The sequence below is a fragment of the Bicyclus anynana genome, chromosome 24 (assembly GCF_947172395.1).
Source record: "Bicyclus anynana chromosome 24, ilBicAnyn1.1, whole genome shotgun sequence".
NCBI lineage: Eukaryota > Metazoa > Arthropoda > Insecta > Lepidoptera > Nymphalidae > Bicyclus > Bicyclus anynana.
The window spans coordinates 8,075,978-8,220,156 of NC_069106.1; the positions used below are offsets into that span (position 1 = coordinate 8,075,978).

A 144,179-nucleotide genomic window follows, 5' to 3' on the forward strand; every position below is an offset into this window, starting at 1 on the left:
CAATAGCCGTATACTTAGTAATGATGCAGCTTACTGTGCCGTTTAGAAGCAACATCATGTTACACAGGGAGGTTGTATACACACAACATAGTGCCGGCTATAAGCGTAATAGTGTCTAGTTTGTTACGTATTTTAAGTATGGCGCACCAGGATTTTTTTCTCAGTGTAGATTTTCCACATTTTGGTTAATTTTCTAGTTCATACTCTGATCGCCAACCCTATGCACGCCACTGAAAGGTGATGAACCACTTTAGGGTTCCGTAGTCCACAAGGATCCAATAATAATATTTAATTTTGAATTAATTATGAATTGTATCTGTTACCCATATTTAGCATATAAATAAATATGAATAATTATTATCTCTACCTTCGATTCGGAAGGCGTAGGTTCGAATCCTGTCCAGGGCATGCACTTCCAACTTTTCAGTTAAGTGCATTTTAAGAAATTGAATATCACGTGTCACAAAGGAAAAACATCACGAGTAAATTCGCACTTTTTCTTCATTCTCTAAGTGTGAAGTCTGCCAATCTGCATTTGGCCAGCGTGGTGGACTATTGGCCTAATCCCTCTCATTCTGAGAGGAGACTTGTGCTCAACAGTGAGCCGAATATATGTTGTTAACGCTAATTAAAAATATAGTAGGTTGTTACACTGAAGAATCACGGAAAGCAGTTACATTTGAAATAAATAATGTTGCGTAACTACGCATAGGCTCACAACTCACTGGACAGGAAATGCACCAGCCGCGGAAGCTAATGCTACGATATATACAGAATGATTGGAATATACACATTTACATTTTTTTTTTAAAGAAAATTTGCCATATTTTTTATTAATTTTCATTATTAACCCACTGCTGAGCTCGAATAGTCCACCACGCTGGCCCAATGCGGATGGGCAGACTTCACACACGCAGAGAATTAAGAAAATTTTCTGGTATGCAGGTTTCATCACGATGTTTTCCTTCATCGTTAAAGACACGTGATATTTAATTTCTTAAAATGCACACAACTGAAAAATTAATAGTTGGAGGTGCATGCCCCGGACCAGATTCGAACACACTTTCCGGAAACGGAGGCAGAGGTCATATCCACTGGGCTATCACGGCTCTATAATATGATCCCCTCTAAGTAGTCGGGAAAGAATGTGCTAGGAGTGGGTACGACAATAGACCAACGGGAGGAGGATTGAACCACCACCCTTCTGTGATGAGTCCAACCGCTCTTACCGTTGAGCTATTGAGGCTAGGATTTATTGTAGTAATTAATTAAAGAATTATTGGTAAACTGATGTGGCGTTGGATGAGGTCCAATTGATGCTTAGAGTATTTGTGATTGAATAAAAAGTGACGACCACAAAAACTTTAAACACGAGTTTAAAGTTTTTGTGTTCCCAAGGTGTTAAAATCTTTGTGCTTAGCCGTAAAAAGGTAACAAACACATTTACCATCGTATTTAGTGTTCGCATTGATTAAAAAAATAATACCCTTTTTTTTAAATCGAAATTTACATAAATATGCATTAAAATGACCGTAATTTAAAACCGAGATGATACGAGTCATTAATCAAAAATAATCACATTAATTATTATTAGTTAATTTTCTCAAGTGCGTGAGTCATTTGGAAAACTCAGAACACTCCAATATAGAGAGAGTGTTTGAGGAAAATATTCAATGCACTTCGCTTGCACGCGACCAATTCACTTTCCTTGCCGCTCAGAGTTAGACGCTTTTTCTATTCAACAAAAAAAAAATTAATTAAAAAAAAAATCTTTCAAATGTGTTCTTGAATTTCTTAAATCTATCATCATCCAATTATTATCAATAAAGTTTAGGTTTATTAGTGTCAAAAATGAAAACTAAACCCAATTTGACGTTTTCGAAGTTAGACAAGGAGACGGGGGATAAAATTGACCGTATGTTTGAAAAGGAGGATTGTATGGTGGAGATTAACCCTGGACGTGTCATTTTGCCAGCTGATTACATGACGATCGGTCAGGATATCCTGGATATGGAGGTCTTGGATGACGACGTTTGGATGTGCTCGTATCCCCGAACTGGTGAGAATATTTTTCATTACTTATATATAATTACGCGACTTCGTCCGCGTGGTAATCAAAGTAAACTTACAAGCCCTATTTCACTACTTTAGAGTTTGAATTTTAATTTTTTTTTATCCCATTAAATTTAATATTTTTTTATGATTTATGAAGAAATTTTTAAAACTGTAACTCTAAAAATGAAAGATTTTCCATACAAACTTTCAACGTCTATTTCACACCCTTATTATTTTATTTATGTAATAAAAAAATATTCTATAACCTTCTCCGTATTATGGTTTTAAACCGTGCCAAGTTTTATTTGAATTCATTTAGTAGTTTCAGCGTGATTCCCGAATAACAAATAAAAACGGACAGACAGACAGACAAAAAATCGAAAAAAAATATTTTTAGCTTCAGTATCGATTATATAATGCCCCCCAACAATTTTTTTCAAAATATCTTTATTGTAAAAAATGTACAGAATTCGTATTATAAGTATAGATTCTAGATGGCGCTGGCGTCCGTTATGCCACGGTAACGTTTGTTGTTAAAAATGGTATAAGTAAAATCTCAAATTGCGAATAAATGTATAGAATTCGACCAGTTATTATATGTATAGATATAGAAGATATAGATATAGATAGATAGATAGATTCAATATTTATAGAAAGAATACCCAAGCGACCAAGCGTTCCACGATACTAAATTAATTGTTAATTAATTTCGTAACTGTTCTTCACAATAGGCCTGAAAATGACCTCTCAGAGAGAGTTGAAATGTTGCCATTAAAAATCCAATTATAATTATTATGAATTTTTAATTTTGCTTGCAAACAAATCCCAACGCACACGTCCCAATTAATCAAAAACCCTGAAGGTTGGATACAATTAATTTAGATAGTATTGAATATTGTTCAATATTGGGGGGTTTAATACTTACCTGTATGCTATTGGAAGGCCGTGATAGCCCAGTGGATATGACTTCTGCCTCCGATTCCGGAGGATGTGGGTTCGATTCTGTCCAAGGCATGCACCCCCAACTTTTCAGTTGTGTGCATTTTGAGAAATTAAATATCACGGTGAAGGAAAAACATCATGAGGAAACCTGCAAACCAAAGAAATTTCTTAATTCTTTGCGTGCATTCCAGCGTGGTGGACTACTGGCCTAACCTCTCTCATTCTGTGGAGACTCGAGCTCAGCAGTGTTAAAAGTAAAATGAATTTGTGCAGGTTCAACCTGGGCTCAAGAAATGGTGTGGCTGATCGGCCACGACTTGGACTACGAGGGAGCGAAGTCTTTGCAACAGGTAATATTCTAACGTGCATCTAAGGTCAAATCTGTGACGAGTGGCGTGCAGAAGGTATTTAACTAGGGTATTTAACTTGATGGCCTCCGTGGCGCAGTGGTATGTGCGGTGGATTTATTTACGGAGGTCCTGGGTTCGATCCCCGGCTGGGCCGATTGAGGTTTCTTAATTGGTCCAGGTCTAGCTGGTGGAAGGCTTCAGTCGTGGCTAGTTACCACCCTACCGACAAAGACGGTACCGTCAAGCGATTTAGCGTTCCGGTACGATGTCGTGTAGAAACCGAAAGGAGTGTGGATTGTCATCCTCCTCCTAACAAGTTAGCCCGCTTCCATCTTAGATTATTATAATTTATACCTATAGTGCATGCTTTTTTTTTACAAGTTAACCATTGACTACAATCTCACCTGATGGTAAGTGATGATGCAATCTAAGATGGAAGTTAACTAACTTGTTAGGAGGAGGATGAAAATCCACACTCCCTTCGTTTTCTACACGACTTCGTACCGGAATGTTAAATCGCTTAGCGGTACGTCTTAGCCGGTAGGGTGGTAACTAGCCACTGTCGAAGCCTCCCACCAGCCAGACCTGGACCGATTAAGGTTTGGGGATCGAACCTAGGACCTCCGTCTTCTAAATCCACTGCGCCACTGAGGCCGTCAAAAATGTAAAGTAGTAGAAGTAACATTTGAAGAAGTATTATTATTTTATATATCATTTTTTTTTCAGTTTTCTAACAAGAAAACGAACAAACAAACCAAATAAGTCTTCAAAAAATATCGTAAAACTCAGGCTGTACGTACGGTCAACGATCATAACTTTATAGATGAATTAAAAATGTCGTAAAACATTGTAGCAAACTTTTTTTTGATAAAGTTATGATTTCATTATTAAAGTAGAATCATCAAGTTTTTTTTAAATATAAATAAATTGCCGGGTAGTTAGGGTAAGCATGGGCCGGGGATGGGCATTCCCTTTTTATTACCCCCATTATTTCCAACGTATTTGTTTACCCCAGAGTTACCCAAACTTTTTTGTATCGTAGACCCCTTGCCATGTTTTTCCGTGTTGGGTAGACCCCCTACTTCATAGTTCCTTTCAAAATAATGTATATGTTTTGATATTATAAGATAATATGATGTAAAAAATAGATACTATCAGTGAATGTGTTATGATCCACTATCGTGGAAACCATTTTCATTTAATGGACGCCCAAATTTTTTTTCGCTGACTTAGACCCTTGCAGTTTGTCATAGACCCCTAGGGGTCGATATAGACCACTTTGGGAATCACTGGTTTACCCCGTCATGGTTTCCCTAGATCCGCTGCCCGCTAGTAGAGTTATCCTGCATCATGGTGGACGGGCACGCCGAGTGGCACGACGAGTCCGTCCGCGGCACGTCCGTGGACCTCGTGAAGTACCGGCTGGCACATCCTCGCTACATCCGCAGTCATCTGCCCTGGGACCTGCTGCCGATCGATATACTGAACGAAGACGGATCTGTCAAACCCAAGGTACGAGTTTTGTCTATACTACAGCCTTTCTTGATGAGTACTGTTTACCAACAAACAAATTAAAAATGAGGGTATAAATCACTAGTCATTTCACACCTAATAATAATTATAATTTTTAACTTGTTCTTAAATTAATGATTGAATTTTAGAAATTGAATGATAGTACTCGTAACAGACAAGAATTAAAAAAACGAAATTACTTTAGCCCCTAGAGGCTAAAATGCTTGTTTAGCCCCGCTGTGGAGTGGTAATATGACAGTGTTTTTGAGCAAGAGTAGTGAAAAATAATTATGTTATGAAATGACATGCGTTGTATTATGTATACCTTCATTTCTAATTTCTTTGTTGGTAAACAGTCAAGAAAGGCTGTAGTATAGTTTTTTTTAGCCATTTTTCATCGTTTAATATAACCGATTTATATTTAAAAAACTTCAACCTCTTTATAACCCTGTAGGGGTATAATTTTGAAAATGGATGAGTGTGAGTGATGAGCATGCCAATGCATAGCTTTAAGCAATGTGTTAAAAACATTTACTTAGTCGAGGTTACTACACCATTGATGAGTTCCTTAATGATAAAGGTGCTTGGAGGCCGTTGGATCAGCTTCCACCTTTACACAGGAAGTAAAACTATTGAAATTGTAATGCTGGCATCAATTGTAAATTAATTATAATACTGTATAATTTTTTTTAAAAGAGTAACTGTTGAGTTCCTTGCCAGTTTCTTCTCAGCAGAACCAGCCTTCCGAACCGGTGGTAGAATCTTTACAAATAGTCAACTGACGTATCAAAAGTGCTTATAAAGTGAGCCTACATAAAATAAATTAATTATGAATTTTTTGAAAAAATCTTTAATTTCTTACATTATTTTTGGTATTTTTCTAGAAATACACAATTTTTATTAATGTACCTAACTTGAAAAATGTACAACTTTCCGTACAAACTTTCAACCCCTGTTTCACGGCCGGTCAATAAAAATACTGCCAGGCAGACAAAAAATAAATAAAAAAAAGTTTTGACTTCAGTATCAATTATATAAAGCCCTTTAACCATTTATTTATAACACGTAGATAGTGTGTAGTCGCAGGATTCGTAAGCCGTTTTATGTGCCCCGAAATGGGAGCCCTTGTCGCATCGCTACGCTACGATAAGTATGCTTGTGTGCGTGTCGACGAGGGTAATTAGATTAGTTCTTTCGCTCACATAGTCACAGAAGTGGTTTAAGTTTGGAGTGAAATATTGTTATAGGTTTTGAGGGTCTATAGGTTATTAGTCTAGTAAGCCTCAAATACAAATTTTCAAAATATGTTTAATGTACAGCATGTGACCTGTTACAATTTTACGAGTATTATAAGTCTTGTCTCAATGATATTTTATACTGGAGATGGGACACTAGCGCATCAAAACTGAAGCGGACAAATGTGGAAAATTGACTTAATTTCATTTAGTCGCTTATTAAACAACGAACGCTATTTAAACAAATAATACCTAAATATCGTCTACTATATCGATTTGTGTGTTCAGGAAGTGTAAAAACTATATTTAGATAAATATTTAATGGAATTAAATACAAAATTGTGCATGTGCGCGCTCAGTGGAGTCACTAAATTCGGATCACTTTTTGCGGTGATATTGCAGGGACGTAACTTATCTATAGTACAAAATTATTATTGATAAGTATACATATTTGTGCTATAGGTGATATACACGTCCCGCAACCCGAAGGACATGGTGGTGTCGTACTACCACTACTGCTCGCTGGTGCACGGCCTCAAGGGCACATTCGAGGACTTCTGCGACCTCTTCATACGGGACCGCGCGCCGTTTGGACCCGTCTGGAATCATATACTTGGTAATATTCTTTACTAAAGGCCCGTGATAGCCCAATGGATATGAAACCTTTGATTTCGGAGGGCGTAGGTTTGAATCTAGTCCGGGAAATGCACCTCCAACTTTTAGTTTATGTGCATTTTAAGAAATTAAATGTCACGTGTCAAACGGTAAAGAAAAAACATCGTAAGGAAACCTGCAAACTGAGAATTTTCTTAATTCTCTAGGTGTGTGAAGTCTGCAAATCCACATTGGGCAAACGTGGTGGACTATTAGCCTAATATCTCTCATTCTAAAAGGAGGCCGAACATAGGTTGTTAATTATAAATGATGAACCACTTGAAAAAAGCACAGTTATAATTGATATTATAGACAGACACTTCAATTTTATTTATAAATATTGATGATGTCAAACACTTTCTAGGTTTCTGGAAACGGCGTGACGATCCAAACGTCCTATTCATCAAGTTTGAAGAGATGAAACGTGATCTGCCTAACGTCGTCCGCAGAACGGCCGATTTCCTCAACAAAACGCTGAGTGACGAGGACGTGTTGAAGCTCTGCGACCATCTTTCCTTCGCTAACATGAAGACGAACCGTGCCGTCAACTTGGAGGCCATTTTGGAGAAATCCTTCGGAAAGTCGTATTTAGAACAGACTTCTTTACGGTTTATCAGGAAAGGGGAGATAGGGGATTGGAAGAACTACATGTCAGATGATTTGTCACGCCGATTTGACGATTGGGCCGAGCAAAATATGAAAGGTAGTGAATTGAGTTTCGAATAAGACATCCGTTTTAGTATAGTTCTCGCCAAATAACTAGACTTCTCTGAAGTTGCCGCCGCTAAATTGCGAAGGTTTTTATGATATACTCCACTAAGACATATTTTTTACGCTGTGCAGTCATACATCTCGTGTTCGGAGACGACTATTTCTTTGGCGATAACTATTTATGTAAATTATTATCTTTACCTGGCACTTCATCACCTTCGCATACTTCGTGTTTATGCTTGTGTTGTATTAAGATACGTAAGATATACACAATACAATCACAGACAGTCGAAAGACTTGATTGCGCACTGAGAAGTGACTAAAATGGCATCTGTCTTTAATTTATGGATAATAATGAGCACAGTATAGGACGTGCCTAATTAGATTTACATACTTATTTATCATTTATTAAATTACAGCCGTCTTCTATAAGCTATCGATCTATCTGACGATTTATTGTTAAAACTAATTAAATATGTCTTTTAAAGGTGTCCAATATACCCCTGTCTCCTCCAACTAAGTTAATACGCATAGATTGCGTGGTGGGTTTGGTAATTGTGTAATGGACTGGGCTTGAACCCACTACCTTAGGTTGAAGCTTGTTAGGCAAAATTACTGTTTCACTGATCTGCTTAAATTGAATACTGCGGTATGTATATGTATAAAAGAAGTGCACCTATGCACTTCTTTTTTAACATCAATTTGTTTTAAATTAATATTCATACGATAAGAATCAAGTATTTTATTGTTAAGTTATTATTATAGTGTAAAAAATGTATAAAAAATATTCCTGCCAATTGCTGCGAATGTCTTGATTATGTAGGTAATAAGAATTTTGTTTTCTTCTGCGTGGTTTTTGTTTATTTTTATTTAATAAATGTTTTTGAAACGGTAACAGCTGTTAATTATATCCTTTATAACACGTAAACTATCTCTTATTTCACCAATTTCAACATCGTAATGTATCTCATTACGCACATGTGCCGTAATGTAATACAAAACCTTAATCATACGTCTAAAATCGAACAGTACTTTTTTAAATCTTAACAAAGAGTTTTTTTAAGTCAGAAAAGTGCTCAACAATTTATGAATAAAATGAACTTTGTGAGATAAAAATAAATCTAAATAGAACCCGAGTTTATAATGAATTTCACTCCGCGTGTTACACTATACTGTTCACTACGATTGCGAGAAAATAAAATAATTCAGTACAATATTCAATGTTAAAATTCTTTTTGCAGACAGCTGCGTCTGCAAAACTCAATAAAAATCAAATAAAAAAATTACTCATTCCACAGACAAGAACCACAGCAGAGTGCAAGAACGCTGCATTTCGTTCCAATTTAATTTTTTTTTAACAAACATTCAGGTCCTTACATTAAATAAGTAGGTACTCGTACTCACTATGTACGCACTTATAATGATTATATTTACAAATAAAATCTCCTTTGTTTTATAGAGGTCATTATTTTTGTATCATTAAACCTTTGTACTGACTTATTTAAATTGTCTAAGACTGACTCTTAAATCTATAGATTACTCAAATTAAATTAAAGATAAACTATTTATGAATTAAACCTTTTTCGTTTTATAACAGACAAAAATAAAAAAAAAAACAAAATTACTTAAGCCCCTAGAGGCTGAAATGATTGTTTAACACCGCTTTGGAGTGGTAATCTGATAGTGTTTTTCAAAATTCATTTTCAGAAAGCCTGTTCTAAATGTTTTTCCTTGCAAATGTGTTATAAAACGTCGTATGAAATACGTGCGCTTCGAATAGTAATTACAGCCTCTGCTTTCTTACTATAGCTCTCGTCTACGGCTCGAGCTAGCAATATCGCCTTGGCTGTTATTTTCAACTTACCGCACTTATATCATAATTTACTATTATGTAGGAATATTACCTACATTGTAGGTAATATTTGTAATATAAAACGAGAATTCTCAAAAACTACCTACCGTTTCGGGAAAAGCTATAAAATTCTTGACCTAATTTGATGTAGGTACATAATATTATTATTATGTCATCAAGAATACTATGTTTTAAATTTAAATCATCTACCTAATTATCAATAGATTCTCATTCCTGACCAGTTAAGCAAAAAGATTGTATTCACTAGTAGACTTAGGCCAGAGTATACATATTAGGCTCACTGCACACATAGCGTGTTTTATCTACGACGGGAACGAACTTGACGGCCTGTGTGGCGCTGTGGTATACGAGGTGGATTTACAAGACGGAGGTCCTGGGTTCGATCCCCCGATAAAAACGTGGAATTTATGGAAAGGTCGTTTCATCTGTAGTACTAAAGAGGTAAAGTTTTTGAAATGTGGGTAATCTCTGGATCTAGAATCTGAATGGAGATAGAGAATAGAATGGATCTGAACCAATTTTTTCACCAAAAGAAAATCAAGTTATTTTTCATAGGCTATATTATTTTATTCCTGTACTAGCTCACGCCGCGCGGTTTCACCCGCCTGGTTCCCGTTCCCGTAGGAATACGAGGATAATAGATAGCCTATAGCCTTCCTCGATAAATGGGCTATCTAACACTGAAAGAATTTTTCAAATCGGACCAGTAGTTCCTGAGATTAGCGCGTTCAATCAATCAAACATACAAACTCTTCAGCAACTCAAAAGTCGACGAACCCATGCGTGCAATTGACTTTGCAATTGCACGTTGTAGAGTCAAAATCTCCTGAGGATGCTCCGGTTTCGGGGTGAAACGTACGTAGAGAGTATTTTGTCGGACCTGGGTGACGTTGTCGCATGGTTTCGTCGACTTTTCGTGGATGATAGCAAAATAAATAAATCATTATATAATCATGATGAACTTCCGCAAAGTAACGCCTACTTCTATCCAAACTCTTCAGCTTTTTTATATTATTATAGATTCAAGGATGATCAATACTAATAAAATAAAAATAAGTATTAACGTATTTATTTTTCACAATAGTGACAATGATAATTTCTCATTTATTAAAACAATAAATTCACTTATAAATACTTTTGTATACTAGAGAGTAGATACTAAAAATTATAATTTCAACTCATTTAGTTGTTGAAAATAATTTAACATAATTATTTCAATTTGTTCAAAACAAATTGTTTATCGCTTATTTGTGAACGGAACTGTAACAGATTAAATACAAATTAGGTACTTTAAGTAAGTTTACTCGTAGTTTGTAATCTCAAAACGACTAGAACATTCCTAATTGACTTACAACATTAATTCATGGTAGTTAACATATCGGTTTGGTGAATCTTTCAGATTTCAGCTTAAAACTATTAAGTACATAAACTATAATGTAGGTATTTCAGGCATTTATTACTAAAAAATACCACCATATCTCATTCATCATCATCATCATCATCATATCAGCCGATGGACGTCCACTGCAGGACATAGGCCTTTTGTAGGGACTTCCAAACATCACGATACTGAGCCGCCTGCATCCAGCGAATCCCTGCGACTCGCTTGATGTCGTCAGTCCACCTGGTGGGGGGTCGGCCAACACTGCGCTTACTAGTGCGGGGTCGCCATTCCAGCACTTTGGGACCCCAACGTCCATCGGCTCTTCGCACTATGTGCCCCGCCCATTGCCACATCCATATCTCATTACCAAATCAAATAAAATCATTCTTTATTTTGTCAGAATATGGTACATATAGATAACTTCGTATAAGCTGTATTTAACACATATTCTGCAATAGCTTTGGAGTATGGACCAAAGAATTAGAGTTTAATTTAAATACTTTGGGATAATCCATTGAGAAAGGTGATGTTTAGTGTCTTTTTTGCCTAATATTTTGTGTTTTGAGCACGAAATTGCGATTTTTAGTGATAAAAGTAATAAAAACCATATTTTAAGTGTTGCCTATAGGTATTCAAAAGAAAATATATAATTTAGTTGTATATTTCACGACATAGATAATTTACCTTTAAATGGGTTAATTCTGGTTACACTTGCTGATAATCATTAAAAAACTAATTTAGTTTTTAAAAGTCTGGAATTTAAGCTAATAATAATAACAAAAAATATAAAAAAAAATCACAAAAATAGCTAAAAACCGCAATTCCAGGCATTCTTATATTCTAAAGACATTAATTATTATGATATTAAAAATAGTTTAATACATTATGTGGATACGTTAAAAATTTTAACACTTAATGAAATGTACATAATATTTAGAAATGGTATAAATCACTGTTTGACAGCTAGATTTTTAGAAATAGATCTATTTACTATTGTCAACTGTAAAGCTCATTTTAAAAGCAAAAATTTATTACATAGCTGGAAAAAACTAAAAATAAATATTTGTTTTATCAAAGATAGGCTTATCAATTTTTTTTTAATTAAAGTAAAAATAATTATTGTCTGTGTAAGTGTAAGTAGATTACAAAAAATCGAAAAGTTTATACAAGATTTGTAAAAATTCTACGAATATTTACAGCTTAAGGTTTGGATATATCTTTGGAATAATTTAAAATAAAAGATCATCGCTTTACTTAAATCTAAATACAATATTTTATGAATCAAAGTCAAAAATATACAACATTTTTAAAAACTGAATAAAATATTTTCACATAAAAATATAAATAGGTACCTATTTTTTTTTAAAGACTAGCGTTGTTCATATAAATCACATTGCCTACACTTTGCATAAAATATATTAACATTATAGACATATTTAAATAATTATTTGTATTATTTTTAATGTCGTAATTTTGTGCAAACAACCTACACGTAGGTATAATAATTAAGTCTCAGACCAATTATTGTATAGGACCTGCCTCGCTAGATGTTACTTTTCTGTCAAAGTATATGATCAACGATCTAATGCGATTATAAAAACTGTCTCTATATAATCGATGTTAAATAGTTGTATTCGTGTTAGTCGGTTAAAGAGCTCCGTAAAAATACCTTTCTGTGTAATTGATTGGTGTAAATAACGGGAAAAAACTTCTAATTTAGTATGAGATATATACCAAATCTAAGCTCGTTTTCTTCAGAAAATGACAGACAATTTTGTTCGTGACTATGAGTGTGATACAGGTCCTTCTATAATTGGTCTGAGAATTAAGTACATATAGATTAGATGCATTTATTACTATTCGTACTAACATTTAGATAAAATATTGACGTCTAACCAGGTGATCACAAATTGAGAATATTACTCGGTGAGTACTTTATTTTTTTCATAATTTTTCCCATGATTTGTGAGCAATCGATTACAGTCAATATATTTTTCATATCTCTTATTTAATACATCAAGATAAAGGTATGTACATTGTACAATATAAAAAATATCCTGTCATCCTACATGATTCTAGATAGTAATACATAATTCTAATAGTAATACAACATCAATAATTTTAAAATAATAAAAAACTACCAACATTTTAGGCCGAAGATAAAAACACCGTAATTAATTTTTGTTCTTGTAAAGGTATTTGAAATAGACGTCTTTAGGCTTTGTATGTCGAGTTTAAGTGAAATTTCTTTAAAATCTTTGTGATTTAAAACTCCATTAGACTTAAGATGGGTGCCATGAAGACAATAAATAAATAATTTACCATTGTAAAAGGACTTATTTTAACAATAAATTTCATTTCATTTCATTTCATTTCAATATGACATTGTCGACCAATACCAGCGGATCCAAAATATCGCTATCCCTTTCATATCATTGCAGCGAAAGAGAAGGCGATAAGGTTTAGGATATTTTCTTAAAAAAATAATTATGCATGTCACACCGATAAAGTATTAAATTACAAGTTAGGTAGGTAATAGATTTTATTAGCTTCGCGGTGACTATTTGCTAAAATAAATCATAGGTAAAAGGCGTTTTTCAATGCGTGTCTGGAAACTGGAGGCATGACTCCTAAACATATTCAGAAGGAAGTTTAAAAAAATGAAGCCTTAGACGATTGAGGGTCTGAACTTTTGAAAGATTATGCAATCACCCAAAGAAGAGATTGAATTACATTGAATTAGTGTAACTCAAGGTATTTTCTGCGGTATGAAAAATGCAGCCCAATACTCGTCTATGATATATACAATAATTTAATTACTAGAGAGATAATTATATTAAATGACAACTGGAATTACTAGATTTATGTCTTACATGGGGATTGCCAAAAGCGCCACAGCATTGGTGATGGTTGACATTTTTCGAATGATGGTGACCGTGAGGTTGTACTGGCTGCAGAGCTTTATCCTTGACTGACTCCTTGTTCGGGTGTATCGAGTTGTATACTCTGTGGTGGAGGGATATCCTTGTTCGGAATCGGCTTTTGGTTTGTTTTGGCTCGACGTTTTCTGCTGGGGTGCAAATGTGGTTGACGTCGCCGTGGGCGTCTTGGTACTCTGTGTCGGTTTCTGTAAGAGTTTTATTATTTTTAGGTCATTATTACCTATTTCCTGTAAAGGATGGTGGCCTGGCTCTGTAGGGAGTAGTTTAATTAGGCTTGCTAATGACGAGATCATTAATGTCATCATACAACTGTCTACTACTACAACTATCTTCATTTTCCACTGACTTCTAAATGTGACCGATAAGAATATCGGTCACATTGGACTACTAATTGAAAAGGTCGTTTCTTTCCAATTAGTAGTCCAATGTGACCGATATTCTTACGTTCCTTTCCGACGACGACAAAATACATTGACAAGACAAGAAGAGAAAGACTGTGGTTTGTGGGTTTGAGATCATGCATCTATGTTTTGAGTCCGGCCAGTTTACCATACATCAAAAGAGATTTAATATTAGCGTCATCATCAGCATATTTTTATTGTAAATCTACTGTAGGGTTAAGTTTTCCGCCCGTTTATTTGAATGATTTGTACACCCTGCTCCAAATAGCCTCAGTAACGATCAATTAATATTTAACGAGATCAACCTATTCACGAGCTTTCCGAGGCAAACTCCGAACTGATATTGTGAATTTCATAGATTAGGATCTTGTAGTACGAGCGAAGGGTTTACTTGCCGTAAGTGGAAAACCAGCGCTTATAAAATAACACTGCATCTTGTCCTATAAAGTGCTGCCATCTGTCTATAATTTTAAGGCGTAGGTGAGGCGCGAGCGCGTTTGTGACGTCCACTGGCGCCGAGTGTGAGGGCGACCTTAGTATCGAGTGGTGTGCACTGACCGATATCGTCGACGCAGTGTCTAGGTACAGGCTCGGGCGGTGGAGAGGGCGGCGGGGAGCGCGTTTGTGACGTCCACTGGCGCCGAGTGTGAGGGCGACCTTAGTATCGAGTGGTGTGCACTGACCGATATCGTCGACGCAGTGTCTAGGTACAGGCTCGGGCGGTGGAGAGGGCGGCGGGGAGCGCGTTTGTGACGTCCACTGGCGCCGAGTGTGAGGGCGACCTTAGTATCGAGTGGTGTGCACTGACCGATATCGTCGACGCAGTGTCTAGGTACAGGCTCGGGCGGTGGAGAGGGCGGCGGGGAGGGCGCACGCGGCGCTGACTCCGTCAGTGCGAGCGCGTTTGTGACGTCCACTGGCGCCGAGTGTGTGGGTGACGTACGGTACGTATGCTGGGAACACACACAATTTATAGATTTAGTTTAAGTACTATAAGTGGGGATGATGACTAGATTTGAATATTTTGATTTTTACGATACATTCGGGTAAATAAGGTCAATGTTAACTAATGTATACATAAAAAGCAAAGATTGGCTGGATATTTGCAAAATAAATAAGATTATAAAATTTCAAAATCTATTAAAAATATTTTATCGTAATTAGATGGAAATTCATACAATTTTCGCTTCCTTACATTAAATGTGACATTTTTCAATAAATGAACTATAAAAATAAACGCAGAATAAAGATATAGCAAAGATATTATTAATTTTGTTTAAACGCCCATACAAATCTAACGATCATTAAATGCCTACGACGTCATAAGTTCGTACCATTTTCTATGGAGCGTTTTTCAGTGATCCGCAGCAGCGCCGCAAATCTGACCCTTTAAATCCCTGTAGCTCCGAAAGTAATGATCGCAGATACCCTGTTACTTTTACAAAATTGCTTTACTATTAGCGTACTCTTAATTTATATACAATTTAAAAAACTGTCATCATCCCTATTGATCAGTGAAGGGAGCGAGATCATTCTGTAACCAAAGCGGTAACCGGTAACTCACCATATTATCTGTACACACGTCACTGTTGCGTTTCGCCACTGGTGCCGTGCTCACTCTGCAAGGGGATGCTGAGCTGTAACTAAATATACAACATCTTTATAATGTAAACTTTTTTTTATTATTATTTCTTACAACGGCCTCCGTGGCCGTAAATAAAATAAGAAAGGGGTGGAATAGGGGTAGAAAGTTTGTATGGAAGGTCCTTCATTTTTAGAGTTACAGTTTAAAAAAAATCTTCATAAATCATGAAAAAAATACGAAATATAATGTAATTCAAAAATTTTTAAAATACAACCCTTAAAGAGGTGAAATAGGGCTTGAAAATTTACATTAATTTCCACGCGGACGAAGTCGCGGGGTTAGTCTTTAGTATAATAATCATTGTCAACCCATTATCAGCTCACTACTGAGTTCGAGTCTCTCAGAATGAGAGGGGTTAGGCCAATAGTCCACCACGCTGGCTCAATGCGGATTGGTACTTCACACACGCATACAATTAAGAAAATTCCTTGGTATGCAGGTTTCCTCACGATGTTTTCCTTCACCGTTTGAGACACGTGATATTTAATTTATTAAAATGCACACAACTGAAAAGTTGGAGGTGCATGCTCCGGACCCACACCCTCCGGAATCGGAGGAAGAGGTCATATCCACTGGGCTATCACGGCTCTATCATAGTATCATTGAAAACAAGTACCAAAATGAAGAGTTCAAGCTGTCGAGAGTCCGCTGTGGATCCAACGACTCGGCGTCCGTCCACGCTCCCGCCACGCTGGTAGACGTTGACCTCGACTCGGGGATAGCTCGGCAATCTGGCGACAAACTTAAAAGTTAAAGTATATATATAGCCTCAATAGCTTAACGGTAAGAGCGGTCGGACTCATCACCGAAGGGTGGTGGTTCGATCCCCGCCCCGTTGGTCTATTGTCGTACCCACTCCTACCACAGTCTTTCCCGACTAGTTGGAGGGGAATGGGAATAGTAGTCATATTTTAAAAAGCTATGGCAAATATTCTTTTAAATAAAAATGTAAAAAAAGGCTCTTCTGTACGTTAATTCTGTAAAGTTACGGAAATAAACTTCGTTGTTTGTGATAAAAAAGTACATTTTAATTTTGGCATCCCATAAACATAAAGGATATCAAGCGGGTTGCAGGTAAGGGAGATGGAGGTCCATGCAAGATGCCTATGTCCAGCAGTGGACGTCTATCGGCTGATAATGTAACTATTGTTATCATCTCGTTGCAACGACTTCAAACCAAATACCAAAATAAGACCCTAGAATGGCAGGTAATAACTTTGGGTGAAGTCACGCACTTATGAACGTTGTGTGTAGGGTTAAAGGACCCTTTGACTGTTAACAAACACTCCCCTTTCCCTCTCAAGTCACTCTCCCCGCCTACCCCAAGTAACCCATAAAGAATTACACAACAAGAGATGTGGACGGCTCGAACGCCACGAGCACACTGAAGCCGACCGCACGACGAGTGTCATCGCAAGTCGTTCCCACCAACCGATCCCCTCTCTAACTCCTCATTCTTTACGGAAACAAGTCGCGCTACCTGACGTCATATCCGTCTCAGACTACTATTTCCTACAATAGAATACCTTTGTCCTTGTCTGTCCTGTTGGGAGAATTCGCAATACTCCGCCGGGCTACATCTTGGAATGTGACCGGAGAATACATCCGTCTCTCTTCCACTGGCGAAGTAACAGTTGGAGTCTGCTTCAAAGCGGGAGGAGACGTTTGGAATGTCACAGGATTTCCAACGCTATTCACAATGGAATTGGGTTCAGAATTCATTGAATTTGTGAAGAGGAACGAATTGGTTTCCTTATTGCTGAACTGTTGTGCGGAATGCTCAGCGATGCTGTCTCGGGCGTCTGCGGCTCTTTCCCATTCGAGTTGGGAGAATGGTTCTATTTGTTTTGATATGATTTTTGTTAGAGCTGGTCTTGATTCACATCCCTCCAGCCAATAGGTCTTCATAGCTCCTGTGGATAAGGAATTAACTGTCAAACTTACAAACATTCAACGAAAACATTTTTACTGGGTTCTAGGTTAGACTTTACTACATCTACCTTACCGAGAGAAATGTCTACTAATGTTAGACGTACAAAACAATTTTGTTTTTAATATTTTGGCGTCTAGCTGGCATGAAAAACAAAATCTACAGTTGTAAGGATTACGTTGGAGAACTTGGTGGCAAATAATAACATATTTATATGCTTTCTCCTGCCTTTCTTATCCTACCCTTAATTTTGTTTAAGTCGACAGACTATAAGCACATTAGTGGCAGGCAAAAAGTGGTGTTGGCAGACCTGGGAACCACTGTCCTCAAATTTGGATAGAGTCAAGCACATCTGCCCGTTTTAACCTTTTGACTCTATCAGCAGTCAGTAGCCCATAAGCCAGTGGGTTTGGATGTTTCTGGAAGCGTTTACGATGTTTAGTTTTGTACTTCTTTATCTCGTCCTAAACTGTTGGCATTTCCAAATATTGGTGTTTTTCAGTGTTGCGTGTGTACTCGGCCGCATTAGCAATTGTTCTCAATTTGGGCTCTTTGGATTGCTAGTGTGTTGGATGGGTACCCCATATCTGAATTCCATATACCCAGATAGACAGGCTGTGTGAATTAAATAGCGGTGTTACTTAAAACTAAGGTATAACAAATCAATATTCACAATTTTTACCTCTTCGTTTTGTCGAATTACCTTTCCCTTTGACCTGGATTTCGCCCCGCTCAGTGACCTTGTAGCACGGCGACAGCAACTCCTGGGTGGTCTGCGAGATGTGTATCCTCATGGCTTCTGACGTGGACTCCATCCGGGACGCGGTGTTGACGGAGTCCCCGAATAAGCAGTAGCGAGGCATCTTCAGGCCTACGATACCTGCGACCACGGCTCCTGAATGTACTCCCACACGGATGGATAGATGAGATCCTGCAACGCGTTTTTATTACTTTTTATTGTAGCATTGTAAGGTTTTTTTTTAGCCCAGTGGATATGACTGCCTGCCTCCGATTCCGGGTGGTGTGGGTTCAAATCCGGTGGGGGCATGTTAAAATGCATCTCCAACTTTTCAGTTGTGTGCATTTTAAGAAACTAATCACGTGTCTCAAACGGTGAAGGAAAAACATCGTGAGAAAATCTGCATATCAGTTAATTTTCCTAATTCTCTGCGTGTATGAAGTTTGCCAATCCGCATTGGGCCAGCGTGGTGGACTATTGGCTTAAGGAGACTCGAGCTCAGCAGTGAGCCGAATATGGGTTGATAATGATGATGATGAATGATTGTAAGGAGGGTTGTCTCAGGCACTTTACGATCTTCATTCTGCGTTTCCCATTTACCATAGAACAGAGAGACGCGAATAACGGTGGCATCCCTACATCGCTGACACCCAGACCTTCTCGCCACGGGGAGACAAGAAGGTTATGTCGGACTTCAACCGACTAAAACCCCACCGTTTTCTGACTCGTCGCCTGATGACTGAGCCACGGGCACTCATAAATCGAGCTCTCCTGTTTTGTTATTAAGATCGCTTCGGGAACACTGAAAGCTTTAACAACTCGAGGACTTATCGGTGAGTGACAGATTCTTATCTATCACCCGGAGGTCCTCTCACCCAGACGACCAGCACGTTCAACGTTTCTTATTATAACTACTAAAGTAAGAAATGCCTTTCCAGCATCTGTGAATGTCTGTGAACCTTCAAGGCAAGGGTGAATAGACACTTTCTAGGCAAGTGCATCCCATCCTAGACCACGTCATAGCTTTCCATCAGGCATACCTAGTCAAGAGCATGCATTAACCCAACAACACTATGAGGTTCATTGAAAAACTTGAAGATGGAAAACACTAATATTTCCTATTTAAAAAATGGCTTCTCTGACGTTTGAATGAGTACCTTTAATAAAGTAATTCAACAGATATTTTATTGTTTCCATGTTTTCCGAATATGTCTCTCTCACCAGTGCTGGGGTCCTTCAGATCAGTGATGGCGTCCACCATGTCAAGTGCCATGTCACACACTTTCTCCGCGTGGTTGTCTTCTTTCTCCGGCGCGCCTGACACCACCATGTATGCGTCTCCTATGGTTTCTACCTGTAGTGGAATTATAATGGGTTAGTTTATAAGGACGTCACGAGTATAAGAGCCATAAATAATGTACTTACACACAACACTACCCGTGTTGTGTTGATGTCTGTGTACAAATTAAAATAAAAGAGAAGATCATATATAGGCGAAACTCGCCGTAACATTACTATAAGAGTGAAAGAACATATACGTAGCATGAAGAATGTGGACACGGACGGTTCAGCAATAGCCGAGCATTTTCAAGCTTTGGGTACGATTCATTATATCCGTTTTGATAAGGCTTCTGTTGTCAAGGGAAAAGTTTCTAGAACTTAGTGAGATACGAGAAGCAATATAAATTAATCTTCACCCGAATTTTAATTGGGATCATGGATGGTTGCTGCCGACAGCGTTTTTCATTGTCACAAATAACAAACTTGGAACAAGATAGTGTTAGTTCGGTTTGCTTACAAGAAGACGAGTCTAATGAAGATGAAATTAATGAACCGTCGGAGAGTGTAACGGAACCTTCACTTCCCACCACTCAACTCCTCTCCAAACGCGCGATGCGAGCGGCTGCGCGCCCCGCCGCCGCTTCGCAGTTGCAAGAACCAGCTCATGACTAAGGAACTTATATCAGGTGAGTTTTAGGCGTGTCAACTTGTCATTGAATAAAAAAAAATATTGCTGTTACCTTATAAACCCGGTTCTTTTCGGTGAGGGTGTCAAATATAGAGTACATAGCGTTGAGCATGGAGACAACTTCCATTGGAGTGATCCGGGAACAAATCTCCGTGAAGGTGACCACGTCAGAGAACAGAATGGAAACGCTGTTGAACATCTGTAAAAGAAACATACACAAATATTATTTATGTTATCCAGCTTTATCTATACATCATTATAAGCCGATGGACGTCCACTGCTGAACATAGGTGAACATTCCAGCACCTTGGGACTCCAACGTCCATCGGTTCTTCGAACTATGTGGCCTGCCCATTGCCAATTCAGCTTCGCGACTCGCTGAGCTATGTCAGTGACTTTGGTTCGTCTGCGGATCTCCTCATTTATGATTCGATCACGCAGAGAAACTCCACGCATAGCTCGCTCCATCGCCCGCTGAGTGACTTTGAGCCTTCTAATAAAGCCCATACTTAGCGACCAAGTCTCGGATCCGTTGGTCATCACTGGCAACACGCACTGTGCGAAGACTTTCGTCTTCAGGCACTACCTATACAATTCTAGTTAATAAATGAATATTGGAGATAATGATAAAATTTTGCTACATATTCAGAAGTTTTACTTTGTGTTTGTAATAAGTTGTTTTCAGCCTTGTACTCTTACTCCTATTACTTGCGGACTATGTATGAGTGAATACATTTTTTTCAACTCAACTAGGACTTTGTTGAGTATAAAGGCAGTTACTGTTCATTTCTCCCTACCGAGTAGGTACGAGAGATCCTATGAGACATCCCGGTAGGGGATCGCTCGTATGCATTAGCAACTTTATCACTCACTCACTAACTATGAACTATGTGCCTCGAACTATGTCCCTTTGCCACATCTACTTTTCGACTCGATGAGCTAAGTCGGAACTTTGGTTCATCTGCGAATCACCTTATTTCTGATTCGATCAAGACATCATCATTTTTAAGAGACCAATAATGACCAAAAATTTAATAAAACAATATTTTCACTAATAGTGCTAATATTCTGTTATTGTTTACCTCACAAGTATCAATCGGGTTTTCTCCATTCCTTAATCTATCAGCGACTTGTTTGGGTATCATCTGGTACAGCAGTTCATCAGTTCTCTTCATCTCTTCGTCGAGTTTCCTCATGGACTCCTCTAGCTTCTTGCTCTTCTGTTGCTCTTGGTCCAAGGCTAGTTTCAACTCCACGGATTGTTGGGTCCCAGCTAACATTAGATCCCTGTAGATATATATAATGAATGCATAAACACCTTTTTATTACCCGACTGCAAGAAGGGTTATGTTTATCGCGCGTATCTTGTATGTATGTATGTAATATTCTTTATTACCTCATATCTTCCAAACCACGTAATTAGGATATCGTTAGATTTGTCTCAATAACCTAAGTATTCTTAGATATTAGTGGACCTTAGATATTGGATAGAATGATTTTCTTCTACATTATTTAATAGTTCACGGCTGTTTTCTAATTGCTTTCTACACTTCTGGACTGAGCTTGTTTTTTTTTCTTTTCAGTTTTTTTATACCTTATGCAGTCAGGTTTTTTTATTTGTTTAATTAATTTATTTATTATACAGTCTATTAGTATCTTATTTTTAGTTGTTTAAACTATAACGTCAAATGTCAAGTATCATCATACAAGGAGAGTCTCACGGATACAAAAAAAAATAGGAATCAAAGTTCAGTTGAGTAGGTTTATTCATAACAAGTTAGCCCTTGACTACAATCTCACCTGTGTGATTGTAAGTGATGATGCAATCTAAGATGGAAGCTGGCTAAGTTATTGGGAGTAGGATGAAAATCCTCAACCTTTTCGGTTTCTACACGACACCTTAATTGATTTACCAAGCCATTAATAAGTATCTACATGGACTTTTTCTGTAACTTCTGTAGAAATATATTTTCTGTATTTTTTGTCAATATGTTAGGTTTAGTTCTTTTTATTTTTTTATTCATTACTAGTTAGCCCTTGACTACAATCCCACCTGATGGTAAGTGATGATACAGTATAAGATGGAAGCGACCTAACTTTTTAGGAGTAAGACGAAAATCCACACCCCTTTTCGGTTTCTACACGGCATCGCACAGGAACGCTAAATCGCTTGGCGGTACGTCTTTGCCGGTGGTTTCAGAGATGGGGTAGGAATAATAATTAGTTACCTGCTGAAATCGTGCATAGACAAGTCGTTGATGTAAAGGCCGGTAGACACGAGCGCGGCCAAGTCCGGCATCACCGGCGTGCCGAGGTACATCATCATGCGCCAGTTGTCCATGTAGATCATCTGACCTGTACGCATCATCATCGTCATCATCATCATCATCATCATCATCATCATCGTCATCATCATCATCATCATTCCTGTAATCTTTGCAACCTCTCAGTAAATCAGGCAAGTCTAACAATAACAAATTGGTTAAAAAGTTTAACTTGTACAGACACCGAAGAATTACTCAATGCAAATATGAAATAAGCTAAAATAATTGTGTACACCTATCTAACGTTTCTGCTTACTGTTTTACTTTACTTTTCTTTTTTGTAATGTTTTTCTTTTTGTAATGTAGTCCTATTTATTGTTAATTTTTGTAATTAGTCCTAATCCAACGGAAACATTAGAAAATCCTACCTGGTTTCCACGATACAGATCAATCTAGTGTGGAGACCACAGACAATGTAATGGTTTTATTGTATCTATTTTTGGTCAATAAAGATTTTATTTATTTATTTATTATTTATCATCATCTATCTTCTAGACGAGACGGTGTCGAAGCTAGACTTACCACGCTATATCAATGTGGGTTAGAAGTTAAAGAGTGATAATGTTCGACTCTGTAAGAGGCTATTCTCCGAGGAACGGAGGTGTAAAACCAACTTAGTCTGAGAATTTCATGGAAGAAAGAAAAGCTTCGTCATCATCACAATTCATTAACAACCCATATTCAGCTCACTATTGAGCACGAGTCTCCTCTCAGAATGAGAGGGGTTAGGCTAATAGCGGATTGGCAGACTTCACACACGTAGAGAATTAACAAAATTCTCAAGTATGCAGGTTTCTTCACGATGTTTTACCTTCACTGTTTATGAGACGTGATATTTAAATTCGTAAAATGCACATAATTGAAAAGTTGGAGGTGCATGCCCAGGACTTTATTCGAACCTACGTTCCTCGGAATTGAACGCAGCACTGGGCTATCACGGCTGTCTGAAAAGCTTAATTTTCAATTTTCTAAAATCACGACTTGAACCCAGGACTTAGTGATTGGAAGCCAGACAGATTTATATACAAGAGAAAGACCAATGTTTATACGTGTAGAAGTGCCAAATAAAAAAATACATACTCGTAATAATCATATTAGGTATGTACATTGAATTTATACAGTGTAAAAAGTGCTTTCAGAAATAACCTGCACTTAAAGCCTTTACAAAATACTTTTCAGTGCGTTTACTATAATTTAAATACTATTTAACTATCTAAGTACATTATTATACAGGGTGTCCCGTAATTAATGGATAAAACGCAAATGGTAGATACACCACCTAATTATCTAAAACTAATTTGAATAGTTTTCCAAAATCAAAAAAGTTGGAATGTGCACACTTTAAATATTTTCTTGTATTGAAAATTCAGCACCTCCCATACATTTTTAGCATCCACTTTGTAACTACAAAGAGTAGACACAAGCACACAAGCGTGCATAAGGTTGTCGATCAGGGTATGCACTAGTAGAAAAAAATAACCAAACTGGGAAAATCTTCATTTAATATTTATTAAGGAAAACATCTCATAAGGTATGCAGTACTTTAATGCATGTATGAAGTGCACGCCACTAGATTTATACACAAGTTGTATACCAATTTACAAACCTCGATAAATGTAAATGTTTTTTAAATAATGGTACACCTCAGTTCCATACGTTTTATTTTTTGAACAATTTTTTTTAATCGGGACATTTTAATGAAAGAAAAATAATTATTATTGCACTCAAAGCTTTTTCTACAAAACAAATAAAACATTATTTTTAAAAATAGTATTGTAGGAAGTTGGTAATTTATTCCTCAATATATAACAAAAATCACATTTTAAAAATCTTAATTACAGCAGCTACATTAGTTTGCAGTGAAAAAACATAACTTGGTCACCCTAGGGATTTTTGGAAAAATATTCATCTAAGTTAGATGATTAGGTGGTGTATCTACCATTTGCGTTTTATCCATTAATTACGGGACACCCTGTATGTACTACAATTTTATGTAAAATATAGTGGTTTAACCGATTTACATAGTTGGTACTTTATGTACTATTTTTCCAAGTACCTGATTTTATGTGCTGTATAAATAAAAAATTAAATAAGTTTAATATTTATGTACATTAATTAAACATAAATTAACGAAGGCATGGTAAGGTAAGTGTCCATGTCCCCAATCTACTGAATACCTTTGAGATGTAAATTTATAACATCAGGCAATGGTCTTCCGTCATACGCAAAGCGTTTCTTACGGGGTATTCCTGAAAAGTTCATCCATATTTATACTTCATGTTTATTTGATGTTCCTCCTTTTAGCAGACTCAAAAGTGATTACAAAACTAAGAAAACTAATGTCGAACAAAGGTTATGATTCACAACATTTGTCAGGACAACTTACTTAACAAATCAAACTGTAACCAAAATAAGACCCTAGAATGGCAGAGAATGACCTTGAGTGAAGTCACGCACTTGTGAACGTTGTGTGTAGGGTTAAAGGATCCTTTGACTGTTAACAAACACTTCCCTTTTCCATTCAAGTCACTCTCCCCGCTTATCCCAAGTATACCCATAAAGAATTACACAACAAGAGATGTGGACGGCTCGAACGCCAAGAGCACACTGAAGCCGTCCGTACCGCAAGTCGATGCGACGCGGTGATAACATTCCCAAAAATTTGTTAAATTGTATCAAGAATCTATCCCGAGTATAAGATTGAGTTTTTAGCCCAGAATCTGCTTGGAAAATACCTAACCCATAGTATAGGGATTCAAACCACGGATTGGTACCTCGGTGATGAATCTTATCATCGAGGTACCACTCCGAGTGGTTTGAATTCATACGAAATGCTTCAGTTCCTGCAATTAAGCGAGTCTGGATAATTGCAGGAATTGAAGGCTTTCGTATGCCGATCTGGACCATGGCCACAGTAATATTATGCAGAGGGCCTAGTGGCAGTTTGATACTGTGACTATCGCGTTAACGTAAACGTGAATTTCTAAGGAATTGAAACAGCGCCATCTAGTGTCACTACTGCACAATTGTTTTAATTCCATATAAATTCGCGTTTACGTTTACGCTATAGTAAAATATTGAAAACTCCCTTCAGGCATTATTATTATTACCGGAGTATGTTCCGGGCTGTTTTTCGCTTGGGTTTTTAGATGTGACCACTTGTAGGGATTATTTTTGCGTGTTCTATCAAAAGATTCCAAGAAAACATAGATCGCAAACTCATCCGTTAATTCCTGACTCTAATCTATACTAATATTATAAAGCTGAAGAGTTTGTTTGTTTGAAAATCTCAGGAACTACTTGTCCGATTTGAAAAATTCTTTCAGTGTTAGATAGCCCATTTATCGAAGAATATATTATAATCAATATATTCCCAAGGGAACGGGATCCACAGGGGTAAAACCACGCGACGTCTACTATTAATTCATAATTAAATACGTTTGTATTATAATAAGACGAACAAACTTAAGTACCCAGTCACAGATGAAACGACATAAAGCAACTGAGGATGTCTTAACTTAATAAATAAATGCCATCGCAGCCGCATGAAATACTGCATTAGCAAAATATAGTGCCTCCACAGATTCTTCGATTTTTCCCGTAGAACCGCAAAAACAATAATTCCCTATTCATAATAAACTTCCGCAAACTGACGCCTGCTTCTATTCAATATATCTGTACCTTTAAGCCGTAAGTTCTTCTCAGTAGTGGTGTCAGATTCGTCCGACAGCCGGACGAGCTCGTTCCTCTTGTCCGGAGCCTTCTCGTGCATCACCGCCTCCACCGTCACCAGCTCGAATATGTTGTTGGTGCGGTTCAGGATCTGACCACAGTATTAACATCATAATTATTTATTTTTACATTAATCTAGAGGACACCCGCGACTTCGTTTCACAGTCGTCATGTTGGTTTTTTAACTTTTTAAGAACACTTGGGTTATCAAGACGAATACTAACGATATCTTAATTACGTAAATCCGTTCAGCGGTTTGGAAGACTTGAGATAATAAAGAATATTAAATACATACATACATACACACATACATATATCCATTAAAGATACGCGCGAAAAAACATAATCGTTCTTGCAGAGTAATACAAATAATCTTAAAAGTCATTATTAAAATAATAACTGTTGTTTGGCAGACATCATCTATTAAGAGTCATCTATTAACGGTCATCTGTTAAGGGTCATCTGTTAAGGGCCATCTGTTAAGGGTCATCTGTTAAGGGTCATCTGTTAACGGTCATCTGTTAAGGGTCATCAGTTAAGGGTCATCTGTTAAGAGTCATCTATTAAGATCAAGCGTGTGGGAACCGAATCACCAGTCACTTCATCATTGGAACCGATGAACGGTCACTGCTGGACATAGGCCAAACAATACGGTCTTAAATCGCTAGTATTCATCGGATCTTCTCATTTCTGATTCGATCAAGCAAAGATATTTTGAGAATAGCTCGCTCCATCGCTCGCTGAGTGACTCTGAGCTTTCATATCACCCATCATTTAAAAAAGTTAATTTTATTATCTGATGAAAAGTAAGATCATTTTTTTAAAACTATACTTCTATACTTTTAATATTCTATATTTTTAATTTTTTTGTTAGTAAACAGTACTCATCAAGAAAGGCTGTAGTACAGTTGATTCATCAAAATAAAGAATACTTCTTACTGTTTGAAACTTAAAGGCGATCAAAGGTCGAACCAAGTCGAACCAATTGGTAATCTTCTTGCCGACCAGATCTGGCAGGATGACCATCAAGGAGTTGCCGATGCTTCGGACTACCATGTCAGACCTGTAAAACAAAACAAGCAGTGAATTTATAAAGTTGCCGCCAGTGGCTGTTGAATTTTTGCCTACTACTGGCGTCTGTAATTCGCTCCCATCCATACTTCCATACTAATATTATAAAGCTGAAGAGTTTGTTTGTTTGTTTGTTTGATTGAACGCGCTAATCTCAAGAACTACTGGTCCAATTTGAAAAATTCTTTCAGAGTTAGATAACCCATTTATCGAGGAAGGCTATAGGCTATATATTATCCCCGTATTCCTACGGGAACGGGAACCACGCGGGTGAAACCGCGCGGCGTCGGCTAGTTTTTCATATACAGACGAGAGTATTCAGGGTGCCTAAAGAGAATTAATATGGAATTGAAACGGTTGTACAGTAGTGCCACTAGATGGCGCTTTTTCAATTCCTTAGAAATTCGCGTTTACATCGTCACAGTATCAAACTGCCACTAGGCTCTCTGTGTGCCTAGTGGGAGTTTTCAATATTTTCATACTGTTTCTATCACGTTGACGTAAACGCAAATTTAGATGGAATTGAAACGGTTGTGCAGTAGATGGCGCTTTTTCAATTCCTTAGAAATTCGCGTTTACATCGTCACAGTATCAAACTGCCACTAGGCTCTCTGTGTGCCTAGTGGGAGTTTTCAATATTTTCATACTGTTTCTATCACGTTGACGTAAACGCAAATTTAGATGGAATTGAAACGGTTGTGCAGTAGATGGCGCTTTTTCAATTCCTTAGAAATTCGCGTTTACATCGTCACAGTATCAAACTGCCACTAGGCCCTCTGATTTATTATTGTGTGATCGAAATTTCGGTTTCTTCCAAGGTTCGGCGAAACAACCAAATCGATTTTAAGCGTTTCGGAATATTATAGTCATTAATTATGTCGAAAAATCAGCTCAGAAATGCAAACGAACCGAGGAAGCAGAGTTTTCGATATGACGTGGGAAGTATAAAAAAGTTTAAATTCGAATTCTCGGGCAGAACTTCCTGTGTGCAATTTCGTTATCTTGAAAAGAGTTGAATTTAGTTTTTTTTTCGTAGATCCCTGCAAAATTATTTTGACAGCAATGTTGAATTCGAACGAATTTGATAATATGAAACTACACAGCACATAAATCAAATCAAATACCTAATACACTCTTGAAAGTTTGCCGAGATTCACGACAATAGTACGTATTAAGGTCCGTTTATATCTACAGACATTTAGCGTGCCAGACACGTGCCGTGACAGACAAAATGATATTCTTCTATACAGTGTTTATTAACGTATTTATATTTATATAGTCACGCGGCCGCGCAGACGTTGACAGACACGGGCCGCGCCCGGCCAGTATTCGCGGAAAGAATATTTTGTCTGTGCGGTGCATGTCTGTAAAGTCCTTTTCATGAAACTTGAACTAAACTTGACAGCACCTTACACAAATGAAAATAAGACCGCCATTACCAAATGACAATAAGTACCATTTGTCATTAGCGCCGCGTCTGGGGGACTTATCTTTCTCGAAAATGACTTTATGTGTCTCTAGCTACCTGCTACCGTGTGAATAGACGGTGTCTGTGGGTGTCTGCCACGCTACTTGTCTGTGACGCACTGTGTCTGTAGATATAAACGGAGCTTTATGAACGTCATACAGGCGACTAAACACTTTATCTTACCCGAAAACAATACAAAAAGGGAATATCTCAAACAGCACGGAAGCACTGATGGGCAAGTGTTTCTCCTCCCTCGTCATCGCCAAAGACGCCAAGGTGAAAGCTCTGTTGTCGAAGGTCAACTGGAAGGTCACATGGACAGTGTCGAAAAGTAACTCTTCCCGAAGTAACTCTATGCGCATCTCTTTGTGGTAGAAATGGCGGGCTACCTGAAATGTTTTATTTTAGTCATCATCATCATCATCCATGAATATTCGACTCACTGTTGAGCACGAGTCTTCTCTCAGAATGAGAGGGGGCTACTAATCCACCACGCTGGCCCAATGCGGATTGGCAGACTTCACCCATCTCTGGTATGCAGGTTTTCTTCTAATGTTTTTCCTTCACCGTTTGAGACACGTGATATTTAACTACTTATATGTTATTAATATCTACATCAAATTAAAGTGAACTTTAAGAAGTAATGATTAGCTCCACTTTAATTTGAAGAAAATTGAGGTTTAAATTTAAATCTTTATTTTTTAAATTTAAAAAATAATATGGCCGGAGGGCTTATATAAGGTTCATTAATATTTTGTTGTTATTATTATTGAATAACAAAAATGAAGTCCATTTGCTATACTTAGGTATAAATTTTTTTGCTAAAAATAAGTAATCGCAAAGGGAAAGAGATAACCTAATACGTCACAGGCTTCATGACGTAAATTTTTTGGTTGTAAACAAAAAAAATCTAGTTTTCAATTTTCATTTGGTCATCGTACAGTAGACAAGTCGTTACAATAAAATAATATTCTGTATAAAAATTTTAATAAAAAAAATTCAACCGACTTCCAACTCAAAAATTAACCTAAACTAAAAAGCAAAAAATAACATCTTACCTATGTGCTACCTTCTGATCAGTTTGAAGGCGGTGCCAAGCCAGTGATGTTTTAATTCAAGCCGTTTAAATTACACAATTTATGTGGTTCTTTCAGAAACGGCTTTAATTAAAACATGACACTGGATTGGCACCGCCTTCAAACTGATCAGAAGGTAGCACATAGGTAAGATGTTATTTTTTGCTTTTTAGTTTAGGTTAATTTTTGAGTTGGAAGTCGGTTGAATTTTTTTTATTAAAATTTTTATTTTTTAATTTTTAGTGTTAGCACACTGAGTGTGAACAAACCTACTGATTGTCTGACTGTCCTCCGTCTTCATCACCAGACCCCCTATGCAGTCACAATCCATATGGGTGGAAAATTCTCATCAATATAAAATTTATCAAGTCCAAACACAAGGTAGCTACTGTGAACCGTCGAGAAGTTCCCTTAACTCTCCTTAATCTTCATCACCAGACCTCTAATACAGTCACAACCTATCCAGGTGGAAAGTTCTCATCAATACAAAATTATCAAGTCAAAACACAAGGTAGCTACTGTGAACCGTCGAGGAGTTCCCTTAACTATCCTTTGTCTTCATCACCAGACCCCTAATATATTCACAACCCATCTAGGTGGAAAGTTCTCATCAATACAAATTTATCAAGTCCAAACACAAGGTAGCTACTGTGAACCGTCGAGGAGTTCTCTTCACTGTCCTTCGTCTTCATCATCAGACCCTTAATACAGTCACAACCCATCTAGGTGGAAAGTTCTCATCAATACAAATAAATTAAGCCCAAACAAAAGGTACCTGCTGTAAATCGTTGACGAGTTCCATCGTCTGTGTATCGGCTCCATCATCAGTCCAACTCCAGACCTTCATAAAATTGTAGTGGTTTAAAATACCTTATGGAAACAATAACAAACGCACTAGCCGTCTCTACGATTTTCGAAAGTTCCCCTCGATTTCTCCAGGATGCCATCAGCAGATCCTGACATGAAAAAAATGGGACCACCCTGGAATCAAACCCTTCAAAACAAAAAAAGAATTTTCAAAATCGGTCTACAAATGACGGAATTATCGCTGGACATACATAAAAAAAAAAAAAAAAAAAAAAACATACATACAGCCGAACGTAGAACCTCCTCCTTTTTGGAAGTCGGTTAAAAATTAAAATATAATACCGCCATCTAGTGTATAGTTAAGAAATTGTTATGAACATTACTAGTAACTAACGCCACCTAGTGTTCACTCTAAATAATAAATTTGCTTCTAACCAACGTGTTTATACTATAAATAAATTTTACCACGTTAATCATCGGGGGCGTAGCTCAGATGGTAGAGCGCTCGCTTAGCATGCGAGAGGTACCGGGATCGATACCCGGCGCCTCCAAATAACATTTTATTTTCTAATTTTTTTTAGTACTTTTTTACACTTATATTTTCAAAATAGGTAACAACTACAAGAACATTGTACTAAAATCGGCGGTTAGGACGCAAAATTCGTAACCTAATTTTGTGACAGCAATTTATCACTGACACTCGAAGTTTGTTATAAATGACTCTCGTGGACATAAGTTTTAAACGTTTCTCTGTTATTATATTCGGTAGGTATAACTAAAATCTAATTATAATCTGGTAAGTACTAAGTACACTTTTCAGTTGTGTGCATTTTGAGAAATTAAATATCACGTGTCTCAAACGCTGGCGGAAAAAACATCGCGAGGAAACGTGTTTACCTGAAGAGTGAGAATTTTTGTGAAGCGAGGCCAAGGTTTCTAGGCAGGTTATTTTTTAAGGATTTAAGGAGATTTTGCTGATATTCTTCCCACATCCACTTCCACGATAAATACGTATAAAGTAAACACAACCATTTTTTATTAGTTCATTTGTTAGGTCATAATATTTATTTACTTACGGCCTCCGTGACGCAGTGGTATTCGCGGTGGATTTACAAAACGCAGGCCCTGGGTTCGATCCTCGGCTGGGCAGATTGAGATTTTCTTGTGTTTGTTGAGATGTCCAGGTCTGGCCGGTGGGAGGCTTCGGCCGTGGCTAATTACCACCCTACCGGCAAAGACGTACCGCCAAGCGATTTAGCGTTCCGGTACGATGTCGTGTAGAAACCCAAAACAAGTGTGGATTTTCATTCTCCTTCTAACAAGTTAGCCTGCTTCCATCTTAGACTGCATCATCACACATCACATCACAGTAAGATTGTAGTCAAGGGCGAACTTGTAGATAATAAAAAAAATGTACATTTAAAAAAAACATCACCTCTCTGATTTGCCCCATAGCGTAATACACGAAACCTCGTCTCTTCGATCTATAATGCAACGTCAACCCTTGTCGTGTCTCATTCTCACATATAAAACTCGGTGCCCTCATTCTTGGGTAACTGAATTTGAGATACTCGTGCAAATTATCCAATCCATTGAGAAAGTCCCTCATGTGCCGGCCCAAAACTGATAGAACTCTGTCGTAACCGTACTGCGAGACGAATCCTACGAAGTATACGCCCATTTGGTCCATAAACTCCCGCTCTGATATGCCTAAAACCTGAAAATAAGTTGTTATTATTAATATAAAAATAATCTATACTAATATTATAAAGCTGAAGAGTTTGTTTGTTTGATTGAAAGCGCTACTCTCAGGAACTACTTGTCGGATTTGAAACATTATTTCTGCGTTAGATAGCCCATTTATCGAGGAACGCTAAAGGCTATATATTAACCCTGTATTGTTTGTATGTTTGAAGGTTTGTATGTTTCATACAAACCTTCATCCCCTATTTTACCCGCTTGGGGGTAGAATTGATCAAAATTCTTTCTAAGCGGATGCCTACGTCATAAAATCTACCTGCATGCCAAATTACAGCCCGATCCGTCCAGTGGTTTGGGCTGTGCGTGATATCTAAGTTCAGGTATTAATAATGTAACGCCTGTTGAAAATGTTAGAGCAATTTTCATATAGTTTGATTTATTTCAGTCCATCAATGAGAGCGTCATGTGTGCCTACTATGGGGGCGACAGAGAGGGGAATTAACCTTGCTACCTACCGAGAGAGAACTGTTTTTAGTTAGTGCATTTGTTAACTCATAAAATTAGTTATTTTCACAATGTAGTTTTTCGGAATGATTGAATGAAAAATTACTTAAATTTATTGAATGAATGTAGTTCAAGTAATTTTTGATTAAAAATGTATTGATTACTAACTAAACTATCCTTGCTGCGTACCAAGTAGGTACTATATTTATTTTATATAGTTACATAATAGTTTATAATAATTTAACTATTAGTAATAGTTTTTAGACAATCTATTCGCATTATATTTTTCAACAATGGCCAAATAATTTTTAAATAGATATAAAATACTATAAAAACTATAAATAGATATGGGCGAAGGTTATTTCTAATTTGAATTTTATATTATTAATAAAAGTTTAAAAAAAAATTTGATTAAAGAATAATATACTTCACAACTAGTTCTATAAATTCACTAATAGTATCATCGGGGATGTAACTCAGTGGTAGAGTGTCTGCTTCGCATGCTGAAAGTCCTGGGTTCAAATCCCAGCATCTCCACATCTATTCTTTTGTTTTTCCTTTTATTTTTATTTTTTTTTTTACTTTTTTATTTTTGTAGCACACTAATAGTAGGTGTAAGTATTATTTAAATACTCGTTTTATTTTTTCAAAACATTTTACTTGAGCAAGTGATTGTCAGTTTTTTTTAAAGAAGATAAACAATTAGGTTTGTTAGTATGATTAGTATTTGGTTTCTATATTCATTTATTTGGTTAAATCTTTAAAAAAAAAAGTAAAAAAAGATTAATTGTGGCCCATGAGGGGATCGAACCCGCGACCTTCGCGTTATTAGCACGACGCTCTAACCAACTGAGCTAATGGGCCGATATTACACATGACGAAATTTTGTATCTGGTTCTATTTTTCAAACAGACTGAAAATGTAGTCCATGATGCCTTACTTGAGCGTCACGATTTTAGATTCGGTAGATTAGATGATGGTCGCCATCTTGGGGAGGCCGCCCGGCCATATTTGATTTGTAATGACGTTTCTCAGCTAGTCATGTGTCATCAGAACTCAGAGCGTATGCAAAATTTCATCATAATCCAATAGATTCCAAGATTTTCTTACATAGATAATTACAAGTGAAGCTTATAATATATGCGTGTAAAAGAATATAATGATAAAATGAAGTATTTATATCAATCTAAATAAAAATTATAGCAATTTCACATCAAAGCGTAGTTATGAAATATAAATAGGCTTAATAAACATGTCAACACTTCAGAGTTTCATCGAGTTTCTATTAATAATGAACTACCTACGAGTACCTAATTTCGTATGAGCTAATAATAGTGTGGATTTATTAAACTGATTGATCTATTATACAGGATGCTCGGAAGTATAAGCCCATAACTCTTAATAATAATTCTTTACCGAAAATTAATTAAAAATGTTCAAGGAACATTTGTGTTCTAAAATAAATATTTTCGGGGTAAATAATATTTTTTTCTCAACCATGCTTGGAAATTTCAGCATTATTTTGATAACCTTCTCCGAGATAAATCGAACTTGCTGTACTGGTCGAGCATTAGCCGGCAATAGTTGTATGAAAATCCATATCTGTCGTGTTTTTATGTCATATCTATGTAAAATTATATCTATGTAAAATCATATTTGTCGTGTAATTTAAAAATGGAACGATCTTCTACTCTGCAATATGGCGACCAAAGAGGTAACTTATCAAAGGTTTAATTTAAATTTCGAACTGACTTGCACATAGAAAGTTGTTTAGTGAAAAATAATACTTTGGCGCGTAAAAAACTATTGTTATTAGTTGTTCGTCAACTTCGTCATTGGTTTTAAAATAAAAAGTTTAAATTTTTTGGTTTAAAAAAAAAAATTATGCACTTTGGCTCCTATGAGAGGACTCGTCAACACCTTGAAATTATAGGAAACACTTCCGAGCACTCTGTATATGCATATTGTAGGGGTGCCGAAGAGGAGAATTTCGGATTTACTCGAGCGTGGCATAGATAATATTATGCTAGAGACGTACAATCGCTACAAACAGAATTAACAGAATCGACCTGCAGTTTTATCGGATGTCAAGCCGTTAGCGCTGCAGGCACATGTTTTGTGCACAATTTAATTCATATGAAATTCAATAGTAATACCCAAATTCAATAAAATTTCGATTTCAGAGGCCCCCCCCCCCTCTGAAATCGAATTTTTTATGAATGCTGTCTTGTTGGTAAGAACTACTAAAAAAATTTAAGGGAAATACTCCCACAACGATGTTTTTATAACTCGCTAGTGCGCGTTTCGAATTCACCTCTGTCTCTCTGTGTATTGCGATACTAACTCTCGAAACCCGCATTAGCAAGTTATACCAGACGAGGTTACAGAATAAGCCTTACTGATGTGAGCCAACCAACGAAGCAAGGACCAAATTGACAGATTTAATTTTATAAAAGTTTGTGTAGTTTGTTACGAAACTACTGGACAGATTTTAAAAATTCTTTCACCAATAGATAGCTACATTATCAGAGAGTAATACAGGTTGTATTTTATCCCCGTATTCCGAGAAAATGCGAATTACGCGAGTGAAACCGCGGAGGTCTGGTTTTATCTATTTTTATTGTATTAATTTTGAATGTTACAACGAATCTCTTACTTGCCTCTTGAGCCTTCTTCGCCAGTCGAGTGATCAAGTTCTCTGGGTACACCTGGTGGACGGAGAAGGAGGGCTGTTCCACTCCAGCCTGCCTTCTGATGTCCTCCCATCGCTCCTCGCCGTAAGTCTGACGGATGTACTCCGCCATGTTCTCTAGAAGTAGCCCGTACATTGTGGTATCTGGGAATAGAGAAGTCGTATTTTAAAATCCGTTAAGAAGCCGTGATAGCCCAGTGGATATGACCTCGGCCTCTGATTCCGGGGGGTGTGGGTTCGAATCCGATCCGGGGCATGCACCTCCAATTTTTCAGTTGTGTGCATTTTAAGAAATTAAATATCAAGTGTCTCTAACGGTGAAGGAAAACATCGTGAGGAAATCTACATACCAGAGAACTTTCTTAATTCTCTGCGTGTGTGTAGTCTGCCAATTCGCATTGGACCAGCGAGGTGAACTATTGGCCTAACCCCTCTCATTCTGAGAGGAGACTCGAGCTCAGCAGCAGAATATGGATTGATAACGATTATAAAAACGATTTATTCGTCAGCAGGCCTTTTTTAATTTGTTATTTGTCAATTTTTTCGAGTTTATTGGTCTATTAAAGAATTATGACTTATGCATTCAATATACAGGTTGCTCGGGAGTATTTCCCATAACTGTAGGATTATATTCTGTAAGGAAAATTAATTAAAAATGTCCAAGGAACATGTGTTCTATAATGAATATTTTCGGAGTATTATATTATTTTGAGAGTTTCTTTTTAAGATTACCTATTTAGCTATTTATGTTAATCTGTTTGTAATTAGAATTTTTGAGATTCGGGAAACACACAGACTTACACGTACAAACATAGACCGATAAAATTTGGCACATGTTTAGAAGCTGGAACACTGATGCATATACAGGATGCTTGGGAGTATTTCCCATTACTCTAGGGTTATATTCTTTAAGGAAAATTAATTAAAAATGTCCGAGAAACATGTGTTATTAAATGAATATTTTTGGAGTAAAAAATATTTCTTTTGTAAATCATGTCCCTTATATCGCATCTTTACATTATGACCTAGCCAAAGTTATTCATTGATAAATATCATGAAGTAGCTTACTAGTAAACCGCGGAGTGCCAGTTGCAATACCTCGTCAATATCGACAGCCTTACCACTACAATTACGTATTTTAAAATGCAAGGCTTAGATAAAGGCGTATGTTACATGGATAGTCGGAATTTATTTAATTTTAAGTATGATAACATTTTTTTTCTTTTTTAGTAAAAAAAAGTTATGCAGTTCGACTTCTATAAGTGGACTAGTCAACCTTGAAGTTATGGGAAATTCTCCCGAACATCCCGTATAAAGTGGGTTACATACATACAAACGTGTCCATAGATAACTTTAATTTTTATAATTGGTTAAAAAGACGTTCCTGAAAATCAGCCTTGTATAGATGCCCTACGTCTTGTAGCTCAAGATTTATTATTTTAATCTGACCCTTGAATCTATCAATTACATGTAATGGACTTACGATCTGGCCAAAGCCATTAATTTGGCCCGTCACTGTGAGGTCTTAAATGGGTCAAATGTGGTAAATGTTATAACAAGGGACAAGGGTGTTGGGTTGTATATTTAGAGATTTGGACATTAATTAAAAGGTTTAATTTACTTGATTTTTTTTTAAATTTGAACTATCGAGAGTGTCATTTATATTAATTTATAAACAAAGCTAAACCACACGTGATATTTTTTTAATAATAATAATAATAATAATAAAAACATTTTTTTTTAAATTAATTTTTAATTAACTAACTAAAATACCATCGTATGTGCTACCTTCTGATCACTTTGAAGACGGTGTCAAGCCAGTGAAGTATTATTTAAAGCCGTTCCTGGAAGAACCACGGTAAAGAACTGTATTTAAATCTAAAAACTTTAAGATTTAATCGGCTTTAAGTAGTTAATGCTTCACTATATTGGCACCGCCTTTGAAAGTAATCAGAAGATAGCACATACAATGTTATTTTTCGTTTTTTAGTTCATTTTTGTGATTTTGAAGTCGGTTCAAAAAAATTTTTTTTTCTGTTTTAGTGTGACCTAGCATAGTGAACGATAGCACCAAAGGAATTTTCAAAATTGGTTAAGAAATGACGAAAATATGAGGTAACAAACATTAAACAAAAAATTAAAATTAAAAAAAAAAAAAAGAAATATACGCTTTTGAGAATCACCTCCTTTTTTTTGAAGTCGTTTAAAATATGTTAGTCTAGCTAATTTTAAAAACTGTCAAAGTAAGTATTACAAATTTTTTAATTTTAACTTGCTTATTTATTCCTTAATTCATATTTCTCTTACTTATACTTATCTTATGCTATATGGATTCTTTACAAACACAAGGATCATAAAATCCTTTACAGGTTTTTATACTTACTCGTAAATATATCTAAATGATGATGCGCCTATTTAAATTTACGTGACACTGGATTTTACGCGTTTATGTATTTTTCACATAAATAAGTGTAAGGTTACGCTATCATTCCTGTGTACTGAGAGTTTTCAATATTTTCATACTGTTACTATCACGTTGACGTAAACGCAAATTTATCAGGCAGGTCATCTCCTCCCGGACAAAAATCCAGGTGGGGGTACGGGCCTCGAGGCTATGCCTCCTTGCCCGGGTAAGGCGCGGGGGATCTTGTTCTTGAGACCTTTCGGCCTAAGGGTAGTCGACGATGTCAATCATGTGCCCCGCGCGGACTGCAATTACTCGCTATCCTGCGCTGGGGCGGTGTCAAGTCCGGTATGTGCGTCATCCATTTCGTCGCCATCTTCGTCGCGGTAAGCGTCTGCGCCTGCAGTTGTGCAGTAGTGCCACTAGATGGCGCTGTTTCAATTCCTTAGAAATTCGCGTTTACGTTACGTGACAGTAACAGTATCAAACTGCCACTAGGCCCTCTGTTATTACGTCATCAACCCATATTCGGCTCACTGCTGAGCTCGAGTCTCCTCTCAGAATGAGAGGGGTTAGGCCAATAGTCCACCACGCTGGCCCAATGCGGATTGGCAGACTTCACACACGCAGAGAATTAAGATAATTCTCTGGTATGCAGGTTTACTCACGATGTTTTCCTTCACCGATTGAGACACATGATATTTAATTTATTAAAATGCACACAACTGAAAAGTTGGAGGTGCATGCCCCGACCGGATTCGAACCCACACCCTCCGGAATCAGAGGCAGAGGTCATATCCACTGGGCTATCACGGCTCCCCTCTGTTATAAAGTTGCTTAAAACGCAAACCTGCTATAATCTGGCGAGATCTTTGATAGCGCCCCATGATATGCGGGCGACGTGCGGAAAGAATCCGCGGGTGTGAATTCGTGCGAGCGGGGATGTTACGTCATCAGTCGTGGGTTTTTCATTCATCGCTACACGCCCCCCTCCCGTAACATCGGGAGTGTTACGAACGAAGTTGCTAAGCTATAACTATCAAAGTCTATTTTGACGGCCTCCGTGGCGCAGTGCGCGGTAGATTTACAAGACTGAGGTACTGGGTCCGATCCCTGACTGGGCCGATTGAGGTTCTATTAATTATAATATTAAAAAGCCTTCTTTAAATGAAGTATATCTGGCACACTTTCGGTTTAAAGTAGGACTAGGATAAGATTGAAGCAGGTCGGTCATAAGAAAAAAGGTAGATACGCCCCTGTAGCCAAATGGCACGTCGATTCTCTGTCTACGATCGCAAACGCTTCGAAAACTAGAAAAATGTATGGGAATGACAGATCTTGACCACGTGACCTGTCGATAGCAAATGTCATTTCCATACATTTATCTAGTTTTCGAAGCGTTAACGATCGTAGAAAGAGAATCGACGTGTTGCTTGGCTACAGGTTCTGTATTGGAATACGAAGTCAACGCGGACGAAGTGGACATACGAAAGTTATTTATACTTAGAGGCAATCACTTAACTAAGTATTGTTTTCCTCCATTTCCTACCGAATACAAATAACTTAATTTTAGGTAATATCGTACATATAAGCTTCATAAGTTATTGTACATGTCATAAGAAGTTTATTTATTTACATAATTCTAAAATATAATCAAGCGTTTTTAATAAAATTCGTTTGTCTGTCTGTTTGCTGGGCTAATCTCTGTAACGGCTGAATCGATTTCAATGATGCTTTCAGTGGAAGCAAGAGGAGATTATGGAGCACATAGGCTACTTTTTATCACAAAAATATATAATTCCCGCGGAATTTGTGAAAAGCTGAATTTCAAGAATACGAACTAGCGGGTGTCCGCTAGCTAAACAAAACCGGCCAAATACGTCTCTATATTAAGAAACTATAAGACACCCGTGACTTCGTCTGCGTGAAATTGAGTTTATAAAAATCCCGCGGAAACCATGGATTTTTCCGGGATAAAAAGTAGCATATGTGTTGATCCAAGGTAAAATCTATTTCCATTCCAAATTTTAGCTAAATCGCTTCAGTAGCTACGGAGGAACGAACTTTCGCCTTGAATATTAGCGTGATTATTGTGATATAAGGGTTCCTTGTTGCCTTAAGGGTTCTTCGTTGTACGGAACCATAAAAAGCTAACCGCTAGAGTGGTTTATTTCAGAAGTATTCAATATATTACTAATACACGCTTGGATACAAGGATTTTCCGTTCTAAATATAGTTTACATAATAGAATCGCAAAGCTCGGGTGGAGGCGGTATTGAGACACAGTGGCGTAGCGTGCCTTGAAGGGGTCTTGTATCAAAATTAGTTGGGGGTCCCTATAGGTACAAATGAAAGGTAAAGATTTCTTATAAAAGTAACAAAAATGCTGGCATAAAATGAACATGACAGTGACTTAACCTTTTTTTGTCCAACAAAGAAATTACTTTTTTTGTAATCTGACGGCCTCCGTGGCGCAGTGGTATGCGCGGTGGATTTACAAGACGGAGGTCCTGGGTTCGATTCCCGGCTGGGCAGATTGAGATTTTCTTAATTCGTCCAGGTCTGGCTGGTGGGAGGCTTCGGCCGTGGCTAGTTACCACCCTACCGGCAAAGACGTACCGTCAAGCGATTTAGCGTTCCGGTACGATGCCGTGTAGAAACCGAAAGGGGTGTGGATTTTCATCCTCCTCCTAACAAGTTAGCCCGCTTCCATCTTAGACTGCATCATCACTTACCATCAGGTGAGATTGTAGTCAAGGGCTAACTTGTAAAGAATAAAAAAAAAAAATTCTCAAAATAATCGCATTTACAAGGTGTTCGGTTAGTAACCCTATCAAGCCGTCAACCAGGAGTTAGGGAGGTATAATACTTGCCTATAAAAAAATATAAGGTCTTGTAATTTAGTATGAAAGTTTTTTTTAAGTAAATTAATTATTTTATACACAGAATAGGGATGATGACAGTTTTTTAAATTGTGTATAAATTAAGAGTATGCTAATAGTAAAGCAATTTTGTAAAAGGAACAGGGTATCTGAGATCATTACTTTCGGAGCTACAGGGATTTAAAGGGTCAGATTTGCGGCGGACCCCTGAAAAACGCCCCATACAAAATGGCACGAACTAATGACGTCGTAGGTAATGTAATGATCGTTAGATTTGTATGTGCGTTCAAACAAAATTACTAATATCTTTCTTATTTGTGCGTTTATGTTTATAGTTCATGTATTGAAAAATGTCACATTTAATGTAAGGAAGCTAAAACTGTATAAATTTTAATCTAACTACGATAAAATATTAATAGATTTTGAAATTTTATAATCTCATTTATTTTGCAAATATCCAGACAATCTTTGCTTTTTATGTATAAATTATTTAACATTGACCCTATTTACCCGAATGTATCATAAAAATCAATATATTCAAACCTAGTCATCATCCCCATTGTGTTTATAAGATCGAAATATATGTAAAATATATGTACGTTTCAGGATGTTATACCATTTACTTAACACGTTGTATACAAATTATAGGCAGTTTTTGTTTTCATTAACGGGGAGCAAGAGATTAAGTGTAGATTACAGTTTACTAGTTTTTGCTTTCACGCGTTTTTGACGGCCTCCGTGGTGCAGTGGTATGCGCGGTGGATTTACAAGACGGAGGTCCTGGGTTCGATCCCCGGCTGGGCAGATTGAGATTTTCTTAATTTGTCCAGGTCTGGCTGGTGGGAGGCTTCGGCCGTGGCTAGTTACCACCCTACCGGCAAAGAAGTACCACTAAGCGATTTAGCGTTCCGGTACGATGCCGTGTAGAAATCGAAAGGAGTGTGGATTTTCATACTCCTCCTAACAAGTTAGCCCGCTTCCATTTTAGACTGCATCATCACTTAATATCAGGTGAGATTGTAGTCAAGGGCTAACTTGTAAAGAATAAAAAAAAGGGGCAGATTGGGGGCCCCGTATCATTGATACGGCTGATACGGCGCTAGCTACGTCCCTGTGACATCTATTTAGATGTCTGCCGGTTTATTGGTTCAGCCGTTTCGGTATATCAAGCTGGCATTAGGACGATATTGGCCTTAATATAGTTTTATAGATATTGCGTTTTCTTTTTTTTTTCTTTTTTACAAGTTATGCTTTGTCTACAATCTTGCCTGATGGTAAGTGACGATGCAATCTAAAATAAGGCTAACTTGTTCGGAGTAGGATTGAAACCCACACCCCTTTCGGTTTCGTTTACGACCGTTCCACTAAATCGCTTGGCGGTACATCTTTGCTGGTAGGTTGGTAACTAGCCACGGCCGAATCATCCAGCTGGACCTGGGCCAATTAAGAATCCTTTGCCCAAACCACGAAACGAAACTCTTAGCTTTATAATATTAGTATAGATTCTACTAAATACGATTTTGTCTAGGAATTTCCTGGAAATAAATTTGAAGCAATTTGACGATATGTGACGAAGATATCTTCAGCTGTAGGTATATATTGCTTAGTTTTAATTTGTATCAGAATATACGGAAAACTTTGTTGACTTTACTGTAAAGGATTTTCGATTGCTATACAGGCTATATCAAGTTACTTAGAAGCATTTATATGAAAATAAAATTGATAATTTTGAAAAACACCCAAAGGTCATGAAATTATTAATTACACTCTCATTCAAGTCAATATTCGCTTTCGATGCGCTTTCAATTGAGACCCCACAAGAGTATATTTGCAGACATTCGGTTATTCTTTCCCATTTACACCCTCCATAGCTTTAAAAAGGCTCAACCTATTTTCATCAAACAAAATCCTATAATAAAAAAACTAACCTTGTAACATATCTAACAGTATTTAATATCATTGCACGAGGTTCATGGGAGCCTGTAATGAGGTAATAACGACTCGCGCCGCACCACCAGCCACCTGTTACGGTGTTAATGACGTCAAACAACTACATGTCAAGCAAATAAAGACTTGGTGTCATTCATAAAATAAGTCATACAATACATAGTATAGAAGTACTATTAACTGACTTTTGAAAGGGCACAATTTAAATTCATTATCAACACATATTCGGCTGACTGCTGAGCTCGAGTCTCCTCACAGAATGAGAGGGGTTAGACCAATAGTCTACCACGCTGGCCCAATGCGGATTGGCAGACTTCGCACACGCAGAGAATTAAGATAATTCTCTGGTATGCAGGTTTCCTCACGATGTTTTCCTTCACCGTTTGAGACACGTGATATTTAATTTCATAAAATGCACACAACTGAAAAGTTGGAGGTACATGCCCTGGACTGGATTTGAACCCTCCGTAATCGGAGGCAGAGGTCATATCCACTGGGCTACCGCGGCAATTTAGATTAAGGTACTTAGACGAACGTCAGTATATAGGATCAGACTAGAAGGCCAATCCAATTGCAGCGAGGAGTGCGACAGGGTGATTTACCATACATCACAGCTTCTTTCTACGTCCAGCAGTGGACGTCCATCGGCATGATGATAATGATGATGACATAAATGACAGAATGACTTAGTTAGTTCAGTTAGCCTATGAGTCTTTGGAGCATGAGGTCTTGGACCTAGGCTGTTCTAGACTAACCTTTTTTTAAATTTTTCTTATAAGAAATTTTCGTAAAAATTCTCAGCCCTTTAAAAGTTCATAGTGTTTTAGGGGTCTCTGGAACTACCGATTATGACAATTCTTTTACCTTTTTAAGAAATTCACGTTATTTGTGAGTGTCACAGACAACGACATTATATTGTACCTAAGGTACAAGACAATATTTTTTATTGACCCCGTACTCTCACGGGAACAGAAACTACGCCTATGAAACCCCTATTAAAAAAAGCATTTTCCAAGCAATATCACGGCTTTACAAAGAACCCAGCCACAGCTCGGCCGCCCAGAATACATCACATTATGCTAATAAAAAGCTCGACAGTATCATGTGTCTCATTATTAGCACCTCATAAATCTCAGGTCACTTTCACTCAGGTCTCGGTTACACCCTCCCGAATGGTCCTCTAAGCCGAGGTGTGAGTCTCATAGGAGACGCTCTTAGAGAGCCGTTCCGTCCTCTATCTTTATTTCAGCCTTCGGGTCTCATCAGGCGATGCTTCTGCGCTCGCCGAAACCCCCGATGACGCTGTAGTGGTCCCAAATGGAACCATCGGCACTTACTCACACGAAAAAAAAAGTAATTCAATCCGTGATGGCAGCGGGCTAACTTGTCAGGAGAAGGATGAAAATCCACACCCCTTTTTGTTATACATGCTAAATCCTAGCTAGTAGTTAATAGCCACGGCCAAATCCAGATCTGAACCAATTAAGATAACCACAATCGGCCCAGCAGGGAATCCAGGACCTACGTCTTATAAATCTAACGCCTATACCACGGAGGCCGTCAAAATTAAAAAGTTTGAAATTAAAGTGTGTGACGTCACATTACGATCATCATCAATTTGAAGTTTGGCGGTCAGATGGAGAAAACTCATCCGGTCCTGGTTTTAGCTGACTGTGGTTAAGCTTGGTCTATTATAATAAAAATTTTAATAAAAAAAATACAACCGACTTCAAAACCTAAAAACGTACCCACTAAACTAAAAAGTGAAAAATAACATCATAATATGTTCTACCTGCTGATCAGTATGAAGGCGGTGCTAAGCCGGTGATGTATTAATTCAAGCCATGTGAGCATATCTTATAGATTTAGATTTTGCAGACAATGTTGTTTCATGTGGTCCTGTCAGAAATGGCTTAAATTAAGACAAAACCGGCTAAGCACCGACTTCATACTGATCAGCAGGTAGAACATATTATGATGTTATTTTTCACTTTTTAGTTTAGTGGGTACGTTTTTAGGTTTTGAAGTCGGTTGTATTTTTTTTATTAAAATTTTTATTATTTTTCAATTTTTAGTGTAAAATTTCATCTTAAACGAATACATCAGACCCCTAATGACAGTCACAACCCATCTTGGTACAAAATTCTCAGCAATACAAATTAATCAAGCCCAAGCACAAGGTAGCTACCGTAAACCGTCAAGGGGTTCCCTTCATTAACCTTGGTCTTCATCATCAGACCCCTTATAACAGACACAACTCATCTAGGTAGAAAGTTCTCAGCAATACGAATTAATCAAGGCCAAACACAAGGTAGTTACTGTTAACTGTTAAGGAGTTCCCTTAATTGTCCTTGGTCTTCATCACCAAACCCCTAAATGACAGTCACAACCTATTTATGTGGAAAGTTCTCATTAAGACAAATTAATCAAGCCCAAACACAAGGTAACTGCTGTAAATCGCCAAGGAGTTCCCTCGTCTATTTATGACTCCATCATCAGATCGATTTTAAACCTTCATAATTTTGTATTTCTTAAAGGCACTAAATGGAAAAGTTCACGAACACACTAGACACCCATATAATTTTCGAAAGTTCCCCTCAATTTCTCCAGGATTCCATCATCAGATCTTGTCATGATGGCAATGGGACCAAATGGGGACTATACCGTTTCAAACAAAAAAAGAATTTTTGAAATCGGTCCACGCGTCTTTGAGTAATCGGTGTACATACATAAAAAAAAAAAAAAATACCGACCGAATTGAGAACCTCCTCCTTTTTGAAGTCGGTTAACAATAGGCTAGTTGACAGTTTTTTAAAAACGGTCTTAAATTGTTCATTATCGTTCTATTTGATAGTAGAAAATATATAATTTTTTTGAGACTTAAAAGCCTCTAGTCACTTTACTAATAAGGTTTCTCATCACAAAAGAAAACCAAGACAACACACCTGCGTTTTTTGTTGCGACATTAATTCAAATAAAAACTTTTTATAACCAAATCAGCTAGCAAGTTAAGAATTTCACGCTGATAAAATAGAATTTTGATGGCCTCCGTGACGCAGTGGATTTACAAGATGGAGGTCCTTCGATCCTCCTCTGGGCCGATTGAGGTTTTCTTAATTGGTCCAGGTCTGGCTGGTGGGAGGCTTCGGCCGTGTCTAGCTACCCTACCGACAAAGACGTACCGCCAAGCGATTTAGTGTTCCGGTACGATGTCGTGTAGAAACCGAACGGAGTGTAGATTTTATCCTACTCCTAACAAATTAGCCCGTTTCCATCTTAGATTGCATCATCACTTACCATAAGGTGACATTAGTCAAGGTTAACTTGTAGATAATTAAAAAAAAACTTTTTCAAAATCCGAATCACAATCAGAATAGTTTATTTGCAAGAAACATTAAACATTAAATTTAGTTATACAAAGATGTTCTTATATTTTTTATTTATTGTTTACCTATTATCAGATTGCAACACAATCAAGGGTTAACTGCTCATCAAATAAGATAAGATGTGGCAGCCCTGGTGTGGTCTAAAATTAGCCACACAATGGCTACATTGTGACCATCAAACTGGCCACGCCAAAAACACCGCGCCACGGATGGTGGTCGTAAAAATTAATAAGTAATTGTTCGGTTCCGCGTCACATGAATAAATTTATCGGATGTCGTATTGTTACATTAGTAAGCTCATTAATATGTTGTCAGGATAATATAGTAGGTATCTATATCGATCTGTATCTTCATTGAATGAAGATACAGATCGAATAAGTAAGGTTAGGTTCAGTTCAATTAATAGACACTTTAACCGTATTGACGCCGAAGTAGACAGAGAAAGGAAACGCAACAGTGTGCCTAGAGCGAGTTTTCAATATTTTCATACTGTTACTATCACGTTGACGTAAACGCAAATTTATATGGAATTGAAATGTTGTGCAGTAATGCCACTAGATGGCGCTGTTTCAATTCCTTAGAAATTCGCGTTTACGTTACGTGACAGTAACAGAATCAAACTGCCACTATTAGGCCCTCTGAATGTTGTAAGGGTTCATTTACACGAGCGGCAACTGCTATCGATGACCGCAGTCGACTGCCGTTGGCTGCCGCCGAGACATCGCTGACTGCAGTCAGCGACCGCCATCGACCGCCGCCGAGAGTCGGCGACTGCAGTCGTCGGTAGCATCTGTCGCTCGTGTAAATGAAATATATAGATTTTGACATCACAACACATGGTCTAAGATCCGGCCTTAGAAATATATGCTCTCATCTGTTATTTATTAGTGATGAGAAATAAATGATCGATAATATGCAGTGACACATTGCAAGTGTCACGATGCTTTTTTAGTCCGAAATTTTGAGAAATAATCGGAGTAGGAAGGGGCGTCCGCAATGGAAGCTCATCTAAAGGTCTCTACGGGTAATTTGTTCCACAACGCTGCTGATTTCGTTCTAACAATTATGGAAAGGAGATGGTCCATTTCTGGTCCACTCTTGTATCCAGTATCATTAAAATTTAAAAAATACAAGGATTTATTAAAATCTAAATAAGTAAATAAATATGAATAAAATAAAATTAAAACCCAAGTTTTTGAGTTATAACAAGATGGCGTCCTTAGAGCAACTATGACATGACAATTGACAGCAAAACGTCAAATCGACTTCTGCGTTGAAACGTCATCAATCCGCCATTACTACCCATAACAGTATTTCGTGGGAGATAATGAATATTTTTTCGAAAGAATTAAAGTAAAATCGTAGATTTATATAATGAAAAATATATAAGAAAAATATATTCTTTTATTTGCTCTGGGCTCCATACAATTTTGGACCATCATCTTTTCGGTACGTTTTTTGGTTTATATATTTTTTTGGTTCTATGGCAAATAGTTTTAGAACTTTAAGTGTAGTAAATTTAATTTTCTACGAAGAAATCATTATTTAATTTAGTGAGTTGTATAATGTGTTGGCAACTAGAGCAAAAAATCGATTTTCACCCACTTTTCCAACATGGCGGGTGATGTATAAGGCTAGCTAGAATCCCGTGAACTTAAACTTCTAATTTTAATGAAACAAAATATGTCTGCCGTATATTTTAAATAAAGGGTTGGTCGACCCTTCCATTAGGTGGACCTAGGACATCAAGCGGGTTGCAGAGAGCCGATGGATTATGCCAGCTTGAGATCGTTTTGCTTGGAAGTCCATGCAGGATTTAAAAAAAAAAACAACATATTAACGGGTTATTAGTCAAATGCGTCATAAATATTGTCATTCCACATTCATCCTATTGTGAAACATCACAAACATATCATCAATCACATCGCAATATAGAATCACTTATCCGGTGTCCCCGAATTATTTTTAGACTCAACCTCCAATCGTCGATTAAAATTCTGCAACACTTTCGCTATTGTCTCCAAAAGGATTTGGCGCGTGATGATTTTGGTTGATAGAAAACACCATAGCACAGATTTTTGGGACCTCCCCATTGTTATTCGACGGTCGAGCGTTTGGTAATGCTTTTAGAAAATGTATGACAGCTTTGTCATTTTAAACAGGTAAATATGTTATTCTTTGAATTCACTAAAGCGTGCGATGCCTTCTTGCGTAAGATACAAAAAAAATTGATTGCTTAAAAAAATAAATAAAAAAAAAACAGTTAAACTTTCGTTTTTTTTTTTTTTTATTCTTTACAAGTTAGCCCTTGACTACAATGTCACCTGATAGTAAGTGATGATGCAGTCCAAGATGGAAGCGGGCTAACTTGTTAGGAGGAGGATGAAAATCCACAACTCTTTCGGTTTCTACACGACATCGTACCGGAACGCTAAATCGCTTGGCGGTACGTCTTTGCCGGTAGGGTGGTAACTAGCCACGGCCGAAGCCTCCCACCAGCCAAATTGTTTTGTATATTAAATGAAAGTTAGCATTAATTAATCTATATTAGGGGAGCCAGGGATGCTAAATTTACATTTAAAGCCACATGGGAACCGATTAGGTTTGGTAGATTAGATGATAGGAAGAATAAGTGGTTATATACTTTTTTCGCTTTCAGCGGTGGCAAAGACAAATACAGACTTTAAAGGCAATATAAAAAATAGTTGACTTTAAAGACTGAAATTGTCAGAAAATATTAACGATTATTTAAGAGATTTATTTCCTACAAAATAAGTAAAAAATTAAACGCGTTTGTGATTCGAGAACTGAAATACAAGAGTTTTATTTTGTAACTTTGGAACCTTCACATCCTATTACGTTACGCTCAAAACGTTAGATTTTCGAAATGCACGCCTTTAAGCTATATATAGTTATATAACTAACCTACTTTATCTTTATCTGACGTGCTGGTTGAGTATTTTTGATGTTAGTTTTTTTATTGGTTACCCTTAGCCCATCAATATTAAGATCTCATATTTGGTGGAGGTACTCAACAACGTGTAACGTATAGTCCCTCATGTTCATCTGCCGCGTTCGCGTAACTTCAAAATACCCCTCTTCGGCTACTACTACTACTACATCAATAAATTAACATGTTTACTTAATTAATGAAATGAAATGTTAACATTTATGTATTTATGTATTTACTTGGACAGGGCTTTATTATTATTATTTTTTCTTTCATTTATTTATTAGTATTTTTTTTAATTTTTAACAATGTTGATATAAAAATAAAATACAAAACACTAATAAAAATTTATAAAAAAAAATCAACCCTTCCGCTGCGGGACATTTGACTGCCCGAGCAACCGGTGGTCAGGACTTCAGAGTGAGGAACCTCCTCACAATATGCGCCGTCTCAAGAATCACTGCCTTTTGTATCCGACTCTTGATCCAACAGTTAAGCGAAAGCTTCTTAAGGTGTTGGTCGAATATTATTATTTTTTTATTCTCTCATTTATTTATTAGTATTTTTTTTTAATTTTTAACAATGTTGATATAAAAATAAAATACAAAACACTATTAAAAATGTGTAAAATAATCAACCCTCCCGCTGCGGGACATTTGACTGCCCGAGCAACCGGTGGTCAGGACTCCAGAGTGAGGAACCTCCTCCAATACGCGCCGTCTCAAGAATCATTGCCTTTTGTATCCGACTCTTGATCCAACAGTTGAGCGAAAGCTTCTTAAGCTATTGGTCGAAGACCATTGACTGAAACAACTATCAGAACAATATTATTATTAAGTGTTAACAAGATACAGATAGATAGTAGGCTGAGAGGGTCAAGTAAATTTTGAATTTTCTTTGTGTTCTCGATTCTGCCTTTCGTAGTATATCCCTATACATCCGTAAACAAAAGGGCTGCTTAACATTTTTTCTAATCACTCAAGGCTATCCGTATCTCGTCGATGTTTCTTTTTCCTTTTTCAGTTTATTTTCCTTAGTTTACTTTCATTTGCACGACAAAGGTACAAGTTTGAGTTGTTTTATTTCCTTCACTTACCTATTTGGAACCCGATATATTAAGGCGAATGTGTTTTTTTATTTTATTGTTTTCAAGTTAGCCTTTGACTACAATCTTACCTGATGGTAAGTGATGATGCAATCTAAGATGGAAGCGGGCTAATTTGTTAGGTGGAGGATGAAAATCCACACTCCTTTCGGTTTCTACACGACCCTCGTAAATTTAATTTTAAGTTTTCGAATAATTATTATCACCATTATCTTAAGTTTAATATTATTACCTAGTAATCTCGAAAGTAGTCTCGGAAGAGCTTGTAAAATAAGCCTATTTGAAATAAATGAATTTTGATTTGATTTGATTTTATTTAAAGTAATTTTTTTTTACATTTTAACGCATTCAAATTAAAGCTTATTTTTTAAAAGGTTTACTTTTAATTTACAATATTACGTAAGTAATAAGTATAGAAAGGAAGGAATTGGGGGAGGCCTATACCCTATGAGGGATCCTTATAATTTTAAAAGAACTTAATCTAATACTACAAAAAAAATAACTAAATAAAACAATGTATTTCTAAAACTAACAAACTAAATAATGTAAACATTAAATGTACTAACACTAGATTTAAGAAAACTATTGTAACACTAGAGTATAAGGAAAATAAAAGGCTTTATTACTATTTATTTATTCATTTAAGTTACATTTCCACATGTCATAAATAAAATTTCATAATTATTACAAATGGAACCCTGTGAGGGTGTTGTAACTACAAAGTAAAACTTAACTTAACTTAACATAACATAAGATAAGATAAGTAGAGAGGCGGATTTATCGTTTTTCGGTCAAAAAATCATTAATTTTATAATATACTTTTTCAAGCAAAAAGTTTTTTAATGTTAATAAAAACTCATTAATGTTTTCCTTTTTCTTAATGTTTTGCGGTAATTTACTATCATTATAATTAAGTATAGATTATGTAAGCGACGCAATTGTATACTTTAATTGTGCCTATTTAATAAAATAAACGGACCGGGCAAACAACTATTTATTGTAAGGCACAGATTACATACTTAAAGGCGTTGCGTCGCTAACAGATTAATTATTGTATGCGTCCACAGATCGGCATCGTGCGCATCGGACGAATCGCAGCAAACGAATTATAGTATTCTTTTATTTTTTTTTAAAGAATGTTTGCTGTATCTTTTAAATATGACCAATATTCCCATTCCCCTCCAACTAGTCGGGCAAGACTGTGCTAGGAGTGGGTACGACAATAGATTAACGGGGCGGGGATCGAACCACCACCCCTCGGTGATGAGTTCGACCGCTCTTACCGTTGAGCTATTGAGGCTTTCTTTGTATAGAAAGTAAGTGCGTCCACTGATCCGCATCGTACGGATCGTAAGCGATGCGTCCGTTATCTGCGATACGAGGTTTTTGACCTCGTACTAAAACTTTTTGTGGCGTGGTACGAGGTTAATTGACCTCGTACCGTGTAATACGAGGTTTTTTTACCTCGCACTAAAACTTTGTGGTGTGATACGAGGTTAATTGACCTCGTACCGTGCAATACGAAGTTTTTTTACCTCGTATTAAAACTTTTTGTGGTGTGGTACGAGTTTAATTGACCTCGTACCGTGCAATACGAGGTTTTTGGACCTCGCACTAAAACTTTGTGGTGTGGTACGAGGTTAATTGACCTCGTACCGCAGCGAACGCGACACGATGACACCGATCTGTCGACGTCTACCATAAAAAAAAATACTCAACGTCTACCAAAAATAAATATCGAAATATCCAGATGTGAAATTTAATTTACCATGAATTTATTAAAAACGATGTTATAATTAATGGGTAAAATATCGGCAGTTGGCAGCTAAATTAAACGCCGATTTAATTAAAATATGTATCACGTTTACATTCATATTTTGTGATGTTAATAAAATTATCTGCTTCGCTGGAAGAATCGAGGGTACAATGGTTAGCACGATTTGTTTGGTCCTGGATTCGAGTACTATAAAATATTGTTTTTTATCCTTTTGAAAAAAATTTTGGCACTGCGTGTTTTTACCCGACTGTAAGAAGGGTTATGTTTTTTGCGCGTATCTTGTATGTATGTATGCAGCGCCGGCCCGAAGTAAATTTTAGAACGGAGCGAGATCTGATTATGGCGCCTCTCCTGTTTGCTCCTAATAATCTAAACCTGTGCAAAGTATGGAATGTAAAGATCTCGACCATACTCTGGAGTGACCAACATTCTTTTCTTTACCATTTAGGCGCCCCCTAGGATTTGGCGCCTGGAGCGATTGCTCCGTTCGTATGGGCGGACTGGCCCTGTATGTATGTATATATGTGACTATGTTATTACCTCATATCTTCCAAACCGCAAAACGGATTAACTGTAGCCACACTGGCTAACAGGTACTGGAAAAAGTTTGTGTGTATGTTTGTGCTTCCTTCACGCTGCGGCTACTGAAACGATTCGGTTAAAATGGAATGGAAATAGATTTTACTCTGGATTAACACATAGGCTACTTTTAATCCCGGAAAAATCCATGGTGCCTGCGGGATTTGTCAAAAATTTAATTCCACGCGGACGATGTTGCGGACGTCTGCTAGTCTATACTAATATTACAAAGTTGAAGAGTTTGTTTGTTTGTTTGATTGAATGCGTTAATCTCAGGATCTACTGGTCCGATTTGAAAAATTCTTTCAGTGATAGATAGCCCGTTTATCAAGAAAGGCTATATATTATCCCCGTATTCCTACGGGAACGAGAACCACGCGGGTGAAACCGCGCGGCGTCAGCTAGTAATCTACATAAAGGCTAGCACAAGATACTGAGGAGTTACAATGTCCACTTTAATAGTATAAAAGGAAGGAAAATAGGTCGGTAATAAAATAACTTGTTAGTATCGTTCAACTCAAGCAGAAATCAATATCGGTTTGTGATACAAACATCTCGTGTAGACAGATGGGTGACAATTATTAATATTATATGATTTGTCCTGCTCAGATGTTCCGATACAGCTATTTTTATAACGTGAAGCAATGATATTAAATACGGTTAGATGTGTTACTACTAAACGCGAAACAATAGTGCGCCATTGTAAAGCCCAACGTCTTCAGTGGCTAGGACACGTAGAGAGGATGCCAAATACTAGAGGGCCTAAAGTGATGACAAAATGGAGATCACAGGTAAAAAGATTAAAAGGAAGACCTAAAAAAAGATGGCTAGATTGTGTGAAAGAGGACCTGCAAAAAATGGAAAAATTATCTGGGTGGGAAAGAAAGGCTAGGCATAGAAATGGATGAAGAAAAGTGGTAGAGGAGGCCAAGACCCACAAAGGGTTGTAGCGCCGAAGGAAGTAAGTAAGTAAGTAAGATGTGTTACTAGCGCATGAAAAATGTGGCGCTCAAAAGAGGAAATTTATAGTCATCGAAGTGAATTCACGACACTAATGTGGAGCCGGCAAGACTAGTATAGTGCACTAGTGCTGTTCACGCCAACTTTTTTTGTTAAATATTATAACTTTATTGCGAGTGGAACTTGATTTTTTTAATCTTCTACAATGTCTTCGAATCAATGATATTAAATATATAATTATGATAAAAATTTCATTATTATTGATAAAAATATCATGATATTTGAAATCAGGAACCTTTTGGTGCGGGTAGAAATTATTTATATTATTTAAACAGAACATTTATATATTAAATAATTGAATCCCCCCCCCCTGCCTAACGTGTGACGTAATTTATGTATCTTCCTTTAATCATGAAAACTTTATACAAAAGAGGTCGTTAATTCTTGTAAGCTTTTATTTTAATTCGACTCTCATTTATCTTCGTATCCATGATTAGAGATATTAATGAGGTTTTATCGAAATATCGATTATCGATGAAAGCTTAAGTTTAAACTGAACGATGTAAGATTGATTACTGTGAGTATGAGATATTAAAATAATTTTATAGAGTGCGTTCTCGGACTCAGTGCGTTTCAGTACTCAATATCAACCCATATTCAGCTCACTGCTGAGCTCGAGTCTCCTCTCAGAATAAGAGTGGTTAGTCCACCACGCTGGCCCAATGCGGATTGCCAGACTTCACACACGCATGCAAGTTTTCTCATGATGTTTTTCCTTCAATGTTTGAGACACGTGATATTTAATTTCTTAAATTGCACACAACTGAAAAGTTGGATGTGCATGCTCCAGACCGGATTTGAACTCACACCCTCCGGAATCGGAGGCAGATGTCATATCCAGTAAATACCCGCAGTTAAAAAAAAACATACATACAGTCGAACGTAGAACCTCCTCGTTTTTGGGAGTCTGTTAAAAATATTATTTACTAGCGGACTTCGGGAATCTATCCCATTTCACGTCCCATTAAAATCGGTTCAGACGTTCTAGAGATTAGTCCAGACAAACAGACTGACAGATAGACAAACATTTTTAAAAGATTGATTATGTTTCAGTATTGTGAGCACTTGAAGAAACACATTTAACAGGCAGACACTTCAATTTTTTTATATGTATTGATGTGGGGTATATGTATTGATAAGGTAATTAGGTAAATTAAGCAGGCAGGAAGATTGTATGCCTATTTAAGTGTTCACCTTTTGCTAAAATTATAAGTGATCGCATTTTAGGTCTCCTTAGGTACCTACACACCTGTGGTCGGGACACATGATCAGAGGAAAGGACAAGTGGAGCAAAATAATTAGACAATGGTATCCAAGGGAAGGGAAAAGAAACAGAAGAAGGCAACAAAAAAGATGGGAAGATGATATCAGACAGGTTGCAGGGAAAACTTGGACTAGAGTAGTCAGAGAGAGATCAGAATGGAGCAGTTTGGAGGAGGTCTTTGCCGATTGGCAAACGGACTTACAGAAAGTAAAGAAGCACAAAATATACGTAAAGTGAAATGTTTAAAAGATATATAAATAATAGAGTAAGATTTCGTTAAAAAAGTCTGAATAAAAAGGCTATTTTTATTTTAGGTACCTACATCAAAATGAAAAAAAAAACGAAACTCCTATATACTTTTAATGTAGTTCTTGAAATATTCGTATATTAGTATATATATTTACCTACTAGTCAAAAGCACAATAACAGAGGTCTGCTAGGCTATTCTGTAACGATATTTTTATATCTCGCAAGTGCGAGTTTCGAATTCACCTCTATCTCTCTCTGTTTAACACGATACTATAGAATGAGAAAGATAGCGGTGACTTTGAAACTCGCACTTGCGAGATATACAAAACAACGTTAGAGAATAGCCGCCCTGGTGGCAGAAAATTTATAACGAAACACTTTCGAAAAGTTGCTGCAACTGTTGGGAACTTTAATAATTTTGCTGCGGCGGAAAATTTGTATCTAACTAAACTGTAACGTTGAACGAATTTTAAACGCAAGGTAAGCATTTTAAAAATTTCAAGCTTTTTGTTAACGGTATAAGGAAATTCAAAATCTTTCTTTAGGAATTAATTACCAAATGAGCTAGCTTAGAAGTGCGATATAATGAGGAGTTTTCTTAACTGTCCTCCGTATTCATTACAACACTGTCATATGAGTGGAAAGTTCTCATCAATACAAATTTATCAAGTGCAAACACAAATTAGGTACTATGAACCGTCGAGAAGTTTCTTTAAACTGGCCTGCGTCTTCATCACCAGACCCCTAATACAGTCACAACCCATCTAGGTGGAAAGTTCTCATCAATACAAATTTATCTATTTCAAACACAAGGTAGCTACTATGAACTGCCGTGGAATTCCCTTAACTTTCCTTTGTCTTCATCACCAGACCCCTAATACAGTTTCAACCCATCTAGGTGGAAAGTTCTCATCAATACAAATTTATCTATTCCAAACACAAGATAGCTACTATGAACTGCCGTGGAATTCCCTTAACTTTCCTTTGTCTTCATCACCAGACCCCTAATACAGTTTCAACCCATCTAGGTGGAAAGTTCTCATCAATACAAATTTATCTATTCCAAACACAAGATAGCTGCTATGAACTGCCGTGGAATTCCCTTAACTTTCCTTTGTCTTCATCACCAGACCCCTAATACAGTTTCAACCCATCTAGGTGGAAAGTTCTCATCAATACAAATTTATCTATTCCAAACACAAGATAGCTACTATGAACTGCCGTGGAATTCCCTTAACTTTCCTTTGTCTTCATCACCAGATCCCTAAATACAGTCACAACCCATCTAGGTGGAAAGTTCTCATCAATACAAATTTATCTATTTCAAACACAAGGTAGCTACTATGAACTGCCGTGGAATTCCCTTAACTTTCCTTTGTCTTCATCACCAGACCCCTAATACAGTTTCAACCCATCTAGGTGGAAAGTTCTCATCAATACAAATTTATCTATTCCAAACACAAGATAGCTACTATGAACTGCCGTGGAATTTCCTTAACTTTCCTTTGTCTTCATCACCAGATCCCTAATACAGTCACAACCCATCTAGGTTGAAAGTTCTCATCAATACAAATTTATCTATTCCAAACACAAGGTAGCAACTGTGAACTGCCGTGGAGTTCCCTTAACTGTCCTTCGTCTTCATCACCAGATCCCTAATACAGTCACAACCCATCTAGGTGCAAAGTTTTCATCAATACAAATTTATCTATTCCAAACACTGTGAACTGCCGTGGAGTTCCCTTAACTTTCCTTTGTCTTCATCACCAGATCCCTAATACAGTAACAACCCATCTAGGTGGAAAGTTCTCATCAATACAAATTAATCAAGCCCAAAGAAAAGGTAACTGTTGTAAATCGTTGACACTCGTCATCGTCTGTGTTTCGGCTCCATCATCAGTCCAACTCCAGACCTTCATCAAATTGTGGTGGTTTAAAATACCTTATGTATAAACTAACAAACGCACTAGCCGTCTCTACGATTTTCGAAAGTTCCCCTCGATTTCTCCAGGATACCATGATCAGATCCTGACATGAAAAAAATAGGATCACCCTCGAAGTATACCCTTCCAAACAAAAAAAAAATATTTTTAAAATTGGTCAAACGGAATGACGGAAATATCACTGGGCATACATTAAAAAAAACATACATACAGCCGAACGTAGAACCTCCTCCTTTTTGGAAGTCGGTTAAAAATTTATAGCTTGGCAAGTTAGTTCGTAACAAGCGTTAGCTTTTAGCGATCTCTGTTCTGTGGTGCGGACTGGGGGACGTGTACCGAATAACGACTGATGCACGTCACTTCCCCGCACGCACGATTTCACACCCGCGCAGTCTTTGCCCCCGTCGCCCGCATATCATGGGAGTGTCATCAACAAACTTACCAAGTTATAGTTTTGGTGTTACCACATTCCAGCATATAAGAAATAATAAAAATTTTAATAAAAAAAATACAACCGACTTCAAAACCTAAAACGTACCCACTAAACTAAAAAGCGAAAAATAACATCATAATATGTTCTACCTGCTGATCAGTATGAAGGCGGTGCTAAGCCGGTGATGTATTAATTCAAGCCATGTGAGAATATATTATAGATTTAGATTTTGCAGACAGTATTGTTTCATGAGTTCCTGTCAGAAATGGCTTAAATTAAGACAACACCGGCTAAGCACCGCCTTCATACTGATCAGCAGGTAGAACATATTATGATGTTATTTTTCGCTTTTTAGTTTAGTGGGTACGTTTTAGGTTTTGAAGTCGGTTATATTTTTTTTATTAAAATTTTTATTATTTTTCCATTTTTAGTGTAAAATGTTATCTCAAACGAATACATCAGACCCCTAAAGACAGTCACAACCCATCTTGGTACAAAATTCTCAGCAATACAAGTGAATCAAGCCCAAACACAAGGTAGCTACCGTAAACCGTTAAGGGGTTCCCTTAATTGACCTTGGTCTTCATCATCAGACCCCTAATAACAGACACAACTCATCTAGGTAGATAGTTCTCAGCAATACCAATTAATCAAGGCCAAACACAAGGTAGTTACTGTAAACCGTTAAGGAGTTCCCTTAATTGCGTTACGTGTCGCGGAGACGCAAGCCTCAGTTGCTGGTGGTACCGAGTGGACGTACTATTTTAGCCAAAAAAGCTCCGTTGACGTGCGCACTTCGCACTCTGAACGTCGTAGCTGAAAACATCGACATCTTCTCTTGTACTCTGAGTGAACTCACAAGGATTGCTGAGTGGTGTATTTGTTATACTAAGTAGGTAATATTAATTGTAATGTATATAGGTAAATAGAATTAAGTTTTAGATTTATAATATAGTACTAAGCTAGCGAATTAGGTGATACCTGTAAGGCTAGTTTTAAGTTATGATGATAATAAATAAATAATAATAAATAATAAATAATAATTGTCCTTGGTCTTCATCACCAAACCCCTAAATGACAGTCACAACCTATCTATGTGGAAAGTTCTCATTAATACAAATTAATCAAGCCCAAACACAAGGTAAATGCTGTAAATCGCCGAGGAGTTCCCTCGTCTGTTTTATGGCTCCATCATCAGATCGATTTCAAACCTTCATGAAATTGTAGTGCTTAAAAGTACTAAATCGAAAAGTTTACGAACACACTAGATACCCATATAATTTTCGGAAGTTCCCCTCAATTTCTCCAGGATTCCATCATCAGAACTTGACATGATGGCAATGGGACCAAATGGGGACTATACCGTTTCAAACAAAAAAAGAATTTTTGAAATCGGTCCAGGCGTCTTTGAGTAATCGGTGTACATACATAAAAAAAAAAATACCGACCGAATTGAGAACCTCCTCCTTTTTGAAGTCGCTTAACAAGTGAAAATACGCGTTTATAATATTTAATTTACTGCTTAATGAATTTCATGTAATATTTACGACCATCACCCGTGCTTTCATAATAGGTACCTCTTTAAATGAATATGTATTTAATTAATGAAATCTGTATACAAGTTAGAACATTTGTAGTTGTGTACTAACTACTTTTACGTTAATTCAATTCTTATCCTTAAAGGCCAAGATCCGAATTAGAAACCTCCACTCATCTGTTTATTGGATTAAAAAGTGTTTTATGTATGTCGGAGAATTAGATAATATTAGCAACATAACATTAATTAGAGTAACTAATTTGATAGCGATATCTGTTAGAAACTTCTTTTCGTTACGAGGTAACAATAAAAGAAGTGTGTGTCGTTTATCTGTCAGTTGTTTGTTTGTGGAAATTTGAGGGCCTAGTGGCAGTTTGATACTGTGACGATCGTATTGACGTAAACGCGAATTTCTAAGGAATTGAAACAGCGCCATCTATTGGCACTACTGCACAACTAAATAACTGACTACGTGGATGATGCCATTTCTGACTACGTCAGAAATGGCATCATCCACCGTGACACCAGGACGCCATCCGTGGAGGAGTTCGTCCGAAGTCTAGCGCGCCGAATGTTCGCACGAGCGGATAACGGACCGCACATTCATCTCCATGGTATCGCACCGCACTGCGAAATACCACAAAATGGGCGTCCTCTACCTCGTGAGCTTCTATAAATGGACTTCTCTGAAGGCGTAGACACCGGAGGCAGCGGAGACGACGATATCGATGACGCAAGCACCAGACAAGACATCGCCGCGCTGAAGGACAATAATAAATAAAAAAAAGACAAAATTCAACTCATAGGGCAAGATGCCTCAGCCCCGAAAGGGGCTGGAAGAAATCACCGGGGGAGCAAGTTTCCCTGCGTCTTACTCGGGCAAGGAGGCCAAGCCTAGGGGCCCGTACCCCCTCACCCGATACTCTCGGGAGGATATGACCCCACTAGTAAATTCGCGTTTACGTAACGCGATAGTAACAGATTGAAAATACTGAAAACTCCCACTAGGGACCCTGTTAGTTGACTATCTCTGAGCCAGCACGCGGTTTCAAATTTATTCACTTCAATTCTCAAGTTTATTCAGTTAAACGCTTGGGATGATCTAGTTAGTTTAACAGTGAGTGAGGTAATTGAGTGAGTCGGTTATCCGTATTATCTGGCCATTGCATTGTTAGTTACTAGCTGGGAGCCAACACGAGCGGAGAAGGGGAGCATTGACTAGTTGTAAAGGGATCCTTCAATCCTACTGATATCGGTTGCAAGTCCGAGATCCGCTTGTATTGCCTACGATAGTTAATCCTAGTTTCCATATTATAGTATCAGTGTTATACTTGATCAATAGTGTCATTAAGGGGTATACCTGTAGAAGTAGTAAAGTGATCATTCCGGTAATGATTGATAATGTTACTTTGTGTATTTGAAATTCCTGACGTAAAGTGTAGAACTTAGTCGAGACGTACCACGATAGTAGAGCGGAATATACGATACGATATCCCAATATTTAGCCCTTATTCTCCGACATATGTAATTTTGTTTATTAAATAAATAATAAATATTATTTCTGGATCTAGAGAACCGATTTTGAAAATTCTTTTACCATTAAAGAGCCACGGGAACTACAGAAAAGAAAGGAAAAAGAAAGTATTTTCCCGCGGATAAAGTCGCGGGCGTTTGTTGGTTATGTATTTAATTTGCACAGGAAAGTAAAACAGAACAACTGGGCTGCTAATGTGAATTTGATGACCTATTTTGTATGGGTTCCGTGCGATAAATATTTGGTTATTATCGAGTTAAGCTAATATTGATCGTTGAGTAGATTACGAACAGCTATTGAAAAGTATTTCGGAGATATCATTTTGTTTAGACTGTGGTTAATTTATCGAATTGCAGACCAATTCACTAAGACTTATGTTAGTGGAGATAGGGAATTTTTTATTCTTTACAAGTTAGCCCTTGACTACAATCTCACCTGATGGTAAGTGATGATGCAGTCTAAGATGAAAGCGGGCTAACTTGTTAGGAGGAGGATGAAAATCCTCACCCCTTTCGGTTTCTACACGGCATCGTACCGGAACGCTAAATCGCTCGGCGGTACGTCTTTGCCGGTAGGGTGGTAACTAGCCCCGGCCGAAGCCTCCCACCAGCCAGACCTGGACAAATTAAGAAAATCTTAATCTGCTCAGCCGGGGATCGAACCCAGGACCTCCGTCTTGTAAATCCACCGCGCATATCACTGCGCCACGGAGGCCGTCAAATTTTCATGATTAAATTACTCAGGGGCGAAGCTACCGCCATATCAGCTGTATTAATGATACGGACCCCCGGACTACAGCCCCTTACGTGTGAAAGCAAAAATTGGTAAAATGTACCTAATCCACAATGTCATTTAATTGGTGCTTCTCGGAAAAAAAATCATATAAAAAACTACCTATAGAGTTTCACTTCAGAAACTAGAAAAATATATATACTTTTTATATTTTAATTTTAATTTATTATTATTTTTTCCCAGGATAAGCGTGCAGTTAAAAATCGGAACATCTTAATTGGATAAAGTCACTGCCGTACTTATTTTAAGCAAGCATTTTTGTTTCTTTTGTGAGAAATATTTTTTTTTTATTCGTATAAAACTTGCGTTTGGCTACAATCATGCCTGGTGGAAAGCAATGATGAGGTTTAGGTTGGAGCGCGCTTGCCTAGAAAATGCCTATTCACTCTTATGTAATGCCTTGCAGGTGCACAAATTATAAATGTTAGGAAACACAGAAGTCGGAAGGGCATTCCACATCGTCGCTGTTCTTTTTAGGAACGTCGATACGTAACGTTTTGTGCGATTAGAATGGACATCGACAACAAAAGGATGTCCCTCTGTTTCTATAAAAGATACTGCCAAGGCAGAAAAGCATGGCTTTAGGCACTTCCCTCTATGAACTGTGTCACTAAATGATTAGATTTCAATAGGAAATTCCGCCAAGGCGAAATAAAGCAACGCTTAAACATATTAACAACCTATATTTTACTTATTATTCAACACGGGTTACTTTTCAGAATGAAAGGGTTAGCTTAGCAACTTCGTCCGTAACACTCGCGATGTTGCGCGCGGGGCGGGGGGCGTATAGCGATGAATGAAAAACCCACGACTGATGCTCGTCACTTTTTCACACCCGCGCAGTCTTTCCTCCCGTCGCCCGCATATCATAGGAGTGTTATCAACAAACTTACCAGACTATATGCGCATTGACAGACTTCACTCGTAGGGAATTAAGAAAATTCTTAGGTATCCTCATGATGTTTTATTTCACCGCTTGAGACATTTAATTTCATAAAATGCTCATATCTGAAAACTGAAGTACATGCCCCGGACCGGATTCGAATCTACGCACTCCGAGTTAAAGGCAGAAGTCATATCCACTGGGTTGCTAGCCACAAACGGTTAATTATTCTCATGTTTCTGTAGCACGTCATCAACCCATATTCGGCTCACTGCTGAGCTCGAGTCTCCTCTCAGAATGAGAGGGGTTAGGCCAATAGTCCACCACGCTGGCCCAATGCGGATTGGCAGACTTCACACACGCAGAGAATTAAGATAATTCTCTGGTATGCAGGTTTCCTCACGATGTTTTCCTTCACCGATTGAGACACGTGATATTTAATTTATTAAAATGCACACAACTGAAAAGTTGGAGGTGCATGCCCCGACCGGATTCGAACCCACACCCTCCGGAATCAGAGGCAGAGGTCATATCCACTGGGCTATCACGGCTCATTCTGTAGCACCCACGACTATAATTGATCGTGTGTTGGTCACTGCGTACATGACGGCTCGACTTGACGCAAAAAATATACTTGTTATTTCGACTTATGAAACGTCTTCGCTGCCGTTTGTGCTGCAGAAACGTGAGAATAATTGACCGTCAATGGCTGACTTTGGAGACGTTAGCAACGCTTATTAGTCACTAAATGTACCTACTTTTATCTCTTAGGTTTAGTAATAGCTTTCACACAATTTTACGAGAAAACAGGCAAAAGTACCAGACTCCTACATACCCACTCTTATTATCTGGGGCTCGTTAAATCCACACACCTTGTTAGCGTCACATAACATGAGAGTAATGTGCTCTCTAAATTCTAGAAGACAATATATGACTGTATAAAAAACTAATATTTCACGTAGAAGCAGGTATTTATAGATATATATGTGTTAGATTTAAAAAAGCCTCGATATCCTCGGATTAGAGTTTTTTTTACCCGACTGGTTATGTTTTTCGCGCGTATCTTATATGTATGTTTGTATGTACGTTTGTATGTATGTATGTAATATTCTTTATTACTTCATATCTACCAGAAAACAGTTGGGACCTGTAAATAATGTAGATGAAAATCATTCTATACAATATATAATAGGTCCTGACTGTTTTCCAATTGCTTTCTACACTTCTGGACTGAGCTTGTTTTTTTCCTTTTAGTTTTTGTATAATTTATGCAGTCGGGTTTTTTATTTGTTTAATTAATTTATTTATTAGGGTTTTTTTTTCTTTTTTTATTTCTCCTCAGATTTTTTCTTCTCAAATCGATGCGTTGCATCGAAGTTACCTAGTCAGTCAGTAGAACGACTTAACAGAAATCGTCACGCGTTACGCGTTACATATCGCTTTACCCTTTGTCTCTGTCGGTTGTGTATACGGTTGTATGTGTTACGAATATGTGTGTCGACAATTTTTTTAAATCGACGTTTGACATTCAAATGCATACCAAACGCAGACGCGACAAAGATTTTGCGGACTCAGACTAATTCACAGATTAATAACACATCGCTTCTATTCGTTACACAGAATATGTTCCGACTGAAGAATTGGTTATTTTTAGATATTGTTTTTATTACAAAGGAGATCATTTTGGGCCCTTTTTGAAAGTGCCGGCCAAAAAAAATGGCACGAATCGTTAGAACTTGCTATTTGGAGTAATAGCTAATATGGCATATAAGTTGTAGGAGGGCTCTGAACCAAGTTATACAGGTTCGACGATTCGTTATTTCCATACATTTTGTCGATTTTCAAAAGCGCCCGCTAAGAAAAAAACTGCTACGTATCGTTAGAACTGCCCATTTGGAACAATAGTTAGTATGGCAGATATGTTGTAAAATTTGGTCTGAGCCAAGTTATTATTACTAGAAAAATGTATGGGGATGACAGATCTTGATCACGTGACCTGTCGTTAGCAAATGTCATTCCCATACATTTTTCTAGTTATTGAAGCGTTTGCGATCGTAGAAAGGAATCGACGTGCTTGGCTACGGATTGTTAATTCTTGATCTATACTAATATTATAAAGAGGAAAACTTTGTTTGTATGTTTGTTTGTTTGATTGTAATGAATAGGCTCAAAATCTACTGGACCGATTTTAAATATTCTTTCACCATTCGAAAGCTACATTATCCACAAGTAACATAGGCTAAATATTTATTTTGGAAAAAAATAGGGTTCCGTAAGATATTTGGGTTTTTCGGACACAAGGTGTAAAAAATCAACCAGAAAAGTCGGGTAGGGGTAGGCTAGGGGTAGGGTAGGGGTAGGATAGGGGTAGTTGAAAGTTTACATCGAGTTTCACGCGGACGAAGTCGCGGGCGTCGGCTAGTCTTTGATAAAGGGGTAACGCCTAGACTCTAGCGTGTGGTCCCTTTATAATTCCCGTCTGAGTTTGCGGGTTAGCAATGAAAATAAAACTATATCTAATCGTAATGACGACCGCGTGGCGCAGTGGGTAGTGACCCTACTTTCTGCATCCACGGCCGTGGGTTCGATTCCCACAACTGGAAAATATTTGTGTGATGAGCATGGGTATTTTCCAGTGTCTGTGCGTATTTATACATTATATAAGTATTTATATGTAGTATATAAATGTATATGAATATTATAATATCAACTATCTTAGTAGTATTTTTTTAATATGACCAACATTCCCTCTCCAACTAGTCGGGATAGACTGTATTAGGAGTGGGTACGACAATAGACCAACGGGGCGGGGATCGAACCACCACCCTTCGGTGATGAGTCCGACCGCTCTTACCGTTGAGCTATTGAGGCTCAAATTGAGGTATTGTTTAAGTATATTTAAAAAAAAAAATGAACTTCTGAAAACTAACTCCTTCTATTCAACGTTCGACATTCGTATCAATAAATGCGTATCAAACGACGCGAGCGAGATGGAAATAATTTCCCAACATCCGCGTCACCTGTTTTTGTTGGGTAGCGACTTCGAGTCCGGTGCCATCGTAAATATTGACGCGTCCGTCGGTGACGACAAACGACGATTATTACTCTCGATCGTATTTGATGAACGAAATTCGGTAGAGAAATAGAGCACGGATTTTGGAATTATTAAAAACTAGCGGACGCCCGTCCTCGTCCGCGTGGAATTCAAATAAAATAAAATATTATATATTGATTTATTTATTTTACTATCATCCGCGATAAGTCGACGAACCCATGCGACATCATCACCCAGGTCCGACAAAATACTCTCTACGTACGTTTCACCCCGAAACTGGAGCATCCTCAGGAGATGTTGACTCTACAACGTGCAATTGCAATTGCACGTTGTAGAGTCAACTTTTCGCGGATGATAGCAAAATAAATAAATCATTATATAATCATGATGAACTTCCGCAAAGTAACGCCTGCTTCTATCCAATATTTAAAATAAAATAAATAAATAAAAAATTTTAATAAAAAAAATTCAACCGACTTCCAAGTCAAAAAATAACTTTAACTAAAAAGCAAAAAATAACATCCTACCTATGTGCTACCTTCTGATCAGTTTGAAGGCGGTGCCAAGCCAGTGATGTTTTAATGAAACACGTTTTAACTACAAAATTTATGTGGTTCTTTCAGAAACAGCTTTAAATGAAAAAAATGGGACCACCCTGGAAGTAAACCCTTCAAAACAAAAAAAGAATTTTCAAAATCGGTCCATAATTGACGAAATTATCGCTGGACATACATAAAAAAAAAAAAAAAACATACATACAGCCGAACGTAGAACCTCCTCCTTTTTGGAAGTCGGTTAAAAATAGCCTTTATTAATGAAGATTTTGTACATTTAAATTATGTCCCTAATCTCATTGTGCCTCATAGCAAAGACCTCCTTCAGCTCCCGCCAGTGTTTCCTGTCCAGAGCTACTCTTCGTCAGAATGGGCCAGCTGTAAGCTTCAGCTCGTCTTCCCACCGTCTATGCTGCCGTCCCTTTTTCCGTCTCCCATTGCGAGGGTACCATTGTGTGACCACTTTTCTTGAGTATCCCGAAGCATATGACCTGTCCATCACTTAAGCTGGTCCATCCTGGTTAAAATGTCGGTAACTCTGGTCCTTTTCCTTATATCAATGTTTCTTATTCTGTCTCTCTTCTTTACTCGTGGAATTTAGTTTTTCAAAAAGCCCTCGGGTACCATGGATTTTTCCGACATAAAAAGCCTTAAGATAATATATCTTAATACCAAATTTCAGCTCATTCTGTTCAGTAGTCGAGGCGTGAAAGAGTAACAAACATTCTATCATCAAAATCATCAGTTTTCGCAAATCTCGGGAAACCAAGGATTTTTTTGGGATAAAAAGTAGCCTATGTGTCAATCCAGAGTAAAATCTATTTCCATTCCAATTTTCAGCCATATCGCTTCAGTATTAGCGGCGCTAAAAAGTAACTAACATCTAAATATCCAGACAAACTTTCGGGTTTATAATATTAGTAGGATATAACAAATTAATCTAAACACCAAAAGTTTGGATGATTATCCAAATACTTACCTAATAGCTAAACTCAGTACTTTCTATAGAGAGCGTCATAAATTTCAATCTCAACTCATACATCTAAAACTAATTTTAGGTTTATTCAACGAGAAATATAATTAAGATAAATGATACGAGTTTTCAACTTCGAAAATAACGTTGGTAGCACTTGATACAGTATAAATAATAATAATAATAAGTACCCACCGAATTAGCTGAAACTTGGTATTGAGATATATTATAGCCTGGATTAACCATAGGCTTATTGTCCCGGAAAAATCCATGATTCCCGAGGGATTTGTGTAGAACTAAATTCCACGCGGACGAAGTCGCGTGCTTCCGCTAGTTCTATTTATATTTGGTGTAATATAATAACTAAATGTTGTAAAAACAAATGAAGACTAACGCAAGGGGGAAGGTGAAGATGACAAGTAATCTTGAAAGGTGAAAGCTGTGGTGAACATTCCTGGCTAGAACATCTTTACTAATATTTCGACGCCTCCGTGGCGCAGTAGACTTACAAGACGGAGGTCCTGGGTTCGATCCCCGGCTGGGCTGATTGAGGTTTTCTTGGTCCAGGTCTGGCTGGTGGGAGGCTTCGGCCGTGGCTAGTTACCACTCTACCGGCAAAGACGTACCGCCAAGCGATTTAGCGTTCCGGTACGATGTCGTGTAGAAACCGAAAGGGGTGTGGATTGTCATCCTACTCCTAATAAGTTAGCCCGCTTCCATCTTAGATTGTATCATCACTTACCATCAGGTGAGATTGTAGTCAAGGGCTAACTTGTACAGAATAGAAAAAAAAAATTATAAAGAGGTGTACTTTGTGATGTCGTAAGGGCTCTGGATCAATTTAGTGTAAATTGTTGTGTTTTTTTTTGATTTTTTATGTTAGTGTGACTACACTTTATGCATGTTGTGGCTACCTTTGAGTGAATATGTGTTATAGTGCCTTAGTTATAATTTTTTTTGATTCTGTATGCATATGTGTTGGTGGTAAAAATTTATACTATTATTATAAAGGCGAAAGTAACTCTGTCTGTCTGTCTGTTACCTTTTCACGGTTAAACGGCTGAACTGATCAAGATGAATTTTGGTATGATCGTAAATGGGACCTTGGAGCATAGCATAGGGTACTTTTTGACCTTGAAATAAAAATTGAAGGGGTGAAATAGGGGTTGAAAGTTTTTATGGAAAGTCCTTCATTTTTAGATTTACTCTTTTAATTTTTCATCCTTCTAATATCATAAACGCTAAAGCTTGTATGGATGTTTGTTAGCTTTAAACGCCGAAACTACTAAACCGATTTAGTTGAATTTTGGAATGGAAATAGATATTACTCTGGTTTAACACATAAGTTACTTTTTATCCCGGAAAAGTCCATGGTTCCCGACGGATTTGTGAAACTCTAAATTAGCGGATGAAGTCGCGGGCGTCTGCTAGTAATAAATAAATAAATAAAACAACAGCATGTCTACAAGCTGTGTTTCGTCAACGAGCAACTAACACGTATAATTGGGTAATAAAATAGACAATAACGTCCCGACAACTCAATTAATACAAAGTAATAGGGACAGTTAATTGACCGACATTCCTCTATGATCTATGATATGATATCTATCTATACAGGGTGCTCGGAATTATTTCCTATAACTCTAGGGTAATATTCTTTAAGGAAAATTCAATAAAAATGTCTAAGTGTTCTAAAATGAACATTTTCGGAGTAAAAAATATGTCTTTTGTAAATAGATCGTAAATTGTGTCCCTTATCATCATCATCATCAACCCATATTCGGCTCACTGCTGAGCTCAAGTCTCCTCTCAGAATGAGAGGGGTTAGGCCAATAGTCCACCACGCTGGCCCAATGTACGTTTTTAAAGTGATTTTAAGTTAAAAATACTTGAGATAAATTAATTTTGAATTTTAAAATTTAATCATACCACTCGCAAGAAAAACCAAAATATATTTATTTACTTGACTGACTGAAGAAATTTGGCAAGAACTATCTCTTTTAAAACAAAAAAAAAGTTTTTTTATTTATAAATTTTTGCGTTTGTCCACAATCTCACATGATGGTAAGGGTAGATACGGCATAAAATGGTGCAAGTTGGTCTAGAAGAGCCTATTTACTTCTGTTTTAACGATAACAAAGTTATAAGAATAAGGAAACTGAGAAGACTTGAGAAGAAGAGATAGAACAAAGGAGAAGAAATAGGGAAGTCCTAAATTCAGATAAAACACAAAGTTAAACAAAACCTTGTAAGTAATACATTTGGATGAGTTATTGTTACGATATTTATAACTCTAATAGCAATTTAATGGTTATTCTTAGGTACCTTTTAGTAATTATTTGGAGCAACTTGAACTCTTAACTTTACAAATAACAAAGACTAAATGTAACAAAACTTTCTAACTTTCTAAGATACGTCTGAATAACGACCAAAATTTATTTCTAACAATAACAGTCACTAGCTATTCTAAGACAGAGTCAACCAATTCTTATATTAGCATGAGTTGAGAAACTTTTGATGTTAGCAGTGTTTTAAACCAGTAATCATTCGTTGAGACTTGGTCGCTGATTATGGGCCTTATTCGAAGACTCAAAGTCACTCAGCGGGCGATGGAGCGAGCTATGCTTGGAGTTTCTCTGCGTGATCGTATCAGGAACGAGGAGATCCGCTGACGAACCAAAGTCACTGACATAGCTCAGCGAATCGCTAAGCTTAATTGGCAATGGGCAGGCTACATAGTTCGAAGAGCCGATGGACGTTGGGGTCCCAAGGTGCTGGAATGGCGACCCCGCACCGGAAAGCGCAGCATACACTATGTATGTCTCAATACGTACGTCTGAAAAGTGAAAGGTGCGCCACCGAGGACCAGGCCAACAGCGTGCACGGTGAAAGGTGCGCAGAATAGGTTGCGCAAGTGGAAATGACATTAACAATAATATTTTTATATATAACAGTAATTTTGTTATTTTAATTTGTTTACAATAGGGTAGTTCATTCATATCAAATTTAATTTAAGCAATATTAGTTTCCAGTAGTACATGGAATAAGGGTCCGAAATATATCGATATCAATATATAAAAGTAAGGGGTTTCTTGTGATATGTGACATAGTGTGACGTCACTAACACACTTGATGTACTAAACGTCAAACTAATTGTTAACTATAGTATTTTTGTCAAACGCTCCGTTTTGTATAGTATTTGTTAAAGTGACGTCATGTAACAGATAAAATATACCCATTCATGGTCGACAATGTTTTGGCTCATCATCATCATCATTATCAACCCATATTCGGCTCACTGCTGAGCTTGTGTCTCCTCTCAGAATGAGAGGGGTTAGGCCAATAGTCCACCACGCTGGCCCAATTTTTTTTTTTTTTTTTTATTCTTTACAAGTTAGCCCTTGACTACAATCTCACCTGATGGTAAGTGATGATGCAGTCTAAGATGGAAGCGGGCTAACTTGTTAGGAGGAGGATGAAAATCCACACCCCTTTCGGTTTCTACACGGCATCGTACCGGAACGCTAAATCGCTTGGCGGTACGTCTTTGCCGGTAGGGTGGTAACTAGCCACGGCCGAAGCCTCCCACCAGCCAGACCTGGACAAATTAAGAAAATCTCAATCTGCCCAGCCGGGGATCGAACCCAGGACCTCCGTCTTGTAAATCCACCGCGCATACCACTGCGCCACGGAGGCCGTCGATGCGGATTGGCAGACTTCACACACGCAGAGAATTAAGTAAATTCTCTGATGTGCAGGTTTCTTCACGATGTTTTCCTTCACCGATTGAGACACGTGATATTTAATTTCTTAAAATGCACACAACTGAAAAGTTGAAGGTGCCTGCCCCGAACTGGATTTGAACCTACGCCAAATGATTTTTATTTAATCATTAAATTTAATTGAAAAAAAAATCGTATATAAGTTCTCACACAAAAATTCGTATACGAAAACTCCTTTATAATGTATGCAAATTGTACAGCGTTAGCAAATTTGCTCTCAATGTCTTTGAGTCTCGGATCAATCCACTTAAGCTCAGACATTTCTTTTTATTAAAATCACTATTTTGTACCCCTGGGGTCGAGGAATACCTATTCCTATGCATACTGAATAGGTGAATTCGCATAAATGGCTTATAAATATATGTATATATATATATATATATATATAAGGTTAGGTTAGGTTAGGTTAGGGTAGAGGTATATATATATATATACCTCTACCCTAACCTAACCCTACCCTACTACTACCCTACCCCTACCCTACCACTACCCTACCACTACCCTACCCCTGCCCTTAATTAAATTTAATTAAAGGCGGTAATTTCACAAGGTCCAAGTATTAAAAACCAATATCATTATATGTACCAAGATCGCGAAAAAGTAATTACAAGTAAACAAAAAGATAAAAAAAAGCAACTTCACTTAAGTAGACCCCATTAAATGAATGCCTCCATACTCTCCAGTGATGCGATAAAAGCGGCAACAGATTAAAAAAGTTGCCAGAATTATTTTATGCTCCTTTCTGTTCAAAGTTGAACGGAGAAACTTTTTCAGATGAAAGAATTTTGATGTGACTTCGTTAACATTAACGTGGGATTAAATCCAATTTATAATTTATGCTTTAGGCACACAATTACATTTTCTTTTCTTTTTATACTTATGGACAATATGGAAACTAATTATTAAATATAACTATGTGGCGCGAGTTGTTTCGTAAAGAGTAGGGATTTAGAGAGGGGTAGTCGAGTCGTCCACATTTCTTGTTGTGTAATTCTTTATGGGTTACTTGGGATAGACGGGGAGAGTGACGAGTAGAAAAGGAAAGTGCTTGTTAACTGTCAAAGGATCCTTTAACCCTACACACAATATTTATTAGTGCGTGACTCTACTCAAGGTCATTCTCTGCCATTCTAGGGTCTTATTTTGGTTACAGTTGCCCTGACAAGTGTTGTAAACATTTGTTCGACATTGATTTTCTTATTTTGTGTACTGTAATGCTAAAAATATTTTAATTACTCTATTTCTGAGAAAGTAAAGGTTTGAATGAAGCTATTAGGTACATCTAAGTCCCTACAAAAGGCCTATGTCCTGCAGTGGACGTCCATCGGCTGATATGATGAAGTCTGATAAGTCTCTCAATCTAGGGTTTTACATGGATTTTTTGTTACGGATGATGTCACGGGCTCCGCAGTATAGTATAGAATACAGATGTATATATTGTGTAAGGTTTCCGCAGAGTATAGCAAAATAGAGTTGTTCATTTTACATTGTAACTTCCGCAAAGTTGCTCGGCTCCGTTCGATTCTATTGTATCACTTTGATGTGATACATTCCCCTTTACGGTGTAGTGTAACCGCTAAAAGGCATTGAATGTCGTATAGAAACTAGCAGACATCTGCGACTTCGTCTGCTTGGAACCTTTCTATAAAACCCAAATACTGTGCCAGGTCTCACACCGTATTGGAGAGAGAAATATGGAGCCGTTCCCGTAGAAACTACGGATTTTACCGGGATTAAAAGTGGCCTACAGATAGACGTCCACTGCTGGACATAGGCCTCTTGCATGGACCTCCAAGCACAACGATCTCGAGCCGCCAGCCTCTCGGCTAGACTTCACAAGTGTTACGTGTTTTGACGGCCTCCGTGGCGCAGTGGTATGCGCGGTGGATTTACAAAACGGAGGTCCTGGGGTCGATTCCCAGCTGGGCAGATTGAGATTTTCTTAATTGGTCCAGGTCTGGCTGGTGGGAGGCTTCGGCCGTGGCTAGTTACCACCCTACCGGCAAAGACGTACCGCCAAGCGATTTAGCGTTCCGGTACGATGTCGTGTAGAAACCGAAAGGAGTGTGGATTTTCATCCTCCTCCTAACAAGTTAGCCCGTTTCCATCTTAGACTGCATCATCACTTACCATCAGGTGAGATTGTAATAATAATAATAATAATATTTACTGGTCAAGAATAAAAAAAAAAAACAACAAACTATAAATATACTAAACTATCTATACGTTATTATAAACATTATCTGTTATTAGCTGATAATAATTCTTCAATGTCATGATTACAGTTTTTCGTTTATAAGATACTGATTTGACTAAACCTAAAGATTCTATCTTTAGATTTATTATTTAACTTAGATTATACTATTTACATTTTATAATTATTTTAATATATATATATGATTAATTTAAATGAATATATAATGATATTAATTTCATAATGTTAGACTAAGCCGTACGTCATCAACCCATATTCGGCTCACTGCTGAGCTCGAGTCTCCTCTCAGAATGAGAGGGGTAAGGCCATTAGTCCACCACGCTGGCCCAATGCGGATTGGCAGACTTCACACGCGCAGAGAATTAAGATAGTTCTCTGGTATGCAGGTTTCCTAACGATGTTTTCCTTCACCGATTGAGACACGTGATATTTAATTTCTTAAAATGCACACAACTGAAAAGTTGGAGGTGCATGCCCCGTAGATTTAGACTAAGCCGTAAAACTGTATAATTAAAAAGTAGTTGTAAAATACAGAAACCATTTTGAATTGTAAAACTGTTTGAGTCATAGTCGGTAATTATTTTGTCGTCTGGTAGCCAACTAGCCAGTCGAGCGCGATCTTTGTTGGTGATAATACACTTTGTTGGAACTATACGAAGATTTTCATTGCTGAATACACATTCCTGACGTCGCGCTGCCCGTCTCAGTAATGCAAGTACCACAAGACACACAAGGTGCGAGAAGTCTAGGATTGCGAATGACCAACCCGAATGCCCAGCGTGGTCATTTATGGGCATTATCTGCAATGTATGCAACACATGCTAGCTTACATATAAGAAATTGAGCTTCTATGTAAAAAATGTCATCCGTTGCCACTATAAAAAAAATAAAACAAAAATTTAAAAAGTATTATCTTAAACTTATCTATACTAATATTATAAAGAGGTAAAGTTTGTAAGTTTGTAAGTTTGTCACATTTTTTAAATGGGGTAATCTTCGGAACTACCGGTCCGATTTTAAAAATTCTTTCACCAGTAGAATGCTACATTATCGAGGAGTGCTATAGGCTATATTTTATATTGGTATCATATATATTAGCCGAGTTATCACAGTTTTTGACATACAGGTCGGACTGAAAATCCTCTTAAACAGACTTATTCGCATGCGCTGCCTTAACTATTGTGTAAAATTGAAATTAATGTATGAAGACTTTATGTATCTTTAAAAGTTCTACAAAAAAGTCCGCGACACCATATATCTATCTTCTATATATTAGCAGATATAGTACCTTTTGTGTTTTAAAAATTATTAATTTTATATACTTACGTTTACGTCATTATTTATACAACTAAACTTTAATCCTTTTTAAAATAAATTATTTAATAATCACAAGGATATTATGGAGATAAGATTTGCCCTTTACAGTATGTTAATTACTTAAATAGTTTCGGAAATAATACAAAATTTCTAAAAGACGCAGAAATTCCGCTATATGACGCCTGGCGCTTTCATTTATGTAGTTCCCGTTCCTGTGTGAATATGGGGATCAAACATAGCCTATGACATTTGCAAATAACGTAGCTTTCTATTGTAAAAACAATTTTCCAAATTGGTCCAGTAGATCCAGAGATTACCTCCTACAACCACACGAACTTTACCTCTTTATATTATTAGCATAGAAGTCTCTATTTCTCTTGGTCATACCACCACTCTCGAAGGACTGGACTGATTTTGCTAAGGGTAGGAGTAAAATAGAGAAGTTACAGGGTAGGGTAGGGAACGGGTAGGGAAGCGTAGGGGTAGTGTAGGGGTAAGGTAGGTTTAGGGCCGGGTTTAGGGTAGTGGTAGGGTAGGGGTAGAGGTAGGGTAGTGGTAGGGTAGAGGTACGGGTAGGATAGGGAAGTGGTAGGGTACGGGTAGGATAGGCGTGAGATAGGGGTACGGGTGGGATATGGGTAGGAAAGGGATAGGGTACGGGGAGGGTAGGGGTAGGATGGGGGTAGTGTTTAGGTAAGATAGGGGTAGGGTAGGGGTAGGTTTGGGGTAGGGTAGGGGTAGGATGGGCGTAGGGGTAGGGTAGATGTAGGGGTTGGGTAGGGTAGGGTTGGGGTAGTGGTAGGGTAGGGGTAGGGTAGGGTGGGGTAGGGGTAGTAGTAAAGTTGACATCGAAATTTACGCGGACGAAGTCGCGGGCGTCCGCTAGTCATTAATAAATATGAATAACATAAGTATTACCAATTATTGTATGAACAGCCTGTATATACAAATATCATTCAGATGTCAGTTTTATTCACTTCATACCCACCTTTTCTGTTTTTGTTTACATTTTGTTTCTAATTATTGTTGTATTAAGTTAAACGTAGTGTTTTTATGTATTATGTGTAGTTTAATGGTAAAATTAGATTTCTCTTTTTAATTTTTAATTATTTTTAAGTTCATAGTAGATTTAATTACAGCATTGTCAACGGCGAAGGGTGCACAGAAAAAATTTAACAAGTTTATGTCTGCACCTTTTAATTTTTATCATTGTAATTGTTATATATAATTAAATAAATTAAAAAAAAAAATAAAACTGGTGGACATCTTATAATACGTAAATGACTTTTTGTCAGTTGATTTCATGTATTTTAATAGGTTGATAATAAAGGCCAAAATAGTCAATAAGCCAGCAGGTCTCGAATCAAGGAGACGAATATATTAGCATTCCATGGATTCACCGTGCAGATGCCGGGTCCATCGCGTGGTAGAGTGAAAAACACCGAGCAAAGTCCAGGACTTGCGACTACTGGATGTAGGGTTAAGGAATTACTTGACGATCGATCAATACTTCCCTTCTCTGCTCGTGTTGTTCTCCCTACCTATCCAAATTTGGTAAGATCCTATTAGACCAGCTTTGGATACTCGTTCTAATATAGAACTAGCTGCATTTCTAGAGAGGCCAAGGTCTTTAGAGAGTTTAGAAGTTATAGAGAGCTTTTGCTGTTAATCCTCTCGCACCTACTTCTACGGCGTAAAGACTAACTACATAGCCATTTTTTTTTCATTGATAGTATAACAACGTAATATTATATAACTTAATAGTATAGAACGAACAGCCACAAACTACCGAAGTACGTGCGACTACCTTTTATGACCGATACTGCCTTTACGCTCCGTGAATATCAAATTCGTTTCGACTCAATTTCGATGTATTATCAATTCAATTTTCCCAAGAAAATTCAAGTTTCAGTTGTACGAAAAGCTGCATACTGTCGTGAAATGTCGTGAATTATTAATGAAGTAAAAGATGCTCGTTTGACTTTTGTGAATTTAATATTAGAAAATATTACTTACTAGCTGACGCCGCGCGGTTTCACCCGCGTGGTTCCCGTTCCCGTAGGAATACGGGGATAAAATATAGCCTATAGCCTTCCTCGATAAATGGGCTATCTAACACTGAATAAATTTTTCAAATCGGACCAGTAGTTCCTGAGATTAGCGCGTTCAATCAATCAAACAAACAAACAAAGTCTTCAGCTTTATAATATTAGTATAGATTGCAAGTATAGATCCCCAAACTATCCCATTCCACTGGGAAAATGGGGATAACGTTTAGCCTAACACTACAATAATGGTGAAAGGATTTTTCGAATCGGTCCAGTAATTTTGGAGTCTATTATTTAGTCTATACAAAAATAGAAAAATACTAATACAAATCATTCCTCTTATACGCGAACGCGACGCGTACATATTAAAGTAGGCGTATAATTATGCCTCTGAGTATCTAATATATAAAATTCTCGTGTCGCGGTGTTCGAACTTGAACTCCTCCGAAACGGCTCGACCGATTTTGATGAAATTTTTTGTGCATATTCAGTAGGTCTGAGAATCGGCCAACATCTATTTTTCAAACCCCTAAATCCTAGGATAGGGTAGTGGTAGGGTAGGGGTATGGTATAGGGATAGGGAAGGGGTAGGGTAGGGGTAGGGTAGGGGCAGGGTAGGGGTAGGGTAGGGGTAGGGTAGGGGTAGGGTAGGGGCAGGGTAGGGGTAGAGTAGGGGTAGGGTAGGGGTAGGGTAGGGGTAGGGTAGGGGTAGGGTAGGGGTAGGGTAGGGGTAGGGTAGGGGTAGGGTAGGGGTAGGGCAGGGGTAGGGTAGGGGTAGGGTAGGGGTAGGGTAGGGGTAGGGTAGGGGTAGGGTAGGGGTAGGGTAGGGGTAGGGTAGGGGTAGGGTAGGGGTAGGGTAGGGGTAGGGTAGGGGTAGGGTAGGGGTAGGGTAGGGTAGTGGTAGTGTAGGTTTATGGTATAGGGATAGGGTAGGGGTAGGGTAGTGGTAGGGTAGTTGTAGGGTAGGGTAGGGTAGGGTAGGGGTAGGGTAGGGGTAGGGGTAGGAGTATGGTAGTGTAAGGTAGGGATAGGGAAGAAGTGCAAATAAATAAATTAATAAGTCAAAGCGAAGCTTGAGCGAGTCCGCCAGTAGTATTATAATAACCGCGCAAATTGGTTTAGATGTTTAGAAGTTTGTTACTCTTTCACGCAAAAACCTATTTGGTATGGGGATAGATTATAAAATATACCCCTTCAAAGAAACCCTATATTATAATAACATTGTACCGGAAATATCCATGGTTCCCGTGGGATTTGTGATAAATTGAATTTCAGTTCAGTCAAAATTCGACGAAGTTGAGATGAAGACGAGGGTGTTCGCTTGTAGTAATATAATATGCCTAACAGATTACACGATATCGTAGCACCAGCGTAGAGGGTCGTAGCAAACATTGGCTTTGTAGAATTTTGAGTCCTAGGGCTATTCTATAAAGATGTTTTTATAACTCGCTAGTGCGAGTTTCGAATTATCTATCTCTCTGTGTCTAACAACATAATATGGAATGAGAAAGATAGAGGTGACTTTTAAACTAGCTCTTGCGAGTTATTCAGAACAGTATATACAGAACTAGCAGACGCCCGCGACTTCGTCCGCCCTAAGACCTTCTTAATCCGGTGTTATCGCAAAATAATTTTTTTAGGGGATACCTACTAATTCGCGATGTGAGCTTTCGCATTTATATATTACTAGCGGACGCCCGCGACTTCGTCCGCGTAAATTTCGATGTCAACTTTACTACTACCCCTACCCCACCCTACCCTACCCCTACCCTACCACTACCCCAACCCTACCCTACCCAACCCCTACATCTACCCTACCCCTACGCCCATCCTACCCCTACCCTACCCCAAACCTACCCCTACCCTACCCCTATCTTACCTAAACACTACCCCCATCCTACCCCTACCCTCCCCGTACCCTATCCCTTTCCTACCCATATCCCACCCGTACCCCTATCTCACGCCTATCCTACCCGTACCCTACCACTTCCCTATCCTACCCGTACCTCTACCCTACCACTACCCTACCTCTACCCCTACCCTACCACTACCCTAAACCCGGCCCTAAACCTACCTTACCCCTACACTACCCCTACGCTTCCCTACCCGTTCCCTACCCTACCCTGTAACTTCTCTATTTTACTCCTACCCTTAGCAAAATCAGTCCAGTCCTTCGAGAGTGGTGGTATGACCAAGAGAAATAGAGACTTCTATGCTAATAATATAAAGAGGTAAAGTTCGTGTGGTTGTAGGAGGTAATCTCTGGATCTACTGGACCGATTTGGAAAATTGTTTTTACAATAGAAAGCTACGTTATTTGCAAATGTCATAGGCTATGTTTGATCCCCATATTCACACAGGAACGGGAACTACATAAATGAAAGCGCCAGGCGTCATATAGCGGAATTTCTGCGTCTTTTAGAAATTTTGTATTATTTCCGAAACTATTTAAGTAATTAACATACTGTAAAGGGCAAATCTTATCTCCATAATATCCTTGTGATTATTAAATAATTTATTTTAAAAAGGATTAAAGTTTAGTTGTATAAATAATGACGTAAACGTAAGTATATAAAATTAATAATTTTTAAAACACAAAAGGTACTATATCTGCTAATATATAGAAGATAGATATATGGTGTCGCGGACTTTTTTGTAGAACTTTTAAAGATACATAAAGTCTTCATACATTAATTTCAATTTTACACAATAGTTAAGGCAGCGCATGCGAATAAGTCTGTTTAAGAGGATTTTCAGTCCGACCTGTATGTCAAAAACTGTGATAACTCGGCTAATATATATGATACCAATATAAAATATAGCCTATAGCACTCCTCGATAATGTAGCATTCTACTGGTGAAAGAATTTTTAAAATCGGACCGGTAGTTCCGAAGATTACCCCATTTAAAAAATGTGACAAACTTACAAACTTACAAACTTTACCTCTTTATAATATTAGTATAGAAGACAGCCCTTTCGAATCAGAAGGCTATGAAATACAGTTTCAAAATAATGCCTCAGTTAAATAATTAGTTAGGATAATCTAATCAGCTAGGCATTATCAACTAGTAGTGCTATTCTGAATTGTATTTACAACTCGAAAGAAAGTTCTCGAATTCGTCCCTAACTTTTTCTAACACGATACTACAAATAGACATAGACAAAAATCCGAGTCTTACACTTGAGAGTTATGGAATAGTTAGTTATGTCACTGTCATGTAATGGGGGCCATTGTACAATAGACACCACGAGTGCTACAATCGATAATTACGAGCAGTGGCATACAACACTTGTTCTTTAATCATTCTCGACGTGGCCTAGATTTGTCACTTTGTGGAGATTCGAATTTTTGTAGCCAATGACATGGAACTATTTAAAAATGAAAAAGTAATTGTAGCACGATTTAAACGAGTGGTAACGAACGATACCTAACCAGTTGTAGGAATGAATAGCTTTGTGGTATGATTTGAGGTTTTAATATTATTACAAAAAGTGAGTAGAATAAAATTGTTAGAGAATAGCGCCACAGGTATTCTCAGTCAGTCAAGGGTCAGATGGTATTCACACTTTAGCGAAAGTTTGTGTGTAAGTATGTTTGTTTCTTTTTTACGCTGCGGCTACTGAAGCGATTTGGCTGAAATTTGGAATGGAAATAGATTTTACTTTAGATCAACACATAGGCTACTTTCATCCTGAAAAAATTCAAGGTTCCCGCGGGATTTGTGAAAAACTGATTTCCACGCGGATGAAATCGCTGGCATACGCTAGTAATTTTATAAAAGTTGACCCATTTGACCTCATATATAATAGGAAATATTTGACCTTAATTGTTCTGTGGTAGTAGATGATATCATTGAACGTGCACTCCAAGGCACGGATATGTATAAAGGCATTTATTTCATATTATTTTAAACCTCTTAGACAGGGGCGTATCTACCGTTGTATCAGCTGTATCAATGATACGGGGTCCTCGGACTATAGGGGCCCCTTTACATGTGAAAGCAAAATTAGTAAAATTTAATCCATAATCACACTGAATCTGGTGCTTTCCGGAAAAAAACTACCTTTGGAGTTTAAAAATGACAAAAGCAAAAAAAAAACACATCTTTGTTTTTCCTTTGTGGAAAAATTCACTGATAAAAAGTCACTGTCATATTTAATTTAAGCTAGCATTTTGTTTCTTTTGTGAGAAATTTACTTTTCATTTAGGACCCCTACAACTAACTGATACAGGGCCCTTTCAAGGCACGCTACGCCATTGCTCTTAGGACTTCGTTGTTTATAAAATTCGGAACATAATACGATATCGTAGCACCGTAGAGGTTCGTAGCAAACATTGGCTTCGTAGAATTTCGTAGAATGTAAATATTGTTTGCATTTTGTTTTCTAAATTACCCTTTACGTCAAGCGGGAAAAAGGAAGTATAATTTGAACAAATATTAAATGGTTTTGCGACTCATCTTTTTCAAGATAAGATTAATGTGGTTTTGATAGCCGGAGAATTTGAAGACGTTTGTACGTAATTAAATTCGAAAACGTGCCCGTCTCTCGGTTTTTTGTGTAATACTTATGTACTTCGTAGATACGTAGGTAACGGAAATAGGATATTTACAGAACTGTTTATGAAAAGTGATAATGGCATTTATTTATAAAATCTGGTATCATGACCAAAAAATTGCGTTGTTTTTTTTTTCTCTGTACAAGTAAGCCCTTGACTACAATCTCACCTGATGGTAAGTGATGATGCAATCTAAGATTGTGTGCCAAGAGGCCTTTGAGGCCGTCAAGATTTGTTGATTGATTTTGTAAATAAATTAAAAGATATGCCAATTAATTTAAGAATCTGAATTTTATAGAATTGATTAAAAACTTGTTAATCATTAATCTTACCAAAGATTGTTTGATAAGACCACTTTTGCACGTTAACTATAGAATCTGCTTTTATTGACCGACTTTCAAAAATTAAGCTCTACTCATATATGACTGATATATGATAGACTGTCTGTATGCTTGTTTTGTTAACACTTAATATATTTTTCGACTTGAGTGCAATAAAGAATATTAAAACGTAAATAAATGTTTATTTTTCGATTCGGAGGGTGTAGGTTCGAATTTGTCATACACCCCCAATTATTCAGTTATTTGCATTTTAAGAAATTAAATATCACGTGTCTCAAACGGTGAAAATTATTATTATAGATCAAGGATAAATAAACCTCTGCCACTTTAAAATCAAAGGACGTACGCGTCTTCAAGTTAATTAGACTTGCTGATGAATGTTGAAGTGATGTTTAATTGCTTGAAATATCCACGAAATTAGAGATGAGCTCTCAAAATCAACCCTTCAACTTAATAATGCTCCTTACACACCTTTGCCCATCGCTATAGTCTATTATGGGCCATCGTCTGAAGCGTGCATAATGTTGTCGATCAGGGTATGCAGTAAGATAAACTAAACTTTGACGGCCTTCGTGGCGCAGTGGTTTGTGCGGTGGATTTACATGACGGAGGTCCTGGGTTCAATCCCCGGTTGGGCCGATGGGGTTTTCTTAATTGGTCCAGGTCTGGTGGAAGGCTCCGACCGTGGCTAGTTACCACCCTACCGACAAAGAAGCACCGCCAAGCGATTTAGCGATCCGGTACGATGTTGTGTAGAGACCGAAAGGGGTGTGGATTTTCATACTCCTAACAATTTAGCCCGCTTCCATCTTAGATTGCATCATCACTTACCATCAGGTGAGATTGTAAAATTTGCATTTTTCAATTAATGGATTATCTAAAATTAAAACAATTTTTCGATTCGAACAAGTGGTTATAACTGAGATTAGTGCGTTCAACCAAACAAATTCTTCACAATACTTTAGATAGATACTACATACCTACTGTTGGAAATATAGAAAATTTTATGTCATTGATGCCAACAATTATCTCCGACAAAATAAAGTTGTGCCAATAACACAGATTAATCAATATTATACAGATGGAGCGTACGGAACATGACGGTGTCGTAGCCGCTCCAAAACGAAATTAGAAAGTAATACATTTTCGATTCAGTACGACACGAAGCGTCGCATCAGTAATTTTCAATATTAGTCAAGAAAAATGGCGTCTTAATATGTTTATAAATTTATTTCAAACTATTCAAAAAACTAAAGAAATAAGATAGAGTATTTTTTATTGGTAATTATTGATTATTATATTAATTTACGTAATTTTGTTAGTGTTACTTTTGAAATACAAATTATGATAACAATTTGTATTTGTGGCTGTCAATGAGACGAGTGGGTTTCACCGGCTTCAGTACGTTGCATTTAAAGACTAACTCTGTTTACTCTGTGGCCAACAAAAATAAAAAGTAAAAAGTAAAAAAGAATGCCTACATTTCTATGTTCGTTACTCCGGTAGGTTCATTAGAGTTACCGTATTTTGATTTTTAACATGAAAAGTAAACTCCAGTCTGTTATTGGAGCATAATAAAGAGCATAATAAATAATTTCCAAACGCCAAATACAGTCTCGTTCGTTTCGTGACGTCATAGTATGCCGAATTTTCTTTTTAAGCCAATTTTGGTGCTTAAATTCAGTTTTCCTAGAATCCCGTTAAATGTCGAGACAATAATTACTATAATTTCGTTGGGAATATAAAAACAATCTTAGTTTTTAACAAAAATTTAAATGGGAAATGTAACGGAAATGTAATGTAACAATTCTTGTAAGAAAAATCCCAATCTATATTAATATTATAAAGCTGAAGAGTTTGTTTGGTTGAACGCGCTAACCTCAGGAACTACTGGTCCGATTTGAAAAATTGTTTTATTGTTAGATAGCCTATTTATCAAAGAAGGATATAGGGTGTATATTATCCCCGTATTTTTATGGGAACGGGAACCATGTTAAACCGCGCGGTGTCACCTAGTGACGTATATTTTTTATAGCTAATTCACGTTCCCGTAGGAATATGGGGATAATATATAGCCTATAGCCTTCCTCGATAAATGGGCTATCTAACACTGAAAAAATTTTTCAAATCGGACCAGTAGTTCCTGAGATTAGCGCGTTCAATCAAACAAACAAACAAACAAACAAACTCTTTAGCTTTATAATATTAGTATAGATTGGCTTGACCCGGGATTCGTACCCTGGACACATTGTCCGTAGTTGAATCTGTCACGTGGTTAGTTATTGTATACCGTTAGTGGAAATTGCATTGCATCAATCAGTATTCAGGAACAACGTTATCAGAACTCAGATAACGTATTCCGCAGCTATTTGCGTATTATGCTGATGCACTTCGTACGTGGCACGCATTTTTATATGAATTCTATATTGATCGAGAGCAAATCGAAAGAGATTATCTGAAATGTGTAGATGTTGTGAGACTTTACTTGACTTCATGCAATAATAATTTTATTGTATTCTTTAGAAGTTATCCCTTGACTGCAATCTCACCTTATAGTGAGTGGATGCAGTCTAAGATGGAAGCGGGCTAACATGTTAGGAGGAGGATCAAAACACCCCTTTCGGTTTCTACACGACATCGTACCTTGGCGGTACGTCTTTTTCGGTAGGGTGGTAACTAGCCACGGCCGAAGCCACCAGCCAAAACGGCTGATCGAAAATTGAAAACTTAAAATTCAAGTTTCGAGGGTGCCAAACGCGCGTCCGGAGTGTACTGAGAATATATTTTAACACGCATTCGCTTTAATTTGTATGAAGTTTAAATTAAAGGGCATCACATATATTATGTCCTGTCTTGAAGGTCTACATAAAAGACTTAATATATTTTATGTTACACCGCTTTTGCCTTAAAAGTAGTATAAATGTCAGGAAGTAGAAGCGGGAATGGAATTTCATTGCTTAGCGGAGCGCTGAGCTCGCATTCCTTTAGGAGTAACAAAATGGAGGGGGCTAACCTCACGCCCAGTATTTTGGTAACTAGTTGAAGGGAGAAATGAGGTCATGTAATTCCTGAGTAGGCAGTTAAGAACTAGCGACGTAGGTTTCATATAACTGTGTATTTATACTTAAATATTAAAGGTTAATGTGCGTACCGCATATGTATGTGTGAGCTTGTGTGTGCGTGTGTGTGTGTGTGTGTGTGTGTGTGTGTGTGAGTGGGTATGTCACGCACAGGATACGTATGACCTTGTGGCAATTAGTTTAAAATAACCAAGCAGATAATCCAATTAACCCAACGCCAATTTTATGCTAAACCATTTGGTTACTGTGATGGTAACCCTATGATAATTTTATACTATAGATCGGTTACGTCCCTACAAAATCACCGCAAAAAGTGATCCGAATAATAGGCTACAATAAAGCGCACCCATGCACAATATTGTCTTTAATTCTATTATATATTTATGTATATATAGTTTTTACACTTCCTGAACACATAACTCGACATTGTAGACTATATTTAGGTAATATTTGTTTATGCAGTGTGTTTTTACATCTATGAAGTGCACTCACTGCACATAGCTATAAATAAATCCTTATACACACACGTGTAATTTTAACACAATGAGACATCGATTCTATATACGGAGTTTGTATGAATACGTTTGATCATGATCAAATAGTTTGACAGACAGAAGGATTGTTATTTTTTTATCTACTCATATATTTTCTCCTTCATTCATCGATCCTATTAAAATAATGTAATTTAAAATGTCGCTCCGCCGCCTTTAATTATTTCACTCTTAATATTTTCTATTTTCTCGTAACAAGCTTAAAGGAAAATAGCTAATGAGATGGAAAATAAGATAGAGAAAATAGGGGGAGTCGGGAGGTGTTAGTGGTTTTTGCATCGATATAGAAGAGATTAAAGGCGAGGCTTGGACTGAGATGCCTTGCTAACGACTTTTCGATGCACATTTTTATGACTTCCAAGTCTTATCAACATAATGATAAGGTAAATATTATTATAGAGAGACGTGATAGCCTAGTGGATATGACCTCTGCCTTCGATTCGGAGGGCGTAGGTTCGAATCTGGTCCGGGGCATGCACCTTCAACAATTCCCGTTCCTGTTCGAATACGGTTATAATATATAGCTTATAGCCTTCCTCAATAAATGGGTTATCTAACACTGAAAGAATTTTTAAAATTGGACCAGTAGTAGGTTTGACGGCCTCCGTGGCGCAATAGTATGCGCGGTGGATTTACAAGACGGAGGTCCTGGGTTCGATTCCCGGCTGGCCTGGGTTTTCTAAATTGGTCCAGGTCTGGCTGGTGGGAGGCTTCGACCGCGGCCAGTTACCACCCTACCGACAAAGACGTAAAGCCAAGCGATTTGACGTACCGCCAAGCGATTTAATGTTCAGGTATATGATGTCGTGTAGAAACCGTAAGGAGTGTGGATTTCATCCTACTCCTAACAAGTTAGCCCGCTTCCATCTTAGATTGCATCATCACTTACTATCAGGTGAGATTGTAGTCAAGGGCTAACTTGAAAAAAATAAAAAAAACACCTGAGATTAGCGCGTTCAAAACAAATAAACTCTCAGCTTTATAATATTAGAAGATATAGATAAAAATAAATGAAAATAAGTCCAAAGAGTTTTCTTTTTTGTTTTTATTATGACTGTGATAAAGAAGAGCTTACAAGACAAAATATACGCGCCGCCAAGAAAGGGTTTTTATTATAATATGTTTAATAAAATAGGTCCCTTTCAGACCCTACTTAGATTTAGATTTAGCTATTAGTCTTTCCCAGTTGAATAACACTGACATCAGCTATTATGCTTCATATTCTCTGAAGCATAAAACTATTTCAAGCGAAAACGTTTTCATTCATAGCTATAGGCTTTAGAAATTCCTCCAGTTTGCTTGTTCAAAGGAATGTTGCTAGCTTGAGAACTGAATGGCATATTTCTGTACATTAGTCAAGTTCTCTCAGAGGGAAAGCAGATAAGAGGAGGTCAATCATATCCGAGTGGATGACCGTAAAAGAGATATTTATACAATGGTAATTCAATTCTGGTGTCTCAAACGGTAAAGGAAAAACATCGTGCGGAAACCTGCATACCAGAGAATTTTCTTAATTCTCTGCGTGTGTGAAGTCTGCCAATCCGCATTGGGCCAGCGTGGTGGACTGTGGGCCTAACCCCTCTCATTCTGAGAGGAGACTCGAGCTCAGCAGTTAGCTGAATATGGGTTGATAACGATGAATTCAATTCAATATTTTTTTAGCCAGAATATGGTACTCGTATATGTAGTCTGTATGTTCGTTATAGAAACAATAACTACTCGACGGGTTTTAACGAAACTTGGTACAATTATTCTTCATACTCTTGGGCAGGTATTGTATACTTTTCATCACGTTACGATCAATAGGAACAGAGCAGTGAAGGGAAATGTTGGGAAAACGGGAGAAGTTACTCCATTTCTACAGCGATACTACTGTAAGGGCTGGATTTAAGAGGTCAAAGGGCAGACGAAATCTAGAATTAAAATAAATCTATCAATGTTCCAAATCGTAAAGAATGCGAAACGGACAAGCAAAGAAACGTTTTTTTCATATACAAGATGTAGGAATGGCGGTAGGCTAAGAAATAAACCCGGGTAACCGATTCAGGCCCTAATCCCTTTATCCGGACGCCACATTCGTAGGCATTTCGAATTTACACGCCTATCCGGGCTTCTCCGAATTTCGTATTTATGCTGACAGAACAAACATAATTATGAATAAGGACTGTTAATATATAACTTGTTCGTGTATTGGAGTATTTTATTTACTCGCCAAACATACCCTTATACATTGGCGTGAACAAAGTTTTTAATTAAGGTATGTGCTATACAAATGGATTGGATAGGGACCGGACTGTTTTCTAATTGCTTTTTACAGTTCTGGTTAGAACTTGTTTTTTTTTTGTTTACAAAAACAACAAAAAACAAGAAGAAGGGGTATGTTTGGTTTGGTTGAAAGGTTATGGGGATAACATACCCATTCTTGCAGTCGGGTAAAAAGCTCAATATTACACTTTTAACAATTCATAGTTTATAAATTTATTTTCTTTTACTTCCTGTGTGAAATTGATTCAATGGCAATTAATCTTTGCTTGGCTAATGAATTAATCATCAATCTCAACCATCTTTGGCATTATGGCGACTTATAATCCAGTAATGTTTGGCATTTTATACCCCAATCTGGGGAAAAATACCTAGTGGGCTGAATTATTGTATACATCTTTATTACGATGTTGTTATGAAGATGTGAAAAATCGACATCAATATCGTGCCGGCTAAAAAATTTACAAAGGTCACGAAAAACAGTTTTTCCAGTCGTCATAATTACATCGTAATAAAGGTGTATACAAAAATTCAACTCACTAAGAATTTTTCCCGAGATAAAAACTAAAACGATCAAAGTCAATATTTTTCGTAGGTCCAAAACTGTTAGATTTTGTTATAAGAGTATACCCAACCCCTTAGAATGATTTTGACACTTTTAAGATGTGTTGTCGTTGTAGAGTCAACATCTCCTGAGGATGCTCCGGTTTCGGGGTGAAACGTACGTAGAGAGTATTTTGTCGGACCTGGGTGACGTTTTCGCATGGGTTCGCCGAATTTTCGCGGATGATAGCAAAATAAATAAATCATTATATAATCATGATGAACTTCCGCAAAGTAACGCCTGCTTCTATCCAATATTTAAATATAGTTATGTAAATTTATCCGCTGTTAATATGACTTTGATTGTACCGTTACTACTTATTTTGTATTTTTTTTATTTCAAAGAAAGAATTGATGCGCAGTTTATTTGGCATCAATCATAGGAAAACCTTACTTTCACCCTTCTCAAGATATCCTGAAATGTGATTTCCTTCTGACATTTGTAATGTTGTGACAGCTTTCTCTATATCTTCGGGTCATCGGGTTGTTTTGTCTAAAAAACATTTCCTGGATCGAGCTCTTACATTTTAGAGCTCTTGTCCACTAAATAGGGTGGACTCATATCTTTAATAAAAACAATATTAATTTCGTGTCATGGAATAAGGGTTCGAAATATATCGATATCAATTAATAAAAGTTTTATTTTTTATATAGGATTTCATAAAAAAGTTAAGTTTTTTAATATGTGATATTTGTTTTAGTATGGGGCGTTTTTTAACGTTTTTGTCCTTGTATCTCCGAAAGTAGTAATCGCAAATTCGCTGTCACTTCTACAAAATTGTACATTACTTCTACAATATTGAGGTACAACAAAATACTTAATTGTGACGTCACGTCTTGCATTTATTCATGTCTATCAAGGCTTTTTTCATATAACACAGTAATTTCTATGTGTTTTCAATGTCTATTTATGTATTTGTGTGTATTTTGGCTTGTATTGTCAAAAACATATTAAAAAAAAGAAATTAATTTAGTAGAACGATAATAAATAATTTAAGACCATTTAAAAAGTGTCAACTAGCCTATTGGTTGAGTTATAAGAAAGCTTATTGTTAACATGAAACTTCCTCCTTGGCGCAGTGGTATACGCGGTGGATTTATAAGACGGAGGTCCTGGGTTCGATCACCGCAATAGGTTTATAGGTTTTCTTAATTGGCTGGTGGGAGACTTCACCCATGGCTACCACCCTACCGGCAAACACATACCTCCAAGCGATTTAGCGTTCCGGTACGATGTCGTCTTGGAAAATGGGTTGTGGATTTTCATTCTTCTCCTAACATGTTAGCCCGCTTCCATCTCAGATTGCATCATCACTTCCATCAGGTGAGATTGTAGTCTAGGACTAATTTGTAAAGAATAACAAAAAAAAAGATGACTTTAACGCGTTAAAATAATAATTATATCGATATAAATCTCTCTAAATGGTTAAAAAGGTGTTAAAGTTTTTTTAATATAAATCGATCATGTTTTGAGTTATAGTTTTGTAAAAGATTAGTTGACTATTACAAATAGTCAACTAATCTACACAACTAATCTATACAAGTACGTATACAATATACGTACATAACACATGCGAAAATATAAATAGAAGGGGGTGTAATAGGGGTTACATCGATTTCCACGCAGATGAAGTCGCGGGCGTCCGCTAGTTACAAATATATGCTCAGTTACTAAAAACAATTTAAATTCTCATTTCATTCTATTCTCTAATCTCATTCTAAAGCTGTCTCGAACGACTTTTGCAGACGAAAATAATGTCAGACATTTTCGTTAAAAGTATTTCACCAGAAATTGTTATATGTGTTCACTGTCTGTGGAATTGGTATTACTTAGATAACATTCACAAGTAATAAGATGTCATCACACCTCAGACCAAATATTGTATAGGACCTGCCTCGCTAGGTGTTACTTTTCTGTCAAAGTATATGATCAACGATCTAATGCGATTATAAAAGGTGTCTATAGTATCGATGTTATATAGTTGTAATCGTGTTCGTCGGTTATAGAGCTCCGTAAAAAACCTTTTTGTGTAGTTGAATGGTGTAAAAAACGGACAAAAACTTCAAGTTTATTTTATGATATATACCTCAGAATACAGAAAACCACCAGAAGCCACGTTTAGATGTCATTCTATAGTGCGCAGTGTGTCCAAAAATTGTACACAACAGCCTGCACTCGTCGCACTTCTCACCCGCGTAATGTTGCTAGTACATGAGGCTGTTAAATTTTTTCCTATTTTGTGGTAAAAAATTATAATGTTACAAATAATTAACAAACACACAAACAGACAAGAACGAACTAACTTATTATAATATAGCACGCCATTGTTATTTGTAAAATTTTAAAGCTTTAAGATTATTTTACACTTTCTTTATCTGCGCTGATTACCACAATTTTATTTCAACTTACTTGCCGGAACCTATGCCTACCTATTTATTTACATAAATAATAAATCCTTGAATTGAAATTAAAAGTAGGGAAAATCAAAACAATTACATTGGCAACACTTACAAAATGAAGGCATCGGTTTCTATGACAACTAAATTCACGTAAAAATTATTAATTATTATATCATAAGAATATTTATTTGTGCTACTTACACGTGAAATGTGATCCTATTCAGTTTCTTTTTTTTACCAACGGCATTTTTACACGAAGGAATAGCACAAGACGGCTTAATTTAATTAAATTTGTCACCTGTATAGCACGTCAAACAACACGACAAACACAGAGTGAGTAATCGTAAAATGTGTAGTTTAAATGGCTTCACTTCTTTGCGCTATCACTCCTTCTGGTGGTTTTCTGTATTCTGAGATATATACCAAACCTAAGCTCGTTTTCCTAAGTAATGACAGACAATTTTGTTTGAGACTATGAGTGCGATACAGGTCCTTCTATAATTGGTCTGAGCATCACACTGATATTATAAAGGCGAAAGGAGATGCTCCATTTCAGGTCCACTATTGTACACCGTATCATTAAAATTTTAAAACTACAAGGATTTTATTAAAATCGAAATAAATGAATAAATCTAACCAATATATAAAGAAATAAATAAAATTAAAACCTAAAAAAAAGATAAGATAAGATAAGATAAATATACTTTATTTGCACACCACAAAGACAAAAACAAGTGAAATAAAAACAAATTAAGAAGAGATCAGCATACAAAAGGCGGCCTTATCGCTAAGTAGCGATTTCTTCCAGGCAACCTTCGGTTTAGGAAAACTTAAGGACATCAGCAGGTGGCGTAAAACAAAAATAACCATAGTATTAGTAATACACATACATACAAATAATTTACATCCTAATACATAAACAATATTACACAAATACCTACAATAATGAATAAAATACATATCAAAATATACTAATAAATACCTTATATTGAAAAGAAATAATATATATGAATGGCATATATGAATGGAAAAGATGGCGCCCGTAAAGCAACTATGACATGTCATTGGCAGCAAACGTCAAATTGAAAACGTCATCAATCCGCCATTATTGCCCTTAATAGTGTTGCATTTCTTGGGAGAGAATGAATATTATTTGGAAAGAATTAAAGTTAATTCGTAGATTTGTATTATCGAAAATACTAAAAAACATATTTTCTTTTATTTCCGCCAGGGTACAATGACTGGGCTCCATACATTTTTGGACCAGAAGGAACAAACGTACACAACGTTTGTTCCTTCTTTACGCTGCGGCTACTGGAGCGATTTGGCTGAATTTTGGATTGGAAATAGTAGTCAGGGATCTCTAGAACATTTTGTACACCTGATTACTAACAAGCTTATGCTTATTAAGCTTAAGCTCTTGATTCTGGTAGCTAACTGAGTTACCAGGAAATGAAAATTTCAGAGCGTCGGAGCGAGATATTGTTTTTTGTAGGACAATGGGACTATTAATTGTATAACTAGTAATTAAGCAACAGTAAAAAAATCAGCTGGCTAGTAATAGCTTTTAATAACCTCGTTATTAATACAAGTTGGGAGGACGGTAGAGTAACAAAAGTTCTTACTAACCAGATGTTTCTTTTACTGTTGCATAATTAATTATCCAACTTAACAGCCACAATGTCGTACAAATTGCGTGGTACATTATCTCGTTCTCGTTACTCAGTTAGCTACCAGAATCAAGTATTTTCGTAAATAAAAAAGATGACCCTCTCATCGAGATGAAGCTACTCACGAAAAATTAGCTTGTTAGTAATCAGGTATACAAAATGTTATAGAGATCCCTGACTATAGATTTTACTCAGGATTAACACATAGACTACTTTTCATTCCGGAGAAATCCATGGTTTCAGCGGGATTAACCTTAGCTGAGTTTGTTGTGGGCTCTTCTCGGACCAAGGCCCATTTGTAACCCTCATAACTTTAATTTTAAGTTTTCGAATATTATTACCACCATTAGATGATTAAATTAAATTATGACATAATCCTGACATTTCAAAAGTGCTGGTAAACTAGGCTTAATTGAGATAAACGAATATTGAATTTATTGATTTGTAAAAAAACTGAATTTCACGCGGACTTAATAGTATACTTAGTCCGTTAGTACTTAATATCTTATATCGAAACAAATATTTTTTAGTTTTTCAGAAAAACAGTAAATTCAAAACAGAGCTCTCAATTTCCATAAAAACATTTAGATATCAAGGACGCGTACGAACAACAAACAGATCTACGAACTTCGTAGTTTCTATTCATACTGAGTAAGATTGTGGTTTAGTTTGTTTGTTTTAATACTTTTGTTACAAATCGTTTCCCAAAGTAATGAGTTTCCTTTACAACTTTTTTTAATTCGATGTCAAGTTAGCCCTTGACTGCTATCTCACCAGCCCCTGAAGCCAAGTGGCAAGTCGATTCTCTTTCTACAGTCGCAAACGCTTCGAAAACTAGAAAAATATATGGGAATGACATTTGCTATCGACAGGTCACGTGATTATTGACAATATTCAATGTTTTATTAAGGGAGATGCTTTTACCCGGTCACATAATTTCCGACTACTGTGAAGATGAATAATGCGTATTGAGGTAAACGTGGGAGATAATAGTTTAAAAAACTCCTTTCGTAAGTGAATCCATTCATTGTTGTTTTCTCCACTTATTAAATTTTTCGTAGGTATCGTAGGTAAGTATTTAAGTAAATGCGTCTCGATTTTGATGGTAACAGATTGAAAATTTCATCCATCTCCAAATTAGGATCACCATTCTCACTAGATGAAGACAACAATAACAATTATTGTTGAAAAATATGTAAGTTACGGTCACAAATTTACAATTATTCAAGCCAATTGTTTTTTAAATTCTCGCTTTTTAATTTTATTTTTTTCACATGAGAAAAAGGCAAAGGCAAAGGCAAATTATACCGTAAAGGATGTCCCATGTCTTCAAATCTCGCTCTATTCAACTCAACGCAACTCAATAAAAATTAAATAAAAAAATGAACGCATTCCACAGACAAGAACGCTGCATTTCATTCCAATTTAAATTTTTTTATTTATTTTTCAAAACAATCAGGGCCTTACCTATAATGATTCTATTTTCGAATAAAACCTCCTCCGTTTTATAGTAGGCTAGTACTTGGCTAGTACTCGTAACAGACAAGAACTAAAAAAACAAAATTACTTTAGCCCCTAGAGGCTGAAATGCTTGCTTAGCCCCGCTGTGGAGTGGTAATATGACAGTGTTTTTGAGCAAGAGTAGTGAAAACATTATTGTTATATATTGTCAGGCTAGTTAATTAATTAATTCCAAAACTTACCTTTATTAGGAAACTTCTAGATAATATCGTTGCAAACTCTCACGATCACAGTCCAAAAAACCACATTAACACAAACAAAGAAATATGTATTTAAATAATATAAATTAGTTTAATATCACAAACAATAACAAAATATTACAAGTATAAAATAAATAAATAATATTCTATTAATTAACCACTATAAATAAAATAATGTTCGTCGTACATATTCGAACGCAAAAATTGATTTAATTTTAATAAACTGTTATTTTAATTTTAAATAAACTTCGTAGACAATTTTTTTTTTTAAATAAAAATGATATAATTCGTATCCGAACAGTTGCGTAATAACAGATTGATTTAAATGAAAAAAAAAAATCGATGTATGTTGTATCCGAACGCTTTGAGTTTCGCGCGGGAAATATTTTTTTTTAATTATTCATCTGCATCGCGTCTTTACGCGCGACGAGCGACGTCGGTTGAGTCTAGCTCGCGACTGGCGGCGACGTTAGAACACGAGTCTCAAATGTGCGATAAAGCCGCCTGGGACCCGCAGGCGCGTCGAAGGGGATGAAATGACAAAACAGGGCAGAGTTTGCTAATTAATGACGACTTTGTGAGTTTTGTGGTGGCTCATACAAACAACGAACAGAATGTCTGATTGCCCTTTGATTTGTAAATTGAATTACGTTGCCGGAAATCACGATAATAAATAATACTGTTTGAAGAAGACGCTTAAGATTTCGCTTGTATTGAATTTTGTTTGTTTTTTTTTTCAAATTGTCAGTTCTTCTGCAACGAAGACTAGACCAAAATTATACACAGTAAGTAAGAGTAAGCTCTTACTTACTTACGTAAGGAGGTTTTTTACAAGAAAATACAATATATAAATACTAACAGTATCTGAACTCTTTTTTCGTATTTTTTTTCATTCTTTTCAAGTTATCCCTTGACTACAATCTCACCTGATGGTGAGATGATGATGCAATCTAAGATAGAAGTGGGCTAACTTGTTAGGCGTAGGATTAAAATCCACACCCATTTCGGTTTCTAAACGACATCGTCCCGCTAAATCGCTTGGCGCTACGTTTTTAGTTAAGAGTTTATATCGACCACCAGTACTCGTCTGTTATCCTGGTACTTTTTTGCGTTCATGACTATAGTCTCGCATGATATGCAGGCGACAGGGGGAAAAACTGCGCGGGCGTGAAATCGTGCGTGCGAGGAAGTGACGTGCATCAGTCGTGGGTGTTTTATTCATCGCTACACGCCCCGCGCTCCGTGCGGATCATCGGGAGAGTTACGAACGAAGTTGACAAGCTATAGCCAAGAACTAAGTTCCACCAGCCAAAAATTAAAAAAAAAATTCATTGTAGTGAGATTATAAGTCGACCACCTGTACTCGTCTGTTATCCTGGTACTTTTTTGCGTTACACGACTGTATTCTGGTAAATGTGTTGATAACACTCCCATGACATGCGGGAGACAGGGGGAAATACTGCGCGGGCGTGAAATCGTGCGTGCGGGGAAGTGACGCTACACGCCCCCCGCACCGCGCGGTTCACCAGGAGTGTTACAAACGAAGATGCCAAGGTATAGTCAAGGACTCCCACTAGGACCAAAAATTAAAAAAAAACATTCATTGTAGTGAGATTATAAATCGACCACCTGTACTTATCTGTTATCCTGGTACTTTTTTGCGTTACACGACTGTAGTCTGGTAAGTTTGTTGATAACACTGCCATGATATGCGGAAGACAGGGGGAAAGGCTGCTCGATCGACCACCTGTAGGTACTTATCTGTTATCCTGGTACTTTTTTTTGCGTTTGGCTGGTGGGAGGCTTCGGCCGTGGCTAGTTACCACCCTACCGGCAAAGACGTACCGCCAAGCGATTTAGCGTTCCGGTACGATGCCGTGTAGAAACCGAAAGGGGTGTGGATTTTCATCCTCCTCCTAACAAGTTAGCCCGCTTCCATCATAGATTACATCATCACTTACCATCTGGTGAGATCGTAGTCATGGGCTAACTTGTACAGAATTAAAAAAAAAAAAAAACTATTTCTGCTACTTCACTCTCCTGTCGCATAAACAAACGTCGTTCAAAAAAGCAAACAATTTTTCGTGACTACGTGACCTATTCACGTTCATTGCTTAGACAATTATTTTTTATCACACCATCAAGCGACACTAAAGGTACATTATACTCGTGGCTAACATAACTGGACATCTGTGGCAGTCGTTACTGTCATACAAGGGTGCAATACAATTGTTTCACTTTTGGCCTCTGTTAATTGATTGTGGGTACGCACGCAGGCTACAGTGAATGCGCACACTGGCGTATCTACACTAAAGTGTTTTCAAATAGCATGGGTACGGTGACAGCCTGTATGACGTTCATAATACGTACTATCGTGAATCGCGACAAACTTTCAAGAGTGAAACGAACTGTCACCCTCACCATCCTACATGAAACGAACTGTAATTTATATATGCGAAAGTAAGTCTGTCTATCTGTTACCTTTTCACGGCTAAACTGATCAAGATGAATTGGTATAATGGTAAACGGGACTTTAGAGCAATATATAGGGTACTTTTTGACGCTAAAATAAAAATAGAAGGTGGTGAAATAGGGGTTGTAAGTTTGTACGGAATGTCCTTCATTTTTAGAGTTACAGTTTTAAGAATTTGTTCATTAGTCATAAAAAAATACGAAATATAATGTGATTCAAGAATTTTTCAAATTATAAATAGTGGAATAAGGGTCGCGGGCGTCTGCTAGTATGTAAATAAAAGCCTCTAAAGAGACAGCAGTCGGTTATTTATTGCGACGGTCCATGTCGATGGAGTCGATTCAATTTAGTTTAACAGCGAGATCCAGTAATTTAGAATTCGCAATACAATAGCCGTCTTATCGGAGATAATTATATTCTTAAGGCATCTTTATGGTTTTTATCAGAGCAAATTTTCATTCCATCCACCATTTAGAATTTGTTCATTGGTCGGAGCCGTTTTTTGGAGTAGTCTTGTTATAATTTCTTTTACTTTTAACCGATTTCAAAAAAAAAGGAGGAGGTTCTCAATTCATGACGACGGGTATGTTTTTTTTTTTTAATTTAATTTTATTAAACCGCATAAGTCGTTCTTATCTACTCGTAATCTTAAGGGATCCATTTTAATTTTGTTACGGGATTAGAAAAGTGTTGTTTTTACTGTCCTCTCCTATAAAATGCCCTTAACGAGAATATATACTTAACAAAAAAATAGCCGAATTTTGCGCGTAGCAGTACAATTAATGGGCATTAATTTTTATATACATACTAATCTATACTAATATAATAAAGCTGAAGAGTTTGTTTGTTTGATTGAACACGCTAATCTCAGGAACTACTGGTCTGATTTGAAAAATTCTTTCAGTGTTAGATAGCCCATTTATTGAGGAAGGCTATAGGCTATATATAATCCCCATATTCTTACGGAAACGGGAACCACGCGGGTGAAACCTCTTTTTTTTTTCGCCCCTTGGCACCCATTCCGTCATCCTTTTGGTCCATCTATCGTTCTGCAATCTACATATATTCCCAGCCATTTGCATTTTAAGGATCGGATCCTTTTTATTATATAAACAGTGATTAGGTTACTTCTAATACTTCTAATCCCGGAAAAATCCGTGGTTGCTGCGGGAACTTATCACTTCAATAAATATATCATTAATACTTATATTATCTATACTAAATGCCAAAGTAAGTCTGTCTGTCTGTCACCTTTTCACAGCTAAACGGCTCAATAAGATAAATAAAAATTATAGGCCTTATTAAATCTTTGTTTGCGTTTTAAAACCCGCCAAGTGTGCACGAGTCGCTTACAAATAAAGACACCTAGATCGATTAAGGAAGTCGTTTATTACAATTGGGTGAATACCGAACACTGACAGGACAATAGGCAAAATATTAGCTTAAGCTGTGCTTAAGCCACAGTGTACTAAGGGCCTGCACTAGTCAGACTTACCTCATTTTATAAACGCTGAAAGGTTTTTTTTCAAGAATAATTGCCATAGCTTTTAAATATGACTAACTAGCAGACGCCGCGCGGTTTCACCCGCGTGGTTTCCGTTCCCGTAAGAATACGCCGACAATATATAGCCTTAACCTTCTCCGATTAATGGGCTATCTAACACTGAATAAATTTTCAAATTCAACCAAACAAACAAACTCTTCAGCTTCAGAATATAGTCTGAAAAGATTGTGTTAGGAGGGGGTACAATAGTCCAGTGAACGGGGATAGAACCACCACTCCTCGGTGATGAGTCCATACCGATGGTAGCAACTGCCTCATTGGTCACATGGTAAGCTGGTTCGGTTCGGACAATGAGGTCCAGGGTTCGAATCCCGGCTTAGGCCAACAAAAATAAAGGCTGTTGGGATTTTTCTTACAAGAAAAATCTTAATGAAGAGAGATAGGGAGTTAGTGGTAGTACACCCCCGTGCCTCGAAGAGCACGTAAAGCCGTCAGTCCTGCGCCTGATCTGTCACCGATCGTGTCTGCTATGCCATCAGACTGTGAGATTGAGGAAATAGAGCACTTGTGAACTATAATATATCCTGCGTATATGGTTAATCTCAACATGAGATTGGCCGCTGTGGTCGAAAAATTATATGGAGCATATTATTATGGTAGGAATATAAGTACTGGTACCTATACCTTGCTCGCAGACTAATGGCCTTATTAGAAAGCTCAAACTCAGTCAGCGGGCAATGGAGCGAGCGTTTCTCTGGGTGATCGAATCAGGAATGAGGAGATCCTCAGACGAACCACTGTCTCTGACATAGCTCAACGAGTCGCGAAGCTGAAATGGCAATGGGCAGGCCACGTAGTTCGAAGAGCTGATGGACGTTGAGATCCCAAGGTGATGGAAATATCAAGCGGATGCTGGCGGCTCGAGACCGTTGTGCTTGGAGGTCCATGCAAGAGGCATGTCCAGCAGTGGACGTCTATCGGTTGTTAAGGTAAGGTAAGGGTATAGGTAACTTATCAAATTTTAATTAAATTAGGTAAGTCTAGCAATTGCAGGCTTTTGTTCTACTGAGCAAAGCGAATTATGTTCTGATACTCAAAGTGCCGGTGCCCTTGTCTTCGTGCTTGGGCTCAATTACGTCGATATAATTATTTTTTATTTTTATTAAGCCTCTAAGAGGCTTGGTTATGACAGCGAAAATTATAATGGCTGACAAAATGAATAACTTCCTCTTTGGTACAGTGGTTATCACACGCGGCTTCGTATTGTATGGCTAAGGTTTTATTATATCTTGGGTTGGGATATTATTTCAGGATCCGGGGATTATTTGACGTGACAACGGCTTATAATTCGATGGAGCCGGTTGCCTACTCGAAAAAAGATGGCGTCATGCGTCGTTCCATCGCTCTAGGGTTGCCAACTTTTTTTTACAAGAAATAAAGTATATTCTGGTCTATGAAGATTATTAAACAGTATTTTAGGAAAACGAACATTTTCTTTTGAAAAATGCAACCATTCCATTTAATGACGTTGTCACGTTCAACTATCGTCAGCAAACCGACTTTACAGACAACCGATTATTTAATGAATAACATAAAATCGAAAATTAAAAAAAAACCCCGATGATCATGAAATTTTTAAATACACTCTCGATCAAGTAATCAATATTCTCTTTCAGTGCACTTTAATTTGAGACCCCACTCGAGTATATTTGCATACATTCGGTTATTCTTCCCCACTTTCAACCCCCACAACTTTTAAATGGCTTAACCGATTTTCAGCTAACTAATATCTAAGAACACTCGCCCGTAAAGTCACCTTTGATAAAAAAAATAATTAAAATTGCTTCATCCATTCGGAAGCTATGGTACCACAGACAAACTAACAGACAGACAGACACATCAAACTTATAACACCCCTCTTTTTGCGTCGGGAGTTAAAAATGCCATAAATATCATTAATATTTCAATCGTCACGCCTGACCGAAGTGCTTACGAGTAACTACTTCGATAACTTAGAAGCCCGGCTAATACAGAGATCTTTTTAAAAACCTAGCAGAACCTCGCCGTTTCTACGTAGTTCCCATTCCTGTAAAAATATGGTTATTTAATATAGCATATAGCACTCGGAGATAGTATAGTTTTCCAACAGTGAAAGAATTTTTCAAATCGATTAACCTTGTAAAGAAATTGAGGTGGATACCGGACAACAGGTCGATTACGAAACACCTTTATAGTTTTATCGATACAAAGGCGCTGTGTTTCGTGGTAGTTTCAAGTTTGCCGCCTGTTGGAATGACTTACCTCCACCAATGCGAGATATACGTATTGGGTTATTTAAGACTAAATTTAAGCTCTTTTATTGTTGGATCAGCAAACAAATAACCCATAATACTAATTCCTTTCTTCTTACTACAATACTATGGTGGCAGATCGTTCACTTTATGGGTTGACTCGTATTTATTGTTTGATTTTTCCTGTATGTTAGTTTCCCATATATGTTAATTTTGTTATCATATATAAGTTTTAAGTTAAGACACGTCCGTGAAGACACAAGGTTTCACCCGAAAACCAGCGCCACAGCTCGCTGTGGCATCGTGCTGAGGTGGATACCTTTTTGTCCACAACCTTTGTATGTATTGTATGTTCTGTTTGTTTATTTTTATTTTATTACTTGTGTGTGGACAAATTAAGAGATTCTATTCTATTCTATTCTATTAAAAAATCGGAAAAATTTGAAAAATAGCATAGAATGGGGATGATGACTAGGTTTGAATATATTAATTTTTGGCCTGGGTTCGAGTTCTGAGTCAGGCTACAAAACACTGAGGTTTTCTTTCTTCTGAGAAGTTTTTTAAATCGTCCACTGCTGGACGAATGGCCGATGGCCTGGTATTTCCGAGAGCGCACCATTACACACGTGACACGGTCCTTCGCCTTCCTCATCCAGCTATACCATACCCATACCTTCTTGATGTCGTCGGACCATCTTTGACAGCCTCCGTGGCGCAGTGGTATGCGCAGTGGATTTACAAAGACGGAGGTCCTGGGTTCGATCAACGACTGGGCTGATTGAGGTTTTCTTAATTGATCCAGGTATAGCTGGTGGGAGGCGTCGACCGTGATTAGTTACCACCCTACCGGCAAAGACGTACCGTCCAACAATTTGGCGTTCTGATGTCCTGTAGAAACCGAAATGGGTGTGGATTTTCATCCTCCTCATAACTATTAACCTGATTCTATCTTAGATTGCAATATACCATCTGGTGAGATTGTAGTCAAGGAAAATTTAACACGTAAGTAAAGAATAAAAAAAGCTTGCTGGCGTCCTATACGCTTGCTGGTACGTTGAAGAAATGTTTTCATCATCATTATCAACCCACATTCGGCTCACTGCTGAGCTCGAGTCTCCTCTCAGAATGAGAGGAGTTAGGCAAATAGTCTATTACGCTGACCCAATGCGGATTGGCAGACTTCACACACGCAGATAATTAAAAAAAACTCTGGTATGCAGGTTTCCTCACGATGATTTTCCTTCATCGTTTGAGACACGTGATATTTAATTTCTTAAAATGCACACAACTGAAAAGTTGGAAGTGCATGCCATGGATTCGGACCCTCACCCTCCGGAATCGGAGGCAGAGATCATATCCACTGGGCTATCGTGGCTCCTTAATGTTCCCAAGTCTACACATTTCGTGGTAGCTACTAGGTAGAAATAAAAAAGAAAATGCAAATGAAGGGCACTACAAGGAAAGTCCATCGCGAGAAAAGTGATTTCCAACGTGACCAACATTATGGAACGCTGCGATCAAAACAAAAACACTTTTCATATTACCAGCAAGCCATTTCACTAACTTTTACGTATGTCAGTTGACATATTATACGAATTTCACAAACTAGCTAATTGCTATAGCTTGGCAAAATCGTTCGTAACACTCCCGATGGTTTGCGGGGGCCGGGAGGGGGAGAGCGATGCCCCGCGCGCACGACTTCATACCCACATACTCCTTCCCTCAGCTACGCGCGCACGACTTCACACCCACGCAATCCTTCCCCTCCCGTCGCCCGCATATCATGGGAGTGTTATCAACGAACTTGCCAAACTATAGTCATTCTTATTGGCCATGTTTTCGTTGTCCGTTGTTTTATAATTATTGTAATTGTTATTTTAGTTAAGACTAGCGGACGCCCGCGACTTCGCCCGCGTGAAACTCGATGTAAGCTTTCAACTACCTCTACCCTACCCCTACTCCTACCCTATCCAACCCTATCCCTACCCTATCCCTATCCAAACCCTACCTAACCCCACATTATCTACATAAACTGTACTTATAATAAAATGATTTATTTTGATAAGTATTTATAGAATAAGTAAAATAAATTCGTTTAAATATCGTCCAAAAAATCTAAATTTTTAAATAAAAAAATGATTGTAGTGCCTCACTCGACATAGATTGGTATAGTGTGTCGCGGACTTTTTTGTAGATATTTATAAGATCTACAATTAATTGCAACATTTAATGGTTCTATCTTTTATAGTTTAAGCAGCGTACACAAAATAAGTAACTTTTCTGGTAGATTTTTTACACCTTGTGTCCGAAAAACCCAAATATCTTACGGAACCCTATTTTTTTCCAAAATAAAATTTAGCCTATGTTACTTGTGGATAATGTAGCTTTCGAATGGTGAAAGAATTTTTAAAATTGGACCATTAGTTTTTGAGCCTATTCATTACAAACAAACAAACATACATACAAACATACAAACAAAGTTTTCCTCTTTATAATATTAGTATAGATAGTCAATAAGATATATCTGTACATGTCATTCGTTTTTTGTTTAATTTTTCTTATTTTTGTCCATTTTTACTGTGGTGTTTTGTTCTTTTTAATTTTTATGTACATTTTTAATTAGTGTAATTGGATTTGTCCGTACTAATTAATAATAATTAAATTAAATAAATAAATGTTTTTTATTAGGTACTGTTGTAAATTACATCATCATCACCTTTTCCCCGTACCTCTTCTTCTTCTTAGCAGGGGTTAGGCCACTAGTCCACCACACTGGCCCAATGCGGATTGGCAGACTTCACACATGCAGAGAATTAAGAAATGCCAGCGTGGTGGACTATTGGCCTAACCCCTCTCCTATGCCTTTCGAATCGAAGGCAGATCATATCCACTGGACTATCACGGCACTTTTTTTGAATAATAGTAATAATAACCTGACACCTATAACAATGGAGTGTTGTAAATAACACAGACAAAGAACTTTGTAAATTTTATATAATGTTTTCAACAGAAAGGTGCACGGCGTTGCATAAATAAATAATTAAAACCTGAAGTGCACCGTAAGGAAAGTATTACATAGAGTTACGAAGAGGAAGATTACTATTGAAAAGGAGCAGGCGTTCTATCGAGCAAGTTTGACTAAGTCTAACAAACAGGGCCGACCCGTCCATACGGCGAACGGAGCAGTCGCTCCAGGCGCCAAATCCTAAAGGCCGCCTAAATGATAATCCTAGTCAACCGTGGACGGTACTGCGACTGATTTTCAATTGGTCACCCCAGAGTATAGAGTATGTATGGAGATCTTCGCGTTCCATTCTTACTTTGGTGAAGTGACCTAACGACGTAATAGTTAGTGAAAGACTAAGATTAAGTTATTGGACATTATCTTAGTATAATATTAAATAATGAATTCGTCCCGTTTGGCGTCGAGACACTAGGTCCGTGGGGCAGGAGCGCTCAGACTCTCCACAAGGAGATCAGCAAACGCCTCAGAGAGGCAACAGGCGATCCTCGGGAGGGCAGCTTTCTCGCGCAAAGAATTTCTATCGCAATTCAGCGCGGGAATGCTGCCTGCGTGATGGGCACCCTACCAAGGGCGGCAAATTTCGATAATTATTTCTAGGTATTAGTTTTAATTTTAATTTATTTTAATTTTGTAGTTGTAGATATATTTCCTTATATTTTATTTTTATAATAAGTTTAGCTAATTTAAGTATTGACATTATTGTCTTCGTCTATTTTTGCTTATTCCATATAATATTATATTTTCTTTGATTGTAGTATAATATTAATATATTATAAGTTTAGGTTAAAGTTAAATTACTAATTAGTCACATAAGTAGGCTAGATCGTAATTTTATGAAGTACCAAATTGGTACTTTACAATAGAGAAAAAAAAATTCTTACTTTACACTCATAATTTGGTATAGGTACCTATCAGCATATCATTAGGAGCAAACAGGAGAGGCGCTTTATTTGAATCTCGCTCCATTTTAAAATTTACTTCAGGCCGGCGCTTCCAGCGAATCCCTGCGAGTTGCTTGATGTCGTCAGTCCACCTGGTGGGGGGTCGGCTAACACTGCGCTTACTAGTGCGGGGTATTCTCTTGTACTGTGAGTGAATAGCTGATTGCTGATTCATAAGGATTTCTGAGTGGTTTATTTGTTATATAGCAAGTAGAATACTTTTTAAAGTTATCACAATTTCTTTGTGATTACGATCACAGGTGCGCTGCGCAACTAAACCTTCTCTCGGTAGTTCCCAGCTCCATTATATATAATGCAAAAACAAAATGGCCACTCCGGCAAGCTTAATTAATATGCACTTTTTTATGCATTTTTAAAATGTGTTGTTTTACACCTACAACTATAATAATGGTTAAGTAATAAAAAGATAATCGGAATAAAAAGGGTATAAGTGTGAATGATGTTATTTTACAGTAATACATGAGAGTTTTCTTAATTCTCTGCGTGTGTGAAGTCTGCCAATCCGCATTGGACCATCGTGGTGGACTAAGGCCTAACCCCTCTCATTCTGAGAGGAGACTTGTGCTCAACAGTGAGCCGAATATGGGTTGCTTATGATGATAAGAAGGTGTCAAGCGCCATAGGCTAGTTACAACGGCGTGTATACTGCCTTCAAGTCTTAACAGTATTGAGTTGGGTGATAGAAATAAACAAGGTGGTGGTATATCCCCGGAGGATCTTTGGCACTACTACTGATAAGTTCATCACTAACAACCCATATTCGGCCCACTGTTGAGCACGAGTCTCCTCTCAGAATGAGAGGGGTTAGGCCTTAGTCCACCAAGCTGGCCCAATTGCAGATTGGTTTTACACAAGTAGAAAATTAAGAAAACTCTCAGGTATACAGGTTTCCTCACGATGTCCCCTATTCGGCAGATTTCACACACGACCAGAATTAAGATAATTCTCAGGTTTCCTTACGATGTTTATTCTTCACCGTTTGAGAAACGTGATATTTAATTTCTTAAAATGCCCAAATTGAAGAGTTGGAGGTTCATACCACGGACTGGATTCGAAATTAAGCTATCCGAAATGAAGGCAGAGGTCAACACCAACTCCTCAGTTAGTAGTCAGTTAAAAGTTTTTTTTTTATTCTTTACAAGTTAACCCTTGGCCCTAGCCTTGGCAGAGGTCCACTGGGTAATCACTGATGAGCTACAGAGACATTTTTGTATTCCAACTTAAGTTGTTTATGATTTATGCACAATTATGAAATTGCCATTTTTCAGTTAGTAAGTTACACCCTTTCTATACCAGTTGTTATATAAAAGCTCAAGAAAATAGTAAAAAAAACATTAAAATCACTTGGTGAACAACATGGCGACGTCCGAAGCAAAAATTAAAGTCGTAGGTTATAAAAAACCAGATAATGTGGGTATTCATTTATTTTAACTATTATGTTAAATTTGTACTAATATTATAAAGCTGAAGAGTTTGTTTGTATGTTTGAACGCGCTAATCTTAGGAATTACTGGTCCGATTCCTGTCGTAATATTTACGAACCACCATGTACAAATTAACTAGCAGTTTCACCTTCGTGATATCCGGTCCTGTAAGAATACGGGAATAAAATATAACTTAAAGTACTCTTGGATAGTGTATCTTCCCAACAGTGAAAGATTTTTTCAAATCGGTTCACTAGTTTCGGAACCTCTTCAATGCAAACAAACAAACAATCAAATCTTTCATCATTATAATATTAGTTTAAGTTTTAGCAGGCTGATAATGAAAAATAAAAAAATATATGAGATTTTTGAGTTAAATTAGGAAGGAATGTATTTCATATACCTAATGTCCGGCCGCTCAGAGATTGCTTTTCTGACAGCTCGTGATCGAATGGGACAAAAATATTCAATTATAATTGCCTCCTCAATTATTTTGTCTTGTCACTACAAAGACAAACAGTTGGTATTACCTTGAAACAGCGCAGTTCAACAACCTTGTTCGAAGTTACATCGCTCGATCACGACCTGTCAAAAAATCTCTGAGCGACCGGACTTTACCTACGCCAATGCAAAATTAATTATTTGCTTTACCGCATTGATCTCATATAATAAAAGGACGCACAATCAAGTAGAATTTCACTTATTAACTGGCCAATTTTGCTTTGACTATTTTAGAATGATTGGTAAATAAAATTATAACTAAAGGCCTTTAAATAGTCCAATATGCATCAATCCCAAATCCAGAGCAAATTCAACCTTAAATATTGAGTTTAAGATTGAATTATGCGACTACTTGAATTGAGTGCTAGAAAGTTGTTTGGCACTCATTGAGTGGGGACGTCCTTTGGTCGCTGATTGTGCATCTACTTTTTAATAGGGGATCGATGCTTTACCGTCATTTTCACGTACTTACTACTTAGGCCTATGTTTTGATGTTTCAGGTATTTGAAAGTAGTGTTGATCACTATGACGAAACGTACTCAATCGTTAAAATAGTATTGAAGATTGTTGGATTGCGTACTACTCTCGTTGACACCAAGTTTGTTGAGTGAGTCTAGATCATCATCATTAAAGTTTTAATAGCAGTTGCTTAATTTATTTCGAGTGCCTCATTGTGTTACGACTGGCTACAAAATATTATAATGTCAAGAGCGGTCTTGTAGTCACCGGAAAGTCAATCTTTTCGGAGGAGATTTACGCCATATGTATTAGACAAAAAATGTACTGTCATCAACCCATATTCGGCTCACTGCTGAGCTCGAGTCTCCTCTCAGAATGAGAGGGCTTAGGCCAATAGTCCACCACGCTGGCCCAATGCGGATTGGCAGACTTCACACACGCAGAGAATTAAGATAATTCTCTGGTATGCAGGTTTCCTCACGATGTTTTCCTTCACCGATTGAGACACGTGATAATTAATTTCCTAAAATTATAGTCATTTGGCCTAGTGGTGCGTAACAAAGGTACAATATAAAAAAATGTACAGCATGCTAGAAAATATTATCCGTTTGTGAAGTACTCTCAAGATCATTTAAGTTTATGTTGTTTCATATCATCATCACCTGTATGATAATCAGAGATACAGTTTACGGGTAAAGTATCTGTATATTAGTACAAAAGGAATTACATAAATGCCTTACAGTAATAAATGACCTATATTGCGTCTGCAACTGTCGACGAATTAAAAATTTGTACTGACTTCCGGTACCAGTACTTTAGTACGGCACTAGGTTTTTCGACATTTATTTGTAATCATCTTTAACACTGTAACAAAGCTGTACATTAATACTCAGTCGGAATTCATCATTTGTACCTGAGAAATTCCGTTTATTCGTGTACTCACCTGTACCGCTCAGAAAAGACGGCATAGTGCTCAGAGGTAATTATAAATGCCGAAGCATACGGATGTGGTCTATGGTACTAAAGTCTTATCGGAAACCGGCTTGTTCGGGAGGCTGGAAGTCGTTAAACCTATTAGCGAGACGATTCGTAATGACTCACGAGAATAATTTGTAAACATGGCTTAGCAGCGAGATGGGTCTGTAATTCTTCAGCAAGGTGTTGTCACCTTTTTTGAAGAACAGAACCACCACGCTCCTATGCCACGCCTCAGGCGTCGTGCCTTCGTGAATGACAGAATTGAACAATCGCTGAAGGACTTTAAGTATCGGTTTTCCACCCGCTTTCAGTTCTGCTGTGATTCCGTCCTCACCTGGCGCCTTATTGTTCTTCAGGTGCTTGAGAGCCATACTAATCTCGTATAGGCTGACGTCCGAGATATCTTCGGTATCTTTATAATAGCTTTATAATATTAGTATAGATATAATATCAGCCTGATGTTCGCAGCACCTGTTGGAACATATACTTCTGGTTCGTGTTCCTCAATGTTACGGTGGCGATGACGCTAGAAGCTATTAACATGCTCCAGACGGCAGCTGACGGCAGCTTCCTCGACCTTTTCACCATGATGCCGTGCGTGGGGTACCTCCTCGTCGGTCAGTGCAAGCTTTACGTACCTACTAGTGGACGCCTGACTTCAACCGCCCTTCATCATCATCAACCCATATTCGACTCACTGTCCTCCTGTTTCCTCTCAGAATGAGAGGGGTTAGGCCAATAGTCCACCACGCTGGCCCAACGCGGATTGGCAGACTTCACACACGCAGAGAATTAAGAAAATTATCTGGTATGCAGGTTTCCTCACGATGTTTTTCCTTCACTGTTTGAGACACGTGATATTTAATGGACTTAAAATGAACACAACTGAAGAGTTGGAGGTGCATGCCCCGGGCCGGCCTTAGATCTCCGTAATCCGGCACTGTCGCAATATCCGTTCTTATCGGACGTCTACTAATTATCAACTACCTCTCTGCCAAATTACCTTTTTATACTTTTTACCTCAATAGGTTTTCGATATTTCGTGATTTTTTTATTTTTAGTGACCAGGCTTACCGTTTTGATACAGGGTGCTCTGGAGTATTTCCCATAACTCTAAGGTTAATATATTCTTTAATAAAAATTAATTAAAAATGTTCAAGGAACATGTGTTTTAAAATAATATTTTCGGAGTCAATAATATTTCTTTTGTAAATAGATCTTAAAATGTGTCCCTTATTCTTATAATAATGACGTAGCCAAACGGATGGATAATGATGTAGCCAAACGGATGTATAATGACGTAGATAAAGGCGTGTGTACATCAATATCAACCTATATTCAGCTCACTGCTGAGTCTCCTCTCAGGGGTTAGGCCAATAGTCCACCAAGCTGACCCAATGCGGATTGGCAGACTTCACACACGTAGAGAATTAAGAAAATTCTCTGGTATGCAGTTTTCCTCACGATGTTTTTCCTTCACCGTTTGAGACACGTGATATTGAGTTTCTTAGAATATACATAACTGAAAAGTTGGAGATGCATGCCCCGGACTGGTTTCGAACCCACACCCTCCGAAATCAGAGGCAGAGGTCATTTCCACTGGGCTATCACCAATGATTTGATGATATATATATATATGATGATAAGTTTCCCTAATAACTGATCATTGCCCAACAGCCCTGGCAAAAGCGCTCAAGATTAAGATGAACAGGTCCGTGTTTGAAAACCTGGTCTCTGAGCTACGAGACATGTGGCCCCACGGACAGATACCTCAGGATGAGCACGAGGTACTCAGTACTGCGTTGAACCAGCTCAAACTACTTGTGAGAGGTATTGTCTCTTCATAAACCCATATTCGGCTCACTGCTGAGCTCGAGTCTCCTCTCAGAATGAGAGGGGTTAGGCCAATAGTCCACCACGCTGGCCCAATGCAGATTGGCAGACTTCACACACGCAGAGAATTAAGATAATTCTCTGTTATGCAGGTTTCCTCACGATGTTTTCCTTCACCGATTGAGACACGTGATATTTAATTTCTTAAAATGCACACAACTGAAAAGGTATTGTCTACTTTGTCAATTAGTTTTTAGGGTTTCGAACTTTGAAATGAAAATAACAAAACCCTTAACGATTGCTTTGATATCAGTCTGTCCGTCTGTCAATGTTTTATCTAGTGAATTCCTGGACGGTAAATTCTTTGGACATTTTCCATGAACTTATAGATTTATAAAATCTTTTTTACCAAAAAAATAACTGACTTCAAAGGTGCATTACTCTAAGAAGCGAAAAATAACACCGTGATGATGATGATGATTATGATGACTGATGAAATATATGCGTTCCGGAAAAACTTAAAACCTCTACTACTTTTTTAATTAAATCGTGTAATACAGGTCAGTGGTCCAAGTTAGCACAATCTGAAACAACTTTTTAATTATATGTATATTTGTGATCGATCTATGAAATAAATTTTGTATAGAACCCTCGGTAGGCGAATCCGTTTCACACTGTCCGGTTTTTTATAAATTTACGCTTTACGGCCCTGTTCCAGCACTTTTGAGTCTGACTATATTCTCTTTGGTCTTATTGACTGTTAACATTACAGATCAATACCAACTACACTAAAGAACTCTTTATTTGTATTTCAGCTTACTTCTCCTGCAATATGATGCTCGGCTCCATATTCATCCTGCCAGTTCTCTTCGTGTATATAAAAAGTTGGCTTGGTTACGATGTCCAGTTCATTCTACCGTTCGGTTATTGGTTGCCGTTCGATCCGTACCAGGATATAAAGTATCTCTTTGAGATTGTATTTTTTGTGATGACTTGCCATTGTAAGTGTCGGTTAATTATTTTTTAAATAGCGCTTATGCCATAAATAAAGTTTATATTTATATAATAACTTATGTAGGCATCCACAGATCCACATCATGCGTATCGGTCGCATCAATTAACAGAGTAATGAGAAAATATACACACACATTCACATTTTATTATTAATTTTTTTTTATTCGTTACAAGTTAACTCTTGTCTATAATCGCACCTGATGGTAAGTGATGATGCAATCTGAAATGGAAACGGGCTAACTTATTAGGAGTAGGATGAAAATCCACACCCCTTTCGGTTTCTAAACGACATCGTACCGGAACGCTAAATCGCTTGGCGGTACGTCTTTGCCGGTAGGGTGGTAACTAGCCACGGCCGAAGCCTCCCACAAGCCAGACCTGGACCAATTAAGAAAAATTTGAATTGGCCCTGCCGTGGATTGAACCCTAGACCTACGTTCTAAGGTAGGTACCTTGATTATCTAATCCTCCGACATAAATATAGTTTTTACACTTCCTGAACACACAACTGGACATTGTAGACGATATTTAGGTATTATTTGTTTAAATAACGTTCATTGTAGACCACAACTAACACTGAGTTGACTATTTTCCTCTTTTGAGCGCCTCATTTCTCATGCGCTAGTAACACATCTAACAGTATTTAATATCATTGTGTATACCGTCGTTTCAGGTTTTCTTTCAGCGCTTTCCATGATGGCAGGGGACTTGTTGTTCATCGTATGCCTGAGTCACATCACGACTCAGTTTGCTCTATTATTAGTCCGGATTGACAAACTGTTTCATGTCCCCATAGACGACCAACTAGTCGAGACATATCCACTTGGTATGTATTTACCCTTTACAAAAAATAAAGTTCGATGGATGTTGGGGTCCCAAAGTGCTGGAATGGCGACCCCGCATTAAGCGCAGTGTTGGTCGACCCCCGGTGGACTGATCAAGCGAGTCGCAGGGATTCGCTGGATGCAGGTGGCTCAGTATCGTGATGTTTGGAAGTCCCTACAAAAGGCCTATGTCCTGCAGTGGACGTCCATCGGCTGATATGATGATGTTTTTTTTAGGGTCAGTTTTACCACCTAAGTGTTACTTAACTTACTTATCAAGTAAAACTAAATTTGCGGCTTATCAATTTACAAGAAAATCCACTTACCTCTACAATATAATTATCATAAAAAAAATTCAACTGACTTCAAAAACATAAAACACACTGACTAAACTAAAAAGTGAAAAATAACATCATATTAAGTTCTATCTATCATATTATGTTCTAACTGATGATCAGTTTGAAGGCGGTGCAAAACCGGTGTTGTGTTAATTTGAACTTTCGCTAAATAACGTTTTTTTTTCATCACTTTGTGTTCAGCCAAAGTCAGTAAGAAGCAGCAACTGGAAATAGAGAACAATCCTTCTTCTATTGATGACAATGATCGTGACAAAAGAATTGAGGAGGAACTGGTCTTCATAATAGAAAGGCATCGAGCATTGATCAGGTAAACTTAACTCATATATATTAATATAATATAGCTATTAATGAGCATGCTTATTTCGAGCTTGCTCAAGAATCAACAGCCGTGCAATTTATGAGCATGATACTTGCTGCGCAGGCGGAAGGGGGCGTACTTTTAGCGCGTCTGAACAGGTTTGCTTATAGAGTATGTTAGTCTATCAGCATTGCTATTATGTATTTTCTTCACTTTCATCTCTCTCTGTCTAACACTATAGACAGAGAGCGACAAATACAAATTAGCATGTGCAATTGGAATGTTTGCTTTGAGCATGCTTATTCAGGATCATGCTTAAAAATAGCATGCTTATTGCTACCAAATGTAAACTGATGATAAGCATGCTCATATGGAGCATACTTAACCTCTTGACTCCTAAATGGACGACCGGTCGCCCATCGTATCCGTTACGTGACATGTAAAAAAATATTTAACTTTTTATTGCCTTGCTAAATGTCTAATTGATTTTTTCCAGATTATCCAGTGACATAGAGAATATGTACACATTTTCACTGCTCGTTAACTTCATGAACAGTTCGGTTATCATCTGCTTTTGTCTTTTTTGTGTTGCTGTGAGTATAAATTACATTACAATTTTGAAAAACCCCCGACGGTCATGATTTTATTAATCACACTCTCGATCAAGTCCTCAATATTATAGTGTTGATGATTATATCAATGATAAAAAGCTTGGCGTTAAAGTGTAATATGCGACTGTGTGCTTAGTTTTAAATAAGTTTGTAAAATGATGGTAAACAAAAAAAACCTTGCCTGAGTTTGTTGTGGGCTCTTCTCACCAAGGCGTGTTTGGAACCCTCGTAACTTTAGTTTTAAATTAAATTAAATTAAGACATAATCTTGACCTTTCAAAAGTGATTGTAAACTAAGTCTAATTGAAATAAATGCATTTTGACTTTTTGACTTTTGACTTTTGAATATTCTCTTTCAGTGCGCTTTCATTTGAGACCCCACTCGAGCATATTTGCAGATCTTATAAACGACTAGCTGACGCCGCGCGGTTTTACCCGCGTGGTTCCCGTTCCCGTAGGAATACTGGGATAATATATAGCCTATAGCCTTCCTCGATAAATGAGCTATCTAACACAGAAAGAATTTTTCAAATCGGACCAGTAGTTCCCGAGATTAGCGCGTTCAATCAAACAAACAAACAAACTCTTCAGCTTTATAATATTAGTATAGATTAGTGAACTATATTATAAATAAATAAATATAAATAGAAGGGGGGGGGGGATATGGGTTGAAAGTTTACATCGGTTCCCGCGTCCGCTAGTAAAAAATAAAATGCTGAATGCATTAGCATTTCCATTTGTTGTTACAGTTTGTCGAGAAATGGAACGAGTTTATATACAAAATATTTTTTACCACTGCAATATCACAGACGTTTATTCTGTGTTGGTACGGACAGAGATTAATGGATACAGTAAGTGTCGTTTATTTTTTTTATACACTGTCATTTCTCAACCAGTATTGTGTTGATTTAAATCGTTACTGAAAATAACAAAATTGATAATTTTGAAAAACTCCCGAATGTCATATTTTTAATAGGGAATAGGGATGATGACAGTTTTTTAAATTGTATATAAATTAAGAGTATTCTCATGCATCAACTTGTAAGGTTAAAAATATTTTGATTTATTTTGATTTTTGATATGCAATTTTGGTTTTTGTAGAGCACCGGTGTGGGTGAGGCGCTGTACAACTGCGGCTGGTATACTGCTACGCATAAAACAAAGAAGTCCATTCTAATAATGATACACAGGTAAACTTTTTTAACTTAAAAAAAAAAAAGATTTATCATAGATCATTACTATGTCATAGTAGAGTTTTGGCTGGTGGGAGGCTTCGGCTGTGGCTAGTTACCATCCTACCGACAAAGGCGTACCGTATGATGTCGTGTAGAAACCGAAAGGGGTGTGGATTTTCATCCTCCTCCTAACAAGTTAGCCCGCTTCCATCTTAGACTGCATCATCACTTACCATCAGCTGAGATTGTAGTCAAGGGCTAACTTGTAAAGAATAAAAAATCCTGTTCCCGTAGGAATACGGGGACACTGAAAGAGTTTTTCAAATCGGACCAGTAGTTCCTGAGAATTAGCGCGTTCAATCAAACAAAGAATGAAACAAAACAGAATATATAATGGAATTAAAGACAAAATTGTGACAGACAGTTTCGTAGCCTATTCGGATCACTTTTTGCGGTGATTTTGTAGGGACGTAACCGATCTATAGTATATAATTATCATTGGTCACCGTACACAGGGTTACCCTATTAACGACAATAAGTGACTACAGCGCCCTCATTTATTTTCTACTCTTTTGTGTGCATTATAATTGGTCTGAGCTACCACCAGACATAAAAAAATGTGCTGAAAGCAAGAAGAAAGAAAAGTGTGCTGAAAAAGGTATGGAAATAATTCAACGTTCGGGGAATCCCAGACCGGATCCGTCAACCTGCGATGACTAGACCATCATTTTATGAGAGTTTGTCAGCTCATGTTCATTCCTGCCAATTCTTCTTCTTCTTAATCTTACACTCTTGGCAGAGTGGTCGTGGTTGCAGCGATGAGCGAAGCCTTCTGTGCAATGCTCCTCCATTTTTGGCGAATGGCTGCATTTTGAGTACACTCCACCAAAGATGACTGTGTAGCAGCCTTAACTAAATCCGTCCAGCTAGTTGGATATGGGCTTCTGGATCTATTGCCTTGGACATGGCCTTGCACTACCAACCGCTCTATTGAATCATGATTTCTGGTGATATGGCCAAAGAACTTTAAGACCCGTAAAGCACAGTCGAAAGTCTTTCTTTTCTTTCCTACCAATACAATAGATTTAAGTAGGTACAGAGTAAATACAGCAGTTTTAATAAAGCTTTTTTTGCAGGGCACAAAAGGAGGTTCACATAACAACTTACGGATTTTCTGTTATTTCTTTGGCAAGTTACGCAACGGTAGGTGAATATCTTAATTATATAATGAAATTACAAGGAAAACTATAACAGCTAATTAGCAATTGCTATATAAAGAGTAATAGTCAAGTGTGCTTGTGATGAATTGCTATAAATCTATATGAATTGTTGATTGTCTTTTATATTTTGAGTCTCATTGTACCGAATCGTAAATTTATGGATTCAAGTATGTACTCGTATGTTTATAGTGTTTTTTTTTATAGATTTACAATTCGGTACCTTATAATTCTATGGATTTTTTGTTATTTTTCATTCTTTACAAGTTAGCCCTTGACTACAATCTCACCCGATGGTAAGTGACGATGTAATCTAGATGGCAGCGGGCTAACTTGTTAGGAAGAGGATGAAAATCCACACCCGTTTCGGTTTCAACATGATATCGTACAGGAACGCTAAATCGCTTGGCGGTACGTCTTTGTCGGTATTGTGGTAGCTAGCCACGGGCGTTTTTCAACAGCCAGAACTGGACCAATTAAAAAAATCTCAATCTTGTAAATCCACCGCGCATACCACTGCGAGATTAAGGAGGTTTAAGGGCCGACAAAGTCGTGGGCTTCCAGTAGTATATAAATAAAATACCTTACCTTTATGTGCCAGACTTCGGCATTTAGCTATACAAGTTGTTCAACCCCTGGTTAAAATCTTGCAAATCCTGATTTAGACTTTGTATCTTCTTTACCTAGAGTTAAGTAGTGTTTTGTTTTTGTTTTTCGTTCTATATATATATTTCGTTTTACATATAGTTTAACTTTAATCTAAATTTAATATTGTTCTTTGTACATTAGAATTTTGTATTAATTTTAGTTGGGTGCCAACGATTTTTGGTTTTACCGCCCAAAAATCGTTTGTACTCGGCTGGATTACTGGAGTAGTGCGAACTAGGCCTTATCCTTATCCTTAGTGCATTTTGTGACAACCAATAAGTGGTTCTACAATAATTGCTGTAATTTATATATTTCTTTATATTTTTTTATAAGATTTTATTGTAACCTGTTGGTGTCCTGTTTAAAATAAATAAATAAATTTAACCTGCTCTCTTTCAGATTCTCAGGACTTCGTGGTCATATTTTACTCTCCTGATTAATATGTATAAGGAATAAAAAAACTTTGTTAGTGTCTTTGCTGTAATAGCACGTAGTAGAATAAATATTTACATTAATAAATAGGTAGCACCGTGAATGTAAATATATGTTTATTTTCCTTTTTTATGTTCCAAGAAAGTTTTTCTATCTTTTTAGATATTTATAACCAAGTGTCCCTACTTGTCAAATTTATGATTGAATAAATTATGAAATTTAATAGTAATTTCTCTTATTTTCTATACTACAGCCTTTCTTGATGAATACTTTTTACCAACAAACAAATTAAAATGAGGGTATAAATCACTAGTCGTTTCACACCTAATAATAATTATAAGTATTCTTGTTCTTAAATTAATGAAAATAAATTTGATTAATAAGCTTAGAACAATAAGATATGGTTAATATATTTTATTTAACATTTTATAAATCAACCATACATAATTTAAAATAAATAAGTTATGAAATGACATGTGTTTTCTACCTTCATTTCTAATTTCTTTGTTGGTAAGCAGTACAGGTTATGAAGCCACATTTATAGGCTGCATTACTTTTTATTCCAAAAACAATACATAGTTTCCGCGGATTTTGTAAAAAATTGAATTAAAGACGTATACGAATTCGTAGTAGAAAATACAATAACGCCTCAATAAAATATTCAAGCAAATATTACTTGATGGTGCTACTGTGTATGGCCAAACGATTTTCACAAGAGTAGGTCCCTACATAGGGTGTTTATAAAATAAAACAATAAAGAAAAATTCAAAAAATTGTTTAATGGGGATGATGACTAGGTTTGAATATATTGATTTTTATGATACATTCGGGTAAATAAGGTCAATGTTAAATAATTTATACATAAAAAGCAAAGATTGTTTGGTTATTTGCAAAATAAATAAGATTATAAAATTTCAAATCTATTATTAATCTTTTATCGTAATTAGATGAAAATTCATACAATTTTAGCTTCTTACATTAAATGTGACATTTTTTAAAAAATGAACTATAAAACATAAACGCACAAATAACAAAAATTTTAGTAATTTTGTTTGATCGCCCATACAAAACTAACGATCATTATGACCTACGACGTCATTAAATCGTATCATTTTGTATGGGGCGTTTTTCAGGGATCCGCGGCGGCGCCGCAAATCTGACCCTGTAAATCCCTGTAGCTCCGAAAGTAATGATCGCAGATACCCTGTTCCTTTTACAAAATTGCTTTACTTTTAGCATACTCTTAATTTATATACAAATTAAAAAACTATCATCATCCCTTTAACTGTACACTTGGCAACATTATTTTTGTACATAGTTTGTATAGAAAACAAAATACAACAATATTATTTAGGGAGATCAAGATATTGCACTCTTAATAAAATAACTATAAAAATCAGTCTTTGGTATTACATTATTTCAAATACATTGAATGGTCCTCACAAAAATGTTATTCAAAAATACTTATTTAAAAAAAATACTCAAAGGTTGTTGGTTGATTTATTAGCTTTTTCCTTATCGATCTATTGTTCAAGATCCGAATTAGAAAACTTTACCATAAGTGCCTATTACGTAGACGTGTAAAATACGCCTAGGTACATAAAGTGATTTCGGACTAGCGTATTTTCTGCGCGTATGTGGTCGTTTCAGCATACGCGCTTACACGCGCGCTACATTACGCGTTTCAGAAATCGGACTCGCGTAAACCGGCATATTTATATGTCGTGTCACCATCAACACAACATATACGAACTTAGAAGCGCGTCAACGCTCGTACGAGTTGAGCGTGTGCCAAAAGGCGCGCATATACGCGTTTACATGCGCTTCCAAAAACGACCACATTTTCACATCGATTTTGAAAAATTTTGCGCATTCAAATTCCATTTGGCTTAACAGTAGTAGTTCGATGACCAATAAAGTCTGTTTTAAAGTTCATTAATAATCGAAGTTCATTAAAATTAACATCGTTTATGTAGCATTATTAATCCACATTCGGCTCACTAGTTTGAGCAAGAGTCTCCTCTCTGAATCAGAGGAGCTAAGCCTTAGTGCACCACGCTGGCCCATTGCGGATCGGCAAACTTCACATACGTGGATGATCTTAGACCAATAGTTAATCTACCTCAAGAAATCAGTTTGGCTTGGGATGTAGATCAGTTACCAGCTGTAGTGTTTGTGTCTACTAAATAGATACCTACAATACTACATACACTATCTCATGTATGTAGGAATGAGCCAGTGATTTGCTTATCTTATAGTAAGGACGAAGGTCCTTACACCAGCACAAACACCTTTTTGTATAAGCTAACAGGATGTCAGCACAGCAGAGGAGCCCATTTACCAACAAACCGTTGCTCAGCATCCTATCAAAGACAGATGCTGATTTACAAAAATGTTTCTGCTATTGCATATTGCACACACAATTTCGTCCCATAAAAGCCTCTCTGTGTACTTTACAATTATAACCAAAGACAATCTTCCGCAAATCAAAGATTTGTACTCGAACAGTATTAACAATGCACGAGCGCTTTTTTAACGGACGTTGAAAATTCGTTCAAATAGAACAAATGCATTCCCAAATTCACAAGTCAGCGTTTTAAAAACGCGACGCTTTATTTAACGCACGTTAAAAAAACGCTAGTCCGAATGGTGGCCTATAGTCGCAAATGTGTGAACCGTCATCTAAGACTTCTCCGCGGTGTTGGGCGTGACCGGTGTCGGCACTCGCAGACGCCGGACCTCCTCAGCGTCGAGGGCTCGCTTCATCTCGTAGTACTTCTGCTTGAAGGACGCCAGCTCGCTGTTCCCGCGGTCGAGCTCTAACCTGAGATCTGCTACTTGACGCTCGCGCATACTCAGCTCTGAACGTATGAAAGGTGGATAGAAGAGAGAGTGAGAGATATAATCACACTAATATTATGTGTGAAGTCTGTAATTCCGCATTGGGCCTGCGAGGTGGACTATGCATTTTAAAAAATTAAATATCTTGTGTCTCAAACTGTGAAGGAAAAACATCGTGAGGAAACCTGCATACCAGAGAATTTTCTCAATTCTCTGCGTGTGTGAAGTTTGTCATTACGCATTGGGCCAGCGTGGACTATTGGCCTAACCCCTTTCATTCTGAGAGGATTCGAGCTCAGCAGTGAGCCGAATATGGGTTGATAATGATGTTGATGATGAATATTATAAAGGCGAAAGTTTGTGTGTAAGTGTGTAAGTATGTTTGTTCCTCTTTTACGCTGCGGCTACTGAAGCGATTTGGCTGAAATTTGGAATGGAAATAAATTTTGCTCTGGATTAACACATAGGTTACTTTTCATCCCGAAAAAATCCATGGTTCCCGCGGGTTTTGTGGAAACCAATTTCCACGCGGACGAAGTCGCGGGCGTCCGCTAGTGAGAGATAAATACATAAACGACGGCCTCCGCGGCACAGTGGTGTGCGCGGTGGATTTGATGACAGAGGTCCTGGGTTCGATCCCCGGCTGGGTCGATTGAGGTTTTCTTAATTTTTCATCCTCCTCCTAATAAGTTAGCCCGCTTCCATCTTACATTACATCATCACTTACCATCAGGTGAGATTGTAGTCAAGGGCTAACTTGTAAAGAATAAAAAAAAAGAATTGGGAGGTAAGGGCAAAAAGGAATGCCACCGGCCCATACAACGCCGGCCCAGGGAACCCAGGTAAACCCCCGTATAAAAGTATATGGAGATGATAATATGATGTTTAAATAAGGATCTGGTTAAATAATTAGCTTGACAAAAGTGTGTTTTTTTTTCAAGAAAAATACATTTTTTTCATCACTCTTCTATAGCAAAATGTTCGCCAGCATACCGAAGCGGTGAAGTAACATTTGAAGCTGTATTATTTTTTTCTGTTACCAACAAGCTTAACAAGCAAAAAAACGAACAAACAAACCAATCATTCTAAAAAAAACTGTAAAACTCAGGTTGTATGGTCAACGATCTCCTCTGCCTCCGATTCCGGAGGGTGTAGGTTCGAATCCGGTTCGGGGCGTGCACCTTCAACTTTTCAGTTGTGTGCATTTTAAGAAATTAAATATCACGTGTGAAACGGTGAAGGAAAAACATCGTGAGGAAACCTGCATAACAGAGAATTTTCTCAATTCTCTGCGTGTGTGAAGTCTGTCAATACGCATTGGGCCAGCGTGGTGGACTATTGACCTAACCCATTCTGAGCCTGATAAAGAGACTTGAGCTCAGCAGTGAGCCGAATATGAGTTGATAATGATACCTAATGATGATAGTCAATGATATTTATTTCTAAATAATATATTCGTTCTCTTACCTGCAATGAGACATTTCATTTTGGCCGTTCTTTGTGTGAGAGCCCTTTGCGTTCTGTTTAACGTTTGCTGAAAAATGTATGATAATATTGAACTGATATAAAGTTCGTTTATGTTATATTGTATTTTTTTTTAATTCTTTACAAGTTAGCCCTTGACTACAATCTCACCTGATGGTGCAGTCTAAGATGGAAGCGGGCTAACTTGTCAGGAGGAGGATGAAAATCCACACCCCTTTCGGATTCTACACGCCATCGTATCGGAACGCTAAATCGCTTGGCGGTACGTCTTTGCCGGTAGGGTGGTAACTAGCGGCTGAAGCCTCCCACCAGCCAGACCTGGACCAATTAAGAAAATCTCAATCTGCCCAGCCGGGGTTTGAACCTAGGACCTCCGTTTTGTAAATCCACCGCGCATATCACTGCGTCACGGAGGCCGTCAAAAAGAGGCCGTTATATTGTATGTGTATAATAATGCACAAGTGTGTGCGCAAGCACAGGTGCACTCTCTATTCCCTCACTCTCATAGTCCGATTCGACGGCAGACCGACTCGATCGGTGAGAGATCAGACGCAGGACCGACGGCTTTACGTGCTCTGCGAGGCACGGGGGTGTACCAACACCGGCAACTCTGTTCTGCTAAAATCGGCTTTTAGATTGTAATTGTAACAAGTTTATTTTATACCCATATCTCGCGACGGATTCTACGCGGCGTCGTACCGGAACGCCAACTCGCTTGACGGTATGTCTTGCCGATGGACGTCCACTGCAGGACATAGGCCTTTTGTAGAGACTTCCAAACATCACGATACTGAGCCGCCTGCATACAAATTGGTACTTTACAATAGAGAGAAAAAAAAAATGATGACTTGCCTGTATTTCTGGACTCGGTTGTAAAGCTAGCATGTCCTTGACGGCGGTATACAAGTTTTTCGTCTCTTTCAGCTCGCGATCCTTCAAAACAAGCATTTCACTCTGGGCAAGGACTTTTCTGAAATTTACAAACAAAAAAAAAATTTTTTTTTTTCAAAATAAATATAATACGGATGATGACAGTGTCTCTAATTGTATCTATACAAATTAATTAAGAGCCGTGATAGCCCAATGGATATGACCTTTCCGGATAGTGTGAGTTCGAATCCGATCCGGGGCATGCACTTACAACTTTTCAGTTGTGTGCATTTGAAGAAATTAAATATCACGTGTCTAACACCTAACCTAAGGCATAACCCTTCTCATTCTGTGAGGAGAATTGAACTCAGCAGTGTACCGGATATGGGTTAATAATGGTTCGTACTGAGCTGACATAGCTTACGAGAAAATATTACGAGAGATGCGTGGTGAGTCACAGCTCCATATCCTGCAGTGGCGAAGGGTAGAGTTTTGACGAAAGTAAGCCGTCTCAAAGGAAAGGAAATTCATACCGCTTGATACAAACTACGGTTTTTCATACATCCACACATGGAGACATCCGGATCGAACCCAGGACCTCCGTCTTGTAAATCCACCGCGCATACCACTGCGCCACGGAGACCGTCAAATGTATACATGCATACATCCTGGGTTCGATCCCCGGTTGGGCAGATTGAGATTTTCTTAATTTGTCCAGGTCTGGCTGGTGGGAGGCTTCGGCCGTGGCTAGTTACCACCCAAAGTTACCGGCAAAGACGTATCGCCAAGCGACTTAGCGTTCCGGTACGATGCCGTGTAGAAACCGAAAGGGGTGTGGATTTTCATCCTCCTCCTAACAAGTTAGCCCGCTTCCATCTTAGACTGCATCATCACTTACCATCAGGTGAGATTGTAGTCAAGGGCTAACTTGTAAAGAATAAAAAAAAAAAAGACATGGATTTTTTAAAGGTAACTCGGCGGGAATCGGCCTGTGTATGGTCTCTTCGCCGCTGATATCCTGTTGTATAAGCAGGGAGGCCCTGTTGTCGGTAAAATAAGCCGATAATGATGAACATTATGATAAAACATGACGGCCTCCGTGTTGCAGTGGTATGCGCGGTTTTACAAAACGGAGGTCCTGGGTTCGATTCCCGGTTGGGCTGATTAAGGTTTTCTTAATTGGACCAGGTCTGGCTGGTGGGAGTCTTCGGCCGTGGCTAGTTACCACCCAAAGTTACCGGCAAAGCCGTACCGCCCAGCGATTTAGCGTTGCGGTACGATGTCGTGTTGAAACCGTAAAGGGTGTGGATATCATCCTACTCCTAACAAGTTCCCGCTTCCATCGTAGATTACATCATCACTTACCATCAGAAGAGATTGTAGTCAAGGGCTAACTTGTAATGAATAAAAAAACCATTTGTCTAAGAGCATCTAAATATACTTATAAAACTCAAAGGTGACTGACTGACATAGTGATCTATCAACGCACAGCCCAAACCACTGAACGGATTGGGCTGAAATTTGGCATGCAGGTAGATGTTACGACGTAGGCATCCGCTAAGAAAGGATTTTGATCAATTCTACCCCCAAGGCATAAAATAGGGGATGAAAGTTTGTATGAAACTTTGACAATTTTACGATAATTTGGCTGAAATTTGAAGCATTTTGAGCATGGTTTCTTTCATCTCGAAAGAAACCATGGTTCCTGTGGGATTTGTGAAAAACTGAATTCCACGCGGACAAAGTTGCGGGCGCCAGTTGTCAGTACGTTAAAGCTTTGACAAATAATGAGTGGTTCTTTCTACAAAGGTTTTGTGTCAAGATTTTGAAGCCGACTCTTGACAGGCTTAATGACCAAGCACATACGTCTCTGTTTAATTGTAGGAACACAATTATGCGGGAAATCTTCATGACAAAACTCTGACCTTTAGACTTGTATCGCATTCAAATTCACCAACAACTGACTGGTGACTGAATGAATGAATGGACTGAGTAAATATTAACACAATGAAACATCGATTCTACGGACGCAGTATGTATAAACACATTAGATCGTCATCATATTTTGATGGTGGTTCCGTCGAGATGATATTTTCAATTTCGCCACTAGTGGTAGATCAATAAATGTCTTCACCAGATATGTACTTAATGCATGTTACGCGTAATTTTAGTCTAGATTCATAACACAAGCCAGTCACATAATTAAAAAAATATATAACGCTGACATCTATGTCAATCTAAGCTTCAGCGTGAGGTGTACACTTTCGGGGTCAGTCCTATGCAGCTTCCTCCAGCGGTGCACGTTGAGAGGCGTCTCTAGAGCTTAAAGAGATCTACATCTGCGCTTACTAATACTTACTTCTGCGTCAGCCGCAACTTCTGCGTGAGATGCACGCTCTCGGGGTCAGTCCCCTGCAGCTTCCTCCAGCGGTGCACGTTCAGAGGCGTCTCTAAAGCCTGCTCGAGCGCGCGCACTCTTAATCTCTCCCGCCCAAGCTCACGTTCTAAGTTAAACACCTGACAATAACAAATAAGAAAAGTTTACTATGAAATATTCAATTATACTGCCTCTTTGGTACAGTGGTTAGTCTAATTCAGATCACGCGGTCCTAGGTTCGACTCCTGGGAAGAGCTATTACCTACTATGTACGGTAAAATTTCTCAGTCCTGGAGGAAATTGTTGTTGCAACAACCTGTGCTTCGGAGAGCACATTACAGCCGCGCTGTCATTATTATTAGTAAGTATCTGTTAGTGGTTAGTTAGTGGTTGTTTAAAAATCACCCATCATCATCATCATCATTATCAGCCGATGGACGTCCACTGCTGGACTACCAAGCAAAACGGTCTCGAGCCGCCAGCATCCAGCGGCTCCCTGCAACCCACTTGATGTCTTCAATCCACCTAGTGGGGGGTTAAACAACACTGCGTTTTCCGGTGCGGGATCGTCATTCCAGCACCTTGGGACCCCAACGTCCATCGGCATTTCAAACTGATGTAAAATGAAAATACTGTCGCCTTACCTCCAATCTCAAATCAGTCATATTCTCGATGCCCTTTGACAGTAAGTTCTTCTCTTTGCGCAGTCTGAGAATCTCCAGTCTCAACAGACGAATGTCTTCTACCCTCTGTTCATATTGGCGTTCACCTACAATTAACAAGCTTTTAGTACCTACAAGATTTTTGGAATACTTATCTATCTATACGATCAATCACATTCGGAATTACAGACATATGTATGTACTTGCGGACTCGGTCAAGCTTCGTTTTGACTAATGTACCCACTCTACCTCTAACCTACCTCTGTGTAACAATTTTTAGCTCCCTACCTTGAAAGCTGCGAAGAGTCTCATATAAAATTTCCCTCCCTCTTTTAAAGGTTTGGGGGAGGATTTAAAAAAAAATGATGCACAGTCTTTTTGTTAGTCACAAACAGTCTGCATATCAATTATTAGCTTTGTTTATCAGTGGTGGACTATTGGCCTAACCCCACTCATTCTGAGAGGAGACTCGAGCTCAGCAGTGAGCCGAACAAGGGTCGATAACGTACCACGGTGTAGGGTAACTTCTAGTATGCGTATCTTCTCATAGAGCAGGGAGATCTCATCGTTCCTCCGCACCAATTGCGCCCCGACGACGTCTCGCTCGTTGATGAGGCCTTCCAGCTCCTTCATTAGCTTGGCTCTTGCTGTGTCTCCTTCCTGTATAAGACGTAGGTATATTATATCCATAAATAGCCGTTTAGCTTGGCAACTACGTTCGTAGCTCTCCCGATGTTACGCGCGGGGCGGAGGACGTGTAGCGATGAATGAAAAACACACAACTGATGCACTTCACTTCCCCGCACGATTACACACTTGCACAGTCTTTCCGCCCGTCGCCCGCATATCATGGGAGTGTTATCAACGAACTTGCCAGACTATAGAAGAGAAAGGGAGGGGCCTGATTGTAACAAAAATTAGCACTTGAAACGATAACAAACAAATCCCAGAATCGTAAAATAGTGTTAGCAGACCCGTCATACGAGTATCTTATAACTTTTTAGTGGTAATAGTCTCAGCGTTAAACCGCGGAGAGACAGACGGACGGACGGACAGACAGACAGACAAACGGACATGGAGAAACTGTAAGGGTTCCTTGTGGACTACGGAACCCTAAAAAGAGATCCAAGTATAGTGTAGTTTTTTCCTTTGACGTACGGAACTAATGATAATTTATACTATAGATCGGTTACGTCCCCTCAAAATCACTGCAAAAAGTGATCCGAATACAACACTGAGGGCATACATGCACAATTTTGTCCTTAATTCCATTATATATTTATATATATACAGTTTTTACACTTCCTGAACAAATAACTCGACATTGTAGATGATATTTAGGTATTAACATTAAGTTTACTATAAATTTCCTCTTTTTCATGCACTAGTAACACATCTAACAGTTTTAGAATTTTAGAATTTAAACTATCGTTATCGTTATTCATATTATACACGGCTAAAACTCACGTGTAGGTCGGAGTATGCCCGACTATGCCGCGATGCAAGAACCAGCTCATGACTAAGGGCCCCGTATGGGTTCGAAACTAGTCGGGTATACTCCGACCTAATATCACGTGAGTTTTAGCCGTGTTTCATAATCAATTAACATCTAGTAGTATTTAATATCATTGTCCGGAACCCTAAAAGTGGTGAATGTAAACTGTTTGCTATGCGGAAGTAAGCAGATTATCTTTTTCTAAAGCTCGATCTACGAGTATCTACTGCCGGGTTCTGTAAAATTTTATTCATATATGTTTCACCTTAAAATTAAAATTACAAAATTAATGACCGACTGCAATGCGTTATCTCACACTAATTAATTTCAAAGAGAATATAATCATCATAAATCTAGAGATTATAGCTAGATAACTGTATTTTGTCGATTTATATTACCTACGTATGCAAATCGCAATTAGATTTTGTGCTCTTTGGTTATTTAACCTTAGGTATTACCGACCGAGTGCTTTTTCCAATAGGCTATTTGTTTCATATCAAATTTAATATCATCATCATCATCATTCTCAAAAAATATTCGGCTCACTGCTGAGTTCGAGTCTCCTCTCAGAATGAGAAGGGTTAGGCCAATAGTCCATCACGCTGGCCCAATGCGGATTGGCAGACGTCACACACGCAGAGAATTAAGAAAATTCTCTGATATGCAGGTTTCCTCACGATGTTTTCCTTTACCGTTTGAGACACGTGATATTTAATTTCTTAAAATGCACACAACTGAAAAGTTGGAGGTGCATGCCCCGGTCCGAATCTGAACCCACGCCTTCCGGAATCGGAGGCAGACGTCATATCCACTGGGGTATCACGGCTTAAATATAAACAATATTAATTTCGCATAGTACATGGAATAAAAGTCCGAAATATATCGATGTAAATTAATAAAAGTTAAGGAGTTCTTATAAAACTTTTTTTTTTTTATTCAATATAGGCTAGCGCTTGATTAAAATTAAGCCTGATGGTAAGCATTAATGCGGTCTAAGTTGGAGCGCGCTAACCTAGAAGATGCCTATTCACTCTAGCTTTGAAGGTGTTTAAATAAGTGTCAGGAAACACCGGAAGGGCATTCTAAATTTTTGCTTTACGAATTAGAAATGTGGACGCAAATCGTTTCGCACGAGTTGCCTGGACGTCCACAATATATGGATGCCACCGTTCGCGTTTTGCTGTTCTGTGGTAGAAAGAAGAAGTAGTATGTCTGCTTACACCTCAGACAACTTTAAGATGCCAGCTTGTATCTCAGCGCAAAGCTAGTCATTCTGCTTATTGTTTAAGCCTGTTATATGTAAAACCGTCACCTGTATGATCCTGTTGAGCCGAACCTCCTCTTGCCTCAGCTTAGCAATCTCCGCCTTCGCCTAGGACAACTTTAGGATGCCACCTTGTATCTCAACGCAAAGCTGTTCATTCTTCTTGTTGTTTAAGCCTGTTATATGTAAAACTGTCACCTGTATGATCCTGTTGAGCCGAGCCTCCTCTTGCCTCAGCGCTGTGATCTCTGTCTTCGCCTCAGACTACTTCAAGATGCCACCTTGTATCTCAGCAAAGAGCTGTTCATTCTTCTTATTGTTTAAGCCTGTTATATGTAAAACTGTCACCTGTATGATCCTGTTGAGCCGAGCCTCCTCTTGCCTTAGCGCAGTGATCTCTGCCTTCGCCTCAGACAACTTCAAGATGCCAGCTTGTATCTCAGCCCGAAGCTGTTCATTCTTCTTGTTGCATTTGGACAGCGTACTTTCGCACATTCTGAGTCCGGTCTCTTTGCCGGTTATATCCTCTTTCAATTGCTCGATTTGATACGCTAACATCTGTTGAGAAGTAAGTGATGTAACTTTTAAGATTCCAAGAAGTGTATTTTTGGAAAGTTACGAGAATTTGGAAATTCAACGTGCCTATTCCATGGATAAGAGAATCGTGGCATTATTCTTGCCAAAAAAGTGTCTAAGGCACAGCTTCCCCCTTCTTCCCCTAGAGATATATAAAATTTAGCCAAATACAAGGGAATTCAAGTCATAAGGCCTTTCTAGTTAGTAAAAAATGGTAGCCACCAAATCAGACCTCAGCCAATTTAAAAAATACAGAATCCTATATCTGAGTCTTGCTATGAATCGAAATCAGGACATCTCTTTTGAGAACTACCAACTGCTTAAAAGAGGTCGTCAAAAATTCGCATCACTTCTAGGACATGCTAGTAACACGTCGCTTCCTGCGTCCTACAACCTGATGCATAGGTTTATCATCAGCCTGAATCCATCCACTGCTGGACGTAATCCTCTCCGAGAGCGCACCACCACACACGATCCTCCGCCTTCCTCATCCAGCCTCTTCCCACTACTCTCTTACCGCTACCGTAGTCGAGAATAGCAGGGGAACTGGGAGCCTCCGTGTTGACGCTTTTCATAGGAAGATTTGCCCATAATGAGCACACTAGGTAGGCGGGCGGTCATCGCAGTATCAGACTGATTGCACAAGTATCACTGCTGCCCGAAACTGGCAACATTTACCTCATTCTGGTCTTAAAACGGCTGTCGCCAGTTGCCGGTCGTCAAAGCCTCATTCGTTAATCAGCAGAGGGTACTGCGAGCAGGTGAGGTTCAGTTGGAATGCTGAGAAGGTGGTGCAGTCCCTTAACCTCCTGCAGCATGCATCAGCCACATCACCAGCATCATGTGCCTGTGATGTCTTTCGTTACCTTTAGCTTCTGCTTAAGATCCTGAATCTCATCGAGCGCTTCGGTATAGTTCTTGTGTAGCATATTCCTTTCAGCTCGCGCGGCGTCTAACGCGACAGAGAATTTGCGACTCTTGATACATTCCTCCCGGAGTGCCTTTTTCAAATCCAAAATATCGGCTGTTCTTAGGCGGACTTCCTCTGAAAAGAGTTTTTGAAACTTACGGTCTCATTTCTATACTATATTGGAGTAGCTGACGCCCCGCGGTTTCAACCGCGTAGTTTAGTTCCCCTGAGAATACGGGTATAAAATATAGCCTAATAGGTTACGAAGGGTATCAGACCCTTCGTCTACGTAAAATTATGGTTTCCACATTATTTTTCCAAATAACAACAACAATTCTTTTTTTGCGTGAAAGCGTTAATACCATCATTACAATAAGTTTTTCGCAAATCTTGGAGAATCCATGGATTACATCGTGGCAACTTAGGCACCTATGTGTTAATCTAGGATATAATCTATTTTCAACACAAATTTCAGCTAAACCGGTTTATTAATCGTGGAGATAAAGTAACACAATCTCGGGAAAGCATGATTTTTTCGGTGCAAAGAGAATCCTATGTGTTAATCCAGGAAATTATCTTTCTTCATTTTAAATCTTAGCCAAATCGGTTCAGTAGTTGCGGCGTTATAGAGTATCAAACTCAGACAAACTTTCGCGTATAGCATATTTGTAGATTTGCTGTTTAGATCAATCATGTCTGTATGTATTACTGGCACTTACCAGTTGTTTCGTCGATCTTTTCATTCAAAGCAATCGTCTCCTCTAACATTCTGCAAGAAAATAGTGTTTATTTTTTTTTTGTTCGTCTTCACCTCGAAACTAGTAAAAAAGTAAATAAACTAAGTAAAACTAAAAACTAGGGGATGGGATTTCTTAAATTGTGAAAAATTAGAGACAAAAAGTGTTAGCCATTAGCTAGTAGTATGTTTTAACAAAGTATTATAAAATATAAACAACTGATTATGCAAGAGTTCCCTTTTTTTGGCCAATTGTTGGCCAATTTTCAGCTCTGCATCATTTGTATTGATAAGGGTCAGAGTTTGTACGGACTGGGTATCTCCTTTCAGTTTTCTTTTAAAGAAGTAAGTCTGACTATCACAGGCTCGTTCTATAAAGTACGTCGAAGTTTACCTGTCCTTATCCTTCTCATACTGTCGTATCATGAGTCGTTGCTTGTTGATTTGCGTCGCGTTCATATCCAGCTCGTGTTCGAGCTGCTTCCTCCTCGTCTCGTGTTGGTGTATCAGCCTCAGGTTCTCTATTGCCTCATCTGAAATTCAATTCATATAAATATGTGATTATTCCCACTATTCCCACTTCGTAATCCACTCAATATAAAACCTCAACCATTTTTTTTTATCGCTGGGAAATGCTTTTACGCATCCCGATCGTAAAGTGGCAGGCAAAACTGGCATTCTACTGCCGGGTATGTGGGACTCCCATAGAACCAGAATACCGACTAAAACCCAGCGGAGCCACCAGCGTCCTATTGGGATGCGAAAAGATCGCGAAAGCAGGCACTTTGGCATCCCGACGCACTCGTCGTCACACTCACTGGTGTCTATGGAAGGAGGTGCGCCTCCTACCACCCGACCTTCGTCTGAGGAGTGGGTCCGCGTCAGGCGCCCGCTCTCTCTGATGCTCTGATGCCTCCTTTAAGCTCACGGTCTCATAAAAGGAGGGTAACCTCAACCATATCACAAATATACATATTTTAACGGCCGGGATTTACAAGACGGAGGTCCTGGGTTCGATTCCCGGCTGGGCCGATTGAGGTTTTCTTAATTGGTCCAGGTCTGGCTGGTGGGAGGCTTCGGCCGTGGCTAGTTACCACCCTACCGACAAAGACGAACCGCCAAGCGATTTAGCGTTCCGGTACTATGTCGTGTAGATACCGAAAGGTGTGTGGATTTGCATCCTCCTAACAAGTTAGCCCGCTTCCATCATAGATTGCATCATCACTTACCATCAGGTGAGACTGTAATCAAGGGCTAACCTGTAAAAGATACCCTAGACACGCCAATGGTTTTACTTCAATAAATAACTTCTAGAACATACTCTGTATCTTCTGAATGTTTTTTGTCATTATGTCCTTCTCTCTGTTGAGGTTCTCAATCTCCCGCTTGTCTGCCTCGGCTTGCTTGTTGCCCAGAAGTATCTCCCTCTCCATCACTGCCACTTGTTGCCGCAAATTCTCCCTAAAGAATAAGTTGTAAATACATTTTTTTTTTAAATATAAATACGTCCTGCTTGTGATAGTAGAGGTTTTTTTTAATATTTGCCACATCATCATCACACTAATATTATAAAGGCGAAAGTTTGTGTGTAAGTGTGTAAGTATGTTTGTGCCTCCTTTACGCTGCGGCTACTGAAGCGATTTGGCTGAAATTTGGAATGGAAATAGATTTTACTCTCGAATAACACATAGGCTACTTTTCATCCCGGAAAAATCCATGGTTCTGGCGGGATTTGTGAAAAACTGAATTCCACACGGACGGAGTCGCGGGCGTCCGCTAGTAATATATAAATGAGAAAGGTCATCCGTCACGAAATCTCGAAAACCGCTTGACGTACAAAACTGAAATTTGGCAGGGAGGTAGTCTATGCTTAGTAAATATCGACTAAGAACGGATTTTGCGATATGGCTGGATTAAGGAGGTCTGAGGGCAGACGAAGTCGCGGGCGTCTGCTAGTTTTTTAAACAACGAATATTCCCTCCAAATGGTCGAAAATAATGTTTGGGTAGGACAATAGTCCCCAAAGGGCGGAAAAGGAACCCATGACCAGTGTCGAGACTGGACCATTTACGAAGTTCGGAAAAGTCTAAATTACTAATTGACAGACTACAAAGCGATCTTATAGGAGGAGGATATCACAGGAGTGATAGCCCAGTGGATATGACCTCTGCCTCCGATTCCGGAGGGTGTGGGTTCGAATCCGGTCGGGGGCATGCATCTCCCAACTTTTCAGTTGTGTGCATTTTATGAAATTAAATATCACGTGTCTCAAACGGTGAAGGAAAAACATCGTGAGGAAATCTGCATACCAGAGAATTTTCATAATTCTCTGCGTGTGTGAAGTATGCCAATCCGCATTGGGCCAGCGTGGTGGACTATTGGCCTAACCCCTCTCATTCTGAGAGGAGACTCGAGCTCAGCAGTGAGCCGAATATAGGTTGATAATGATAATGATGATGATGAGGAGGAGGATGAAAATCCACACCCCTTTCGGTTTCTACACGACATCGTACCGGAACGCTAAATCGCTTGGCGGTACGTTATTTCTCACCGATCAGCTATGATGCCCGCCTTGGCCTGCTCGAGAAGCTGGAATTTTTTCGTTTGCTGAACAGCTTGCTTGCTCAGTTTGGATACCTCGTTGCGAAGCCTGTTGGATTCGTCGGTCATATTCTGTGAATAATAAATATCGCTTGTTTCGATTTGACAGTGTAGTTGTAGAGTTCTTACCTACCAAGAGTAGAAAAGAAATACTATCATCAATCTATCTATCTATTCTATACGACCTGCCCCTGTAGCCAAGTGGCACGTCGATTCTCTTTCTACGATCGCAAACGCTTCGAAAAGTAGAAAAATGTATGGGAATGACATTTGCTATCGACAGGTCACGTGATCAAGATCTATCATTCCCAAACATTTTTCTAGTTTTCGAAGCGTTTGCGATCGTAGAAAGAGATTTGCCACTTGGCTACAGACCCCGTCTCGCTAGAAGTTACCTCTTTGTCAAAACAATTTAATCACGATCTAATGTATTCATACAAACTGCGATAGCGAATATAATCGATATTTCCTTACCTTGTATTCTTCAAAAAACGACAGACAATTTTGTTGATGAATTTGATTGATACAAGTCTAATTAATGATAAAACGAACTTACCTGTACGTGAAATTCTATCATAATTATGCGAGCTGCTCAATTCGAAGCGATTAATATTTATTTGATAGTATTAATCGCGAGAATTGAGCAGCGAGGCATAATTGGCAATTGGTCTGAGATTACTCACCTTCTATTGGTCTTGTATCGCACTCAAATTCACTAACAAAATTGTCTGTCGTTGCGCTCCGGCGCCGCACCAGACTTGTAACCAACGAGACGAGGCGGGGATGGGCGAATGCGTTGCGACGTCGGAGCGGCACCGCTCAATTGTTTATGGGTCACAACATTACTTTATCAACAGACAATCCAACGCTGCTACGGCGCCGCTGCGTCATAACAACGTTGCGGCGCCGCACCGCTCGTGTGACCGCTGATACCATCGATATAAATCGTTAGATGGGCCCCTCCATACTAAAGAACGCACAATTTTATGCCATTACCAAAAGACGTGCACATCTTATCTAAGTACGTAACAAGCGCATGATGTGAGTGGACGTGGACTTAAAACAATATTTACTGTTCTTTTTTTATCCCTTAATTATGCCTTCGTGTTCATTTTGTAAGGGTAAAAACACAAGCCACAACACGAATAAAGAGAAATGTGTTACGAGTGATGACGTACTCAATGTGCGAAACCAATGACAATTCCGCGACGTTTTGAGGCCCATCTAACGATATACGATCGATGGCTGATGCGGTGAAATCATTGCGTTGCGGCGCCGCACCGCATCGTGTGTCACCGCACTAACGCATTCGTTGCGTGCCCGCTCTATTTAGAGGACGCTCGCAATCCTTTAGTATATCACCTTCAATTCCTTGCTAGTATTGACAAGATTCGCCTTGGTCTTGTCAATCTCCGCGTTGGTGGAGTCGAGCTGGTCTCTCAGCTGGGCGGCTTTGGCGTTGGCCGCGTCTCGCTCTTGCTGGGCGTGCTCCAGCTTGGCGCCCATGTCGCGCAGCTGGCGATCACGACGCTCCAGAGCTTTGTCGGCTTTTGAAAGCTGAAATGGTATCAAGATAGGCGTTACTTCGCTTTGAAAGTGCTCGTAAATATATCATCACTAGCGGATGCCAGCGTGGAATTTAATTTTTCACAAACCCCTCTGGAACCATGGATTTTTCCGGGATGAAAAGTAGCCTATGTGTTAATCCAGACTATAATATATCTCATCTTAAAGTTTCAGGTGATTCGGTTCAGTAGCCGAGGCGTGAAAGAGTAACAAACATTCATACCATCAAAATCAATAGGTTTTCGCAAATCTCGGATTTTTTTCGGGATTAAAAGGATGGGGATAAAATATAGTCGGAGATAGTGTAGCTTCTCAACAGTGAACGAATTTTTCAAATCGGTTCAGTAGTTCCAGAGCCTAATCAAAACATATAAAGAAACAATCAAATATTTCCCCTTTTTAATAGCATCGTCGTCATCAACCCATATTCGAGGGGTTAGGCCAATAGTCCACCACGCTGGCCCAATGCGGATTGGCAGACGTCACACACTCAGATAATTAAGATAATTCTCTGATATGCAGGTTTCCTCACGATGTTTTCCTTTACCGTTTGAGACACGTGATATTTAATTTCTTAAAATGCACACAACTGAAAAGTTGGAGGTGCATGCCCTAGACCGGATTCGAACCCACACGCTCCGGAATCGGAGGCAGAGGTCTATCACGGATTTTTAATAGCATAAACAAACCTTATCAGTTAGATTTTTGATGGTGTTGCCCCTCTCCTCCACCTCGGCCCTCAGGGTATCAGATTCCGACTTCAAATGATCCACCAGCCTGTTTTGCCTCACAGCGTTATTGTCTGCTTCCTGCAATGCGAAATAACAAAGGTAAATGCCCATACAACGCCGGCCCAGGGAACCCAGGTATACCCCCGTATAAAAGTATATGGAGATGATAATATGATGTATTAATAAGTATCTAGTTAAATAATTGGCTCAGTAAAAGTATGTTTCTTATGGAAAAATATTTTTTTTTATCACTCTTCTAGGGCAAAATTATTCGCAAGTGTACCAAAGTGGCGAAGTAACATTTGGAGCTGTATTATTTTTTTTTTGTATTTTTTTTTCTGTTGTCAGCAGAACACGAACAAACAAATCAATTAAAAAATATCGTAAAACTCGTCCCTGTTGTGGAAAAATTAAAGATGATTATAAACTTTTTTTGATTTAATTATTAAAGTAGAATTATCGTTTTTTTTTTAGATATACGTAAACTGCTAGGTGGTTAAGGTAGATCTGAGCCGGGAGTGCCCATTCCCCTTTTTCGCATAAATTTCAAAAATATCATCAAAATGGTTTATTTTTATTTTTTGTTCTATGACAATCTAGCCTTCGCCTGATTTTAAATTGGTTACCCCAGAGTATGGTCGAGATCTTCGCGTTCCATTCTTACTTCACACTCATAATTTGGTATAGGTATCTCCTTATTAGGAGCAAACAGGAGAGGCGCCATAATTGGATCTCGCTTCATTTTAAAATTTACTTCGGCCCGGTGCTGCTAGGACCTCCCTTTTGAGAACCTAGCTAGTAGCTACCAATAGGGAAGAAGAAGAAGAAATACTTTATTGCACACAAAAATACAATTATAAATTGAAACATTAAAAACATAAATTAAACTTAGCATGCAAAGGCGGCCTTATTACTATAAGTAATCTCTACCAGGCAACCCTTGACGAGAGAACTTGCGAACAAAAAGCGGGAAGGTGCAATACATTATATGTAATTATATATATAAATTAATTAATAAATATATAAATATAATATAATATAATATATACGTAAATATAATATTAAAATTTACATATGTAATACATAATATATTACAACTAATACAAATATATATATAGGGATTATGAAAGATTTTTTAATTGTATGTAGCTAACTAAAGAGTATGCTAATAGTAAAGCGATTTTGTAAAAGTAACAGGGTATCTGCGATCATTACTTTCGGAGCTGCAGGGATTTAAAGGGTCAGATTTGCGGCGCTGCTGCGGAGCCCTGAAAAACGCCCCATACAAAATGGTACGAATTAATGACGTCGTAGGTTCATAATGATCGATAGATTTTTAAGGGCGTTCAGACAAAATTACCAATATCTTTATTATTTGTGCGTTTAGGTATGTTTATCGTTCAAATATTGAATATTGTCACATTTAATGTAAGGAAGCTAAAACTGTATGAATTGTCATCTAATTACTATAAAAGATTTTTAATAGATTTTGAAATTGTATAATCTTATTTGTTATGCAAATATCCAGACAATTTTTGATTTTTATGTACAAATTAGTAAATATTCACCTTATTTAACCGAATGTATCATAAAAATCAATATATTCAAACCTAGTCATCATCCCCATTGGCCGGCTGACGATCTGGGAATGCAACCTAAGACCTTTCTTTTGATAACCTAGCTACCAATTGCGTCAAAGTACCACAAACTACCTGCAACAAGGAACAAAACAACAAACGGACAACGAAGCAATTATCTATAAGGAACAGGATTTCAATGAAATTCGTAATCAAATAATACTAAGAACTTGTAAACGACTAAGAAATAAGCAGTAAAATAATTTATGAATAAATTTTGCAGGGTTTTTTTTTGATTATACAAAAGTGTTGGTAATAATGATTGGTCAGATTTCTTTTCAGTTTTAGTTGTTCAAAGAAAATTGATTCGTTCAAGTTTGATAGTTACTACTGTAGTCATTTACTCGTATCACCGTTTTTAAGCCGGCCCCCGTGGTACAGTGGTATGCGCGGTGGATTTACAAGACGGAGGTTCTGGGTTCGATCCCCGGCTGGGCCTGGCTTCTTAATTGGTCCAGGTCTGGCTGGTGGGAGGCTTCGGCCGTGGCTAGTTACCACCCTACCGACGACGTACCGCCAAGCGATTTAGTGTTCCGGTACGATGTCGTGTAGAAACCGAAAGAAATGTGGATTTCATCCTATTCCTAACAAATTAGCCCGCTTCCATCTTAGACTGCATCATTACTTACCATCAGGTGAGATTGTAGTCAAGGGCTAACTTGTAAAGAATAAAAAAAAAGGCGTAGGTTTTTCTTCACTGAGTCATCATGAATAGAGCAAATCGTATTGTATTCTAAGTAATGCTGAGAATGCCTTTTAAGAATGTGACCGACAGGCTTCATTCACTTTCTGTTCTACTGTTAACAAACAGCCTACCTGCAAAGAGTAGGCACGACATTAAGAAAAGAAATTTTAAAACTTAAGGCGAGATTAAAATTGTTATTTTTAAATAGGGATGATGACTAGGTTTGAATATATTCATTTTTATGATACATTCGGGTAAATAATGTCAATTTTAACTAATTTATATATAAAACGCAAAGATTGACTGGATATTTGCAAAATACTAAGATTATCTTTTATCGTAATAAGATAAAAATTCACACAGTTTTCATTTCATTTCACACAGCTTCCTTACATTCAATGTGACAATTTTTAATAAATGAACTATAAACATAAACGCACAAATAACGAAGATATTAGTAATTTTGTTTGAACGCTCGTACAAATCTAACAATCATTATGACCTACGTCATTAAATCGTACCATTTTGTATGGGGCGTTTTCAGGGATCCGCGGCAGCGCCGCAAATCTGACCCTTTAAATCCCTGTAGCTCCGAAAGTAATGATCGCAAATACCCTGTTACTTTGAAAAAATTGATTTACTATTAGCATACTTCTAATTTATATACAACTAGCGGACGCCCGCGACTTCGTCCGCGTGGAATTTAGTTTTTAACAAATCTCTCGGGAATCATGGATTTTTCCGGGATAAAAAGTAGTCTATGTATTAATCCAGGCTATAATATATCTTAATACCAAATTTCAGCTAATTCAGTTCAGTAGTCGAGGCGTGAAAGAGTAACAAACATTCATATTATTAAAATCATCAGTTTTCGCAAATCTCGGGAAGCCATGGATTTTTTCGGGATAAAAAGTAGCCTATGTGTTAATCCAGAGTAAAATCTATTTTCAGCCGAATCGCTTCAGTAGGAGCGGCGTGAAAGAGTAACAAACATCCAAACATACATCCAAACATCCATTATAATATTAGTAGGATTAAAAAAAACTGTCATCATTTTTACGGGGGTGGTTAAAATAAATAAATAAAGCCCAAGGTTACAGCAACTTAAAGAATATTTCACCTCTAATTGTTCCTCCATTTTAGCAATGGATTCCTCAGCAGTGGTGTTCCTATGCTCCAACTCATCAACGAAACTCAAAGCGTTGTCAAGCCTCTGCTTCACACCGTCCAGTTCTCCTTGCAGCCTGGCTTTCTCTTTTTCAAACTTCTCTTTCTCCTTCACTGCCGACGTCGCACCCCTGGTTGTGAGAAACACAAAAAATAAATCTATACTAATATTATAAAGCTGAAGAGTTTGTTTGTTTGTTTGATTGATTGAACACGATAATCTCAGGAACTACTGGTTCGATTTGAAAAATTCTTTCAGTGTTAGATAGCCCGTTTATCAAGGAAGGCTATAGGCTATATTTTATCCTTGTTTTACTACGGGAACGAGAACCTCGCGGGTGAAACCGCGCGGCGTCTGCTAGTCAAATAATATTTATACGAAATATTATTTGACAGCCTCCGTGGCGTAGTGGTGTGCGCGGTGGATTTGCAAGACGGAGGTCCTGGGTTCAATCCCCGGCTATACTGATTGAGGTTTTTTTAATTGGTCCAGGTCTGGGTGGTGGGAGGCTTCGGCCATGGCTAGTTACCAACCTACCGGCAAAGACGTACCGTCAAGCGATTTAGCGTGCCGGTACGATGTCGTGTAGAAACCGAAAGGGGTGTGGATTTTCATCCTCCTCCTAACAAGCTAGTCCGCTTTCATCTTAGATTGCATCATCACTAACCATCAGGTGAGATAGTAACTAACTAGTCAAGGGCTAACTTGTAAACAATAAAAAAAATTCTTGTACCTATTAATATCATATTTATTTTGCCTCGTTGGTCCATTGGCCTTTGCGGCTTACGAAGTTCTGGGTTCGGTTCTAGGTGGGGCTGGTATTAGTGTGTCCTAGCATATTGACCGTAAACACCACAGTATGGCAATGGTAATTGTGTTCTCTTATTTCAGTTATTTTGATTTTAGCACAAAACTGCTTAACCGATTTTAATGAAAATGAAATAAAACCAAGTTGGAAGTATATTCTTTCAAACAAAAAAATAATTTTCAATATTGGTTAATAAATGACGAAGTTATGAAGTAATAAAAACGTTCGCGTCGAAATGAGGACCTCCTCCTTTTTTTAAATCGGTTAAACAAAGTATATAAGCCTCACGCATCATCATCTCCAGCCCGTTTTCGTGCGTCCAGTTCCTTCTCCAAGCGAGCGAGGGTCTTCTTCATCGTCTCCAAGCTCTCCACGCCGGCCAGCTCCCGCGAATGCATGGCATCGGCGAGGGCTCGCGCGTCCTCTGTTATAAATAGATGTTTTTGGTTAATGACAAGCTCAGACCAATTACAAAAGGACCTGACTTATGGCCGTACCGCCATCTGGATTTTTATCTGGGAGGAGATGATCTGCCTACATTAATCAAAGCTGAACTAATTATAGTCAGGGATCCCTAGACCATTTCGTACACCTGATTACTAACAAGCTAATTTTTCGTGAGTAGCTTCATCTCGATGAGACGGTCAACTTTTTTATTTACGAAAATTCTTGACTCTGGTAGCTAACTGAGTTACCTTGAAATGAAACTTTCAGAACTTTGGAACGAGATAATGTACCACGCAATTTGAGGACATTTTAGCTGTTAAGTTGTATAACTATTAATTAAACAACTGTAAAAAACATCTGGTTAGCAACAACTTTTGTTACTTTACCCTCCTCCTAAATTGTTTCAAGAACGAGGGTATTAAATGTTGTTACTAACCAGCTGTTTATTACTGCTGCTTAATTAATAGTTAATACAATTTTACAGTCAGTCTCGTTCCAACGTTCCAAATTTTCATTACCTGGTAACTCAGTTAGCTACCAGAATCAAGAATTTTCGTAAATAAAAAAGTTGATCTTCTCAACCAGATGAAGTTACTCACGAAAAAGTAGCTAGTTAGAAATCAGTTGAAAAACCCACGATTGATCACTTCCCTGAACGCACGATTTTACACCCGCGCAGTCTTTCCCCCCGTTGCCCGCATATCAAACGAACGTGCCAGACTATAGGCATGTACCGTGGGTATAAAAAAGCTAAAGCCAAGCTTACCGATCTCTCCTCTCAGCCTTTCCACAGTTTTACTGTATTCCGATATTTCAGCTAAATATTCGCTTATCATCTCATCGTAGCGTCCAATTCTAGTCTGCAACAGTAAATTATTATTTTACTAGCCGACGCCCGCGACTTCGTCCGCGTGAAACTCGATGTAAACTTTCAACTACCCCTATCCTACCCCTACTCTACCCCTCGCCTACCCCTAGCCTACCCCTACCCCTACCCTACTCCTACCTACCTCTACCCTACTTTTCTGGTTGATTTTTTACACCTTGTGTCCGAAAAACCCAAATATCTTACAAAACCCTTTTTCTTCCAAAATAAAATTTAGCATATGTTACTTGTGGATAATGTAGCTTTCGAATGGTGAAAGAATTTTTAAAATCGGTCCAGTAGTTTTTGAGCCTATTCATTACAATCAAACAAACAAACAAACATACAAACAAAGTTTTCCTCTTTATAATATTAGTATAGATTAGGATTATATATATACTTTAGTTATCTGTACAGCTCGAAATTAGTAATTAGATGGGTGACGGTCGTTTCTAATATGGATCTCGTACTATAAATGAGGGTACTTAAACAAAACTTTATGACATTCTAATGGGGATGATGACTAGGTTTGAATATATTGATTTTTATGATACATTCGGGTAAATAGGGTCAAAGTTAACTAATTTATACATAAAAAGCAAAGATTGTCTGAACATTTGCAAAATAAATAAGATTATAAAATTTCAAAATCTATTAAAAATCTTTTATCGTAATTAGATGAAAATTCAAACAGTTTTAGCTTCCTTACATTAAATGTGACATTTTTTAATATATGAACTATAAACATAAACGCACAAATAACATAGATATTAGTAATTTTGTTTGAGCGCACATACAAATCTAACGATCATTAGTTTGTGCCATTTTGTATGGGGCGTTTTTTAGGGATCCGCGGCAGCGCCGCAAATCTGACCCTTTAAATCCCTGTAGCTCCGAAAGTAATGATCGCAGATACCCTGTTACTTTTACAAAATTGCTTTACTATTAGCATACTCTTAATTTAAATACAATTTAAAAAACTGTCATCATCCCTCAATAATACAAGAGGACGCCCGCGACTTCGTCCGCCCTTAGACCTCCATAATCCGGCCCTGTCGCAAAATCCGTTCTTAGCGGACCTCTGTTATCTATAAACTACCTCCCTGCCAAATTTTATCTATGTACCTTTCGTATTTATATATTAAGATACGGCTATAGAATTTTCAATTGTAGGTACCTCGTGTGTAAATATTTATAAATACCGTCATATTGTTTAGTTTTTCTTGGTGTGCGATGTTCTCTTCTTTCAGTTTAAAATACGAGTCGTAAAGCTTTGTGTAAACGTCGGAATAGAACTTGAGACCGTCCGCCTCGCGCATCTGTTCCAACACCTGAAATATAAAAAAAATAACAAATATAATTTTTTATAGTAGACTATCAGACGCCCCGCGGTTTCTCCCGCGTAGTTCCCGTTCCCGTGGGATCACGGGGATAAAATATAGCCTATAGCACTCACAAATATCGTGGTAAATTGGTAAAAGAATATGAAGGTGAAGTGAGGAAACCTGCATACATTTATTTTTATTCTTTACAGGTTAGCCCATGACTACATTCTCACATGATGGTAAGTGATTACGCAGTCTAAGATGGAAGCGGGCTAACTTGTTAGGAGTAGGATGAAATCCACACCCCTTTCGGTTTCTACACGACATCGTACCAGAACGCGCTTGGCGGTAGGGTTGCTTTCCAATTGCTAATTAACTGACATTATACGGTAACTTGTTCTAACTATATCAAGTACCTTATTGCTTAAGTGTTTATCCAAAATAATTCCTACCCCGTTTCTTTTATTACCCGACTGCAAGAAGGGTTATGTTTTTCGCGCGTATCTTGTATGTATGTATGTATGTATGTATGTATGTATGTATGTATGTATGTATGTATGTATGTAATATTCTTTATTACCTCATATCTTCCAAATCGCTGGACGGATTTACGTAATTAAGATATCATTAGATTTGTCTTAATAACCCAAGTGTGATGGGTGAAATTAAAAAAAAAAACAACAAGACGACTGTGAGACGCTATAGACTCGAGGTGAAAAAAAAATTTTTTTTTTTACTATTGCAACATGGGTATCAAAATCAAGGGCTTTTTGTGAGGAATTCAAAATGGTATATCATAGCCATGTTAAAAAAAACTATAATTAGATAAACGTTATTTATTAATTGTCTATACAAAATACGCGAGGCGGATGACTATGGGTGCGAGGTTTATGAAGTGAAGTTATAGAACACCTAAAATATACTAAACTAAATATATTGATTATAAAAATCGGACAAGTGCGAGTCAGATTCGCCCACCAAGGGTTCCGTAGATCTTTTTGAATATTTACTTAACCTCCGTTGGACGTACGTATACATTATCGTACTTTGTAACATGTAACCAACAAATAAATCCGAAATTCACCATCTATCGTAACTAAAAAGGTGTGAAATAAATAAATTAATTAAACAAATAAAAAAACCCGACTGCATAAATTATACAAAAACTGAAAAGAAAAAAACAAGCTCAGTCCAGAAGTGTAGAAAGGACCTATTATATTGAATAGAATGATTTTCGTCTACATTTTTTTACAGGTCCCGACTGTTTACTAATTGCTTTCTACACTTCTGGACTGAGCTTGTTTTTTTTCCTTTCAGTTTTTGTATAATTTATGCAGTCGGGTTTTTTTATTTGTTTATTGTTTGTTCCATTATAAATAAGTTTAAATCCCTTTCCTATTAGACGCGATTTGGATCCTTTCCATTTAATACGGCACTAAGTTCGGCGCTACGTCCATTCATGGAACCAATGTCCCAGGTGCCAATTCGCAGCTCGAGCAGTGGTTCCACGATTTGAGCGTCGCTTAGGGGGTACGCCCTAGTATTGCTCGCATTTTCACTTGTGCCGTCGCTTAAGGGGGACGCCCTTTCCTTTATAGTTTTGCCTCATGATTGGTATAAAAAATTGGCTGTAGTTTTATGCTCGGTTGCCACCTGACAACAAGCCGTGGTCCTCCTCGAGGCCTGAGTGCCGCCTTGACCAATAATGGTTCATCCGCCGCCATCTCTAATGCATGCCCCGAAAGACATGCATCTCAGCCCTGGGCCTCTACTCCAAATATGTCAGAGGAGCCCCAGGGCTGGTTAGACGGAGCCTCGTTCGTTGATTAGTAGGGGCACCGCTTGCAGGTGAGAGGTGAGAGTCTTTGAGCCCTGGAGGTGGTTGTTGGGCTCTATACTCCACAGACACAGAATATTAATGATGTTAAATATTTTCGATGTGTTGAGTTTACCTCGTCCCCCTCAAAAACGACAGATTTTTTGTTGGTGATTTTGGGTGCAAAACAGGTCCATAGTCTAAATCATAGATTTACGAGTCGGTACAAGATGGTCAAAATAGTCAAAGTTATTAACAGACTGTCCAACGCTTCTACGACGCTGCTGCGACATAAAAACGTTGCGGCGCCGCACCGCTCGTGTGCCCCCGCACTAACTCCATGTTATGTACATACTTTTTCGAATTCCATCTCCGCTTCAGTGGTCTCCGATCCGATGGCAATGGCCGCACCAAACTCATCATCGTCCGACGCCATTATGTATGCAGTTTATCTAAAATCCACAAATACAGCAACAAAAGAAAAAATAATAGCAAAATTTTACAAAAAATAAATCGTGCTGTGAACGCTGTGTCGTTGTCTTGGTAACGGGTTGCTATGACAACCACAGATTACTAAACGTAGTGATAGGAAATAAATGTAAATAACGCTTCTGAGTTCCTTAAAAATATACTCTTTGAGACTGCAACTGGCCTATTTTATTTTGGTCTTTCTTCCACATCTCCTCTCCGATAAGTCTGGGCCCAGTGACGTGCAAAGGGTTTTTATTTAGGTATGCGCTATAAGTACAAAGTGGAAAATTCCTAGCGCAATACAGGTTCGTAATGAGTTTTTTAGGGTAGGCAGGGTATTTTTTATCTATACACGACATCATACTGGAACGCTAAATCGCTTGGTAGCACGTCTTTGACTGTAGGGTGGTAACTAGCCACGGCCGAAGCCTCCCATCAGCCAAAAGCCTGGCCCTGTACTGGGCCGTAAAAATAATGATGATTATACACTCGTACATCAATCTATTATATAACAAAATTTCAAGGAGCAATTTTTCAATTAATTCAAACCTTTTAATAAAAATGCAACTTTCCCAAACGTTTATTGAATTAATCCATGCCCCCCTCTCTTTCCAACTATAGTATTAAGAAAGGGACGCAGTGCAAATTGTTGGGGACAGAATAATTGGACGAGGGCACTTAATTTGTGTCCGTTTGCAATAAGGAAGTGCGTTGTTAGACTATGACTGATTTTATCCTTACGTCAGTTATTAGGTTTGATTTAGTTTATGTAAAAATAGTAGATTGTTATACAAGGGACTAAAAAGACCCATTATATACGAGGTATTTTTAGGACACGAGCCGTAAGGTGAGGACCGCTAAATAGAAACCGAGTTTATAATGGGTTTAGCCCCGCGTGATACACTATACTTTACACTACGATTGCGAAGAAATAAAATAATTCAGTACAGTATTATTTTTTTTATTAAAAATTTAATGTACAAAATGCTACAACTTTGGATGTTAATGAGATGCTTTTACCCGGTAATAATTTCTTTGTTGGTAAACAGTACCCATCAACAAAGACTGTAGTATAGAATGGCAGAGAATGACCTTGAGCGGAGCCACGCATTTGTGAACGTTGTGTGTAGGGTTAAAGACGTCTTTGACAGTTAACTGATACTCCCCTTTTCATCTCAAGTCACCTATCCCAAGTAACCCATTAATAATTACACAACAAGAAATGTGGACGGCTTGAACGTCACGAGCATACTGAAGACAAATGACAAGTCGTTCCCACCCG

At 37.9% G+C, this 144,179-nt stretch overlaps 4 protein-coding genes and 3 non-coding genes across 7 annotated transcripts; 4 read left to right on the plus strand and 3 right to left on the minus strand.

Moving 5' to 3' along the window:
- The first annotated feature begins 1,695 nt into the window (after window positions 1-1,695).
- LOC112053991 (luciferin sulfotransferase) lies at window positions 1,696-8,223 on the plus strand. Its single transcript, XM_024093622.2, has 5 exons — window positions 1,696-2,059; window positions 3,271-3,347; window positions 4,665-4,859; window positions 6,557-6,710; window positions 7,113-8,223. The coding sequence occupies exons 1-5, from the start codon at window positions 1,852-1,854 to the stop codon at window positions 7,472-7,474; spliced, it is 996 nt and encodes a 331-aa protein (XP_023949390.1). The 5' UTR covers window positions 1,696-1,851; the 3' UTR covers window positions 7,475-8,223.
- A 2,181-nt stretch (window positions 8,224-10,404) lies between these two features.
- On the minus strand, window positions 10,405-93,978 carry LOC112054000 (soluble guanylate cyclase 88E). Its single transcript, XM_052889042.1, has 16 exons — window positions 93,516-93,978; window positions 35,686-35,861; window positions 32,256-32,537; window positions 29,121-29,326; window positions 27,338-27,461; window positions 26,348-26,489; window positions 22,571-22,697; window positions 21,425-21,629; window positions 20,395-20,541; window positions 19,595-19,727; window positions 18,338-18,565; window positions 17,231-17,617; window positions 16,321-16,435; window positions 15,624-15,702; window positions 14,868-15,012; window positions 10,405-13,843 (listed from the first exon to the last, which is right to left on the minus strand). The coding sequence occupies exons 2-16, from the start codon at window positions 35,851-35,853 to the stop codon at window positions 13,548-13,550; spliced, it is 2,784 nt and encodes a 927-aa protein (XP_052745002.1). The 5' UTR covers window positions 35,854-35,861; window positions 93,516-93,978; the 3' UTR covers window positions 10,405-13,547.
- On the plus strand, window positions 31,299-31,371 carry Trnaa-agc (transfer RNA alanine (anticodon AGC)). The gene has a single exon. It is a non-coding gene; the product is annotated as a tRNA-Ala (tRNA).
- Trnaa-cgc (transfer RNA alanine (anticodon CGC)) lies at window positions 33,491-33,562 on the plus strand. Its single transcript has one exon. It is a non-coding gene; the product is annotated as a tRNA-Ala (tRNA).
- Trnai-aau (transfer RNA isoleucine (anticodon AAU)) lies at window positions 33,816-33,889 on the minus strand. The gene has a single exon. It is a non-coding gene; the product is annotated as a tRNA-Ile (tRNA).
- A 13,640-nt stretch (window positions 93,979-107,618) lies between the features above and the next one.
- LOC112056460 (odorant receptor 67c-like) lies at window positions 107,619-115,659 on the plus strand. Its single transcript, XM_052889002.1, has 10 exons — window positions 107,619-107,767; window positions 108,828-108,980; window positions 109,799-109,984; window positions 110,671-110,852; window positions 111,378-111,487; window positions 111,975-112,071; window positions 112,839-112,940; window positions 113,191-113,279; window positions 114,401-114,467; window positions 115,529-115,659. The coding sequence occupies exons 1-10, from the start codon at window positions 107,671-107,673 to the stop codon at window positions 115,583-115,585; spliced, it is 1,140 nt and encodes a 379-aa protein (XP_052744962.1). The 5' UTR covers window positions 107,619-107,670; the 3' UTR covers window positions 115,586-115,659.
- Window positions 115,660-118,005: 2,346 nt separating this feature from the next.
- LOC112056459 (cilia- and flagella-associated protein 58-like) lies at window positions 118,006-142,969 on the minus strand. The gene is made up of 19 exons (XM_052888998.1): window positions 142,782-142,969; window positions 140,488-140,616; window positions 139,187-139,280; window positions 138,262-138,397; window positions 137,118-137,295; window positions 133,634-133,753; window positions 132,741-132,935; window positions 131,329-131,450; window positions 130,099-130,238; window positions 129,172-129,310; window positions 128,761-128,810; window positions 127,998-128,176; window positions 126,904-127,113; window positions 124,306-124,456; window positions 123,779-123,903; window positions 123,117-123,274; window positions 120,740-120,857; window positions 119,870-119,936; window positions 118,006-118,422 (listed from the first exon to the last, which is right to left on the minus strand). The coding sequence occupies exons 1-19, from the start codon at window positions 142,860-142,862 to the stop codon at window positions 118,244-118,246; spliced, it is 2,571 nt and encodes an 856-aa protein (XP_052744958.1). The 5' UTR covers window positions 142,863-142,969; the 3' UTR covers window positions 118,006-118,243.
- Window positions 142,970-144,179: the final 1,210 nt, after the last annotated feature.

Coding starts and splice junctions, on each gene's coding strand:
- LOC112054000 (XM_052889042.1), bottom strand. CDS start 35,853: ATGTACGGGCTACTTCTAGAGAACATGGCGGAGTACATCCGTCAGACT. Junction 32,538..35,685: donor TGGCGAAGAAGGCTCAAGAG/GCAAGTAAGAGA, acceptor ACTTATTTTCAG/GTTTTAGGCATATCAGAGCG. Junction 26,490..27,337: donor TCGCCTTTAAGTTTCAAACA/GTAAGAAGTATT, acceptor TACTGTGGTCAG/ATCCTGAACCGCACCAACAA.
- LOC112056460 (XM_052889002.1), top strand. CDS start 107,671: ATGACGCTAGAAGCTATTAACATGCTCCAGACGGCAGCTGACGGCAGC. Junction 108,981..109,798: donor GCTCAAACTACTTGTGAGAG/GTATTGTCTCTT, acceptor TTTGTATTTCAG/CTTACTTCTCCTGCAATATG. Junction 113,280..114,400: donor ATTCTAATAATGATACACAG/GTAAACTTTTTT, acceptor CTTTTTTTGCAG/GGCACAAAAGGAGGTTCACA.
- LOC112056459 (XM_052888998.1), bottom strand. CDS start 142,862: ATGGCGTCGGACGATGATGAGTTTGGTGCGGCCATTGCCATCGGATCG. Junction 129,311..130,098: donor AAACATTCAGAAGATACAGA/GTATGTTCTAGA, acceptor ATTGAATTTCAG/ATGAGGCAATAGAGAACCTG. Junction 128,177..128,760: donor AAAGATCGACGAAACAACTG/GTAAGTGCCAGT, acceptor AACTCTTTTCAG/AGGAAGTCCGCCTAAGAACA.
- LOC112053991 (XM_024093622.2), top strand. CDS start 1,852: ATGAAAACTAAACCCAATTTGACGTTTTCGAAGTTAGACAAGGAGACG. Junction 4,860..6,556: donor ACGGATCTGTCAAACCCAAG/GTACGAGTTTTG, acceptor TTTGTGCTATAG/GTGATATACACGTCCCGCAA. Junction 6,711..7,112: donor CGTCTGGAATCATATACTTG/GTAATATTCTTT, acceptor AACACTTTCTAG/GTTTCTGGAAACGGCGTGAC.